The sequence below is a fragment of the Haliotis cracherodii genome, unplaced genomic scaffold (genome assembly GCF_022045235.1).
Source record: "Haliotis cracherodii isolate W230 unplaced genomic scaffold, xgHalCrac1.p SCAF_42, whole genome shotgun sequence".
NCBI classification, from domain to species: Eukaryota; Metazoa; Mollusca; class Gastropoda; order Lepetellida; family Haliotidae; genus Haliotis; species Haliotis cracherodii.
Window position 1 is genome coordinate 330205 of NW_027266300.1, and position 144179 is coordinate 474383.

At 43.4% G+C, this 144179-nt stretch overlaps 4 protein-coding genes and 1 long non-coding RNA gene across 11 annotated transcripts in view; 2 read left to right on the plus strand and 3 right to left on the minus strand.

The window, feature by feature from the left end:
• Window positions 1-3909: 3909 nt before the first annotated feature.
• LOC139441635 (uncharacterized) lies at window positions 3910-13861 on the minus strand. The gene is made up of 4 exons (XM_071222446.1): window positions 13807-13861; window positions 10144-10433; window positions 6811-7189; window positions 3910-4431 (listed from the first exon to the last, which is right to left on the minus strand). The coding sequence occupies exons 1-4, from the start codon at window positions 13859-13861 to the stop codon at window positions 3953-3955; spliced, it is 1203 nt and encodes a 400-aa protein (XP_071078547.1). The 3' UTR covers window positions 3910-3952.
• Window positions 13862-16796: 2935 nt separating this feature from the next.
• LOC139441614 (proton-coupled folate transporter-like) lies at window positions 16797-39690 on the plus strand. Of its 4 annotated transcripts, none has more exons than XM_071222425.1 (6): window positions 16797-18151; window positions 27792-27875; window positions 30592-30748; window positions 32901-34994; window positions 35029-35368; window positions 35573-39690. In XM_071222425.1, the coding sequence occupies exons 1-4, from the start codon at window positions 17005-17007 to the stop codon at window positions 33064-33066; spliced, it is 1554 nt and encodes a 517-aa protein (XP_071078526.1). In that variant the 5' UTR covers window positions 16797-17004; the 3' UTR covers window positions 33067-34994; window positions 35029-35368; window positions 35573-39690. The 4 variants fall into 4 exon arrangements, with proteins under 4 accessions (XP_071078526.1, XP_071078527.1, XP_071078525.1 ...); XM_071222426.1 differs by having other exon boundaries at window positions 35267-35368; XM_071222424.1 differs by having other exon boundaries at window positions 32901-35504; window positions 35607-39690.
• LOC139441615 (uncharacterized) lies at window positions 27791-28979 on the minus strand. The gene is made up of 2 exons (XR_011651636.1): window positions 28923-28979; window positions 27791-27888 (listed from the first exon to the last, which is right to left on the minus strand). It is a non-coding gene; the product is annotated as an uncharacterized lncRNA (long non-coding RNA).
• Window positions 39691-40280: 590 nt separating the features above from the next.
• On the minus strand, window positions 40281-62004 carry LOC139441636 (uncharacterized). The gene is made up of 5 exons (XM_071222447.1): window positions 61846-62004; window positions 50513-50698; window positions 44428-44517; window positions 42910-43044; window positions 40281-40367 (listed from the first exon to the last, which is right to left on the minus strand). Exons 1-5 carry the CDS (start codon window positions 62002-62004, stop codon window positions 40281-40283), a joined length of 657 nt encoding a protein of 218 aa, XP_071078548.1.
• Window positions 62005-78825: 16821 nt separating this feature from the next.
• The window catches only part of LOC139441672 (E3 ubiquitin-protein ligase HECTD1-like), a 74567-nt gene continuing 9213 nt past the window's right edge, over window positions 78826-144179 (plus strand). Inside the window, exons 1-39 of one of the 4 annotated variants that reach the window (XM_071222474.1) lie at window positions 78826-79378; window positions 101580-101814; window positions 102630-102857; window positions 103830-104155; window positions 106518-106729; window positions 107172-107248; window positions 108078-108176; window positions 108671-108794; window positions 109518-109719; window positions 113919-114060; window positions 114850-115023; window positions 115338-115578; window positions 115769-115944; window positions 116406-116570; window positions 116914-117051; window positions 117542-117688; window positions 118333-118421; window positions 118565-118579; window positions 119421-119529; window positions 120768-120902; window positions 121377-121519; window positions 122262-122405; window positions 123696-123776; window positions 124156-124254; window positions 126802-126965; window positions 128145-128321; window positions 129999-130186; window positions 130535-130672; window positions 130980-131484; window positions 131997-132343; window positions 134105-134255; window positions 134751-134839; window positions 137257-137387; window positions 140241-140298; window positions 140782-140947; window positions 141911-141993; window positions 142411-142538; window positions 142904-143102; window positions 143652-143789. In XM_071222474.1, coding sequence (XP_071078575.1) covers window positions 79239-79378; window positions 101580-101814; window positions 102630-102857; window positions 103830-104155; window positions 106518-106729; window positions 107172-107248; window positions 108078-108176; window positions 108671-108794; window positions 109518-109719; window positions 113919-114060; window positions 114850-115023; window positions 115338-115578; window positions 115769-115944; window positions 116406-116570; window positions 116914-117051; window positions 117542-117688; window positions 118333-118421; window positions 118565-118579; window positions 119421-119529; window positions 120768-120902; window positions 121377-121519; window positions 122262-122405; window positions 123696-123776; window positions 124156-124254; window positions 126802-126965; window positions 128145-128321; window positions 129999-130186; window positions 130535-130672; window positions 130980-131484; window positions 131997-132343; window positions 134105-134255; window positions 134751-134839; window positions 137257-137387; window positions 140241-140298; window positions 140782-140947; window positions 141911-141993; window positions 142411-142538; window positions 142904-143102; window positions 143652-143789 — 6303 coding nt within the window. In that variant the 5' untranslated portion in view covers window positions 78826-79238. The remainder of the gene's footprint in view (window positions 79379-101579; window positions 101815-102629; window positions 102858-103829; window positions 104156-106517; window positions 106730-107171; window positions 107249-108077; window positions 108177-108670; window positions 108795-109517; window positions 109720-113918; window positions 114061-114849; window positions 115024-115337; window positions 115579-115768; window positions 115945-116405; window positions 116571-116913; window positions 117052-117541; window positions 117689-118332; window positions 118422-118564; window positions 118580-119420; window positions 119530-120767; window positions 120903-121376; window positions 121520-122261; window positions 122406-123695; window positions 123777-124155; window positions 124255-126801; window positions 126966-128144; window positions 128322-129998; window positions 130187-130534; window positions 130673-130979; window positions 131485-131996; window positions 132344-134104; window positions 134256-134750; window positions 134840-137256; window positions 137388-140240; window positions 140299-140781; window positions 140948-141910; window positions 141994-142410; window positions 142539-142903; window positions 143103-143651; window positions 143790-144179) is intronic. The other 3 variants (XM_071222476.1, XM_071222475.1, XM_071222477.1) reach the window with 3 other exon arrangements.

The window sequence follows — 144179 nt, forward strand, 5'->3', positions numbered from 1 at the left end:
AAATAGCCCTTTATACCATACCTCTCTCATTTAAACACATCCCCACTGTGCCATACACGATCAAAGGCTTTTGATACATCACAGAATACAAAACAATAGTTTTCTTTGTTATCTAACGCTGTACAATTTTGGTGGTAAAGTTCTATTAGTTGATGGGCAGTTGAGTGACCAGCCTGAAACCCAGATTGGTACTTATACAACAATTTGTTCTCATGAAAATAATTATATAAATGTTTGAACACAAATCTCTCAAACAATTTTCCTAAACAGCTAATAAGTGATATCGGTCTATAATTAGAAACGATAGTGTGATCACCTTTCTTAAATAATGGCACAACATTTGCTTTTTTCCACACTGATGGAAATATACTTGATTGTAGTGACATATTGAACAGTAAACACAATGCTTCGCTAATAGCATATACAGTTTTCTTTAATAATTTACAAATTTTGTCCGGTCCGGAGGCTTTGTTTGTATTATGTCTTCAATTTCCTTTTTAGATATGATTATGTTGTTCATCTCTGTCTCTGTACGAAATGTGAAGTCGGGCATAGTTGTTCTTGTATCATAGACATCATGTTTCTGTGATATTGAATTGGACATGTGCGTTGAATTAAGATGTCCGTCTCTATGAACTATATTTATTTGGTTTGTATGAGTCGATCCTGAATTTATCCCATCAAAAAAGGTTCATAAGCTGTCTGAATTGTATAACATCAAACTGACGTAATGACTTTTTCCGGGACAATGTAATTTTTGGAGTAAACTCCCAGACTACCCTGACTTCTAGCAATCTTCCCATGTGCTACTCCTTGCAGCGATCATTGACCACGCAATATTCCCCCTGGGTAACGCGGGGGCCGCCACTCAACTCGCTGGTCTTCAGAGTTTGGTTAGAAACAAGTACGCCATCTATAATGTGAAACCAGGAAATTGAGTGAGTGAGTGAGTTTGTTATAACATCTAACGCAGTATTTCAGTCATATCACCTTGTGACAACCTGATGCGAGAGGAAAGCCGAAGGTTTTTTGTTCTTAGACAATTACCACTTTTGTGAAACCCGACAGCACAGATATGGCGGGGACAATCAAGCTCTCATAAACAGGTCGACTCTGGGATTCGAACTCACGATTAAATTGTCATGGCACATACGAAGAATGCGACTCGGCAGAACGGTTTGCGTCGATTAAGATATATTGACCTCCCGTGCTCCGTATGTGAGTTTTCGACTTCACAGGACTGAAAGACTTATTGGAATGATGAGACTGAGTGAGGTACAAAGACATTAAGGCGGCCACGCCCCAACCTGTGTTACGCCAGCTTCTTAACGTGGAAGCAAACGTCTTCCGCGGCTCTTTACATTTCGCGTTGATATGTGCTGATACAGTAAGGCAATGTTTCTAATACACCCCGGATGCTCGCGACAGAACAGTATGTGTAGTGCGTGTGACAGACAGTGGATGTAGTGTGTGTGACAGAACAGTGTGTGTAGTGTGTGTTACAGGACAGCGTGTGTAGTACATGTGACAGACAGTGGATGTAATGTGTGTGACAGAACAGTGTGTGTAGTGCGTGTGACAGAACAGTGTGTGTAGTGCGTGTGACAGACAGTGGATGTAATGTGTGTGACAGAACAGTGTGTGTAGTGCGTGTGACAGAACAGTGTGTGTAGTGCGTGTGACAGACAGTGGATGTAATGTGTGTGACAGAACAGTGTGTGTAGTGTATGTGACAGAACAGTGTGTGTAGTGCGTGTGACAGACAGTGGATGTAGTGTGTGTGACAGACAGTGGATGTAGTGCGTGTGACAGAACAGTGTGTGTAGTGCGTGTGACAGACAGTGGATGTAGTGTGTGTGACAGACAGTGGATGTAGTGCGTGTGACGGAACAGTGTGTGTAGTGCGTGTGACAGAACAGTGTGTGTAGTGCGTATGACAGACAGTGGATGAAGTGTGTGTGACAGAACAGTGTGTGTAGTGCGTGTGACAGACAGTGGATGTAGTGTGTGTGACAGAACAGTGGATGTAGTGCGTGTGACAGAACAGTGTGTGTAGTGCGTGTGACAGACAGTGGATGTAGTGTGTGTGACGGAACAGTGTGTGTAGTGCGTGTGACAGAACAGTGTGTGTAGTGCGTGTGACAGACAGTGGATGTAGTGTGTGTGACAGACAGTGGATGTAGTGCGTGTGACAGAACAGTGTGTGTAGTGCGTGTGACAGACGGTGGATGTAGTGTGTGTGACAGAACAGTGTGTGTTACAGAACAGCGTGTGTAGTGCGTGTGACAGACAGCGGATGTAATGTGTGTGACAGAACAGTGTGTGTAGTGTGTGTTAGAGAACAGCGTTTGTAGTGTGTGTGACAGAACAGCGTTTGTAGTGCGTGTGACAGACAGTGGATGTAATGTGTGTGACAGAACAGTGTGTGTAGTGTGTGTGACAGAACAGCGTTTGTAGTGCGTGTGACAGACATTGGATGTAATGTGTGTGACAGAACAGTGGATGTAACGTGTATGACAGAACAGCGCGTGTAGTGCGTGTGACAGACAGTGGATGTAATGTGTGTGACAGAACAGTGTGTGTAGTGTGTGTGACAGAACAGTGTGTGTAGTGTGTGTGACAGAACAGCGTGTGTAGTGTGTGTTAGAGAACAGCGTGTGTAGTTTGCGTGTGACAGACAGTGGATGTAATGTGTGTGACAGAACAGTGTGTGTGACAGAACAGCGTGTGTAGTTTGCGTGTGACAGACAGTGGATGTAATGTGTGTGACAGAACAGTGTGTGTGACAGAACAGCGTGTGTAGTTTGCGTGTGACAGACAGTGTGTGTAGTGCGTGTGACAGAACAGTGGATGTAATGTGTGTGACAGAACAGCGTGTGTGACAGAACAAAGTGCGTAGTGTTTGTGACAGGACAGTGTGTGTAGTGTGTGTGACAGAACAGTGTGTGTAGTGTGTGTGACAGAACAGTGTGTGTAGTGTGTGTGTGACAGAACAGTGTGTGTAGTGTGTTAGAGAACAGTGTGTGTAGTGCGTGTGACAGACAGTGGATGTGATGTGTGTGACAGAACAGCGTGTGTGACAGAACAAAGTGCGTAGTGTTTGTGACAGGACAGTGTGTGTAGTGTGTGTGACAGAACAGTGTGTGTAGTGTGTGTGACAGAACAGTGTGTGTAGTGTGTGTGTGACAGAACAGTGTGTGTAGTGTGTGTGTGACAGAACAGTGTGTGTAGTGTGTGTGTGACAGAACAGTGTGTGTAGTGTGTGTGACAGAACAGTGTGTGTAGTGTGTGTGTGACAGAACAGTGTGTGTAGTGTGTGACAGAACAGTGTGTGTAGTGTGTGTGTCAGAACAGTGTGTGTGTGACAGAACAGTGTGTGTACTGTGTCTGACAGAACAGCGTGTGTTGTATGTGTGACAGAACAGTGTGTGTAGAGTGTGTGACAGAACAGTGTGCGTAGTGTGTCTGACAGAACAGTGTGCGTAGTGTGTCTGACAGAACAGTGTGTGTAGAGTGTGTGACAGAACAGTGTGTGTAACAGAACAGTGTGTGTAGTGTGTCTGACAGAACAGTGTGTGTAGAGTGTGTGACAGAACGGTGTGTGTAGTGTGTCTGACAGAACAGTGTGTGTAGAGTGTGTGACAGAACAGTGTGTGTAACAGAACAATGTGTGTAGTGTGTCTGACAGAACAGCGTGTGTAGTGTGTGTGACAGAACAGTGTGTGTAGTGTGTCTGACAGAACAGTGTGTGTAGTGTGTGTTAAAGAATAGTGTGTGTAGTGTGTCTGACAGAACGCTGTGTGTAGTGTGTGTGGCAGAAGAGTTGGTGTAGTGTGTGTGACAGAACAGTGTGTGCAGTGTGTGTGTGATACAAGTGCTCGTGCCAAAGTATGTGAATTAAAAAGCTCATGCAAAGAGAACATATATTTATTCCCGGTTTTGCTTTACGTTTTCAATAGCAAATACAATGTGTATCCGGGCAAAAGCCTAAGGAACAATGGACCACACACCACTGGTCCATTCCTTTCTGCCCCGCCCACAGTCCGATGGAACGACAACCACGACGAGGATTGGTGGTTGATGGTGGTGTAGTTGTCGGTGAAATCGTTGTCATGGGAGACGTTGTCGGAGATGTTATTGTTGTGGATGTTGTCGTCGGAGAGGTCGGCTTGGTCGTTGTCGTGGCAGACGTTGTAGAAAGCGTGGAGGTAGAAGAGGTTGTAGCAGATGTGGCAACAGATGTAGTTATCAATGTGGTAGTTGATGTTGTACTTTCAGTCGGTGAAGCTGTAGTGGACATTGATGTCGTTGTCGTCTGTGACGGTGGTGCGCCGTCAGCTGAGTCAATCCTGATGTCGGCACAGTTGATGAAATGCTCCTGAGGCCCGAATCCCTTCCCAGTGCCTTCCTTGTCCGACCCCCAGTTGTTTCCTGTGACACACAACTTTCATGTGTACTAACTTACGTGGTGTATTGTCATGTGTACTAACTTACGCGGTGTATTGTCATGTGTGCTAACGTACGCGGTGTATTGCCATGTGTACTAACTTACGTGGTGTTTTGCCATGTGTACTAACTTACGTGCAGTATTTCAATGTGTAACAATTTACGTGGTGTACTGTCAAGTTTACTTACTTATGTGGTATATTGGCATGTGAACATACGTGGTGTATTGCCATATGTACTAACTCATGTGGTGTATTGTCATGTGTACTTACTAACAAACTTGGTTAATTGTCACCTGTACTAACTCATGTTGTATATTGTCATGTGTATTAACGAACGTGGTGTATTATCTTGCGTACGAACCTACATAGTGTTTTGCCATGTGTACTAATATACGTGGTGTGTTATCTTGCGTACTAACCTACATAGTGTATTGCTATGTGTACTAACTCACGCGATGTATTGCCATGTGTACTAACGTTCATGGTGTATTATCATGTGTACAAACTTACATGCAGTATTTCCATGTGTAGTAATTTACATAGTGCATTGCTATGTGTACTCACTTATGTGGTGTATTGTTAAGTGTACTTACGTACGTAGTGTTTTGTGATGTGTATTAATATACGTGGTGTATTGTCACGTGTACTCACTTACGTGGTGTATTGCCACGTGTACTAACTTACGTAGCGCATTGCCATATGTACTATTTTAGGTGGTGTATTGCCATGTGTAATAACGTACATGGTGTATTGTCATGTGTACTAACATATGTCGTATATTACCATGTGTACTAACGTACATGGTGTATTGTCATGTGTACTTACTTGGTGTATTGTCATCTGTACTAACTTACGTTGTGTATTGTCACGTGTACTAATTGACATGGTGTTCTGTCATGTGTACTAACTTACGTGGTGTATTGCAATGTGCAGTAGCGGACATGGTGTATCGTCATGTTTACTCACTTACGTGGTGTATTGCCATGTGTACTCACTTACGTGGTGTATTATCTTGCGTACTAACCTACATAGTGTATTGCCATGTGTACTAACATACGTGGTGTATTGCCATGTGTACTAATTAACGTGGTGTATTGCCATGTGTACTAACTCACGCGATGTATTGTCATGTGTACTAACGTTCATGGTGTATTATCATGTGTACCAACTTACATGCAGTATTTCCATGTGTAGTAATTTACATAGTGTATTGCTATGTGTAGTAACTTACGTGGTGTATTGCTATAGGTACTAACTGACGTGGTGTATTGTCATGTGGACATACTTACGTGGTGTATTGTCAGGTGTACTTACGTACGTAGTGTTTTGTGATGTGTATTAATATACATAGTGTATTGTCACGTGTACTCACTTACGTGGTGTATTGCCATTTGTACTAACTCACATGGTGTATTGCCATGTGTACTATCTTACGTGGTGTATTGTCATGTGGACGTACTAACTTACTTGGCGTATTGTCATCTGTACTAACTTACGTTGTATATTGTCACCTGTATTAACGTATGTGGTGTATTATCATGTGTACTAACCTACGTAGTGTATTGCCATGTGTACTAACATATGTGGTGTATTGCAATGTGTACTAACTAACGTGGTGTAATGTCATGTGTACTAACTAACCTGGTGTAATGTCATGTGTACTAACTAACGTGGTGTAATGTTCTGTGTACTAACTAACCTGGTGTAATGTCATGTGTACTAACTAACGTGGTGTATCGTCATGTGTACTAACTAACGTGGTGTAATGTCATGTGAACTAACTAACATGGTGTATCGTCATGTGTACTAACGTACGTAGTGTATTGCCATGTGTACTAACTTACGTGGTGTATTATTTGTTTGTTTGTTGTTTAACGCCGCCCTGAGGAATATTCCAGTTATATGACGGCGGTCTGAAACATGATCGAGTCTAGACCACACAATCCAGTGATTGATATCATGAGCATTCATCCATGCAATTGGGATACGATGACATGCATCAACTTAGTCAGCGAGCCTGACCATCCGATCACGTTAGTCGCCTCTTACGACCTCTGACGACCACCTTTTAAGGCAAGCATGGGTTGCTGAAGACCTATTCTCAAACCGGATTTCACGGGTGTTACGTGGTGTATTGTCATGTGTATTAACTTATAACGTTTAGTTTTAAGTCTTCAGAAAGTTTAAAATCAATATGTCCTTTAACACCTAAGTTTGTTATTGTCGTTACCCCTGTCGAGTTTACAACCACCATGTTAAGTCTTTTCGATTCATATATGTTAATGCATGTTGTTTTCTCAAGCTGAACACAGTATATACCATTATTGACCTTTCCGCAAATAGTAACCATGGTTACACGTACCTGTTCTGTAGTCCCACTGCAGCACGCAGTGGCGACACGTGACGTCATGCGGTAAGGTGGCTTTGAATCTGTACGTTTTTCTTTCATTACCGATGTAGTACCGCAATACATCACCAGATGGCGTCCCGAGCGTCAGCACGTGCTTGTTAAGACAGGTCTGTAGAGGTTCCTTAGACAAGCTGCCGTCTTCACATAGCCGCAGTACAAAATAGCCAAGATGATTGGCCGTTATCACCACGTCGATGTCGATGACGTCACCTTGTCTGTAAAGTCGGCCGATGACTCCATTGTCGTACCGGCCGCCGTCATCGTTTGCCAGGGGCCCCTGATAGGGGTCGCCACACGTCCCACATCGCCCGCCATTGTTGCCCCACAGATTCTGAAACACGAGAATAGCAAGGGGATACAGCCTGCTGCTACGTGCTGGGTAGAACCTGCTGCTGACGTAAAGCAGAGTGCAAACTCGGGTTCACTTGCCTGTGACACGTGGGAACCATCTTAATGCGGTGATGGAAATAGTCAACAAGTATTCTTCAGCTATTCTGGGACCTTTTGAGGAGTTAAAAACACAATTTATGTTTGCAAACACACTCATATTTCACTATTGCTCCCCCAAAATTAAACTTTAAGTCAAATAATCTAAAATATATTTCTTTGTTGTATATTTATGCGATATAAGTAAACATAATTAACGTTATACTAAGCGACAACCATCGAATTAAACAACATTTTAATCTAAAATGATTATAACCTTTTGGAAGTTTTAACTCGTTGGGCCGAACATTTTGATTTCTAGGGGGTGGGGGTGATGCGTTTCTTAAACAAACAAACAATCAAACCCCATAGCTCATAATATTGTGTAAGTAAAAAAATCGGCCTAACCCCAATGCCATGAACCAGAGAGCATATATATGTACACGTAAGAACAACAAAAGTAATAAGATAACAAAAGGTGGAAACTTAACAATGGAAGCCAACGGATAACTGGCACTGATAGGTGATTAGCAATAGACAATGGAAGCCAATACTGTACAGTAATTAGCGCTGATAGTCTGGACAAGTGGAAGCCAGGACTAAATTATCACTGATTGGTAATTGGCAATTGACAATGGGCAAACGGGAGGCCGGGGGTAATTAGCACTGATAGGTAAAACAATAGAAATAGCAAAGGACAAATGTTAAGTTAAGTTTCCACCTTTTGTTATCTTATTGCTTTTTTGTTCTTACATGTATATATACACTCTAAAAACACACACACAAAAACAACAACAAAAACGCATAGGCAGATTTTTAGTAATTATATTGTGCCTAATAAACTCGATATGTTTAATATCATAGGTACAAATATGAAATTCTGGAGCTCGATAGTCACATGTTGTCATGTCACATAAGGCCACAAAGTGGCGCTGAACTCAGTATCTCGTGTGACCGCCCCGGGCAGCAATCACGGCTCTGCATCTCCTCAGCACTGACTGGATAAGTGTACGAATTCTGTCCTGCGGAATTCTGCGTCATTCTGCTTGTAACGCGCTGGCCAGTTGTGGATGCGTATGTGGCGTTTTCTGACGTTGAAGTACACGTCGATCGAGTTCCCAGAGGTGTTCGATTGGGTTGACATCTGGAGATTTCGACGACCAGGACAAGTCATTGATGTTGTCATTATGAAGGTGGTCTACCGTGACACAAGCTGTGTGTGTAGGAGCGTTGTCCTGTTGGAACATCTCTCACTGGCGGTCAATGATTGGAAGAAGGTGAGGTTGAAGAATTTGATTCATGTAGCGATTTGCTGTCAAATTGTCTTGAATCACAACCAAGTCAGATCTCGTGGTGAAGGGTATGGCCCCCCACACCAGTACGCTACCGCCACCGAATTTGTCGACTTCAGGTACACAATGTGGGGCAAAACGCTCACTTCGACGACGATAAACACGTCGTCTTCCATCTCGCCAGTGAAAAAGAAATTGTGATTCATCGCTAAGCCACACCCGTCTCCAGTTTCTCAAATTCCAAGGCTGTAAGGTGTGGCACCAACGCAAGCGTCGCTGTCGATGGATCTGTTGCAAAACATGGACGATAACTGGTCTTCTGGGTCGGATTCCAGCCTCGCGAAGAAGGTTCCTGATAGTCTGGTTCGAGATCCTCCTCAAACCATGGATGCGTCCTGCAGTCTCTGTAGCTGTGGCATTGCGATGACGTACATGTAGGTGGAGCAGTCGAATGTAGCGATCGTGTGCAGGGGTGGTAACTCTTGGTAGGCCGGTTCTCGGACGGTCTGCAGTGGAACTGAACTGTGTGTATCCATCACAAAGATGGCAAATGGTGCTGTGGTGGACGTTGAAGTGGCGTGCAACAGAAGACTGCGAATCCCCTCTTTGGATACGTCCTATGGCGATGTTCCGATCGGCAGAGTCTCGGCATTTTCGAACTTGAAAAATGTTGACAATTGAATAACAAATTATTGGCTTATGCTTGCCTTTTTATAGCCACTACCACGAGTTACGAATGCCATAACTTGCACGTGCATTTTGCTTTACTGTTTTCCTCCATGAAATTTTTTAACAAGTGTGAAAACAATGCCGTTTAAGACATTGCAAATCGACAATGGCTGCGTTTTGACCCACCTTTTGTCGAATATCAGGCAACCACCATTTTCCAATAACATATATCCAATTTATATACCGTTTTTTTGTGTAGTCGGGATAAATGAACAACATACCTGTGCGTTTCTTTTTGTGTTTTTTGAAGAGTGTATATACTGTCTGCCTCATAGCATTCATTCACCTGATGAAGGAGTAAGCATATACTCCGAAACGTTGTGTTCCTCAAAATAAAGAAGCTGACATCCATAACTTCTCTTCCTTATGTGTATCACTTCTTGATGCCTTTCAAAGACTTGACTTTCAGTTTTGTCACTATTTTTAAAACGCTTTTGAGGACAAACGCTCTAAGGCGTTCAGGGGTATTGTTATAGTGCAAACCCCTTCAACGGAATTCTTCATTTATCCAACATACCAAATTGTTTCCGTATGTTTCCAAACCGCACATAAATTCTAACAAAACACTTTTTAAATATTCTAATATATGAAGTATCAGAACGCACTGATGTATTGACTTTTTTCCTCTTCTCCCGTTACAAACACATACATCAAAAATACATCAGAAGAACATAACTTAATATAACTAATGTTAAAGATTAGAAACTCTTGAGTAAAAAAGTCGCTATAACAGCAAATATAAAAAAATATCCGTAAATTGTGTCTACTTTGGTAGTAGAAAATATATTGTACGATGAAATAATATTTGAAAACAAAACAAGCTCCAATTGTAACTCACTCCTAGACCCCCGCAGTTCAGTTCCATGTCGTTGTAATTGATGGGGGCGGAGAACCCCGCCCTCCACAAGCTGGACCGTCCAGGAGGGGTCATCAGATAGCCGTGACCTCTCACCTCTTGGACAGAGGCGAGAATAAGTAGCATACATGTAAGTTTAACACCAAAGCAGTGACTTTCCATTGTTAATTCTAGTCTCGGTCGACGATCGCACCCAAGGAGTGGAGTCGCCTTGCTGCTCGTCACGGCGGTGGAGTAGCCAAGAGCGAATGCCGTGTTCGGGCTGTTAAAGCCTTGTTACACATGGGTGATAACATTATCTTACAGTCATATCAGTTTTTTAGGGTTTTTTTCGGTGCTTGATCAGTGGGGTGTAACAATGAAATACTGCCAGGCCCGGTGTCGGGGTCGGAGGAGTCTGTCTCAGGGGCATCACCACATCCCAAACAACATTGTTGAACCTGGAAGGCGTTTTATAGAAACTTTATGTTTTTTTAGATAAGTTTTTATCTGAAACGTAACACAGACGTGCTTATGTCTGCAGAATATATGATAAAATATATTCATCCGGTGATGCTTTTCATTGATTGCATTGATAAATAGAAACTTATTGCTTGAGATGAATTACAAAGTACACGTATGTCGAAGATATATGCTGCTCCGCTGAAGGGAACGCTAACAGGGATATTTCAACGTACAGGTCCATTTGCAGACATTGTGATTGGTTCATTAATTCGATGTTAGCTTGTGATTGGTTGGTCAGTATATTGTAAGGTTGAGATTGGTTAATTAGTATAATGTTCGTTTGATTAGTTGGTCAATGTGATGTAAGTTTATGATAGGTTGATTAGTATGATGTGAACTTGTGATTTGTTGCCTGGTGTCTACTGGTCAGTGTGTGGCTGGTGTCTACTGGTCAGTGTGTGGATGGTGTCTACTGGTCAGTGTGTGGCTAGTGTCTACTGGTCAGTGTGTGGCTAGTGTCTACTGGGCAGTGTGTGGCTGACGTCTACAGGGCAGTGTGTGGCTAGTGTCTACTGGGCAGTGTGTGGCTGGTGTGTACTGGGGAGTGTGTGGCTGGTGTCTACTGGGCAGTGTGTGGCTGGTGTGTACTGGGCAGTATGTGGCTGGTGTCTACTGGGCAGTGTGTGGCTTGTGTCTACTGGGCAGTGTGTGGCTGGTGTGTACTGGGCAGTGTGTGGCTGGTGTCTACTGGGGAGTGTGTGGCTGGTGTGTACTGGGCAGTGTGTGGCTGGTGTCTACTGGGCAGTGTGTGGCTGGTGTCTACTAGGGAGTGTGTGGCTGGTGTCTACTGGGCAGTGTGTGGCTAGTGTCTACTGGGCAGTGTGTGGCTGGTGTCTACTGGGCAGTGTGTGGCTGGTGTCTACTGGGCAGTGTATGGCTGGTGTCTACTGGGCAGTGTGTGGCTGGTGTCTACTGGGCAGTGTGTGGCTGGTGTGTACTGGGCAGTGTGTGGCTGGTGTCTACTGGGCAGTGTGTGGATTGTGTCTACTGGGCAGTGTGTGGCTGGTGTGTACTGGGGAGTGTGTGGCTGACGTGTACTGGGCAATGTCAGTCTGCTGGCTGGTACCTCACAAATTCCTCTGTACACAAATGTTATGTGGTTAGTGCGCCTATTGTTGCACACAACTGTTATGTGGTTAGTCCGTCTATTGTTGTACACAAATGTCATGTGGTTAGTCCGCCTAGTGTTGCACACAAATGTTATGTGTTTAGTCCGCCTATTGTTGTACACACATGTCATGTGGTTAGTCCGTCTATTGTTGTACACACATGTTATGTGGTTAGTCCGCCTAATGTTGCACACAAATGTTATGTGTTTAGTCCGCCTATTGTTCCACACAACTGTTATGTGGTTAGTCCGCCTATTGTTGCACATAACTGTTATGTGGTTAGTCCGCCTATTGTTGTACATAACTGTCATGTGGTTAGTCCGCCTATTGTTGTACATAACTGTTATGTTGTTAGTCCGCCTATTGTTGCACATAACTGTTATGTGGTTAGTCCGCCTAGTGTTGTACACAACTGTCATGTGGTTAGTCCGCCTAGTGTTGCACACAACTGTTATGTGGTTAGTCCGCCTATTGTTGCACACAACTGTTATGTGGTTAGTCCGCCTAGTGTTGTACACAACTGTTATGTGGTTAGTCCGCCTAGTGTTGTACATAACTGTTATGTGGTTAGTCCGCCTATTGTTGTACATAACTGTTATGTGGTTAGTCCTCATATTGTTGCACATAACTGTCATGTGGTTAGTCCGCCTAGTGTTGTACACAACTGTCATGTGGTTAGTCCGCCTAATGTTGCACACAAATGTTATGTGTTTAGTCCGCCTATTGTTGCATACAACTGTTATGTGTTTAGTCCGCCTATTGTTGTACACAACTGTTATGTGGTTAGTCCGCCTAGTGTTGCACACAACTGTCATGTGGTTAGTCCGCATATTGTTGTACACAACTGTTATGTGGTTAGTCCGCCTAGTGTTGCACACAACCGTTATGTGGTTAGTCCGCCTATTGTTGCACACAACCGTTATGTGGTTAGTCCGCCTAGTGTTGCACACAACTGTTATGTGGTTAGTCCGCCTATTGTTGCACACAACTGTCATGTGGTTAGTCCGCCTATTGTTGTACACAACTGTTATGTGGTTAGTCCGCCTATTGTTGCACACAACTGTTATGTGGTTAGTCCCCCTATTGTTGTACACAACTGTTATGTGGTTAGTCCGCCTATTGTTGTACACAACTGTTATGTGGTTAGTCCGCCTATTGTTGTACACAACCGTTATGTGGTTCGTCCGCCTATTGTTATACTCTCGTCCATGTCAGCACTGTCAGTCTGAATACCGGTACCTCACAGATATCAAATAATGAGAAAACAATGTCTTTCAACCAAGCAAACGTGTCCATTATCGCTTTTTAATTCAAATTCTAAGAAGACATATTTTACAAATAAAGAGATTCACAACATCCTGTAATGCTAATCCAAGAATTCTTTTTTTCAAACATCAGAAAGTACGCTTTCATCTTTAACTTTTACAAGGTATAAGCCATAAGCTAAAACACGTTCTTCATACAGTCTTGCTTCAGGCAGTGATATGACATCAAAAGCCACTCACTGATCGGGGCCACTCTTCCAGGTTGACTAGCCCCAACCAGGCATGTGTATGATATTGATATATACTGTTTATGACTTGATGCTATCTTCACACTTTTAACACATCACATGTCTAGGTGGTGTAATCCTTTTACACTGAAAGTACAAATATAGTAATTTGTCCACTTCTTTGTTATAATGTGATGATTCGTAAAGGGTGTTAGCAGTATAACCCGACGGACAAATAGTGAGTAAGTGAGTGAGTGAGTGAGTGAGTGAGTGAGTGATAATGCCATTCAGTATTTCAGTTATACCACTGCGTGGTGCAAGCCACGACCTTAAGAAAATCATGCTGACAAACAAAGGAGCTTTGTCGGGAAGAAATGGAGAATCTCACCCAAGTGTCTTTTGATATCAAATATATCTACATGAGTCGATAAAGTCGATACAAGTTTAAAACTCCGAGATTCTATTTATCATCCAACATCATTCTTCCAACTTTTTCAATTTGTAGACAGTAATTAGCTGTGTCTTCAGTATAAAAAGTACTGCTAACAGCTTCAATAGCACAGCCATTAGTGATGTCATTTGATTGTGACGTCATGGTAACCAGTGAGCGATATCTCCTGTAGGAGCCAGTTTTGGATGATAAAGTTGAATTAGAACTCACAGTCTACTGTGTCCTGGTAGAAGAAGAGGGGGGCAGCATGGGGGAGGGGAGTAGTGCCCGTGGTAACCTCTCACTCTTTCTTATGATAACAAAATACATTATATTTCACTATTATAACCAGAATTACGGATTCCTGTGATTAGACGACATGATTGGTTGGTTTTTGTTTAACGCCGCACTCAGCAATATTCCAGCTATATGACGGCGGTCTGTAAATAATCGAGTCTGGACAAGACAATCCAGTGATTAATATCATTAGACGACATGAAGAAATATTGTGGCAGTTACAGGTTTTGTTTGACTGTCAACTAACCAGTAATATACCAGTAGTATATAGCGTATATAATACATAGTGTAGTTAGTATTAGTATTAATATTAGCATTAGATTTTTGTGTCAGTATTAGTATATAGTGTAAATAATACATACTGTAGTTAGTATTGGCATTAGTATTATTATTAATATTATTATTATTATTATTATTATTATTATTATTATTATGTTTATCTATTGATCACGTTTTACACCACCTAAGAAGTATTTTGATTTGATGTATGCATATACTATATGTATGTATAATGTAATTCTAATGGTGTAGCATGTTAGGACGTATACATATCCTCTATATATGTATAAGGTATTCCTGATGAAGCATCATGTTCTCATTTTAATTGTCATAATTTACAAGATTCTTATTGAGTGTTATTGTGCATTTCAGGGTGTGAAAGAAAGGGTATACCACTCGTCATCTAATAAACGAATCACACCCGTAGCTGTGTTTTTGACATCATTTAGCGATGCACACACATAATTCTGCTACAATATCAGTTAAGAAACCTCTCCAACTCTAGCTCAGTCTCGGCGTCACCGCGCGCCTGCAGTTGGACAGTACGTGGTCTCATTTCTCTACATCAGCTATAATTGTGAGTTTCGATTATTTCAGTGAAATTATCTATTATCGCAGTGAAAGTAACAATTTTTGGAGTGCGATTAACAATAATTGCAGTGAGGTTATCAATTAGTGCAGTGAAATTATCAATAACTGGAGTGACATTATCAATAACTGGAGTGAGATTATCAATGACTGGAGTGAGATTATCAACCATTACAGTGAGATTGTCAATTACTGGAGTGAGATTAAGACTTACTTCAGTGAGATTAACAATGATTGCAGTGAGGTTATCAGTTAGTGCAGAGAAATTGTCAATAACTCGAGTGAGATTGTCAATTACTTCAGTGAGATTAACAACCATTACAGTGAGATTGTCAATTACTTAAGTGAGATTAACAATTACTACCCTGAGATAAAACATTACTACAGCGAGATAAACAATTACTGAAGGAGATTAAAAACCATTAGAGTGAGATTATCAATTACTGGATTTTGATTATCAAGTACTGGAGTGAGATTAACAACCGTTACAGTGAAATTATAAACTGTTACAGTGTGAATATCAATTATTGGAGTGAGATTAACAATTACTACAGTGAGATTATAAACCATTACAGTGAGGTTATCAATTACTTGAGTGAGATGTGTCTGGATTTCTCTCACGTGACGGAGAATGTGTCTGGATGTGATGGAGTAAGATGGGTGGATGTGATGGAGTAAGATGGGTGGATGTGATGGAGTAAGATGGATGTATGTGATGGAGTAAGATGGGTGGATGTGATGGAGTAAGATGGATGGATGTGATGGAGTAAGATGGGTGGATGTGATGGAGTAAGATGGATGGATGTGATGGAGTAAGATGTGTGTGTGTGTGATGAAGTATGATGCATGTATGTGATGGAGTAAGATGGATGGATGTGATGGAGTAAGATGGGTGTGTGTGATGAAGTATGATGCATGTATGTGATGGAGTAAGATGGATGGATGTGATGGAGTTAGATTGGTGGATGTGATGGAGTAAGATGGATGGATGTGATGGAGTAAGATGTGTGTGTGTGATGAAGTAAGATGGGTGTATGTGATGGAGTAAGATGGATGGATGTGATGGAGTTAGATTGGTGGATGTGATGGAGTTAGATTGGTGGATGTGATGGAGTAAGATGGGTGGATGCGTTTATGTATGTGGTAAGGTTATGTGGGTGTTGGGTACATTATGGTTAGATACACGGAGGAAAGTGTAGCGAGTGATGTTATGGGTGGTTTGAAGAATAAAATAACGATTGACCTACATTTGGGATGTTTCCCGCGCATGGGGAATGAGAGGGCAGGCAATACAACATGTTATCAAGTCAGAACAACTACATGACTACGATATAGAGGTCGACGTGAATACATGCGTTGAACCCATGATCGAAAATAGGAAGCGTTTCTAGACGTGTTCTATATTTGTTATATGACGATGACCAGTCGCCATATTTCGGCCACATAAACCAATGTGGCTGATGGCAGGAGCAATGCGGATACAACCACCCAATGCCTGTGTCGGCGCTTTCTCAGCGCATCCCGCATGTATTGTTTAAAGAGGACGTAAAATCTATTTGAGCTTACGTGATAATGTTGTTCTCATTTGGGAAAAAGTATTTTGGTATTATTGGTAACTTTCTTATGTATCTAAAAAGTATAATTTGAAAGAGAGCAGTGAAATATTTGTTTTATTGAACACAAACGTATGGTACGCTTAACTTCGTTGTTTGGTCAGAATTATGATTTTCCATTTTCCATAAACATTTTATGGGGGAATAGTTATTGTTGTTTTTAATGTATGAATTGCTCATTTTGTGATTCAAAGTTTGTCACTTTTAACAATAATTACAGTAACCGACAATTTATTTTGCAAATGTCAAAGCAGCTGCAATGCGCAAATTCTATTTCCCAGAGTTATCGTTCTTAGCGGGCACCTGCCAGAGGGCGTGCCAGATGTTCTCCATGAATGAACTTGCGATGACACAATCTAATCTAGTGGCCTCAACGCTTCAATTCAAAATATGGCCGTGAGTCATTCCGGAGGATGGTAAATACTGTGACGTAACGAATATGCTGTGTGGTTAGTTTCAGGAGTGAGACAGTGGATTACTAATGACTCTCTAAAACCCGAGCAGCGTGGTCAGTATTGTGGAGTGGACAACATGTCGCAAGGCGAGGAGCAGACGACACCCGTACAGGGTTTAACAAGGAAATTATTTCAGTGTGTGGATTTTATTCAGGGCTATTTTGTAGACGCTGCCCTGTTTTGTTTCTTTCTCTCGCGGCACATGTCTCTGCCGTTATTCCAGGAATATGTTCAAGATCAAATCCACAAAAAACATAACCTCAACTTGATAGACATCCAGAAAGGCATGAGTGGGAATGAGACAAGCTCCTGGCACGAGGCTCAGCAGGAAAGTGTGCTCGCAGTGTTAGGACTCCAGATTGCGGAGGGTTTACCGGCCATCATCACCGTCCTCATCCTGGGGGCTGTCAGTGACAGAACAGGCAGACGGAAGATCCTTCTGTGGCTTCCCTCGCTGGGGAGTGTTGCACATTCTCTCATCTATGTTCTGATTCTGTACACCGGATGGAACCTGGATGGCCTGTTTATGGCGTCGGCCCTCAGGGGAATCAGTGGGAGTATGACTGCCTTCTTGGCGGGATCAACTTATTTTGCGATTAACAGTGTTAAACCAAATCAAAGAGCCTCGCGCCTTGCTATCCAGGAGTTTTTGAACGGCGGTGCATATGCTCTTGGTAATATCATGGTTGGATTCTGGGTCAAGTCCAGTGGATTTTTGCAACCATTTTGGTTCACTTTGATCTGTGGAGTGATCGCCTTCTTGATATCCTTCTTCCTGGTACAGGAGTGCCCACTCAGCGAAGCAGACCGACCGGTTCGACACAGAAGGACTGGAAATTGTTGCAAAGATTTGTTTGCACCGATGGCCAAAATATTCAACTGTTGTAAAAACCGAGGCCTGATTAAAGTCTGGATGGCCATTTTAGCTTTCCAGACGTACGCCGCAGTGCATATTGGGCAGGAGAATGTCTTAGTGTTGTATCTTAGTGGACAGCCGTATTTGTATTCCTGGCGTACGGATGTGACGGGGCCTGGGCCGTACGTGAAGATCGGCCTGTTCTTGTCCGTCATCATGGCTGTGGCAGCTGCGGCCGTAGCGCTGAGTCCACCGATAATGAGGAGGTTTCTGACAGAATCAAACATCGCCTTCATTGGATACTTCTCCAAGGCCCTGGGCACCCTCTGGATTGCTGTTGTTCATAATGAAACAATTTTATATTTTGGTAAGTCAAATAAGGTCAAGTCTGTATAGAAATTAACAATTTGCTTTCAACACTCCCTAATTCTGTAAGTTAGAAGAAGTTCTATCATTGGGATCAAATGAAGACTGAACAACTGTTGACCTGTGAAGATCCAGGGTAGAATAGGTCTTCAGCATCCCATGCTTGCCGTTAAAGGCATCTATGCTTGTCGTAAAAGGCATCTATGCTTGTCGTAAAAGGCATCTATGCTTGTCGTAAGAGGCAACTAATAGGATCGAGTGGTCATCCCCATTGCGTGGATCGATGCTCATGATGTCAATCACTGGTCGAGACTCAATTATTTACAGACCACTGTCATATAGCTGGAATATTGCTGAGTGTGGCGATAAACAACAAAGAAACAAACAAAACTGAACAACTGTCAATCATGTATGTATCAAAACATTCATCTACCATCTCTATGGCACAGTTGTGTTAGATACTGGCATCCCCTTGTCGTGTCAGGATCCACTGATGCTGCATCAAGTGTGTTGGGGTCCTGGTGAGCACCATACTTGTAACATGTGTACTCAACACTTTCACCAGTGCTAAAATCTAAAACTTGTGCCTTGTTTGCCTTCCTCCCCTTTTTAAAGGCAAATAAGCAGTTACAATGGTTGCAGCAAGTTTCTTTTAGGTCATTTAAACACCAAGTCATGTCTCTGCCAACTTGAGTATCTTATTATATATCAATTAATCTTACAGTTAATGATTACCCTAATCTCAGACACTATGTCTGCTTCACACTAATGAAGTAATTACATCTTGACCTGAAGCTATGCTGAATACATGCTGAAGCTGGGCAGCAGAGAAGTCTGTGAGCTGACATGTTATATATGCCATGGTAAGACTGTTCCACTCAACTTACCAACGGTGAGGGATGGCTGGGTAGCGTAGTGGTTAAAGGCAGCCTTCGAAATTCACACTGCTACATATTTTGTGCTGAGGACAAGTAAAGATCTCATAACATTGTAAACATTTTGTCCTGGTTCAGGACTAGCTACAAACTCTTGACAGGTGAAAAGTGCAAACTAAGGTTTCCCCTGGTACTCTGGACTGGTCTTTCCACCCACACAACTGCTCCCACCCCTAACCCTGACTAGTCTTACCACCCACACAACTGCCCCCACCCCTAACCCTGACTAGTCTTTCCACCCACACAGCTGCCCCCACCCCTAACCCTGACTAGTCTTACCACCCACACAGCTGCCCCCACCCCTAACCCTGACTAGTCTTACCACCCACACAGCTGCCCCCACCCCTAACCCTGACTAGTCTTACCACCCACACAGCTGCCCCCACCCCTAACCCTGACTAGTCTTACCACCCACACAGCTGCCCCCACCCCTAACCCTGACTAGTCTTACCACCCACACAGCTGCCCCCACCCCTAACCCTGACTAGTCTTACCACCCACACAGCTGCCCCCACCCCTAACCCTGACTAGTCTTACCACCCACACAGCTGCCCCCACCCCTAACCCTGACTAGTCTTACCACCCACACAGCTGCCCCCACCCCTAACCCTGACTAGTCTTACCACCCACACAGCTGCCCCCACCCCTAACCCTGACTAGTCTTACCACCCACACAGCTGCCCCCACCCCTAACCCTGACTAGTCTTACCACCCACACAGCTGCCCCCACCCCTAACCCTGACTAGTCTTTCCACCCACACAACTGCCCCCACCCCTAACCCTGACTAGTCTTACCACCCACACAGCTGCCCCCACCCCTAACCCTGACTAGTCTTACCACCCACACAGCTGCCCCCACCCCTAACCCTGACTAGTCTTACCACCCACACAACTGCCCCCACCCCTAACCCTGGTACTCTGGGGCCCGTTTCACAAAGAGATCGTAGCGCTAAGACGGTCGTAAGTCTATGTTAAAGTATAGGAATTACGGTAGTCGTACCGCTACGATCGCTTTGTGAAACAGGCCCCTGGACTGGTCCATATACCCACACAACTGCCCCCACCCCTAACCCTAACCCTGGTACTCTGGACTGGTCTTAAGACCCAAACAACTGCCCCCACCCCTAACCCTGACTTGTCTTAACACCCACACTACTGCCCCCACCCCTAACCCTACCCTGTCCCTCCCTTGGAATTTCTATGGTTGTTAAAGTGCTCCCTTTTGAATCCCCACAAGGGGACCATGTGTGAAGCCCATTTCCATTGTCCCCGACCATTTCCGATGTCCCCTGCCATTTCCGGTGTCCCCTGCCATTTCCGGGGTGCCCTGCCATTTCCGATGTCCCCGACCATTTCCGGCGTCCCCTGCCATTTCCGATGTCCCCTGCCATTTCCGGGGTGCCCTGCCATTTCCGGTGTCCCCTGCCATTTCCGTTGTCCCCTGCCATTTCCGGTGTGCCCTGCCATTTCCGGTGTCCCCTGCCATTTCCGGTGTGCCCTGCCATTTCCGATGTCCCCTGCCATTTCCGGGGTGCCCTGCCATTTTCCGGTGTCCCCTGCCATTTCCGTTGTCCCCTGCCATTTCCGATGTCCCCGACCATTTCCGGGGTCCCCTGCCATTTCCGGTGTCCCCTGCCATTTCCGGTGTCCCCTGATAGCAGAACTTCCCTGGATTCAGAGGAGGTCACTTGATAAGGCTATAGGCAGGGAGTAAAGCAGGCCTGACAAACACGTTGACCCACTGAACAAATCTGTTGACCCACTGGAAAAGCACAACTAAACTTAACATGATAAAAAATCAGTCAAGACAAATAATTTTGATCCAACTGACTAATGAAAATATGAAATGTAGGTCTCCTTATTTAGCCATGTTTAGTGTACTTTTCAAACAGAATACAACATAATTTGGAAGTACATGGTTAACAGTCTGTGCCAAAATCTTTTGAGGCTACCAGCTTAAACCTGTCAATCAACATCATTCTCAGTAGATCTTAGTGTTACTGTGTCATGTGTATGGGCTGATACAAGACTACAAGATAGTTTACTGCACAGAGGCTTCGAACAAGTGGCTAAAGTCACAGACTGGCTGACACAGTAACACATGATTAACCATGAAAATGTGTAACTTTAGTTGTCTAGCAAGTGTTCAGGGATTATTAAAACACACCTGTGACGTCATTCTATTGTTTGAGCGCTCCATTAGTTTCAGGGAATGGAGAGTTGATTGTGTTCTCCTTCAAGGCTGATCAATACTCTGCATGTTTCATGGCTCTTTAGAATGTTTTGTCAAATTGTAAAAGTAGAGATGTGTTTAAAGTAGGGGAATATCCTCATAACTCTCCACTGCGCCATTATTTTTAAATAATAGAGAGTTACTCGGACATTCCCCTCTACGTAATATTTCTGAGAGGCAGCTCCTGTTGGTGGACAGAGGAGATTTGTCAAACCCACAACAGACTCAAGGGTCTGTGCATATATTGTCAACTTGACTGTCAAGAGATAGACTTTATCAGTGTCACTTGTGGGCTGGTAATCCATCATTTTGGTCAGTGGACAGTTTCCAGTCAAGACCAGGTCAGGTAGATGTATTACGTTCACTGACGGGCATGGAAATACCTCGAGGGCTCCTTCAAGTACAGTCCATCATCATGATGCAAGGTTTCAGTAAACTCTGTGTGTGATATTCGAGTCACTGTTCAGTTAATATTGTTTGTACTCCTGACATTGGGGACCAAGATAATTTCTCAGTTTGGTTACTGTGTTGTAATCAGGGTTGTTTGTTGGTTCACATGTAGTTATCATGGTTAGATGTACACACCTAGCTGTTGGCTGGCAATGTGTAGGGTTAATGTTTACGATCATGCCGCAAGGCAGGGACTGTGGTCAGGAGGAGGACCTGGTCCTTGATACACTGGATAAGTACATGTATTCGGGCAAGCTGACATCACAGATGGATTGTGCATCATATCTATGACTTGTGACTTTAAAAGATATGTACATTCAAAAATGGCATTGTTCTTTGCTTAGTTCTAGAAAAGCAAACTATTACACTACATTTAAGACTACTATTATACTAGAACCTTATCTATTAAGTGTAAATTTACATAAGTTTAGAACAGCTCTTTCTCGATTCCGTTGTGGCTCACATGATCTATTTATTGAAACAGGCAGATATGAAGGTATTGCAAGAGAACACAGACCTTGTAGGATTTGTAAAACTGATTGTACTGAAGATGAATATCACTTTTTATGTGTATGTCCAGTGTATGAAGATTTAAGAGCAAAATATCTAAATAACTATTTCTACCGCAACCCAAACGGTAACAAATTTTGTAAATTAATGACTTGTGATTGTACAGAAACTATTAGAAATCTATCAATGTTCATTTATCACGCCATGAAACTAAGAAAATGTATGAATTTGTAACATGCCCCACACATTGTACTATAGGCCTTTGGCCTCATAAGTACCATGAATAAAGATTGATTGACTTGTGTCTCAGCTCAGGAGTGATGGGGCCTCCGCTGCCTGGGGCATGGCAGTGGTCAGCTTTCACAAATACAGAGTTACCCATGGTTACAGGTTGGGCAATTCTTTCTGCATGGAGAAACAGGTGTTTTTGTTCTTATGGGGACAATGATGTCATTAGTCCAAACCACTGTTGGCAAGTTAGTGTTATGAATGTTAATGATACTATTTGATAATGCTTTAAACTGTCTGATTCTGTGTATATGATGAAGGGCCCTGGGCCCCGTTCCATAAAGCCATCTTAGTGCTAAGGTTATCATATGTCCCATACTTTAACACTGGCTTACGATAGTCGTAACGCTAAGATCGCTTTGTGGAAAGGTGCCCTGGGCCTGTTGAGTATTGATAATGAGACCTGTATAAGAATGCCTGCCTGAACAAATGCATTGCATGAGATTCATACTGCTCGCTCTGTTGTTTGTATAAGACATTAGAGAATCTAAGTGTGATGTTACAGAGTGTGCCATGGTCCACTGGACTATGATGTGGATCGGTGTGTGGTTACTTAAGTCAAGATAGAATCACTCAGTTCATGATACCATGATATGACAGTCAGATGAACTGACATCCTTGTGAGGACTTGATGTGGCCTACAGGTGATATGCATCAATAGATTTTGGTGAAAATCATTCACAAAGTAACAGGAAAAACTGTCATATACAAAAGATCTGGCTCTTCTTATTAACTTTAGAATCTAGAATCGAGATCAGTGTTGATCCGTCATGTTGTCCAGTCTGGGAGACACTGGGACAGGGTATTTCTTCCTGTTGATCTGTCATGTTGTCCAGTCTTGGAGACACTGGGACAGGGTATTTCTTCCTGTTGATCTGTCATGTTGATCAGTCTTAGAGACACTGGGACAGGGTATTTCTTCCTGTTGATCTGTCATGTTGTCCAGTCTTGGAGACACTGGGACAGGGTATTTCTTCCTGTTGATCTGTCATGTTGTCCAGTCTTGGAGACACTGGGACAGGGTATTTCTTCCTGTTGATCTGTCATGTTGATCAGTCTTAGAGACACTGGGACAGGGTATTTATTCCTGTTGATCTGTCATGTTGTCCAGTCTTGGAGACACTGGGACAGGGTATTTCTTCCTGTTGATCTGTCATGTTGTCCAGTCTTGGAGACACTGGGACAGGGTATTTCTTCCTGTTGATCTGTCATGTTGATCAGTCTTAGAGACACTGGGACAGGGTATTTATTCCTGTTGATCTGTCATGTTGTCCAGTCTTGGAGACACTGGGACAGGGTATTTCTTCCTGTTGATCTGTCATGTTGTCCAGTCTTGGAGACACTGGGACAGGGTATTTCTTCCTGTTGATCTGTCATGTTGTCCAGTCTTGGAGACACTGGGACAGGGTATTTCTTCCTGTTGATCTGTCATGTTGATCAGTCTTAGAGTCACTGGGACAGGGTATTTCTTCCTGTTGATCTGTCATGTTGTCCAGTCTTGGAGACACTGGGACAGGGTATTTCTTCCTGTTGATCTGTCATGTTGTCCAGTCTGGGAGACACTGGGACAGGGTATTTCTTCCTGTTGATCTGTCATGTTGTCCAGTCTTGGAGACACTGGGACAGGGTATTTATTCCTGTTGATCTGTCATGTTGATCAGTCTTAGAGACACTGGGACAGGGTATTTCTTCCTGTTGATCTGTCATGTTGTCCAGTCTTGGAGACACAGGGACAGGGTATTTCTTCCTGTTGATCCGTCATGTTGTCCAGTCTTGGAGACACTGGGACAGGGTATTTCTTCCTGTTGATCTGTCATGTTGTCCAGTCTTGGAGACACAGGGACAGGGTATTTCTTCCTGTTGATCTGTCATGTTGTCCAGTCTTGGAGACACTGGGACAGGGTATTTCTTCCTGTTGATCTGTCATGTCCAGTCTTGGAGACACTGGGACAGGGTATTTCTTCCTGTTGATCCGTCATGTTGTCCAGTCTTGGAGACACTGGGACAGGGTATTTCTTCCTGTTGATCTGTCATGTTGTCCAGTCTTGGAGACACAGGGACAGGGTATTTCTTCCTGTTGATCTGTCATGTCCAGTCTTGGAGACACTGGGACAGGGTATTTCTTCCTGTTGATCTGTCATGTTGTCCAGTCTTGGAGACACTGGGACAGGGTATTTCTTCCTGTTGATCCGTCATGTTGTCCAGTCTGGGAGACACTGGGACAGGGTATTTCTTCCTGTTGATCTGTCATGTTGTCCAGTCTTGGAGACACTGGGACAGGGTATTTCTTCCTGTTGATCTGTCATGTTGTCCAGTCTTGGAGACACTGGGACAGGGTATTTCTTCCTGTTGATCTGTCATGTTGATCAGTCTTGGAGACACTGGGACAGGGTATTTCTTCCTGTTGATCCGTCATGTTGTCCAGTCTGGGAGACACTGGGACAGGGTATTTCATCCTGTTGATCCGTCATGTTGTCCAATTTTGGAGGCACTGGCCTACTTATTGTCTTCAAACAATCTACAATATTTGAATGGTTATTTCAGTTTTTTAATTGTTTTTTTATTAATCTTCTATAGCTTCTTAATATTAAAATTCATAACAATGAATGTGGTTTGCAAGCCTCATATATGAGAGGAAATGTTTCATCAATCTTTTTCAACATTTAATGCCTCATGTGACTATTTTAGTCTGAACTGGTATTTACGTCAAGAATTAACTGAAACAGGTTCTGCAGGCCTCAGAAGCAGCTTAGCATTACTGAAATGCTCCCTGTTGAACAATTTCCATCCTGCTTGTTTGATTAAGCTGTAACCGTTGAAGGAAAATAACAAAGCATATTTACACCATAGGTGGCCATGTTGAATGTCCATGCTATATTCCAGTTTGAGTATTTCCCTTTATAAAGCGTACCATGCTTGCCTTGCCACGCACGTTTGCCGGCTGCGCAGGGGAGCCTGCCCTGTACGCCACGGAATCGGAATTGTCGGCTCACCGCTCAGGTGGCAGTTGGAAAGTTGCAGGACCAGAACATATATGTACTGTATCAGTTGGACGTGTTAACTATTGATCTTTGATATTTGGTAAAAAAAAGTATTTTGTGTATGTTCCAGAATTTAAATAGGATGTCACGATCGTGATGATGCAGAAATGATCTCGCCCAGAGAAAAGTGCCGTATTTGTTGTAATATAGGGTGATGCTGTCTTATATCAAGGATGGATTAATGGATAAACATAAGAAATATTACTGATGAGACGTGGTCATCCATCAAGGCAAAACTTGGCCACTTCAAGCATGTGCCATTGTTTCAAGTCTTTGTGTCTGCAGATGAACATCGGTTTACATTTACAGCTTTAGGGAGTTGATATATTATAGTGGAGATAATGCAGGGTTTGCCTGGCCTTTTAAAACTTGGGTCAACATGGCCCCCAAGCTGTGTCACAGGGAGTCATAGGTCTTTGTATGGGTCACTCTTACAACATATTTATTGATGTCCTTCTTTTATAATAAATTACCGATGATTGTGGACTCGGACCTGGTTTGCCCCTGTTATATTTCTAGGTTTGTCAGCTCCATACCCATGGGTTTTACCAAAGTAGTAAACATTTGAGACCTGCATCACTTCTGGTTTTCCTTCTACATTAAGCTGACACGCCGTGATAAAACTGTAAGACTGTTAAAACGGCATACCAACTCACTCACACCACAAATTATTTTTTTAATCTAAAACATATTCTCTTCTCCCCCTAATCCTGCAGCTTCTATATAATATCATAACCCTTCACATGTGACTCGCCACACTCAGTACACAGTTCAGTACACAATAAATTATGTTGTTATTGATTGAACCACAAATCATGATCTGAAACAAAAATAAATTCAATTGACTTGCAAACATCAACACAATATCAGGGGTTGGCTTGTTGTCTCGCACTTTGAGGTATTATGATTACGATTTGCTGTTTATTGGAATCCACGACGTTTCGGTTTAACATCAAAACTTGAAATGTGGTGACGTATATTTTCTTGATTGGCTTGATGTGGGAGTTCCCTGTGATGAGTTCCAAGTGATGTAGCAAACACAAGCACCCCTGTAGGCAAGTAATCCAACGTAGTTCTGATTGGCTGCCACTGATAGCTTGGTTAGAAGGCTGTTTGTATATAGACGTTGGCTTTTCCACATTTAAACAAAGCTGATATTGGTAGTAATATCGTCACATAATTTGTCAGTTTAATTTTAATGTTCTGACAATGTAGTGCAATTAAATTATTGATTTGGCAGACTGAACGATCTGCATTACAACTGAGGCAATGGGGAAATGATGTTGCAGGTAACTTGAATGTGGCAGGTAACTTGAATGTGGCAGGTAACTTGAATGTGGCAGGTAACTTGAATGTGCCCCAAGTTGCTTCTGCTGCTGGTGACAGCAGTCAGTTGGGGGAATTAGGCTTTTGTTTCCGTGTCTGACACATACATATTGCAGAGAGTTTAATGATTAAACTTTGCCGAGGTGATAGCTTGTGCTTAATGTGCCCCAGGCATGGAAGCAATGGGCAGGGATGTTTGCCAGAATCAATTAATTTAAATCAGGTGACCATTGATCAGGGAGCAGAAGGACAAGACAGTGAACCTGATGTCGTGGACACACATCTCTCAGTTTCCCTTCACTCAAGTCAAGCTGCAGTGTTCCTGCAACCTTTTGAAACTGCCAGTCCTGGTGGACTGGCAACTCTAAAAATTGTCAAGTCCCCCTAATTTTTGTCAAATAACAAAATGTATGAAAAGTACCTGGTTTTAATTCTTTCAACATCATGTTCAATGCAATACATCATCTCTGAAGAAACTTAGTTAGATCTACATGTCATTCACACAAACTTCAGTCACAATTTTCTCTGTTTTTGGTGAATATTTCGAGACTAAGTCGCTTTACTACGAAACAAAGCGAAATGTTAGTCAAGGGGAAGCCATGATGGTAACCATGGTAACAGACAAGCTGAATTCATTCAAAAAAAATACTTACAGGTATGTTCCTGATGTTTTCTTGAACAAAAAAGATTTATAAGGTATTGTCCGGTCCACAGGGACTGACAGTCACCATGGTCACATGAATTACTTGTCCAAGCCTAATACTACCGCTAAAAGACTGGTAATTACCAGTAAACGGGAACACGACTGCTTCACTGCATTTTCTTGTCATGTTAAAAGATTTTTTCCTTATTTTCCAGCCATTCTGCTGTTGGCGTTTGAACTTCTACCATTCCCAATGATGAGGTCCATCGTGTCAAGAGGAATTTCCCCATCGGAACAAGGTGAGAGTCTCCCCTACATGAACAGACAGTAAAATACTTATATAATGAACACACTTGCAACGAACTGATGGATACAACAAACTTAATTTTTGGTGCCGGCCATTTGTGATGAAATAAAGTTTAGATAAGCAAAACAGACTTCTTTCTTAATTGTCATCCCCCCGACTCACCTGTCTGTCACACCCGTCAGCTGGGCAGGTGACTGGGGTCAAGTCATCCCCCCGACTCACCTTTCTGTCACAGCTGGGCAGGTCACAGGGGTCAAGTCATCTCCCCGACTCACCTGTCTGTCACACCTGTCAGCTGGGCAGGTCACTGGGGTCAAGTCATCCCCCCGACTCACCTGTCTGTGACACCTGTCAGCTGGCCAGATCACAGGGGTCAAGTCATCCCACCGGCTCACCTGTCTGTCACACCTGTCGTCTGGGCAGATCACTGGGGTCAAGTCATCCCCCCGACTCACCTGTCTGTGACACCTGTCAGCTGGGCAGATCACTGGGGTCAAGTCATCCCCCCGACTCACCTGTCTGTCACACCTGTCAGCTGGGCAGATCACTGGGGTCAAGTCATCCCACCGGCTCACCTGTCTGTGACACCTGTCGTCTGGGCAGATCACTGGGGTCAAGTCATCCCCCCGACTCACCTGTCTGTCACACCTGTCGTCTGGGCAGATCACTGGGGTCAAGTCATCCCCCCGGCTCACCTGTCTGTGACACCTGTCAGCTGAGCAGATCACTGGGGTCAAGTCATCCCCCGACTCACCTGTCTGTTACAGTCTGTTCATCAATAGTCGACTGACCACCTCCATGGTCAAGTGAGAGAGGAAGGTCTGGGGTTTCATCCCCGGCCGGGTCGTACCAAAAGACATTAAAAGATGGTACTTGATGTTACCCTGCCTGGCTCGGCATTAAGGGGATAAAACAAGGACTGTTCGGTTGGAGTATACTGTGTATGAGTGGGGTATTCATGTTAAACACACACATGCATGCATATCGCTGTATAAGTGCGATAATCTTGGACACAAAGTTAAACCCCATTTCAACTCACCTCAATAGTCGACTCTCAGCACAAAATGACATTTGACTTGACTGTGTGTTGCCTGCTAGATAATCTGTGACAGCTGTAACAGGAAGTTAGCAGTTGTGCAACATGTGCCGTCACGCCTCAAGGCAGGACTGCACTTCCCACTCTACAATGACTATCTGCTCTGCCCGCCCCTCCCTCCCTGGCTTACAGTGGGGGCATGATGACATTGTCACACATGACTGCACTTCCCTCTCTACAATGACTATCTGCTCTGCCCGCCCCTCCCTCCCCAGCTTACAGTGGGGGCATGATGACATTGTCACACATGACTGCACTTCCCTCTCTACAATGACTATCTGCTCTGCCCGCCCCTCCCTCCCCAGCTTACAGTGGGGGCATGATGACATTGTCACACAGGTCCTCTGATTCAGGACAGCGGGACAACGTGACAACGTGAGGCAGGTACAGGACAAGAATGGGATTGCTTCGTCATGGGCCCCTCCTTGACACAGACTTGTTATTGTCAATCATGTCAATTGTCGAGGACAGAAAGCAACTGTTTTTGTTGTTTCTTAAATGTCCACAAAGCAATCTATGCATAAATGTGTCACAACTCACCAGTGGCGGAAAATATGTTGATTAGTTTGGGGACTTTCTTGCACATTTGGGGGCACGTGTGGCCCAGTCGTCTAAGGCGCCGCGATTTGCTGTGCAGAGTTGCGTCCCCTGGACACGCCAGAAACCTATGATTGTGGGTTCGAATCCCGGTTCACCCCAATTATGTTTCTAGGTTTGTCAGCATCATACCCGTGCTCGTGGGTTTCACCGAAGTGGCAAACGTCTGAGACCTGCATCACTTCGGGCTTTCCTCCCACATTAAGCTGACACGCCGTGATATAACTGGAATACTGTTAAAAGCGGCGTTAAAACCCTTTTCACTCACTCACTCACCCACTCTTGCACATTTGCTCGATGTTACTTCTCCGATATTTATCGAAAATTGATCGATACTTAGTTAGAGATTATCAATCTCTGTGATCTATATCGATAGCCAGCACTACTGTTTAGTGTTTAGGGAGCGGGTATAGGTGGGATTCATGACAATAGTCATTTCCTGTTGTCTTGCGATGTCATGCACAGCGAGAGTTTCACAGAAACCCAACATTACAGCGTGTCTCTGACACACTATGGACTGTATAATAATTAATGCAGGGAAATGTAAGTAGAAGTTCATCATGCTTAGTCAATATATCTTAAACAGCAGCTGATTGGTGATTAAAACAAAGGGCCTCTTTCACAGTGCCAGGTTTTCACACAACAACAGCTTCCCGGAGAGCGAGATGCAACCAGATGCAGAAGTTTAAGCTACTGTTCATTTAGTTTTAGAGGATTTACAGGGATTGGTATGAAACAGGTTTTCAAGTTAAAATACAAGTGGGTAAAAACAATGTGAATACCTAAAAATTGTGGCTTTCCAATCAAAATCAAACCCCTGCGTAAAACACCCAATAACCAAAAGATTATCATGAGTTTAGCACATTGCTCCAACTTTAGGGTATAACTCCAATACAGCTTAAAACAGAATTCAGCCAACTCCCTTTTCATGCTCACTCATTTGGTCCGTTTATTCTTCATGATTTTATTTCTTGTTATTACCATGATTACAGGTTAACATTTGCTCTTGTTGCAGGGTCGCTGTTTGCTGTGATGCATTGTGGGGAGAGTATAATTTACTTCCTGGCTCCCTTCACCTTCACGGCAATCTACGCTTCTTCGCTGCACTACTTTGGTGGCTTCGTCTTCATCGTGTCTATCATCCTGCTGTGTCTGCCGACAGGATTCACAATGTAAGTACATCATCCTGCTGTGTCTGCCGACAGGATTCACGATGTAAGTACATCATCTTGGTGTGTCTGCCAACGGGGTTCACAATGTAAGTACATCATCTTGGTGTGTCCGCCGACAGGATTCACAATGTAAGTACATCATCTTGGTGTGTCCGCCGACAGGATTCACGATGTAAGTACATCATCTTGGTGTGTCTGCCAACGGGGTTCACAGTGTAAGTACATCATCTTGGTGTGTCTGCCAACGGGGTTCCCAGTGTAAGTACATCATCTTGGTGTGTCTGCCAACGGGGTTCTCAGTGTAAGTACATCATCTTACTGTGTCTGCCAACGGGGTTCACGATGTAAGTACATCATCTTGGTGTGTCTGCTGACGGGGTTCACAATGTAAGTACATCATCTTCCTGTGTCCGCTGACGGGGTTCACAGTGTAAGTACATCATCTTAATGTGTCTGCCGACGGGGTTCACAATGTAAGTACATCATCTTGGTGTGTCTGCTGACGGGGTTCACAGTGTAAGTACATCATCTTACTGTGTCTGCTGACGGGGTTCACAGTGTAAGTACATCATCTTGGTGTGTCTGCCGACGGGATTCACAATGTAAGTACATCATCTTGGTGTGTCTGCCGACGGGGTTCACAGTGTAAGTACATCATCTTACTGTGTCTGCTGACGGGGTTCACAGTGTAAGTACATCATCTTGGTGTGTCTGCCGACGGGATTCACAATGTAAGTACATCATCTTGGTGTGTCTGCCGACGGGGTTCACAGTGTAAGTACATCATCTTGGTGTGTCTGCCGATGGGGTTCACGATGTAAGTACATCATCTTGGTGTGTCCGCTGACGGGGTTCACTATGTAAATACATCATCTTGGTGTGTCTGCCGACGGGGTTCACAGTGTAAGTACATCATCTTGGTGTGTCCGCTGACGGGGTTCACAATGTAAATACATCATCTTGGTGTGTCCGCCGACGGGGTTCACAGTGTAAGTACATCATCTTGGTGTGTCCGCTGTTGGGGTTCACAATGTAAGTACATCATCTTACTGTGTCTGCCGACGGGGTTCACAGTGTAAGTACATCATCTTGGTGTGTCTGCCAACGGGGTTCACGATGTAAGTACATCATCTTGGTGTGTCTGCTGTTGGGGTTCACAACGTAAGTATATCATCTTGGTGTGTCTGCCGACGGGGTTCACAATGTAAGTACATCATCTTGGTGTGTCTGCTGTTGGGGTTCACAACGTAAGTATATCATCTTGGTGTGTCTGCCGACGGGGTTCACAGTGTAAGTACATCATCTTGGTGTGTCTGCCGACAGGATTCACGATGTAAGTTTATCATCTTGGTGTGTCTGCCGACAGGATTCACGATGTAAGTTTATCATCTTGGTGTGTCTGCCGACAGGATTCATGATGTAAGTTTATCATCCTGCTGTGTCTGCCGATGGAGTTAACGATATAAGTACATCATCTTCCTGTGTCTGCCGATGGGGTTCACAATGTAAGTACATCATCTTGGTGTGTCTGCCGACGGGGTTCACAGTGTAAGTACATCATCTTGGTGTGTCTGCCGACGGGGTTCACAGTGTAAGTACATCATCTTGGTGTGTCTGCCGACGGGGTTCACAGTGTAAGTACATCATCTTGGTGTGTCTGCCGAAGGGGTTCACAGTGTAAGTACATCACTCTGTGGCAGGTAGTTCACACCAGGGGGACACGGGTGGCCCAGCAGTTCACTGTGCAGAGTTGCATCCCTTGGGCATGCCAGGAACCTATGATCACTGGTTGTAATTGTACCAGTTTGCCATGATTATGTCTGTATGTTTGTTAACACCATAAACATGCTCATCTGATTGACATATTTTCCAGTGTTAAGCTCACTCACTCGCTCATTCACAGCATGGGAACAGTTTTGCAGACGTTTCGGCTTGTTATCTTTGTTTATGCAGGTTTCCAATGTTTCAAAACAGTAGTGAGTTAGCGGGGAACTTCTGTGGTATCTTGTTTTACAAATCACCTTGCTCCAGTGTGTTGGCATACAAAATGTGAAGTTGTTTCGTTATTTCCTAACTGAGCCGATGCTGTGAGATATATTAGCAACTCACTACTTGTTGATGACTTGTTGAGGATGTATTTGTGTGTTTATAGAGCCCTTCGTTATCTGGAGAGCAGGGAGCCCCAGGGATACGAGCCCATGGATGGAGCCGATCTGCAGCCGGAGGAGGAAGGACCATCTGCAGCACCCAGCGAATCGGAGACCGACAGACTGGCACAGGAGCCAATCAGCTTCATTCAGCTTAGTCAGGATGCATGATCCAACCACTGCACCCGAGTGTCCCATCGATAGTCATGGAATTTGCACCTTTACCCAGTGATTGCCAACAGAGGAGAGCTAGTCACCCAGATAGTGTATGTTGGACATCAGGAACCAAGGTTCAGTGTACCTATAATCAGAAACCCGAGCTTGTCTCGGCTGACGTTATCAGGGGAAGATCAGCTGTAGTTTACACTGCATCGTATTTCTGTTGCTCAAAAGTGATAGTTGAAGTTGCCTGTTCTAGTGTCAACTCATTTGGAAGATGTTTTCTGCATATTTATCCACAGTGCTTGTGTTAGTTCCACTGTTATATATCTTGTTTAAGAACAATCACAAGAGCTTTGTAGTGTGATCTGTGGCTACATCGGTTACTTGGCTCAGACTCGGAGAAGTACAAAAGCAAGAAGCAGCTGCTCAGTAGGAGGCTGTGTGGATCTTACGTTGAGAATTGTGCATGACGTTTAATTGTGTGTGACAGGTGCTTGGTGTGTTCACACATCTGCATTGTTGCTGTTGTTACTATGTTGCATGTCATGTGTGTCTTCAGGATATGATGTGTGTTACTCTCCAGCCATAGTGTGTGTAGTGCATGTCTTCAGGTTATAGTATAAGTTATAGCAGTATCACGGGGGATATATGTGGTTTCGTGCGTCCCGCCTTAGGTTTTATGCCATGAGCAGGAGGCTAGTGGTATAAATCCAAACACAGGACGCATGAAACCACATGTACCCTTTGTGAAACTGCTACAACAAATTTATCTTTCTGACATCTTTTAATATGACATTGTAAAAGAATTAAGACAAATTCAAAACTGATAGAAAACAGCTGTTTGTATGAGCTGTTAACTTGTGCTATGTTACATGACTTTCATTGACTCGGAAAAAGCCTGCGACTTTTTGCTTCAAAGCTGGATATATGAGATTTATTCTGCCTCTCAGAAATCTGTCTTGTTCATGGCGGGGTATAAGGGATTTTTTCTCTCGCTGAGCAATTTATTTCCCTCCAAAGTGGGATACATAGTATTTTATCAAGATCACTTTGAACAATCAGATCTCATCAGATCAGATCAGATCAGATCAGATCATGTGTGTTATTATCCAAACTTAGTATGTGTATGTAATGTTTGTCTTCAGGATATCTTGAGGATGTAATATTATCCAGATATAGTGTGTTTAATGTGTGTCTTCAGGATTTAATGTGTGCTGTTGTCCAGATGTCGTGTGTGTAATATGTGTTACAGGGATATTGTGTGTGGGATTGGACAGTCGAGATTATTCTGTGCTCATATTGTTGCACCACCCACTGAAACTTAAGAAATTATTGTGAAACAAAACAGTAGGCTGTGTTGACATGATTGATGAGCATGATGAATATGTTGTTTTCTTCACTGTCCACCATCCTTGATTTCTTCAACCATATGCCGTATTTCCACAGGTCTGTCTATCCAGGAAAACATAATGTCCGGGATACACCGCTTCCCATCTCACTTTGGATGGAAAGTTAATTTGTTGTGGCCTTATATAACAGATGAATTAAAATCAAATGAAGTCAGCATTATACACGATGCCACACAGGCCATGTATGGGGCCAACGCAGGGGGTAAAGTCTGTGTAGTACAGGTGAGACGTCTATAAGCCAGTCTGTGTAGTGCAGGTGAGACTTATATAAGCCAGTCTGTGTAGTGCAGGTGAGACTTATATAAGCCAGTCTGTGTAGTACAGGTGAGACGTCTATAAGCCAGTCTGTGTAGTACAGGTGAGACTTATATAAGCCAGTCTGTGTAGTACAGGTGAGACTTATATAAGCCAGTCTGTGTAGTGCAGGTGAGACGTCTATAAGCCAGTCTGTGTAGTACAGGTGAGACTTATATAAGCCAGTCTGTGTAGTACAGGTGAGACGTCTATAAGCCAGTCTGTGTAGTGCAGGTGAGACTTATATAAGCCAGTCTGTGTAGTACAGGTGAGACTTATATAAGCCAGTCTGTGTAGTGCAGGTGAGACTTATATAAGCCAGTCTGTGTAGTGCAGGTGAGACTTATATAAGCCAGTCTGTGTAGTACAGGTGAGACTTATATAAGCCAGTCTGTGTAGTACAGGTGAGACTTATATAAGCCAGTCTGTGTAGTACAGGTGAGACTTATATAAGCCAGTCTGTGTAGTACAGGTGAGACTTATATAAGCCAGTCTGTGTAGTACAGGTGAGACGTCTATAAGCCAGTCTGTGTAGTACAGGTGAGACTTATATAAGCCAGTCTGTGTAGTACAGGTGAGACGTCTATAAGCCAGTCTGTGTAGTGCAGGTGAGACTTATATAAGCCAGTCTGTGTAGTACAGGTGAGACTTATATAAGCCAGTCTGTGTAGTGCAGGTGAGACTTATATAAGCCAGTCTGTGTAGTACAGGTGAGACTTATATAAGCCAGTCTGTGTAGTACAGGTGAGACTTATATAAGCCAGTCTGTGTAGTGCAGGTGAGACTTATATAAGCCAGTCTGTGTAGTACAGGTGAGACTTATATAAGCCAGTCTGTGTAGTGCAGGTGAGACGTCTATAAGCCAGTCTGTGTAGTACAGGTGAGACTTATATAAGCCAGTATGTGTAGTGCAGGTGAGACTTATATAAGCCAGGAAGAATTGAAACTTTTCTTTCCTCTTTTGGCTTGCAGTTGAAACCATACATGACATCTGATGTCGTTGACCTTCCATTTGCAAAGTGCATATTTCATTTCAGTTAGTATGTGTTGTCTACAGAGAGAGATATTTTTACAGCATGTTCTATGTGTGTTAGGAATTTGTTATTTCCTTGTCTGCTGTTTTCCTTCAACTTCAACGAAAGATGATCCTGTAGCCATGGTAGCTTGAATGTGTTACATGAACCAGAATGCATACAGTACATGTCTGTATCCAGGGACGTGTCCTCGCACAGGTGATGCAAGGTTTGGTGGTTAATTTAAAAAAAATATTTATATTCCACCTGGCCCGTTTGTAAACTCTAAAAGTTAATCCATGGAAACAACATAAAATTACGTTTATCTGTAAGCATAGTAATAATGATGATTTCAGAGTTTATTTGTTTTTTTGTTTAACGCTGCACCGAGCAATATTCAAGCTATATGACAGCGGTCTGTAAATAATCAAGAATGGAGCATACAATCCAGTGATTGACATTCAGAACATCGATCTATGCAACTGGGATACTGTGAAAACCATCCACCAAGTCAGCGAATGTGACCACCATATCCCATTGGTTGTCAGGCTATTCCAGTTGATCTACAGGAACATCGACTACATGGTAGCGTATTTGTTTTTTATTTTTTTAAAAACACATCTTCACTAAAATCAAGATAAAGAGACCAAAGTGATATATTTTGAACTAAGAAAATTTGGAAATCTGTTTTTTTTCAGTAGCTTAGAATTTTTGTAGATAAGATATATTTTCCATGACGGTGGAAATAGATTGGTGAGGATTTGAGGATTTATATATGACTGAATGCTATGATGGAGTTGGATGTGTGTGCTGTGAATGTCACAATTACTGCAGGAATGTTTGATATTTGTACCCTGTTAGTCCAATATTTGCCATAATCTATACTCACAAAACAGCCAAATGTTACTAGTTAATTTTGTGTACATAATTATCCTTGTGTTGTCGACACTTACAGCAGGTCGGGCCTGATAGCCAGGAGGTACTTGACTTGTGACCTCGTAGCACGCAGTATGATAAATACCCTGTCCCCATCCAGGCCACATGCATTGGCTACTTGCACAACACCAGCTTCGTATGTTTGCCTCGAGTCACTTCTCGTACATGTGGAGGTTACAGCATCAGTCATTCTCTGACGAAGCACCAGTAATTGCCTGGTATGCATGTCAACTGTGTAAAAAACCTGTTTGTTTGGGGGCAGTCGTCCTAAGGTGCCACGATTCACTGTGCAGAGTTGCATCCCTTGGGCACACAGAAACCTATGATTGTGGGTTGGAATCCCGGTTCGCCTCGATTATGTTTCTAGGTTTGTCAGCACCATACCGTGCTCGTGGGTTTCACCGAACTGGTAAACGTCTGAGACCTGCATCACTTCGGGCTTTCCTCCCACATTAAGCTGACACGCCACGATTTAACTAATACTGTTAAAAGCGGCGTTCAATCCAACAACTCACTCACTCTTTCGGATGGGTCCTGTTTTCATATGGTTTTGGTCAAGACCTACCTTGATCATTCAGTACCTGGAAGTGGACAGTGTGATGAGATGGATTCAGGGGCAGACTCCCTCGTTCCAGGTGCCGGTCGTGGGGCATCAGTGTGTGTTCTAACCACTGACATTGATGAGGAATTGTAGCAACAAATATTTGAAGTACTATTTACTTCCCTACCATTCCACAGTTGTGAGTTTGTCTTTTACAAGGTGTTGCTGTTACAGATTTGTTTGTTTCCTACCTTATTATATATATATTATCTTGTTATGCATTCGGGTTGTTGAATATGCATGATCTCAGACCCTTGGTTTTCTCCAGAAATCTGTTAGATGGTAGTGTACTCTTTGATCGTTTTTGTATGTCCCAAACTAAAACGTTTTGATTTTCATGACTCCATGCTCCTGACCACACTCGGTGTACACATATATAGGAGTCAGAGTGCATGGGCAGGTGACCAGTTGCACAAAGTAATGGATACTCTAAAGACACGTTTTTCAAGGCCTAAGAAATAACTGTTAGTTACAAAACTAATTTGTGTAAGTTTGAACATAAATTTGTAAATGCATTTGCTTGGCATTAATAGATTATTGTCATTTTGTATAGCTTTCAAGTTTGGAAATAATTGAATCAAGCTACTCAACTGTTAACTTTTGATGAACTTGGTGTGTTTTTTCACTTTGATATGTGTTGACAAGACTCCTTCGAATAATTTCTGTGATAATACTATATTGCCCATGTATCATGTCTGGTGTCACTTCGACATGAAACTATGGACAGCAATGTTGTTTATCATTTGTAACTAACACCAGGGCTGTTTCTTGCCCCTGCTTCAACTGAACAATGATGTTATCATATTCATCCAAGGTCTAACTGCCAATAAAAAATGTGAGTGCATTTATTTCAAATATCCAGGCATCCAGTGTGTTTGGGATCCTATGGAGGTGGAGTCTTGGCTCAAGTTATCGATGTAACACCAATGCAACAGGAGGCACCTTGGAATAGTTTGAATGGTAATCAGGAATCTCTCGGACTTCCAATGGGTTGGTGGGGTAGCCAAATGGGCAAAGTGTTGACTCGTAATGTGGTAGAGCTGGGTTCAAATCCCTACATGGGTACAATGTGTGAAGCCCATTTCTGGTTTTCCCGCCATGATATTACTGGTGTAGAACCCATCTCACTCACTCACTCTTCATGATGCAAATGAAGCGTTTCATCAAATATAATCAAATACTTTGAAGTAGGAGATACATCCTGTCCTGTCATCCTGTCACCCCCTCCCTCCCCGACACGGACTCATGGATGCATTTTACTGTGAAATCAAAACAATTCTGGGGCATTGTCAGCTTGGCATCTCAAATAGGGAATATGTAATATTGTAAAATTCTCTTTTTATTTGGTGCATTTTATTCCAGTTGAAGAACAGCATAATTCCATGTTTTGTAAATCTCCTGTTTGCAACTAATATAGTATTTATTTATTGCCGCACCTAATTAACTTGTATAGCTGTGATAGTTGTTTTTGAATATGCTGTGTTTTATTGTCAGTGCTTTGAAATAATAATGGACTGCTCTCACAAAAGATGTAGTTGTAATTGTGAGGTCGTTTTTATAACACTTTGGATGCAATTTCAGACATTGTGTTGGATTGAATTGGCTATCACAACGCTTGAATGGCCATACAGGCTTATTGCTATATGAAGTTTGAATGTCCATTGCTATTTTGTGTTTATGTGTTATTGTTATTTGTTTTGTTTGCAAGTAGTTCAAATTAATGCTAATTATGCAGGTGGAAGTCAATTAGCACTATTTCATAATCAGTACACTTTTATACGATTTATGCTTTTTATATAAAAAATAATATTTGAATAACTTTTTGTAACACATTTTATTAAACTTTATGGACATCTACCAAAATGGAGCTTGAAAATAACAGTGACACGTACTTAACATTGTCAGTCAGTTGAATTTACATGCTTCCTGAATTATGTACGCTTCAGGGTTACGTCTTCATACTCTCCAAGCCGTTCCTCCTCATGGATGTATTTATGTCATCAGTAAAATATTAAAATAACCATGTATGTAGGGGTTTCAAGCATGAAGTTCTAAGGCTCTGGTTTAATTATATTGTATGTGTGCATCTTTGATATTCTACTCATGTTACTGTTTTTAACAAGTGGTCATGTTATTCCAGGCCTTGTCCACCACTAGCCAGACTTAGATTAAAAGTGTATTCAAGTTAGGAGAAACACATAAATGCTGTTAGGTTCTGTTATAAAGGTTTTTGTCACACTGCCACACAGCGGACCGACCACGTGGCCGTAGGGTCAGGTGCCACTGTACTGCAGTGAGGGCGTGGCAGACAACGACTGGTCATGTGACTCACGTGGAGGGGAGAGCTACAGGTGCACTAGTCCATATGATTGTGAATAAAGTCGATGCTGTTGCAACTACACTGTTGTAATGTGTTTTGTTAGCTAAAAAGGATGTTGGTGGGAGCCAGCATGGCTGCATATTGGTCAAACAAGTGAGACCTACTTCACTCACTGACTCATGTTTTTCCAGAAACAAGCGGGAACTAAGCCCCTTGGTCGCACACTTCATATTGGTTAGAAACTTACAACACCTAATTCACTCCCAACCAAAAAAACAAGCTGGACTCCCATATATGGACAGACGCGAGGGCCGGTATGAACGGTGGTGGTACAACTAAACCGCAATCCTCTGTGCCCAACGACGGCGTGGTCATATTGGTGCCTCGTTTGGGAGTAGAACGGAAGTTATCATTCCCATTTTGCTAGGACACGATGTGACACTGTTGATCTAGTTGAGGTCTGACGTGTGGTCACCAGACCATAGTGTGGCCGTCCATCAGTAGGCTTAATGCTGGTTCACAGAGACCCCCACATTAATGTGATTAGGATTAATACCCCCGTTGTGCTTTGCGAACAACAAAAAAACGATATCCAATATATATATCAAACATTTATTTGCGCGCTGTCTTCACGACGACGGCGGCCGCCATCATTGGACGGAGCAGACCTTCCCCTGTTGGTGCTTTACCTGATCTGGTAAGTTTGTCCGCCGGTTGTGTGATAGTTTCTCCATCACCTGAAAACAGGACCAGGGATGACATCTGCCCAGCCGAGAGTAGCACACCTTACACTGCCTCTGGTGATGATGCCGTTTGGTAACCCCTGCGTGTATTTCATTTACCCTGTCGACTTCCCGACCAGTACCCATGGCAACTGAAGACGCTATGTATTTGGCTTTAACAAACTGGGACCCGTACCACAAAGCTATCGTAGAGCCACGACTTTCGTAAGCTTATATTAAAGAATGGGCGTTACGATCATCTTAGCGCTAAGATCGCTTTGTGGAACGGGACCCTGAACAGTTAAGAACCCATACTTTTCTCAACAATAGCCAATATTGCATCTGATATAACACACTGCACTTTCGACGATGCTAATTGTTGTTTTTCGTGCCTAAATCGAAGCTCTGAAAGCGAATGGATCCAGGATATTTATCCCACGATAAAAAGTAGATATAACACACTGAATATTCGAGGAGAACCATTGTTCTTTCCCGGAGAGACATCGGTTGGGGTGTCATCCCTAGCAAACGCAGTCGTTCCTGGTACTGGAAAAGTCAGGGGAAAGATGTCCTGATTTATTTCCTAAAGCTGGTCTGTGTAGAACAGGACCCTTGCCCCCAGGTCGTAAGAGCAGACAGAAATGGGAATTGGTTGGTTATTGTGTAGTCTTGCGAATTGTGTATCTTCGCGCCCAAAACCACTGGTTTGTCCGAGTGTTCACAGATGGCCGTCACACAACTGGACTAGTGATGAAGAAAGTGGGTATCAACAATCCCCTCACGATCCAACAACCGCCCTAAACAATTCCCAATAACATTAGACGTAAGGCAATGGCATCGTCCGTAGCCAACACATATAATAATACCCAGTTTAAAACAATATTGCTCGAACAGGTGCTTGGCTATAATCAGTTTAACGCGAACAATGAGGCCCTAGGGGTGTTCAAAACCTGCATAAAATGACATGTTCAATGCAGTGTTTTACAATAGCATCAGGAGATCGCCAAAGTCACACCAATAAAGTAGCATGCAGTCGCCTTTACTGGCACTCGTATATAATAGACCCATACACTATTGTCCCTGGCCATTGCAGTATATTGATTCAATATCGCTAACACCAATAAATATGTTATTGTTCTGAAATAACCAAGGTTCCCATGGTTACAATGTCTCTATCAGCTGTAGGCGATCGTAACAAATGTTTTCGGACTGTTTCGACTGGTGGCTATCGATCCATGCACGTGTATGCGCTGACCCCGGGGCCAGTAAGCCCAGGGGAGGGGGAGGGGGTCGCTGTGGATGGGCGAGGTTACATATGATGATGTCACAACGCCTGTTATTCCTGTCGTCCCTACGGTCGTTCAGTTCAGTTATTCTAGTTTAATCTGGTGAATCGCCATTACAGAGCAATCTGGCGAAGACAAATAATAATGAACGGCTGGCAACATCTCTCGTCGTGACAGAGACAGCTTACATTGATTTACTCTGGTCAGATTTCGTATCTGTACACATGGCACCGCATTCACCTCCGATATATGATGTGGGGGCTTACGTAAACTCCGGTTGACGTTTAACACTCGGAAACAATATGCATACACTCGTCTCCTTTCGTGCCTTTCCGTGCACACTGGGACTTCCCCCGGAATGACACGGGTGGTTTGTTTGGCTACGCGAACATTGTTTAGTCATTTTCAAATAGAATCGGATTCATATTGTTCATCGTGGTTGCGGCGAATGTCTTGATTTACATTAAAGTTTATGAATAAACAGTTTTGAGTTGTCCAGAGAGACACCATTCACAATTGAACAGAATTTTGTACTTGTTTGTGTATCGCCTAGTATCTCTGTGGCGACACTCTGTGATTCTGTGAATGCTGGTGTATGTCAAAAACCCAGCAGACCAGTTTCCCTTTGGGGATCGGGGGACACAATGGCTGGTACTAGGGATATAAGTCGGACGGGAAACCGCTCTTAAACACCTACTTCAGCCGCCATAGCGCTGACGAAACCTCCAAATCCCCCACTCACAATGCAGACTTTCCAGTTCTGCTGCCAGCGCCATGCAAGCCCTCTGATGTGCATCGATCGATTGTGTTTTAATATGGTGAAAACATGCCTGCCTGTCAAGTCCAGTCTGTGTTGATGCTCGAGTTGTAATGGCCGTCAGGAACTCCGTACATCAACCCCATGGACAAACTCCACCGCGCTGCGTGCCTGACCCACGCGACATGCGGGACATGCGGGACACCAGGAGCCTGTTCACTGCTGGAGGAGTATTGTATAGACACCAGACACCAGGTCCGCCATGACACACCCAGAGGGTATCTCTTCATTCAGAACTTTAATAATGGATCAACCTTAACGATTTAGATTTAACAGACCGGAGGTGGAGAAATTGCCCTATTATATGATTCCCCCTTTTTTTTCAAAATTCCAAACAATGAACGCAACTTTGACAACGGCAACTTTGATTTGATTGAGAAAAGCGCAAACATTCACCTTAAGATGTTAAGGTTGCGTTTCTATGACAACACATACAGGATTCGCCATTACTTACAGTGAGCGCCTCCAGGAACTCGATGGTTCCACTCCCGTCTGTGTCCATCTCCTTGAGGATCTCTTCGACCTTGCCGGGGGTGAACACGGTCACGCTCACTATCAGCACTCGGTCCAGCTCATCCACATCAATTACCTGCAACCCAGAATACCATCAGAACCCCTCTCACTGCAACCCAAGAACACCATCAGAACCCCTCTCACTACAACCCCAGAACACCATCAGAACCCCTCTCACTGCAACCCCAGAACACCATCAGAACCCCTCTCACTGCAGCACAGGACACCATCAGAACCCCTCTCACTGCAACCCAGAGCACCATCAGAACCCCTCTCACTGCAACCCAGGACACCATCAGACCCAGAACACCATCAGAACCCCTCTCACTGCAAATCCAAACACCATCACTACAACCCCACCCCCTGCAACCCCAAAACACCATCAGAACCCCTCTCACTGCAGCACAGGACACCATCAGAACCCCTCTCACTGCAGCACAGGACACCATCAGAACCCCTCTCACTGCAACCCCAGAGCACCATCAGAACCCTTCTCACTGCAACCCCAGAGCACCATCAGAACCCCTCTCACTGCAGCACAGGACACCATCAGAACCCCTCTCACTACAACCCCAGAACACCATCAGAACCCCTCTCACTGCAACCCCAGATCACCATCAGACCTAGAACACCATCAGAACCCCTCTCACTGCAACCCCAAACACCATCACTACAACCCCACCCCCTACAACCCCAGAACACCATCAGAACCCCTCTCACTGCAACCCAGAACACCACCAGGACCCCTCTCACTGCAACCCCAGATCACCATCAGAACCCCTCTCACTGCAACCCCAAACACCATCACTACAACCCCACCCCCTGCAACCCCACCCCCTGCAACCCCAGAACACCATCAGAACCCCTCTCACTGCAGCCCAGGACACCATCAGAACCCCTCTCACTGCAACCCCAGAACACCATCAGAACCCCTCTCAATGCAGCCAACGCCACCATCAGAACCCCTCTCGCCGCACGCCCAGGTCACCATCAGATCCAGAACACCATCAGAACCCCTCTCACTGCATCTCCAAACACCATCACTACAACCCCACCCCCTGCAACCCCAAAACACCATCAGAACCCCTCTCACTGCAACCCCAGATCACCATCAGACCCAGAACACCATCAGAACCCCTCTCACTGCAACCCCAAACACCATCACTACAACCCCACCCCCTGCAACCCCAGAACACCATCAGAACCCCTCTCACTGAAACCCAGGACACCATCAGAACCCTCTCACTGCAACCCCAGAACACCATCAGAACGCCACCCCCTGCAACCCCAGAACACCATCATAAACCCTCTCACTGCAGCCCAGGACACCATCAGAACCCTCTCACTGCAACCCCAGAACACCATCAGAACCCCTCTCACTGCAGCCCAGGAAACCATCAGAACCCCTCTCACTACAACCCCAGAACACCATCACTACCCTGTGTGTGTAGGCACTAACCCCATTGTGATCTTTGTCAGCAGCTAGGAACTTCTTTTCTGCTTCCAAGACATCAGACAACCTCATGTTTGGAAACGCTTCCGCCACTCTCTGGAAACATACATACATCATGATTGTCTTCACAGACGCAACAATCACTGGAAACATACATACATCATAATTGTCTTCACAGACGCAACAATCACTGGAAACATACATACATCATGATTGTCTTCACAGACGCAACAATCACTGGAAACATACTAGTACATACATCATGATTGTCTTCACAGACGCAACAATCGCTGGAAACATACATACATCATGATTGTCTTCACAGACGCAACAATCGCTGGAAACATACATACATCATGATTGTCTCCACAGACGCAACAATCGCTGGAAACATACATACATCATGATTGTCTTCACAGACGCAACAATCGCTGGAAACATACTAGTACATACATCATGATTGTCTTCACAGACGCAACAATCGCTGGAAACATACATACATCATGATTGTCTCCACAGACGCAACAATCGCTGGAAACATACATACATCATGATTGTCTTCACAGACGCAACAATCGCTGGAAACATACATACATCATGATTGTCTCCACAGACGCAACAATCGCTGGAAACATACATACATCATGATTGTCTTCACAGACGCAACAATCACTGGAAACATACTAGTACATACATCATGATTGTCTTCACAGACGCAACAATCGCTGGAAACATACATACATCATGATTGTCTTCACAGACGCAACAATCGCTGGAAACATACATACATCATGATTGTCTTCACAGACGCAACAATCGCTGGAAACATACATTCATCATGATTGTCTTCACAGACGCAACAATCGCTGGAAACATACATACATCATGATTGTCTTCACAGACGCAACAATCGCTGGAAACATACATTCATCATGATTGTCTTCACAGACGCAACAATCGCTGGAAACATACTAGTACATACATCATGATTGTCTTCACAGACGCAACAATCGCTGGAAACATACATTCATCATGATTGTCTTCACAGACGCAACAATCACTGGAAACATACATACATCATGATTGTCTTCACAGACGCAACAATCACTGGAAACATACTAGTACATACATCATGATTGTCTTCACAGACGCAACAATCGCTGGAAACATACATACATCATGATTGTCTTCACAGACGCAACAATCGCTGGAAACATACATACATCATGATTGTCTTCACAGACGCAACAATCGCTGGAAACATACATTCATCATGATTGTCTTCACAGACGCAACAATCGCTGGAAACATACATACATCATGATTGTCTTCACAGACGCAACAATCGCTGGAAACATACATTCATCATGATTGTCTTCACAGACGCAACAATCGCTGGAAACATACTAGTACATACATCATGATTGTCTTCACAGACGCAACAATCACTGGAAACATACATTCATCATGATTGTCTTCACAGACGCAACAATCACTGGAAACATACATACATCATGATTGTCTTCACAGACGCAACAATCGCTGGAAACATACATTCATCATGATTGTCTTCACAGACGCAACAATCACTGGAAACATACATACATCATGATTGTCTTCACAGACGCAACAATCGCTGGAAACATACATTCATCATGATTGTCTTCACAGACGCAACAATCGCTGGAAACATACTAGTACATACATCATGATTGTCTTCACAGACGCAACAATCGCTGGAAACATACATTCATCATGATTGTCTTCACAGACGCAACAATCACTGGAAACATACATACATCATGATTGTCTTCACAGACGCAACAATCGCTGGAAACATACATTCATCATGATTGTCTTCACAGACGCAACAATCGCTGGAAACATACATTCATCATGATTGTCTTCACAGACGCAACAATCGCTGGAAACATACATACATCATGATTGTCTTCACAGACGCAACAATCGCTGGAAACATACATTCATCATGATTGTCTTCACAGACGCAACAATCGCTGGAAACATACATACATCATGATTGTCTTCACAGACGCAACAATCGCTGGAAACATACATTCATCATGATTGTCTTCACAGACGCAACAATCGCTGGAAACATACATACATCATGATTGTCTTCACAGACGCAACAATCACTGGAAACATACATAAGTACCTCATTGTATTCACAGACGCAACAATCACTGGAAACATACATAAGTACCTCATTGTATTCACAGACGCAACAATCGCTGGAAACATACATAAGTACCTCATTGTATTCACAGACGCAACAATCACTGGAAACATACATAAGTACCTCATTGTATTCACAGACGCAACAATCACTGGAAACATACATAAGTACCTCATTGTATTCACAGACGCAACAATCACTGGAAACATACATAAGTACCTCATTGTATTCACAGACGCAACAATCACTGGAAACATACATAAGTACCTCATTGTATTCACAGACGCAACAATCACTGGAAACATACATAAGTACCTCATTGTATTCACAGACGCAACAATCACTGGAAACATACATAAGTACCTCATTGTATTCACAGACGCAACAATCACTGGAAACATACATAAGTACCTCATTGTATTCACAGACAATAATTTGCCTCCGTTACAGTTACTAGACTAACGCTTAGTCTCTCTAGAATCAAATTACTATTCTAATTGAAAGGAGACCCACTGAGATGGGAGATTCAGAACCTGCGGAAAATCTAGACATGCTTCATTTAGAGCATTTTGCATGACAGTAGGCGGAAGGGAAAATAATATGGTTCAGGGACTGTGAGATAGACTATACAGTTGACTGTTTCTTTCTGCCAAAATTGACACACTTCGAGGATGTTACCCACCACACCCAACAAACCTAACATAATGATATACTCTTTCTGGCCTCCAGACAGGGTGGGTGTTACACGAATGTTACATACGCAATTTACAAACGGCGTAGAATGTGAATCTGTACATACCGTGTAGAATGTCAATCTGTACATACCGTGTAGAAAGTCAATCTGTATATACCATGTAGAATGTCAATCTGTACATACCGTTTAGAATGTCAATCTGTACATACCGTGTAGAATGTCAATCTATGCATACCGTGTAGAATGTGAATCTGTACATACCATGTAGAATGTCAATCTGTACAAACGGCATAGAATGTGAATCTGTACATACCGTGTAGAATGTGAATCTATACATACCGTGTAGAATGTCAATCTGTACATACCGTGTAGAATGTCAATCTGTACATACCGTGTAGAATGTCAATCTATACATACCGTTTAGAATGTCAATCAGCACATACCGTGTAGAATGTCAATCTCTACATACTGTGTAAATGTGAATCTGTACATACTGTGTAGAATGTCAATCTGTACAAACTGTGTAGAACGTCAATCTGTACATACCGTGTAGAATGTCAGTCTGTACATACCGTGTAGAATGTCAATCTATGCATACCGTGTAGAATGTCAATCTGTACATACCGTGTAGAAAGTCAATCTGTACATACCATGTAGAATGTCAATCTGTACATACCGTTTAGAATGTCAATCTGTACATACCGTGTAGAATGTCAATCTATGCATACCGTGTAGAATGTGAAGCTGTACATACCATGTAGAATGTCAATCTGTACAAACGGCATAGAATGTCAATCTGTACATACCGTGTAGAATGTGAATCTATACATACCGTGTAGAATGTGAATCTGTACATACCGTGTAGAATGTCAATCTGTACATACCGTGTAGAATGTCAATCTATACATACCGTTTAGAATGTCAATCAGCACATACCGTGTAGAATGTCAATCTCTACATACTGTGTAAATGTGAATCTGTATATACTGTGTAGAATGTCAATCTGTACAAACTGTGTAGAACGTCAATCTGTACATACCGTGTAGAATGTCAGTCTGTACATACCATGTAGAATGTCAATTTATGCATACCGTGTAGAATGTCAATCTGTACATACCGTGTAGAATGTGAGTCTGTACATACCGTGTAGAATGTCAATCTGTACATACCGTGTAGAATGTCAATCTGTACATACCTTGTAGAATGTCAATCTATGCATACTGTGTAGAATGTTAGTCTGTACATACCATGTAGAATGTCAATCTGTACATACAGTGTAGAATGTGAATCTGTACATACCGTGTAGAATGTCAATCTGTACATACCGTGTAGAATGTTAATCTGTACATACCGTGTAGAACGTCAGTCTGTACATACTGTGTAGAATGTCAATCTATGCATACTGTGTAGAATGTTAGTCTGTACATACCATGTAGAATGTCAATCTGTACATACCATGTAGAATGTCAATCTGTACATACCGTGTAGAATGTCAATCTGTACATACCGTGTAGAATGTCAATCTATGCATACCGTGTAGAATGTCAATCTATGCATACCGTGTAGAATGTTAATCTGTACATACCGTGTAGAATGTCAATCTGTACATACTGTGTAGAACGTCAATCTGTACATACCATGTAGAATGTCAATCTGTACAAACCGTGTAGAATGTCAATCTGTACATACCATGTAGAATGTCAATCTGTACATACCGTGTAGAATGTCAATCTGTACATACCGTGTAGAATGTGAATCTGTACATACCGTGTAGAATGTCAATCTGTACATACCGTGTAGAATGTCAATCTGTACATACCGTGTAGAATGTCAATCTGTACATACTGTGTAGGATGTGAATCTATACATACCGTGTAGAATGTCAATCTGTACATACCGTGTAGAATGTGAATCTATACATACCGTGTAGAATGTGAATCTATACATACCGTGTAGAATGTCAATCTGTACATACCGTGTAGAATGTGAATCTATACATACCGTGTAGAATGTGAATCTATACATACCGTGTAGAATGTCAATCTGTACATACCGTGTAGAATGTGAATCTATACATACTGTGTAGAATGTGAATCTATACATACCGTGTAGAATGTGAATCTATACATACCGTGTAGAATGTGAATCTGTACATACCGTGTAGAATGTGAATCTATACATACCGTGTAGAAAGTCAATCTGTACATACCGTGTAGAATGTCAATCTGTACATACCGTGTAGAATGTCAATCTGTACATACTGTGTAGGATGTGAATCTATACATACCGTGTAGAATGTCAATCTGTACATACCGTGTAGAATGTGAATCTATACATACCGTGTAGAATGTGAATCTATACATACCGTGTAGAATGTCAATCTGTACATACCGTGTAGAATGTGAATCTATACATACCGTGTAGAATGTGAATCTATACATACCGTGTAGAATGTCAATCTGTACATACCGTGTAGAATGTGAATCTATACATACTGTGTAGAATGTGAATCTATACATACCGTGTAGAATGTGAATCTATACATACCGTGTAGAATGTGAATCTGTACATACCGTGTAGAATGTGAATCTGTACATACCGTGTAGAATGTCAATCTGTACATACCGTGTAGAATGTCAATCTGTACATACTGTGTAGGATGTGAATCTATACATACCGTGTAGAATGTCAATCTGTACATACCGTGTAGAATGTGAATCTATACATACCGTGTAGAATGTGAATCTATACATACCGTGTAGAATGTCAATCTGTACATACCGTGTAGAATGTGAATCTATACATACCGTGTAGAATGTGAATCTATACATACCGTGTAGAATGTGAATCTGTACATACCGTGTAGAATGTGAATCTATACATACTGTGTAGAATGTGAATCTATACATACCGTGTAGAATGTGAATCTATACATACCGTGTAGAATGTGAATCTGTACATACCGTGTAGAATGTGAATCTATACATACCGTGTAGAAAGTCAATCTATACATACCGTGTAGAATGTCAATCTATACATACCGTGTAGAATGTGAATCTATACATACCGTGTAGAATGTGAATCTATACATACCGTGTAGAATGTGAATCTGTACATACCGTGTAGAATGTGAATCTATACATACCGTGTAGAAAGTCAATCTATACATACCGTGTAGAATGTCAATCTATACATACCGTGTAGAATGCCTTGGAATCCTCGTCATCTTCTAGCCCGGGTATCTTTGGGTGTTTGCAGGCCGGGTTGGACAGGCTGAGGAGGAGCTGGGCTGAGGGGCTGAGTGAAGGAGACGTGCTCAGTCCCAGACTATCCTTCTCCTTTTTCTTCTTTTTCTTGCTGGCCAAGCTAGAAGACTTATTCGCCTGCGTGACAACACAATAATAATTGTGTAATAATTCTTTTTATTACCTACGAGGGCAAACATATCGGGGTTCATAAGAACCATATGTGCCCTAGGGTCATATAACGTCACGAGACAACAGTGTATTGTTTCTGTCATCCGGACGGCATTGTTGACGTCATTCGAATCTTATTGTGACGTAAGGTCGTCCCACAAGAAACAACGTCATAGCTGAAGATTATTGACGTCACTTGACAATTGTTGTTTTCCCGCAGCTCAAGCCCTTGACGTCTACATTTCACAACTTTTGAGGTAAAAATCGAGCATTTCTACCAAGATTTCAATGAGCGTCATAGTCTCTTGTTTAGAAGTTGTTTGATCAAGGCTAAAACATTCAAGGCCTACAGTAAAGTTTTCAAAAAGGTTTATGGTAGACACGTGGAGGACATTTCCAAATTTGACGCATTAGTGCCAAAAATGATGTCCGATGCAATTCTCTATTTTGACTTGTTCCACATGCATGGGGATTGCCTAAAAGTCGGGCCGGGCCGGGCCAAGACGGGCCAAAGTGTTACTGGCTAATTACTTCATTATCGGCGAGCGATCATACCTACATATAATTGATGAAACATACACACATGACATTAATGAACAATCACCAAACAAAAAAAGTGCACCATAAATAAGTAATTCGGAGTAAATCGCTTGAAAACCAGAAAGTGGAGCTGTGTGTAAGCGTCGCAGATCTTGGTAACATGTAAAAGAGCAATCGTTAAACGAAATAAGATTTGAAACGTATCAAATACTTCTAGCTATCGTGATACAAATTTCCATCTGTCGGCATAGCGTTTATATTTATAGGAACGTACTATATATAAGTAAATACTACTTTATAATGTCACTGATCGTCGTATTTAAAGCAGACACGTTGGTTAAAGTAGACCTCTTCTCCCTATACTCTCAACAGTCACACAAGTGTTCGGTCCGACTTGGCCCGGGCTGTCAAAATCAACTTAAACCTCACAGATATATCATCAAATGGATCCATATCTTTCGATTAGTATTATATCTACCTAAATACCACTTTATAGTGTCTCAGATTGCTGTACTTAAAGAAAACAAGGGGCTCACAAGGCGAAACAACCACTACTTTGAGAGTGAGCGTATGCAAAAATGTACTTCACTTTGTATACATGTAAATACATTTGATACATCTGTTGATTTTGACGGCCCGTGCCAACTCGGACCCAACACAAGCAAAACGCTTCTGATACAGACTATGTTGAGAATGTAGAAGGGAAAATGGCTTCACTTTGAGCCCCTTGTTTTCTATAAAAAACTGCGATCTGTGACATTATAAAGTGGTGTATAGGTAGATTTAATACTAATCTATAGATGTTAACACATTTGAACATACATCTGTGTGTTTAAAGTTGATTTTGACGGCCCGGGCCAAGTCGGACCCAACACAAACAAAACACTTCTGATAGAGACTATGTTGAGAATGTAGAGGGAAAAGGGCTTCACTTTGAGCCCCTTGTTTTCTTTAAGTACAGCGATCTGAGACACTATAAAGTGGTATTTAGGTAGATATAATACTAATCGAAAGATGTGGATCCATTTGATGATACATCTGTGAGGTTTAAGTTGATTTTGACAGCCCGGGCCAAGTCGGACCGAACACTTCTGACTTGGATTTTCTTAAGAAAATAAAGTAAAAATGCTTCACTTTGAGCCCCTTGTTTTCTTTAAATACGATTTCCCGTGACATTATAAAGTGGTATATTGGTAGATATAACACTAATCTATAGATGTAAACACATTTGAAGAAACATGTGTATGTTTAAAGTTGATTTTGACGGCCCGGGCCAAGTCGGACCCAACACAAACAAAACACTTCTGATAGAGACTATGTTGAGAATGTAGAGGGAAAAGGGCTTCACTTTGAGCACCTTGTTTTCTTTAAATACAGCGAACTGAGACACTATAAAGTGGTATATAGGTAGATATAATGCTAGTCTATAGATTTAAAGACATTTGAAGATACATTTGTGTGTTTAAAGTGCATTTTGACAGCCCGGGCCAAGTCGGACCCAACACAAGTCAAACACTTCTGATAGAGACTATGTTGAGAATGTGGAGTGAAAAAGGCTTCACTTTGAGCTCTGTGTTTTCTTAAACTACTGAAATATGAGACAATAAAGTGGTATATAATTAGATGTTATACTAGTCTTTAGATATATAGAATGTTAGGAACTTTAGAAGTGCTTGGACAGTTATGAACACGTGTCGTGTCAGTCCTTTGACATTCGCGAATATCCACTTCCAGGAAACATCCTGTGTTGGTTTTACACGAATTAGTAAAGGTTAATTACCTTAACACGTAAATTAATCAAAGAAGAGTAGTCAAAACACTGTCGTTTCCTGCCTAGGACATCACACCCCTACACGCTAAGGTCGGTGAGAAGCATTCTAATCAAAGAAAACACACAGTCAAGACACTGACTTTTCTACGAGACTCACGGTATGTAGTCATAATCATCAGTTTATTACATTGTTGAAGGTGCATTTTTATTCAAACTCAATTAAATGAGCAAAACTATACGTTTGTGGACATTTGAGATCTGCCTAGATATGCACGTTTCGTTTTATTATTCTGCAATCCATTTTTAGTATTACCCGCTGGCCCGGCCAGGCCCGACTTTTCTTGGCCCGACTTTTAGGCAGTCCCTTCCATATGTTCCTGTATTTGTTTCAGGCGAAGAATTGACTTGCCTCTACTTGTGTTTGTGACGGGTGTCATCAATGTGGCAGGATACGCTCACCTTTTCGCGAACACCTGGTATCATCACTATTATATTTGATAGTGATTCATAAACACATCCTCGTGATATAGTCGGAATCAAACAGTTGACTTTGCTTTTGGCAGAGATAAATATGGAAGGGTTTTGTCGCTTTGATTTCTCAGACGGCGGTCGTGATCAGTGCATTTCTAAAGGGGAGCTCAAAATGATTAAGAAAGAATGGGTACTAAAGAAGTACATATACTCGCATTTGTGTCCTACTGGTTTGACGACACTCGTGCTCGTATAATAATCTCTATCAATGAAACTAGCATCGTCAATACATCACTTGAATACATTACGACCCCCCATCATTTGTTATATTCAATGCCAAGTAAAGTCAACGAAGCAACTTTGCAGATTTTTATACTTTAGGACCTACTTTATTATAAATGCCTGACCAAAATGAAATTTGAAAAACTGAAATAGCGTTAAACTGACGATAAAAAAACCACGCGAAATCGTCCCCAAAACGAAAAATTCCCCCAGTAAGAGGATAGCCCTAAGTGCAGGTTAAAACGGGTTCCCGGTGTTTCACGCGCTGCGCAATTTCAACGATCATGACGAACGGGCCGACGCCCAGTCTGCCTGCTTCTGCATCGGATTCTGTAAAACATTGTGTTGTTTCTGTCTGCTCATCCAATGTCAAGATCAAAGGTCGTTTCACACATTCAACACATGTATGAAATGTGTTTTTTTTGGTAGGATTAGCAGCAGTTGTAGAAAGAGTAGACAGAGAAGGGCTAAGAATTTCAAGATAGATAAACGCGGCAAACCTATCAGCCAATGAGTGAGCGAGTTTCAGCAATGTTCCAGCAATATCACAGCGTGGGACACCAGAAATGGGCTTCACACATAGTACACATGTCGGGAATCGAACCCGGGTCTTCGGCGTGACGAGCGAACGCTTTAACCACTAGGCTACCCCACCGCCCCTATCAGCCAATGAAAACAGCTGTCACCGCTGCGCCGGTAGCTTTAGGACACGCCCCCTTGTAGGTTTCTCGGAAAATGACTAAATGTATCAAGGAAAAGTGATATTCGCAAAAACATCGCAATCATTTTTTTCACTTTACTTGCCCTTAAAGAGGCCATTTCGAATCATCACTTTCCATTAAGATATTGCTTAGATTGGGCACATAATTAAATATAGTTCTAGTTTATTCAGTTGTTTGTTATTTTATCACGTGATAGTGTGTGGGACGCCATGTTGTAACAGCCCCAGGCTGCAGCTGGTTTCAAATGAGTCGAACTGCCTCACATTGTCACTGTGTCAAAGTTGTCGATAAGAGTATTTCAAAGAAGTGGAAGATAATTTCTGGTGGACCTATATAGCTTGAACTAACTCTGATAAACCACAGCATCTATCACTGAGAATCATGGGGTCGAATCCCACATTCGCCCGATTTGATCATTAGTCCTCCAGTGCCAGACCCGTGCGGGTTATTTCAAGATCAGCATGTACGGCCTGCCTGACTCTGGTCTGATGTCCGACATTACACTGAGACGACGGGATCTTAATGAAATACTGGAATAAGTAGCGTTTACACCCAACCCGCACGCACTCACGCACGCACACAGACATTGTTTGGTTTGTTTATTGTTTAACGCCGTACTCAGCAATATTCCAGATATATGACGGCGGTCTGTAAATAATCGAGTCAGGACCAGAGAATCCAGTGATTGACATTATGAGCATCGATCCACGCAATTGGGATACGATGATATGCATCAACCAAGTCAGCGAGCCTGACCACCCGATCCCGTTAGTCGCCTCTTACTACCAGAATAGTCGCCTTTTACAGGAAGCATGGGTTCTCCCCCCCACCCCCCCCCCCACATACAGTATATCTATCTATCTATGTATCTATGTATCTATATATATATGACCTTTCGAGAGAAAAAATATTCCACATCACAACATCAGCCCACCATCACGCACCCCGATTTGCAGATGAACAGAAGACGTCGGTATGCCCATATATAGAAGTAATCCCAATAATAGCCACGAACTACCCGCATGACACCGGCAAGGGATTCCCCCAATCCCGGATGCAACCTCAGGTCACGCGACACCCCGAGATAACGCGACACCCCGAGATAACGCGACCCAACCTGTCTGACTCATTTGCCTAACTGACATTCCTTTGTTGTGTGTGTGTCACCAAATCTTATACCGAGGCACGTATACTTACATAGATACACTCGGACCGCCACATTGCGTACATACCCGGCCGGTCATTAGGCGAGATGAACCTGTCGTCCACTGATTTGAAAACCCATGAGTGCAGCAAAACCTAACACACCAGTGTTGGCGACACACGCTGACCCTAACTACTAAAGTACTTTAGTATCCATTTAGTCATGTTGTAAATCCCAAACATGCAAGTGTTGAAACAAATAAAATCTAATTCTTATTCATACGAATACATCTGATAACTTTCATAACGATCTCTATTTTTCCTCATTTCTTCAATTAAGCATATCCCGTGGACCAAAAAGGGCCTTATCACACATCTTATATCTATTGAAAAGTGAAAGTATTGTACTTACCATAATTGTCATAATACTTTCATATATACTTTCAAATGTGAAATGTCCGACAAGTTGACAAGAGTTACCTCCCATAGATAGTTACAACACTTTCCTTGCCATCTTCATTTTTTTTATTGTTAACCAACTTTGACGTGGAGGGTAAAATGTGACAGACATTGGTGGTCTGTGGATAGTCTGTGTGTAGTGTGTCTCGTAGTATGTGGGTAGTCTGTGGGTAGTGTGTGTCATAGTCTGTGGGTAGTCTGTGTCGTAGTCTGTGGGTAGTCTTTGTCATAGTCTGTGTCGTAGTCTGTGTCGTAGTCTGTGTCGTAGTCTGTGGGTAGTCTGTGTCGTAGTCTGTGTTGTAGTCAGTGGGTAGTCTGTGGGTAGTCTGTGGGTAGTCTGTGTCGTAGTCTGTGTCGTAGTCTGTGTCGTAGTATGTGGGTAGTGTGTGTCGTAGTCAGTGGGTAGTCTTTGTCATAGTCTGTGCGTAGTCTGTGTCGTAGTCTGTGTTGTAGTCAGTGGGTAGTCTGTAGGTAGTCTTGTCGTAGTCTGTGGGTAGTCTGTATCGTAGACCTGTGGTAAGTCTGTGTTGTAGTCTGTGTTGTAGTCTGTGTTGTAGTCTGTGTCGTAGTCTGTGTGTAGTCTGTGTCGAAGTCTGTGTCGAAGTCTGTGTCGTAGTCTGTGGGTAGTCTGTGTCGTTGTCTGTGTCGTAGTCTCTGGGTAGTCTGTGTCGTAGTCAGTGTCGTAGTCTGTGTCGTAGTCTGTGGGTAGTCTTTGTCGTTGTGTGTGCGTAGTCTGTGTCGTAGTCCGTGGGTAGTCTGTGCGTTGTCTGTGTCGTAGTCTGTGTCGTAGTCTGAGGGTAGTCTGTGTCGTAGTCTGTGTCATAGTCTGTGGGTAGTCTGTGGGTAGTCTGTGGGTAGTCTGTGCGTAGTCTGTGGGTAGTGTGTGTCGTAGTCTGTGGGTAGTCTGTGGGTAGTATGTGGGTAGTCTGTGTCGTAGTCTGTGCATAGTTTGTGTGTAGTATGTGGGTAGTCTGTGTCGTAGTTTGTGGGTAGTCTGTGTCGTAGTCTGTGGGTAGTGTGAGTCGTAGTCAGTGGGTAGTCTTTGTCATAGTCTGTGCGTAGTCTGTGTCGTAGTCTGTGTTGTAGTCAGTGGGTAGTCTGTGGGTAGTCTGTGTCGTAGTCTGTGGGTAGTCTGTGTCGTAGACCTGTGGTAAGTCTGTGTTGTAGTCTGTGTTGTAGTCTGTGTCGTAGTCTGTGTGTAGTCTGTGTCGAAGTCTGTGTCGAAGTCTGTGTCGTAGTCTGTGGGTAGTCTGTGTCGTTGTCTGTGGGTAGTCTGTGTCGTAGTCTCTGGGTAGTCTGTGTCGTAGTCAGTGTCGTAGTCTGTGTCGTAGTCTGTGGGTAGTCTGTGTCGTAGTCTGTGTTGAAGTCTGTGTCGTAGTCTGTAGGTAGTCTGTGTCGATGTCTGTGGGTAGTCTGTGTCGTAGTCTGTGGGTAGTCTGTGGCGTAGTCTGTGGGTAGTCTGTGTCATAGTCCGTGGGTAGTCTGTGGGTAGTCTGTGTCGTAGTCTGTGTCGTAGTCTGTGGGTAGTCTGTGTCGTAGTCTGTGTCGAAGTCTGTGTCGTAGTCTGTAGGTAGTCTGTGTCGTTGTCTGTGGGTAGTCTGTGTCGTAGTCTGTGGGTAGTCTGTGCGTAGTCTGTGTCATAGTCCGTGGGTAGTCTGTGCGTAGTCTGTGTCGTAGTCTGTGGGTAGTCAGTGTCGTAGTCTGTGTCGTAGTCTGTGGGTAGTCTGTGTCGTAGTCTGTGGGTAATCTGTGTCGTTGTCTGTGGGTAGTCTGTGTCGTAGTCTGTCCGTGGTCTGTGTCGTAGTCTGTCCGTAGTCTGTGTTGTAGTCTGTGTCGTAGTCTGTGGGTAGTCTATGTCGTAGTCTGTGTCGAAGTCTGTGTCGTAGTCTGTGTCGTAGTCTGTGGGTAGTCTGTGCGTAGTCTGTGGGTAGTGTGTGTCGTAGTCAGTGGGTAGTCTGTTTCGTAGTCTGTGGGTAGTCTGTGTCGTAGTCTGGGTCGTAGTCTGTGGGTAGTCTGTGTCGTAGTCTGTGTCGTAGTCTGTGTCGTAGGCTCTGTCGTAGTCTGTGGGTAGTCTGTGGGCAGTCTGAGGGTAGTCGGTGTCGTAGTCTGTGTCGTAGTCTCTGTCGTAGTCTGTGGGTAGTCTGTGTGTAGTCTGTGGGTAGTGTGTGTCGTAGTGTGTGTCGTAGTCTCTGTCGTAGGCTCTGTAGTAGTCTGTGGGTAGTCTGTGGGCAGTCTGAGGGTAGTCTGTGTTGTAGTCTGTGGGTAGTGTGTGTCGTAGTCTGTGGGTAGTCTGTGTCGTAGTCTGTGTCGTACTCTGTGGGTAGTCTGTGGGTAGTCTGTGTCGTAGTCTGTGATGTTGTCTGTGTCGTAGTCTGTGTCGTAGTCTGTGGGTAGTTTGTGGGTAGTGTGTGTCGTAGTCTGTGGGTAGTCTGTGTCGTAGTCTGTGTCGTTGTCTGTGGGTAGTTTGTGTGTAGTCTGTGGGTAGTCTGTGGGGTAGTCTGTGGCATAGTCTGTGGGTAGCCTGTGTCGTACTCTGTGGGTAGTCTGTGGGTAGTCTGTGGGTAGTCTGTGGGTAGTGTGTGTCGTAGTCTGTGGGTAGTCTGTGTTGTAGTCTGTGGGTAGTGTGTGGGTAGTCTGTGTCGTAGTCTGTGTCGTAGTCTGTGGGTAGTATGTGAGTAGTCTGTGTCGTAGTCTTTGTCGTAGTCTGTGGGTAGTCTGTTTCGTAGTTTGTGGGTAGTCTGTGTTGTAGTCTGTGGGTAGTATTTGGGTAGTCTGTGTCGTAGTCTGTGTCGTAGTCTGTGGGTAGTCTGTGTCGTAGTCTGTGTCGTAGTCTATGCGTAGTATGTGGGTAGTCTTTGTTTCCACATGCCATCACAACGTTCAAGCACGGCACAGTTCCAAATGTTAGTGAGCCAGAAAGAGTAAGACCTTTCCGCCTGTAGCTTATTGCTGGCATTGTTACTGAGCGCTCGTACCGATAACAGAAGTGGTGAGACTCCTGTGTGAGGTGAAACTGTTTACAAATGTTAACATCTCTCTGTATGTGACGCAATCATATTACGGGAAATGGTCCTGGACAGTAGATGGTGTTACTATATGACCCCTAGCCTCGTCACTGTTTCACTGACCAGTTCTGAAAAGTGAACGCTGTGCGAGAATTGCCTCACTGGGACTACCTCTAACGTAGAATATTAAATTTTCTATTTGAGGGTGTGAAATTAATGGCAACTATATGATTTTACAGTTTAATATCACGTGACTACAATATTGTGTCATACTGTGTCATGTGACTATGTGTTGTAACTCTGTGTTTAATGTGTGACGTAGATAAATGTGTTGTAGCAATGTGTGACGTAGATAAATGTGTTGTAGCAATGTGTGACGTAGATAAATGTGTTGTAGCAGTGTGTGACGTAGATAAATGTGTTGTAGCAGTGTGTGACGTAGATAAATGTGTTGTAGCAGTGTTTGGCGAAAATAAATGAGCCAGTGACGTAGATATGAGCTGTAGCAATGTGTGTTGTAGATATATGTGTTTTTGCAGCCATTGGCGTAGATATATGTATTGTAGCAATGTGTGACGTAGATATATGTACTGTAGCAATGTATGACGTAGATCTTTGAGCTGTAGCAATGTGTGACGTAGATATATGTGTTGTAGCTGTATGAATTGTAGCAATGTGTTGTAGCTCTATATCGGATACCAATTATGGAAGTCTTGGGACCGGCCATTTGATTTTCTCGCCTGGGGTTTTCTCTTACGTCAGGTATAAATAACCAAACATGGTTGGATTACGTCAACATTTATCTCAAATTATCTCAACACATAGCTGGTGTATTTATTATCATGTCACCAATTACATTTTAGAGACTTACTATTCAAATACAGGTCGTATTTGAAAGTAAGTATCTAAAATGTAATTGGTTCAAATGCATCAGTTTTTATTGATCTATCGTCCGAATTCAAACACGCTACAAGTTATAACCTGGTCACGTGACAATTGACTTCTGTAGTACTGTAGCGAAAGCGTCAACATACGGGGCATTGTTAATAAATTTATTAATAGATATTTGGTTATTTCCATCAAATTTTGGAAAGTGTTTTTTCGCAAAACAGTCATGTACCAGGTTCGTGCCAAGGTTCATGCCAAGGTTCGTGCCCTGTGATCTTGCCCGGGCTGCTCATCCAACTCGCAGTGCCCCAAGTAACCTATATTGGAACTGGACTCACTATTTCAATGGTTCGGGTGACGACCACATCACACAACGTAGAATATTAAATTTTCTATTTGAGGGTGTGAAATTAATGGCAACTATATGATTTTACAGTTTAATATCACGTGACTACAATATTGTGTCATACTGTGTCATGTGACTATGTGTTGTAACTCTGTGTTTAATGTGTGACGTAGATAAATGTGTTGTAGCAATGTGTGACGTAGATAAATGTGTTGTAGCAATGTGTGACGTAGATAAATGTGTTGTAGCAGTGTGTGACGTAGATAAATGTGTTGTAGCAGTGTGTGACGTAGATAAATGTGTTGTAGCAGTGTTTGGCGAAAATAAATGAGCCAGTGACGTAGATATGAGCTGTAGCAATGTGTGTTGTAGATATATGTGTTTTTGCAGCCATTGGCGTAGATATATGTATTGTAGCAATGTGTGACGTAGATATATGTACTGTAGCAATGTATGACGTAGATCTTTGAGCTGTAGCAATGTGTGACGTAGATATATGTGTTGTAGCTGTATGAATTGTAGCAATGTGTTGTAGCTCTATATCGGATACCAATTATGGAAGTCTTGGGACCGGCCATTTGATTTTCTCGCCTGGGGTTTTCTCTTACGTCAGGTATAAATAACCAAACATGGTTGGATTACGTCAACATTTATCTCAGATTATCTCAACACATAGCTGGTGTATTTATTATCATGTCACCAATTACATTTTAGAGACTTACTATTCAAATACAGGTCGTATTTGAAAGTAAGTATCTAAAATGTAATTGGTTCAAATGCATCAGTTTTTATTGATCTATCGTCCGAATTCAAACACGCTACAAGTTATAACCTGGTCACGTGACAATTGACTTCTGTAGTACTGTAGCGAAAGCGTCAACATACGGGGCATTGTTAATAAATTTATTAATAGATATTTGGTTATTTCCATCAAATTTTGGAAAGTGTTTTTTCGCAAAACAGTCATGTACCAGGTTCGTGCCAAGGTTCATGCCAAGGTTCGTGCCCTGTGATCTTGCCCGGGCTGCTCATCCAACTCGCAGTCCCCCAAGTAACCTATATTGGAACTGGACTCACTATTTCAATGGTTCGTGTGACGACCACATCACACAACACAATAAGCCAGCAGGCACGATTAATGTTGCGTGAAACATGGTATGATATGACATGACATGACATGACATGATATATGATATGATATGATATGATATGATATGACTCATTATTACAGTGGCATAATTCAATAACACAAAATTGCTAGCCAAGGTATTACGAGTGAGTGATTGGGTATGTTTTTACGCCGCTTTTAGCAATGTTCCCGCAATATCACGGTGGGGAACACCAGAAATGGGCTTCACGCATTGTACCCATGTGGGGAATCGAACCCGGGCCCTCGGCGTGACTAGCGAACGCTTTAACCACTAGGCTACCCCACCGCCCCACGTATTACGTAGGTAACGGAACAAGCCGAGAGGATCCGACTGTACCTTTTCCTTGATACCCTTCTCAATTTCTTGAAGAATTTGAAGTTCAGCAAGCTTCTTCTTGACCTGCTCCAGGTCCGCCTTGACCTTGGTCAACTCCGCCACCGCATCATCTCTGTCCTTCCGGTACGCATCGATCTCCCGCTGGGCATCAGCCGACATCATTCCATACTCACCCTCTGCAACAATATCAGGAATCTCGCTCTTCATCCCAATGTTAAAAATAACACATGTATCAAGTTAACCAGTTGTCACAGCTCCTAACAGTCAGAACTATTTGAGAGAGAGAGAGAGAGAGAGAGAGAGAGAGAGAGAGAGAGAGAGAGAGAGAGAGAGAGAGAGAGACTTTAGGGTTGCTCATTGAATGTGGAGAAAATTGGAATTTTGAAGAATGCCGTGCTATTGGTGCCGGAACTATGTGAGTTTGTGTTTATTTTGTTGTTTTTTAACCTTTTTTTAAGGTTTCCACTCACCTGTCATATCATGGATCATACAGAAACCCAAAACGTCTCTAATACATCGCTGTCAAAACACGTTTGATTGAAAAACAAGACACCCTTACAGAATAGACAGACAGAAAGGCAGGCAGGCAGGCAGAAAGACGGGCAGATAGGCGAATGACTGTTTCACTTCACTTGTTGATGGTGGTCGAGAAGTGAACAGATAAATATGTAAACAATATATAAGATTGTTGTGTGTCAGATGAATGTGCATTTAACCCTGGATGTCGAGTTATTGTTTCTGACGCAGTTTTTCAAAAGATCTGAAAAGTGAAGGTTGTGTGAGAATTGCGCCAACGCGGCACTGGATCAACCTACGGCTACAAAATTACGCAGAATTGTAGAATATTAAATTTCCGTTGAATACGCGATGCCATTTAGAAAGTGGTCATTTGTAACAAATGTTGTATTTGGGATAACACTTCCTCAGTAACGTACAAATTCTGGTACTCTTTTGGATTTAATCCCATCTGGGATTCGAACCCACACTCTCAGACTGAGGCACCCAACGCCAGACGTTACATTTGACCATTTTCTAAATGGCATTGTGTGTTCGTGGCTGTCGGCTATGGGAGCCGGGCCAGTCTACACTTATCAGGGGGATCCACAAAGTACGTTACCTAGACTACCAGTTCTCGGACTTTCATGTTTGAGGTGTGGAAGCCTCGGAGGCCGAGTGGGTTAGATCGCTGACCTCACCCTGAGAGTGTGGGTCCGAATCCCGGATGGGTCTCAACCCCAAACAGTATTTGAATTTGTACTTTACTGAGGAAGTGTTATCCCAAATACAACATTTATTACATTAAATTTCCTGTCTGATATAAATTGGTGTAAATTTAACTGAAAATATTAAACCGGCTTGTTAAAAAGACACTGATAAGTGTTCCGAGATTTTGTTCTGCTTTGAAAAACAGCAAATTCTCCGCTTTTTTATCGTATTTATAAAAGTACTGTGCGGCGATATTTTTTATTAAGCAGCTTTACAGAAACTGTGAGCGAACAAAATACTGCCTAATATCTGAATGACAAATATATATCAAATGGATTTATAAACTTTTGCATAACGTTATGCATTCAATACAAAAAATAGCTTGCCGTAAATGATGAAAACTGATTTTCCTCTATGACGTAACACACATACAAAGGAAATGGGGCAAAACTCAATCCCCTCATTTTGCAAATGTAATTTGACTAATGTTGCACCATTATTAATGGAGAACTAGCCTTTCAATCAAATGTAATGAATTACTAAAATGATTGACACCATTATATTTGAAGTCAATTTTTATGTCTTTGACTACGTCGAAAAAAAGACGACATTGGTATTTTGATAAATATATATCTCACCTAACTTTGGTTTATGGTATGGAAATTCTGCATGTGTAAAACGGAATTTGAAGTTTTTTCGACACAACTGGACAAGTTTACGTAATCAAATACCCGAATGAATATTTCAAAAACACAAAAATATTTTCAATATTGGACATTTATTTGTTCATTATTATGTGATTATTTCTCTTCATCTCGTCTCAAAATTACACAATAAAATATGCGAAGAAAGTTCTTTTGATATAGAATTGTCAGGATAATCGTGTACGGTTCAACCAGCGGGGTACATGGCACGGTTTATATTTTTCATACTTTTTTCAATTCTTGGAGAAATGAAGAAATCAGTTTCATATCCTGTGATCACAATATTTTGAAAGAGTGGACCCATTGATTATATAATACAAAACGTGAGAAATAATTCGTAAATTGCGCACCTGGAGAATCGTTGGACATTACCGACGCAAAACGACATAAAACAATTCCAAGACAATTCTTTTAAACATATGCGCATATATATTTAACAAAACATATTATTAAATTTATATATTCAGTTTTAAGTTTAAAATAAAATGAAACGGCTATTCATTAACCTGTTTATATGAAATTACAATATTGACTTTTACAAACCAAAGAAATAGGTACATGTTGCAGTTACATTTACATTTCATCTTCCAACACTTGTCTAAAGGGGGAAAAATCGGTTACGACACTATTAACGTATGAGTTTCTTATGTAAACCATGTTTAAACAAACAGATTATCAAATTTCATACATTTTGTGGCCTATATCTACGTATGATATCATAAGGAACATTGACAAATATCCGAATATCCATGCAATAGGGAAATTAATTGTGTGGAAAGAATATGTAAAGGATATACAAATTCTACATCATAACTGAAACTGTAAACAGCATGATACAATGATCGTGTGTACTTTCATTTACGGACCTTTACCTCATAAAAAAAATACTAAATATGTACAACACTGTTGACCTATGACATCACTACCGGTGACCGACTTTAACAAAATGGCGTGTTCACTGACATCAGTAAGCAGGACTTTACGAGGGGACTTTCGTAGATTCAGGAATCGTATATATGTGGCAGGCTCAGTTATGTACATAACTTTTAATTAAGATTTATTAGTAAGTAGTAAGGTTATATGGCCTTGTTACCATTTTAACTAATTAGTTTCTTACGATATTTATATTATAAGAATATATTATTATAGTTATAATATTAGTTATGTTTTATACCTTAGTATTTTATATCTTAAACATTCATTCCATAGCTCTGTAACATTAAGTAAGCTTACCCTCAGTCTAACTTCCACTAATTGTCACACTGCATGCTTTTGACTTACAGCACTCTTTGCCCCAGCGCGCCCCGGCCCAGTCTATGGTCTTGTTGATAGGCCAAGCTGGCCATAGCTACAACAATGTTTGTTGTTGAATTTTAGAAAATCAGTTGCTACTGTCACCTCACAAGGAAACACCATATACTCAGCGAGATTTTTTGCCACATTCTTTTCTATGTGAGGATTTGGATTTGTAGAGGGATTTATTCATATTACTAGAATATTTTCGATTTTCAAGGTCAAGGTAACCCTTTTTACTTTTAAAAGTTTCTTGGTTGAATTTGTCATGTCAGAAAATATATTATTAGACACTAAAATCATGACTATCGGACAATGTTAACTGTGTTTGGGAATTTCACCGACTGCCAAAAGTGGTTGACCTTTCAACGTTTTTGGTCATAGCTCCCCCATTTAAGGTCGGAAGTATAACAAACTATATATTTCTAGGTTCCTTATGACTGGACGAGTAATTTGATATGCATATCGACACAATTTTGAACTTTGACCCCTGTTTGACCTTTGTTGACCCTTCCCCAAAATGCACGGGATTTTCGACCGGGCAGCCCAAGTCAAAATTGTTCAGTATACATCAGGAAACTCAAAAACACTTTCAAACCTTTGTTTCCATGATTTGGTCCCGGGACCTACAGGTTGGTCCTTGACTATATGTAAGGTTAGTTGATTATTTATTTTATGATGTTGTATATATGGATGTTTTCTAATTATTGCAATTAGAAATAATATATATTGTAGAATGTATTCTTAATTTGATTTATTAGAAACATAATGCATCTTGCATATATTTATAGTGCTTGATGAACTTACAGTTCAGTGAGTAATTATTATCTGTATAAAACAGTATTAAACACAAAACCTATATATATATATATATATATATATATATATATATATATATATATATATATATATATATATATATATATAAACTAAGTAATATAAACCCCTCTGGACAGTCATGGAAAGTAAATGTATGTCTGTATGCTTGATGTATGTTGGTAAGTGCAAGTGTATGAGTGTTGTATGTCTGAAATGAGTGGCTGTTGTACTATATATTTTTATACACTATTTTACCATAGGATATCACTTGTATATAGTATTCTGCATTTGTATTTCTTTATTAGGCAGATTTCTCAGTGGCAACGTTCATCGTACACTCATTGTCACGGTATTACCAGTTCAGGTTTAACCTATCTGGTATGTTATCTTCATTATCACTTTATTATCATCTTAATATATTTTGTATCTGTGTATCTATGTATTGTACGGATACGTCTGATGTATTGTGTAATGTAAAGTAAACGCTATTCATTTTAATGGAAGTGATATCTATATTTTAGAAATTTAAAGAGTAACTATAACGGATTGTATATATTTATTTCTATGTTATATTTGCTTATGTTGTACTTTCATTGTTTCAGACTGAATTAAGTACGTACGTACATTCGTACCGATAATAAAATAAACGTCATCAGCCTCACCCTCTACAGCTGTTTGTGATTATTTGGCCAGTAGATCGCCTACTCCACTATCGGCCAACACAAGCACGGTTACATATACATAAATGCCACAAGTAAGTGATCAGAAACATTCTGACAAGCTGTGTACTGTTGTTAGTTTTAATGTTATTCGTTGTAACCAAGAGAAATAGTTAGAAATTCCGATAAATACCGATGTGTTGTGCGTGAATTTGCGTCAGTCATGGCGTCACACAGAACGGGAGATTTGACAATATTTCTGTTGAATTTACCAAAATCACTGCCCTGTGTCTAATTTTGATTCCCTAATTCTTGCTACGATTCTCTTCTCATGCATTTTTTGAAAATGTTGAGCCAATGTAAGCAACAAAAAGACGAAAGGATAGCTCAAAATAGGAGAATGTGGAATACATTTTGAAATCTTTGTTTACATTTCAAACAAGTGCAGTTTTCCGAGCACAGCGTTCGTTTTTACGCTTGATTTATTTCGTTTGATTTCATCTAGACACTTTATACTGGTGACAAAGACCATTTTTCATTTGATTCTAAAATGTATGAGGAATTCAAGATCTTAAATTTGTAGCGCAACTGAGTTTGAATTATACCTGATATACTAGGCGTCTCATAACCGGCATTCGTGAAACGTGATTTTGTAAACACTGTCCAATAGGCTTATGGCAGAAAGTTCACTTTGGTGAATTTTCCAAAACATTCTCGGCGTTTTGGAATGATCATTGGTAATTCTATAAAAGACATACCCATGATCACTCATAGGTTATTTTTTAAATTCATTTCCCCGAGTAAATATCTTAAAATTAGATTTAAAAACATATTGTAAATAACGCCGTGAATAATACATGTGTCAGAAATGGCGAGATTGACGATGTACCTAATTGTCTGAGGTCTTTTTCAGTAGTTTTTCTTTGCCTAAAATGACACAGAATTGAAACTGTGAAGCGTATTTGTGTGCGTGATTTATGTTGAATGCTACTTCAAAGTGAGGGTTGGAGAGGAGGGACATATATATGTCCCTGTGGTATTCAGTGGGTAAACAGACGTATGTTATGAATAACCGGCCTAACACGCAGATCTTAGCAGATATATTCGTGAGGGGCAACTACTCTACAATGTCTACACAATCATACTCACATATTACTCAGCATCTGCAAAGCAGGAAGTTTATTTCAATCATGCTGTTACCAAGAGACTGTCATTTAGCGTTGTGACGTCATTCTTCTGTGACATCAGGACATATATGACATCATGAGGCATAACGCTTTGTCGCTCTAATATTAGCTTTGAAAAAAAACCGCCATCTCCGGGGATATTTCCGAAATTTGAGAACGCGCCATGGCCGCTATTCATGGTTATGTACACATATATAAATTACATCTACAATAAATAAAGTATAATAATAACAAAAGGTAAAGTTACATCTTTTGCGTTACACCAAGATGCTTTTGATGACAAGCTAACCCCCTGGATGACACATGGACATATATGTCCCTGCTCTACAACCCTCACTTTGAAGTCGAATAAAATTCCCTGTTCTGTGATATCATCCACTGGCATTTTAGGCCAAGCAAAAATAATAAAAATGACCTCTGCAAATTAGGTACATCGTAAATGTCGCCATTTTTTACACATTACTAAATCACCACTCACGGCGTTATTTACAGCATGTTTTGGAATCTAAATTTCGGATATTTACTCGGAGAACTGAATTTAAAAAATATGATCATTCCAAAACGTCTCCGATAACTCTAGAATCGTTTAGAATGTTTTGGAAAATACGCAAATACGAACGCCGAAGTGAACTTTCCGGCATATTTGATAGTGTTTACAAAATCACGTTTCAGGTACGCCGGTTATGAGGCGCATGTAAGGCTGTAACGTCACGTATATTTCAAACTTAGCAGCGATACGCACATCCTAGAATTCCTCATACATGTTAGAATCAAATGACCAATGGTCTTTGTCACCAATACAAAGTGGCTGGTTGAAATCAAGCAAAATATGTTAGGTGTGAAAACGAACGCTGTGCTCGAAAAACTGCCTTTGTTTGAAATGTAAACAAAGTAAAATACAGATTTTACACAGTGTAGCATTTTTCTCCCATTTTGAGCTATCCATTTGTCTATTCGTTCAAGATATTGGCTCAACATTTTCAGAACATGAATGGGAAGAGAATCGTAGGAAGAATTAAGGAATTTAAAATAGATACATTGCAATGATATGATATTTTCAACAGAAATTGTCAAAGTTCGCGTCCAGTGTGACGCCATTACTGACGCAAAATCACACACAACGACAACGGTATTTATCGGAATTTCTTACTATTTCCGTTGGTTTCAATGAACATTATAACAACGAATAACAGTAAACAGATTGTCAGAATGTTTCTGATTACTTACATGTCACATTTATGTATATACGATCCCTGAATCAAAGAAAGTCCCCTCGTAAAATTCCGCCTACTGTTGACAGTGAACACGCCATTTTGTAAAAGTCGGTCACAGGTAGTGATGTCATACGTCAACATTGTTGTACATATTTGGTAATTTCTTTGAGGTGAAGGTCCTTGAATGAGAATGCACACGATCATTGTACTATGCTGTTTACAGTTTCAGTTATGATGTAGATTTTGCATATCTGTAATACATTTTTTCACACAAGTAATTTCATTTTGGATATTTGTCAGTGTTCAAAATAATATCAAACCTAAATATAGGCCACAACATGTATGAACGAACCTTTGATAATCTCCTGTTTGTTTGAACATTGTTTACATAACAATGGATAGGTTTTTAGAGTCAAATACGATATTTCTTTCCTTTACACAAGTATTACAAGATGAAGTGTAAATGTAACTGCAGCATGTACGTATTTCTTGGGATGTGTAATAGTCAATATTATAAGTTCATATAACCAATGTCCATGAATAGCCGTTTAATTTATTTTAGAACTAAAACTGAATATATTACTTTAACAAAATGGATAATATTTTTCGTAAAATATGTGCACACATTTCTGAAACAATTGTCTAGGTCGTTTGATACACAGAACAGTGATATCTAACGATTCGCCAGGTGCGCGTTAGTCACAAACAATTTTCGAATTATTCCTCTCGGTTTGCATTATATAATCAATGGGTTCATTCTTTTTTTCAGTATTGTGATCACAGGATATTAAACTGTTTACTGTATTTCTCCAGGAATTGTAAAATGTATAAAAATAAAACCCATGCCATGCCGTTGGTTCGACCGTATACGATTATCCTGATAATTCTATACCAATAGAGCTTTCTTCGCATCTTTTAGTGTGTAATTCTGAGACGAGATGAAGAGAAATAATAACATAATAATGAACAAACAAATGTACGTAAATTGATGCCAAACAGGTATTTTTGGCATTGAATTATGTCGTTATACATACGCATATAACTCCATTTGATATATAGTTATGTCGTTCAGATATTAGGCAGTATTTTGTTGGCTCACAGTTTCCGTAAAGCTTCTAAATGAAAATAGTCGTCGCACAGTACTGTTATCGGTGTACGATAAAAAGCGGGGAATTTTACTGTTTTTCAACGCAGAATAAATTCTCGGACAACACTAAGTAGTGTCCTTTTTTAAAACCGGTTTAATATTTGCAGTTAAATTTACACTATCAAATAGGAAATTTAATATTCTCCACCTCTGCGTAATTTTATAGCCAGAGGTAGATCCAGTGCCGCGTGAGCGTAGTTCTCGCACAACCTTCACTTTTCCGATCTTAGGACAATGTGCATCAGAAAAAACCCCTCGGCATCCAGAGGGTTAACGGGAAAAAAACCCCTCTTCTCTCGTTGGCAAAGTCAGCTAATAATAATATATTTACTTCGTACAGCTATGCGCCTAACGGCCCCTTGTACTTTTAGTTTATAATCTGTAGATCTAGTTCCAAATTACACACATCAGTTATGGACATTATGAGGAAAGTAGAGCAGGCATGCAGGTGAGTGGAACCCCCGATAACACGTCCCGTCTGCTGTCAGGGCTGCTTCTCACTGTGAAAGGGACTGGCAAACGTCGTGTCTCACGTTCTTGGTTCGAACCAAACCCATCTTCCCGAGGCAAGAGAGTTAACTGACAGGAAGATGTACCAAACCCTGTGAATGTTTTTTTGGTTTTGGTTTTGTAAATCATTAGATTCTGTTTTACTGTTATTCACGATTATTAATACAAGATAATTGTTTAACGTTAGATCGCCACTTACAAATGTGTCTTTTCTATCCATAAATTATTTGATTATAGACTAAATATGGTATTAGTTGCTATTTATGATGTTATAGTTGTCTATATGTCATATTTGATATTAGTTGTTTATATGCTTTATGTCAGTTGTTTATATGCTATATGTCAGTTGTTTATACGCTATATATGATATAAGTTGTTTATATGCTTCATGTGGTATCCGTATATGCTGTTTGTGGTAAGGCCCCTGAGATCACGTGATACCATGTATATGTAGCTATATATGGTAGGTTTAATTCGAATAAAAACATGACTGTTTCTAAGTTAAAAGCATCATATTCTATTTTGTTACAATGAGGAAAATGGGTTAAAATTTTCAGGATAAATTAGAGACTACAATAATCACATTTGCGTTGTTGTTTATTTTCTTATATCATATTATTATATTGTCGTAAATAAAACAATTGCAAGTTAGTGGTAGTTGCGATACGGATTTACAATGTGAGAACATCGGTTTTTTCTTTTATACTCCCACACCGGCAATACATCTTGAGGTCAGTTCTTATTAACTTTTTTAAATCTGCACTTTCATCATCCCAGTACTTGACGAGTGGATCTAAATCAGGACATTTTAATATGTTTACATCAACGCTACTCAACCTAGCACGTTAACTTAGGTATAGACCGGCTACGTGTACAGCTGCCAGAGGTACAACAGCTGTAGTGTGTATGTATACCACTGTAGTGTGTATGTATACAGCTGTAGTGTGTTTGTATACAGCTGTAGTGTGTATGTATACAGCTGTAGTGTGTATGTATACCACTGTAGTGTGTATGTAAACAGCTGTAGTGTCTTTGTATACAGCTGTAGTGTGTATGTATACCACTGTAGTGTGTATGTATACCGCTGTAGTGTGTATGTATACCGCTGTAGTGTGTATGTATACAGCTGTAGTGTGTATGTACACAGTTGTAGTGTGTATTATACCGCTGTAGTGTGTATGTATACAGCTGTAGTGTGTATGTATACAGCTGTAGTGTGTATGTATACCACTGTAGTGTGTATGTATACCACTGTAGTGTGTATGTATACAGCTGTAGTGTGTATGTATACCGCTGTAGTGTGTATGTATACCACTGTAGTGTGTATGTATACCGCTGTAGTGTGTATGTATACCGCTGTAGTGTGTATATATACCGCTGTAGTGTGTATGTATACCGCTGTAGTGTGTATGTATACCGCTGTAGCGTGTATGTATACAGCTGTAGTGTGTATAAATACAGCTGTAGTGTGTATGTATACCGCTGTAGTGTGTATGTATACAGCTGTAGTGTGTATGTATACCTCTGTAGTGTGTATATATACCGCTGTAGTGTGTATGTATACCGCTGTAGTGTGTATGTATACAGCTGTAGTGTGTATGTATACAGCTGTAGTGTGTATGTATACCGCTGTAGTGTGTATGTATACCACTGTAGTGTGTATGTATACAGCTGTAGTGTGTATGTATACCGCTGTAGTGTGTATGTATACAGCTGTAGTGTGTATGTATACAGCTGTAGTGTGTATGTACACAGTTGTAGTGTGTATGTATACCGCTGTAGTGTGTATGTATACAGCTGTAGTGTGTATGTATACAGCTGTAGTGTGTATGTATACCGATGTAGTGTGCATGTATACAGATGTAGTGTGTACGTATACCGCTGTAGTGTGTATGTAAACAGCTGTAGTGTGTATGTATACAGCTGTAGTGTGTATGTATACAGCTGTAGTGTGTACGTATACCGCTGTAGTGTATACGTATACCACTGTAGTGTGCATGTATGCAGCTGAAGTGTGCATGTATACAGCTGTAGTGTGTATGTATACAGCTGTAGTGTGCATGTATGCAGCTGTAGTGTGTATGTATACAGCTGTAGTGTGTATGTATACCGATGTAGTGTGTACGTATACCGCTGTAGTGTGTATGTAAACAGCTGTAGTGTGTATGTATACAGCTGTAGTGTGTATGTATACCGCTGTAGTGTGTATGTATACCGCTGTAGTGTGCATGTATACAGCTGTAGTGTGTATGGATACAGCTGTACTGTGCATATATACAGCTGTAGTGTGAACGTATACCGCTGTAGTGTGTATGTATACCGCTGTAGTGTGTATGTATACCGCTGTAGTGTGCATGTATACAGCTGTAGTGTGTATGTATACCGCTGTAGTGTGCATGAATACAGCTGTAGTGTGTATGTATACAGCTGTAGTGTGTACGTATACCACTGTAGTGTGTATGTATACCGCTGTAGTGTGCATGTATAAGCTGTAGTGTGTATGTATACATCTGTAGTGTGTATGTATACAGCTGTAGTGTGCATGTATACAGCTGTCGTGTGCATGTATACAGCTGTCGTGTGCATGTATACAGCTGTAGTGTGTATGTATACCGCTGTAGTATGTTTCATATCTACTGACATTCACATCGTTTCTCTGCGTACCAAGCGTTGGGTCGTTTCCAGAATATCCCATCACGTGATCTACAAAATGTAAACAAACATCACGCTCGTATTGCACCAGCTGATGCAAACCTATGAACACAGATATGGATCAGTTTGTAAGTCGTTTTCTCACAATCCGAGATACATGCGAAAGGGATACATGGGATGTTTCTAGGGGCAGATTTGGTTACCCGTTCATCTCTCGCTTTACCTACTAAACATCATCATCATGTTTGATACATAAGACCCCGAGACACAGGCGAACGAAACATGTCGATGCCAAGCTGTTCGTCTTGTGTTGTTCGACGAGATCCCATCTGAGAAACCACTCAGAATGTGTTTTCACAAGATATAAACATCTACAGGAGCCAACTATGTATTAAGACTCTTCGGAACCAGTCGCCCCTAAAACACTGCAGTCGGATCCACTCGGTTCTCTCCCTGTAAGTCTGGCGAATTAACCCCACAATCACGTGGTTTACTGAGTACACGATTAACAGCGTCTGACAGGTTGAATGTATTTTCAATATTGCCAAATATGATGACGGTAAAAAGCATTATATCAAATACCGTCATGTTGTGAGTGGATGACATCACACACACACGTCACGTGGAACACGGCGACATCACACACACACGTCACGTGGAACACGGCGACATCACACACGCACGTCACGTGGAACACGGCGACATCACACACACACACACACGTCACGTGGAACACGGCGACATCACACACACACGTCACGCAGAGTGTCCTGCAACGACACACATCAGGAACATCTACTAAACGTCTGCCTTGCACTGTCGCCTGATCCAACCTTGGATGGAACTGAGAGTCCATATCCAGATGTGTCTCTGGACAAACGGGGCGGTGGGTAACCTGGTGGTTAAGCGTTCGCTCGTCACGTCGAAGACCCGGGTTCGATTCCCAACGTTGGTACAATGTGTGAAGCCCATTTCTGGTGTTCCCCCGTCTTGATATTGCTGGAATATTGCTAAAAGCGGCTTAAAACCATACTTACTCACTCTGGACAAACAAAAAACATCTGCCCGGACTTTACGCCGTGTCAAATAATCTTCCGAAATGAATAGTTACAGGTTCTGCGCTTATTCAGAGAGTTATTGTACAACACGGAGAGTTATTGTACAACACAGAGAGTTATTGTACAACACAGAGTTATTGTACAACACAGAGAATTATTGTACAACACAGAGAATTATTGTACAACACGGAGAGTTGTTGTACAACACGGAGAGTTATTGTACAACACGGAGAGTTATTGTACAACACAGAGAGTTATTGTACAACATAGAGAGTTGGTTTTATTCTCGGATGTGCTCCGTTAATACTCCGCGGCAATTGTGACCAACACATTCCACATAAAGTCGTCTGTGTATATAGAGTCCATACCGCCACGAATCTACAGCACGGGGACTATGGCAAGGTTCGTGATAATAAATCTTCCATAAATAGGTATGTGTTGGTAAGTAACATCGATGGGGAGCGTTTACAAATTGAAGCATTCATAAAATATACAATACTAGTTCTACCTTATAAGGCAACAGACGGAAAGGTTACAACACGTAAGTTATGAACGTGCGTGGATATCATCGTCAGTTGGTTTACGGAGGCCTACTGCATTCACTATTCCAGGTTTACTAAAGTTCGACTGACAATAAAAAAAAATTCAATGACGACAAAAAGTATGTGTTTTCGCCCATCTAGTTCTATAAATACAGCAGACACTACACAGTGAATTGACCCATCTAGTACTATAAATACAGCAGACACTACACAGTGAATTGGCCCATCTAGTACTATAAATACAGCAGACACTACACAGTGAATTGGCCCATCTAGTACTATAAATACAGCAGACACTACACAGTGAATTGGCCCATCTAGTACTATAAATACAGCAGACACTACACAGTGAATTGGCCCATCTATAGTACTATAAATACAGCAGACACTACACAGTGAATTGGCCCATCTATAGTTCTATAAATACAGCAGACACTACACAGTGAATTGGCCCATCTATAGTTCTATAAATACAGCAGACACTACACAGTGAATTGGCCCATCTAGTACTATAAATACAGCAGACACTACACAGTGAATTGGCCCATCTATAGTACTATAAATACAGCAGACACTACACAGTGAATTGGCCCATCTAGTACTATAAATACAGCAGACACTACACAGTGAATTGGCCCATCTAGTACTATAAATACAGCAGACACTACACAGTGAATTGGCCCATCTAGTACTATAAATACAGCAGACACTACACAGTGAATTGGCCCATCTATAGTTCTATAAATACAGCAGACACTACACAGTGAATTGGCCCATCTATAGTTCTATACATACAGCAGACACTACACAGTGAATTGGCCCATCTATAGTACTATAAATACAGCAGACACTACACAGTGAATTGGCCCATCTAGTACTATAAATACAGCAGACACTACACAGTGAATTGGCCCATCTAGTACTATAAATACAGCAGACACTACACAGTGAATTGGCCCATCTAGTACTATAAATACAGCAGACACTACACAGTGAATTGGCCCATCTATAGTTCTATAAATACAGCAGACACTACACAGTGAATTGGCCCATCTATAGTACTATAAATACAGCAGACACTACACAGTGAATTGGCCCATCTAGTACTATAAATACAGCAGACACTACACAGTGAATTGGCCCATCTAGTACTATAAATACAGCAGACACTACACAGTGAATTGGCCCATCTATAGTTCTATAAATACAGCAGACACTACACAGTGAATTGGCCCATCTATAGTACTATAAATACAGCAGACACTACACAGTGAATTGGCCCATCTATAGTTCTATAAATACAGCAGACACTACACAGTGAATTGGCCCATCTATAGTTCTATAAATACAGCAGACACTACACAGTGAATTGGCCCATCTAGTACTATAAATACAGCAGACACTACACAGTGAATTGGCCCATCTATAGTACTATAAATACAGCAGACACTACACAGTGAATTGGCCCATCTAGTACTATAAATACAGCAGACACTACACAGTGAATTGGCCCATCTAGTACTATAAATACAGCAGACACTACACAGTGAATTGGCCCATCTAGTACTATAAATACAGCAGACACTACACAGTGAATTGGCCCATCTATAGTTCTATAAATACAGCAGACACTACACAGTGAATTGGCCCATCTATAGTTCTATACATACAGCAGACACTACACAGTGAATTGGCCCATCTATAGTACTATAAATACAGCAGACACTACACAGTGAATTGGCCCATCTAGTACTATAAATACAGCAGACACTACACAGTGAATTGGCCCATCTAGTACTATAAATACAGCAGACACTACACAGTGAATTGGCCCATCTAGTACTATAAATACAGCAGACACTACACAGTGAATTGGCCCATCTATAGTTCTATAAATACAGCAGACACTACACAGTGAATTGGCCCATCTATAGTACTATAAATACAGCAGACACTACACAGTGAATTGGCCCATCTAGTACTATAAATACAGCAGACACTACACAGTGAATTGGCCCATCTAGTACTATAAATACAGCAGACACTACACAGTGAATTGGCCCATCTATAGTTCTATAAATACAGCAGACACTACACAGTGAATTGGCCCATCTAGTACTATAAATAAAGCAGACACTACACAGTGAATTGGCCCATCTATAGTACTATAAATACAGCAGATACTACACAGTGAATTGGCCCATCTATAGTACTATAAATATAGCAGACACTACACAGTGAATTGGCCCATCTATAGCTCTATAAATACAGCAGACACTACACAGTGAATTGGCCCATCTATAGCTCTATAAATACAGCAGACACTACACAGTGAATTGGCCCATCTAGTACTATAAATACAGCAGACACTACACAGTGAATTGGCCCATCTATAGTTCTATAAATACAGCAGATACTACACAGTGAATTGGCCCATCTAGTACTATAAATAAAGCAGACACTACACAGTGAATTGGCCCATCTATAGCTCTATAAATACAGCAGACACTACACAGTGAATTGGCCCATCTATAGTACTATAAATACAGCAGATACTACACAGTGAATTGGCCCATCTATAGTTCTATAAATACAGCAGACACTACACAGTGAATTGGCCCATCTATAGTTCTATAAATACAGCAGACACTACACAGTGAATTGGCCCATCTAGTACTATAAATACAGCAGACACTACACAGTGAATTGGCCCATCTATAGTACTATAAATATAGCAGACACTACACAGTGAATTGGCCCATCTATAGTTCTATAAATACAGCAGACACTACATAGTGAATTGGCCCATCTAGTACTATAAATACAGCAGACACTACACAGTGAATTGGCCCATCTAGTACTATAAATACAGCAGACACTACACAGTGAATTGGCCCATCTATAGTACTATAAATATAGCAGACACTACACAGTGAATTGGCCCATCTATAGTTCTATAAATACAGCAGACACTACACAGTGAATTGGCCCATCTATAGTTCTATAAATACAGCAGACACTACACAGTGAATTGGCCCATCTATAGTTCTATAAATACAGCAGACACTACACAATGAATTGGCCCATCTATAGTTCTATAAATACAGCAGACACTACACAGTGAATTGGCCCATCTATAGTTCTATAAATACAGCAGACACTACACAATGAATTGGCCCATCTAGTACTATAAATACAGCAGACACTACACAGTGAATTGGCCCATCTAGTACTATAAATACAGCAGACACTACACAATGAATTGGCCCATCTATAGCCCTATAAATACAGCAGACACTACACAGTGAATTGGCCAGGGTACCCGTTCCCTGCCAGTGTGCGTACTTTATTTAAACTCCACAAACATATATTTAAACATATATTCACATTCAGAGCTTTGTAGGAACTATTTCATGGAATTGTGAATGTTTGTAACATAGTGTCTTGTTGTATTTATTCAACTATAAATCGCGTGACATTAAAACACATTTTTTCCTTTCTACGTCTTTGTACATACCCGTTGAGATAGATCCAATGAGTAGTGTAGGTTTTACACAAATTAGCAACTCACAAATCTTTAATAGGTATTTGATTCGAAGTCCATAATGACACAGGATATATGTATTCCCATTTATGTACTCTTGAAATGCAACGTGGCGTGTAATATAATACACAAGTTAAAATCCATATTTATCTTCTGCGTCTCTGTGCATATCCTTTGGGCCCACATTCAACTGTTATGACAGGGAATAGCTGTTGTACATAAAACGTATGGTCTCTGTGTTTACATGATAACATTAATACATTGGGATAAGACTACATGTCATATGTTTTGCATTGTCATTAGTCTTGCGTAAGCGTATCACGTGTTTGTTAGTTTGTTTTGTTTACCAGATACATAATAATGGCGTTGTCCGCATAGACAAACCTTCACCTTCAAATGAAATTGACCTTCACCTTTCAAAATTATTCCGATCGAGGCTGCATTTCTCAGCACAGTGTTCGAGGATTTCCCCTATACGCATTATAATTTGGCAGTTTCTGCATTTACAATGATTATATGAAAGCAGTTGTTATCCTCTTTCGGGATAAGTGTACTGGGTGGTGGCCACAACCTACGGTTCGCCGTAGGAGTCACCAGACTCGAACATCAATGCAGGAAGTGTGATCGAACGGTGTTAGACGAGTCATCGATAGTACGGAAAGACAAAAGTATCGTCTGGGGAAAGATCGTACTACGCATATTATGGACGTATCTGACGAACTGGTTTGACAGTAGCCTATTCTCATAGGCTTCTGTGTACATTGTGTTTATTCTTTGGGATATAACCGTCCAAAACAGCCTCAAACCTCGCCTCATTACTTTTGTTTTGGTGGGTTTTTCTCGAGCAGAGGAAACAAAATGGCGGATGTAGATCCAGAAACCTTGTTAGAATGGCTACAGATGGGCCAAGGAGACGAGAGAGATATGCAGCTGATCGCACTCGAACAACTTTGTATGCTGCTTCTGATGTCGGATAATGTGGATAGATGTTTTGAAAGGTAAGAAGTATTTCCTTTTGTTTGGCACGCAGATGTGGTTCCTTTCAGAGAGAGATCAGCTGGTATAGTTCACATCAGGTGAAAACATACGTGTACTCTAAAATTAGTTTTGCGTCATACTCCCAATCCTGCGAATATTACACATATGGCTCATAACATTATGATAAAAGAAATAATACTTCTTTTATTTGAATCATTGTTTTGATTTCCATAACTTAGGATGCAAAGTATTTGTATGTAATAATCCATACATCTCCCTGTACCTGCTGTATGATGTCAACAATGTTGGTTCCTAGCAGTCTGTAAAGATGGCAACTTTGGTGTGACAATTAATTAATATGTTGGATATTTATCTCAATAAGTAGTTTTATGTTTACTTACAACAAATAAGATAAGAAATTAGGGAGGTTACTTGAGGATTTCTGTCATTTTTAGTCTAGGGATCCCACAGTCCTTGAATGTTGATCATCATCGAGATGGCCAAGGGAATCCTTGAATTCATTCTTGATGTTGAAAAATGTTTTACATATATCCCTTGTGTCTTGTGTGAAAACTCTGGGCCTTCACTATATGCATTAGTGATATTGTGATTCACCAGTACATCGGTGCACTGTCGGCGAACTTTGCACGATATGATACCCGATACACTTAATTTGGCATTCATTCACATTTAACCCCATATCAATTGTCCTTGTAGATCTCGAATCAATGTCAATAAGCATGATAAGTAAGAACAAATGATTTTTTAAGTCCTCAAAGTTTCTTAGTCGCCTGTCGGATAAGAAACCGGCTCGATAACAAGATCGATCAGCTTTTCCTTGCTGCCGTCATAATGCAGTACATAAACTTGTTTGTTTCTTATTTTTTCTCATACAAAATAGTTGACTTGACTTAGTGTCATGTCAGTGTGTATTAGTCAGTTGTCCTTCTTTACCTTTATGCGAGTCTACGGACTCTATCATGTCTATTCTCAGTCTTATGATTGGATTTTCTGCACAAAATGTATATGCAGTGTCAAGATTTATTAGATACTTATATTGTGGCTTCTGTATCAGGATTTGTGTCGTATTGTGCATGCAGATATGATTAGATAAAACATTGTTCTGTCTGACAGACACTTACTCCCTTAGAGTTGTTTCCTCAATTGTATGTTATAGATTTGTTAGAGTTTGGAATCATATTATTAATTATGTAATATGATTATGTCATATAATTCTACCACTTCCAACTAATCTCAAGAAACTGTGAGGTTAGGCTTCGATAAATTGCCAAAGGCCCAGATTTGTGTTACCTTACATGGGTACACCCATTTCTTGTATCCCCTGCCATGATATTGCTGGTTAATTGCATAAGAACACACTCACATATTCACTCAAGATCAAGTGTGTTTAATGCTAAATAGTGATGGTATTGGCCTGAATTTTGTATCTTAATTTATTGCAATAATGTTTAATGTATTGCAATACATAGCACACTATATGCATGCAGTCTTTCATGTGTTATTGGTTATGAACCTGAATTAAAAAAACTTTCCTTGCATATTTTTTACATCTTAGTATTTTGTTGGATGTAGCTATGGTAACAATGGATGAGGTAATAGACACATTATGTACAGGAAACAGGTTGCTTTTGTGATCAGAGCAAACAGTTGCTAAGTTCAAAATTTTAATTGACTTGTCTTAGTTGTCACTTACGTAAACTTTTCCAACAAGATGAAGATATGCAAGATTTTGAAAAACTCAACATACAAGCATTTTCCAAACATAATGTTAATACATGTTCATTATGATTTCATATACCGGTAACACCGAGCACCTCTAGTGTTTAATCAATGTTATATCATGTAGATATATATATTACAGGTTACCCGCCGGGTAGAATCAGTCAAATGTCCAGTGATAAGTCTGAACCATGTGCACAAGGGAGGACCTATTTATGTCCTTATCGAGATTGTAGCACTTCATTTACTGAACAGTTGTCATGAATATTGTGATGTTAAAACTTTGTTTGCTTGGAGAGAGATTGGTGTCTTCCTTTCCTGTACCAAGGTGCAGATTGCTGTGCTGTTTGTACATGTCACAGGTTTGCAAGTCAACCATTCCGTAGGTGCATTCGATGGCTGGTGCTCGGTGAAAGTGGTGGAGAGTTTACACCCCCCAGCCTGCACCTCTGCTGTCCTAAGCCTGAGACTCCAAGTTGTTGCCCTCAGCATGCCCAACTCCCCAAGTATCTTTTTACACTATGTGTTCACTACGAGCAAATTGCTGCATCTAGCATGTATCAAAGAGCCAACAGACATTCCAGTAGCTAGCCAGCCAGCATCCTCTGAAAATACAAAGAAACAAAAAAGGTGATCAAACAGTTGACACAGACAGACTTTTGTGGCTTTCATTCTAGACTGTTGTGAATGTACTCTGCATGGATACTTACAATACATGGTTTGGGCAAAGTCTTTCTGTGAAGTATGTGCTTGTGTTGTTGGTTGTCAAAATGTTTTTAATTCATTATATCTGTGAAACTATTCATACGAATATCTGATGATAACACATCAACTGTGTATTGCCAGGGAATCATGTTCATGAGAGACACGATGCATCAGTCTGTTGTCATGGCACTTATACCTCAAACAATTCCTAGTGCAATGTGAGGAATTCAGTCTGTATCATGATGTTGTGTACCCTGGTATCGTTTAGTAAACGAGGACTGTCAAGGAACCTAGAAGTGATCTTTGTAATGGTTAGGTAGACTCTGAGATGCAAGGACCTATTTCTTCCTCCAGTCAGTGCAGCATGTTGTATACCCTGTAGCATGCCTACAGCCTGCATGTATTTGGACAGGTGTTGAACAAATGATCAGGAAGTATCTGATGGTCACTTTGTTTGCCATCTCAGGTAAACATGAGGCTGTAGAGCAACACCTGACCCCAGCCTATCCTGCTCATAGTGGTACTCGTAGGTAGACCTGGCCAGTCCGTAGCAAATACCATGGTTACGTTTTCTACCATAAACATGCTTCAGGTACCATGGTTACGGTTCTACCATAAACACGCTTCACGTACCATAGTTACTACAGGTTCCACCATAAACATGGTTCAGGTAACAAGGTTAGGGGTTCTACCATAAACATGTTTCAGATACCATGGTTACGGGTTGTACCATAAACACGCTTCACGTACCATGGTTACCACAGGTTCTATCATAAACACGCTCCAGGTACCATGGTTACGGGTTCTACCATGAACACGCTTCACGTACCACGGTTACTACAGGTTCTACCATAAACACGCTTCAGGTACCATGGTTACGGGTTCCACCATAAACATGCTTCAGGTACCATGGTTACGTTTTCTACCATAAACATGCTTCAGGTACCAAGGTTACGGGTTGTACCATAAACATGCTTCAGGTACCAAGGTTACAGGTTCTACCATAAACACGCTTCAGGTACCATGGTTACTACAGGTTCTACCATAAACATGCTTCAGGTACCAAGGTTACGGGTTCTACCATAAAAACGCTTCAGGTACCATGGTTACTACAGGTTCTAACATAAACATGCTTCAGGTACCATGGTTACGGGTTCTACTATAAACATGCTTCAGGTACCATGGTTACGGGTTCTACCATAAACATGGTTCAGGTACCATGGTTACGGATTCTACCATAAACATGATTCAGGTACCATGGTTACTACAGGTTCTACCATAACCATGCTTCAGGTACCAAGGTTACTACAGGTTCTACCATAAACATGCTTCAGGTACCATGGTTACTACAGGTTCTACCATAACCATGCTTCAGGTACCATGGTTACTACAGGTTCTATCATAAACATGCTTCAGGTACCATGGTTACTACAGGTTCTATCATAAACATGCTTCAGGTACCAAGGTTACTACAGGTTTTACCATAAACACGCTTCAGGTACCATGTACATATTCAACCATAAAATTCGGCTACTCAGTGGAGTTTGTACAGACTCACTATTTTGTATATAAGGGTCCAGAAAGTAATGAAATGGTGTATTGAACTGTACTGTAAGCAGCGACTGAAACCAACAGTTTTAGTCCAGTAGTCCTCATAATAATCATGATAATAGCCTATAGCAAAACCTTTGGAAGGGGCAGACTTCTACTACTAGTCCTTATGATACCTTAACTATCGGGCAGTTTGGCAAGGACTATAGGACAAGTGCCAGTTTCTAATGCTGTGTAAGATTTGATAATTATTTGAATTATACAACCTTTGTTTTTCTTGTCAAGAATTATTGTGCGTACCGTTGGAGGCGATATTGTTTCTGTTTGCATCCATTCCATATTTTTGTGAAGCTTGTTTATTTGTGCACATTGGACACTTATGAGACGAGTAAAACCCTGAACCAATAAATTGTCTTGCTAATAACAGACCATGCAGGGAACATTATGAACACTTTGAATGTTTCTTTATTGTGGTACTTTGCAGTAACCATGGTGATGGTACCTGTGTATGTCAGATAGGTGAAATTAACATCCAAAGGCTGTGGTATTCTTGGCTATGAATGTCAAGGGTTTTCATATTACCTGTTAACAAATCTATTGCTGGTGATGAATAAATCTTGAGAGGGTGCTCTTGGGGGGAGGTAGGGGGATGAAGGAAATTATTGTCATCACAGTTCTGGAACATTTTATTCACAAATAAACAATAAAACAACAAATACAGAATGAGCTGAATACCTGCTAGACACTAAATAGAGTGGAGTCACCGGCTCAGACACCCCGGAGGTGAGTGGTCCCAGATCAGTTCCAGTTACATCATGTTCATGGTCGCTCCAATATGTATACAAGCAGTTGTTTCAGTATAGAAGCAGTCTAAATACCAGACTGCCTGAATATCTATGTGAAGTACATCTATATCTAATATTGCAAGTGCTAATTTAACATGTGTAGATTAAGAGGTTAATGGATGGTGTTTAATACAACACGAGGAGGGGCCTCCTGTCTTGTAGCTGTTAAACAAACCATGATGCTGATTCCACATACCTACATCATGTATACATGGTATGGTGTGGCTATGTACAATGTTCAGTTAATATTCAATAATGTTTCTATTGTCATCTTTTGCATATCTTTAATAAAAATGTTTCCATTGATTGAATAAGGTAATGGATGTCTTTTGGCTCAGATGGCATTCCTGGAATGCTAACAGTGTTCATCACTATCACTATCATGCATGTGGTGTCACCTCTGCAGCAGTGAGCCCCGACCATCATCTAGCAGTGGGGCTGGCAGACCTTGATACAACCTCGAGTTGACCTTTGACAGTCCTGGTTATGTCATAGTGTCACAGGTGCTGGGAAATGGCAAGCTAGACAAGAATGTCATTAGTGGCCTTTAAAGGTTGAAGTCCGATCTATCCATCATCCTAGTCATGTCCACCTTGCCTAAGGTTTACATGGCCTTCTCCTAAGTTGGTAATTAATCACTTTGATCCCATCATGAAATAAATATTAGGTAATTACCATGATTACCTACTGCAGAGGACGAGCATATTGGCATGACTAGCAGTAGCAATACACCACCACTACTTTTACACCTGGGAGGGTCGGCGTCAGCAGCAATACACCACCACTACTGTTACACCTGTGATGGTCAGCGTCATCAGTAAGATACCACCGCCACTATTACACCTTAGATGGTCAGCATCATCAGGAATACACCACCGCCACTATTACACCGGGGAAGGACGGCGTCATCAGTAATACATCACCTCCACTATTACACATGGGAAGGCCGGCGTCATCTGTAATACACCACCTCCACCATTACACCTGGTAGGGTCGGCGTCATCAGTAATACACCACCTCCACCATTACACCTGGTAGGGTCGGCGTCATCAGTAATACACCACCCCCATTGTTACACCTGGGAGGGTCGGCGTCATCAGCAATACACCACCTCCACTATTACACCTGGGAAGGACGGCGTCATCAGTAATACACCAATGCCACTATTACACCTGGGAAGGACGGCGTCATCAGCAATACACCACCTCCACTATTACACCTGGGAAGGACGGCGTCATTAGCAATACATCACCTCCACTATTACACCTGGGAAGGACAGCGTCTTCAGCAATACACCCCCTCCACTATTACACCTGAGAGGGTCGGCGTCATCAGCGATACTCCAGCGCCACTCTTACACCTGGGAGGGTCGGCGTCATCAGCAATACACCAGAAGTTGACTTGTTGCAGTAGTTGACTTGTTCAAGGAGTTGACTTGTTCCAGGAGTTGACTTGTTCCAGGAGTTGACTTGTTGCAGGAGTTGACTTGTTCCAGGAGTTGACTTGTTGCAGTAGTTGTCTTGTTCCAGGAGTTGACTTGTTCCAGGAGTTGACTTGTTCCAGGAGTTGACTTGTTCCAGGAGTTGACTTGTTCTTGTTCCAGGAGTTGACTTGTTCCAGTAGTTGACTTGTTGCAGTAGTTGACTTGTTCTAGTTGTTGACTTGTTCCAGGAGTTGACTTGTTCCGATAAATAGGTACAGCTTTTAATGTTGTGTTTTATATTATTGCATTAAATGCTATCTCAAAATACCTCTGACTTTATGAAAATATAAAACTAATGAAAAATCCAAATTTAGACAAGATAACAAGTTTTCCCAATTTGCCTGTGAGGGGGACTCAGTTAAATCATCCTACATAAATCCCTAATGGCATTAAAGAATAAGCTCACTCACACCCTCGGTCTATCTCTCAGATATTTTTTCAAAGAAGAAAACATTACGTTTCTTATCCTAAAGTTAAGCATGGTAAGGCACTATAGGTAATGTAGCTTGTGTGTCTCCTGTCACCCTCCGTGGAAGTCTGTATGTACACTGCATTATAGCCGAGCCTTTGTGACAGGAGACAACATCTGTCGTTGAATGGCCATAAACTACAGTACTTGACATGGTCATAGCGCAATGCAAGTTCCAGAATAACAGAATGAACACATCTGTGTTGCACGTAATGGCAGCAGTTGGTTGAAATTGCGTCATTGGTTGTTAATGTTGTGATGCGTTTGTTCAAGTAGGTGATTTGTATTCTAGAATACTACAATGCATCTATACCTGTTTCGATATAGTATAATTGTTCATTATACTTGGAGATTTGCATCACGACAAAAATATCCTACCATTTGTGTCCTGAGCACCCAGTGAGTGGGTGAGTGAGTGAGTGGGTGAGTGAGTGCCTATTTGTGTATGCCACTATCACCAATATTCCAGTTTTACCCCCACAATTATTTCAGCTTGTAAATAATGAAGTCTGTGACAGGCAAGCCAGTGGTTTATATTATCAGCCCCACCCCATGGCATCTGGTCCTTATGTTATCAGCTCCAAAAACATGAACGACAGACCTGGATACAAGTTTAGATTTTATTTCTTTTTGGACATACACAACAAAAAGTTTACAGAATATAGTTCACATGCAATCTTAAATACATACAAGTTTCAAAGTATATCTATAGAAGATAACAAACAAAAACTATTCCGGTGTCATATTGTTGGATTGTGCAAGTTCGCGGGTTTACATGAATAGGTTGTGACAGAGTTACCAAAATTTCATGAACTGTGTGTATTTACATTGTGAATATGATATATTTCTGTCGATGTAATATAAATTGGTTATTTCTTGTTTGATGTGTGGGAAATTTGGTATGAAATGTTTGATTTGAATATGTTTTGCTTTGTTACAGTTATGATATGACTTGATACATCATTTTGTTTTTGTTGATATCCTAATAAAATTAATATTTTGGTATTCAGAAATGAAAAGAAGGATATTATTACAACTACTTATTATCTAGCCTCAGTGAAATATCATTGATTATTCTTCTAGCAGACATACTTTAATACCAAAGGCCTGTAAACATCTGTATGCCTGGCCTGTGGCACACTTGAAAGAAAGGACATTTCTGTCCCTGAGGCTGGCCGTGAAGTGGAGGTCAGTAACCTGGCTGCGGTCAGTGTTGGGTGACCACCAGGCCCGCACCTACTTCAAACAAATATCTGCCACGCCTACATTCAACACATATCTGCCACGCCTACATTCAACACATATCTGCCACGCCTTCATTCAACACATATCTGCCACGCCTACATTCAACACATATCTGCCACGCCTACATTCAACACATATCTGCCACGCCTTCATTCAACACATATCTGCCACGCCTACATTCAACACATATCTGCCACGCCTACTTTCAACACATATCTGCCACGCCTACATTCAACTTATATCTGCCATGCCTACATTCAACAGTGTGGTCCCAGTGTGAGTTTGTTGTCATAGTTGAGGAGTGAGTTTGTTGTCATAGTTGAGGAGTGTGTTTGTTGTCATAGTTTAGGAGTGAGTTTGTTGTCATAGTTGAGGAATGAGTTTGTTGGCATAGTTGAGGTACATGGGGTTCTTATACCCAGACCACAATTACTGTTTGTAGGCCTAAAAAACATGGGGTTCTTATACCAAGACCACAATTACTGTTTGTAGGCCAGAAAAAACATGGGGTTCTTATACCCAGACCACAATTACTGTTAGTAGGCCTGAAAAACATGGGGTTCTTATACCCAGACCACAATTACTGTTTGTAGGCCAGAAAAAACATGGGGTTCTTATACCCAGACCACAATTACTGTTTGTAGGCCTGAAAAACATGGGATTCTAATACCCAGACTGACCCTAACTCTTGTCAGTTGTAACCAACGGACATGGGAAAATGTACCAGACATTTTCAGTTGTTCTCCAACATAGATGCAGTTTTAAAAATAACTAACACATCCAACAAACTGTACCTATTACCTAGGCTACTACCTTGTTTTGACAATAAATGTATTTAGAATCACAACATTATTTTCATAAGGCTTTAGAATAAAACAGTTCCATTTTTTCCTGTATTTTACTGTCCTGGGTATAGTTGACTGCTGGCCGTGATGAAAACCTCATAGCTGCAACTTCGTGGGCATCAGCAGGTAACACCGTAAGGAAATCAATTTTTGTCACACACGAGAAATTGAAATTGATTTTGGTTGTGTTGTTGTTATGTGAACTGGGTGAAGCCTGTCTGTTGTGGTGTGACGTGTGGGCAGGGAGCTGGCACCCTCTGTACCAGGTGTCAGTACAGACCGACAGCCTCACACCACCCAGTGCCATAGTGCCTCCACAACACTGAGTCCAGGCTGCCAGTGTTATTACCAGCCTCACACCACCCAGTGCCATAGTGCCTCCACAACACTGAGTCCAGGCTGCCATTGTTATTACCAGCCTCACACCACCCAGTGCCATAGTGCCTCCACAACACTGAGTCCAGGCTGCCATTGTTATTACCAGCCTCACACCACCCAGTGCCATAGTGCCTCCACAACACTGAGTCCAGGCTGCCATTGTTATTACCAGCCTCACACCACCCAGTGCCATAGTGCCTCCACAACACTGAGTCCAGGCTGCCATTGTTATTACCAGCCTCACACCACCCAGTGCCATAGTGCCTCCACAACACTGAGTCCAGGCTGCCATTGTTATTACCAGCCTCACACCACCCAGTGCCATAGTGCCTCCACAACACTGAGTCCAGACTGCCATTGTTATTACCAGCCTCACACCACCCAGTGCCCTAGTGCTTCCACAACACTGAGTCCAGGCTGCCATTGTTATTACCAGCCTCACACCACCCAGTGCCATAGTGCTTCCACAACACTGAGTCCAGACTGCCATTGTTATTACCAGCCTCACACCACCCAGTGCCCTAGTGCTTCCACAACACTGAGTCCAGGCTGCCATTGTTATTACCACTGATAACCTGTGGAGCAGTTACAATTATACAGACTTAATAGTACCGCAAAGAAAACATTGTTGTTTGTCTGTTCAGTGGTTTGGTTTTCTCATTCAGGAATTGTAGGTTGTGTAGGAATTTTGTTTTGGTCTGCCACAATTTTCTAAATTCTGAGGTATTGACAAAAAAGGCATGGTGGTCAGTAGGACAATAGCAGTACCATATTTTGAAGCAAAAGAATGTTATAAATGTCGTCAGAGTGTGCTCATTAATATTAAGCAGACTAACTTACCTACCTCAAACTCCCCATGCCAAGCACCAGAAAAGAGAGAGAATTTAGAAATTGAGGTTACATTTCAACAAAGAACATGCAGTGTCCAGTCACTGGATCATGTTGATGCTTGATGATGCCTTGGTGTCCCTATGTTTGTGGAGAAATCTGGTTGCCAGTCACCTGGAAGATTTAACTGATGGCTTCCAGAATTCTACAAGGAGTAAATCTGTATTGTGAGTTACCATGGTTATATATTTTGGGATTCAATTCCAGCGAGAGGGCATGATAATCGACTACAACATCTTGCGTGCAATTGTAGCTACTAGGCCGAAGATCAAGTCTTGTAAAAGTTTGGTAGACTCAGATGTTTTTGGCAAAGACTGTATTGACTCCCTAGCACTTCCTAGTACACCTAGTACACCTTAGTACACCTAGTACACCTAATACTCCCTAGTACACCTAGTGCACCTAGTACTCCCTAGTACCCCCTAGTACACCTAGTACACCTAGTACTCCCTAGTACCCCCTAGTATACCTAGTATACCTAGTACACCTAGTACACCTAGTACCCCCTAGTATACCTAGTATACCTAGTATACCTAGTACACCTAGTACACCTAGTACTCCCTAGTACCCCCTAGTATACCTAGTATACCTAGTACACCTAGTACTCCCTAGTACCCCCTAGTATACCTAGTATACCTAGTATACCTAGTACACCTAGTACTCCCTAGTACCCCCTAGTATACCTAGTATACCTAGTACACCTAGTACTCCCTAGAACCCCCTAGTATACCTAGTACACCTAGTACACCTAGTACTCCCTAGTACCCCCTAGTATACCTAGTACACCTAGTACACCTAGTACTCCCTAGTACACCTAGTACTCCCTAGTACCCCCTAGTATACCTAGTATACCTAGTACACCTAGTACTCCCTAGTACCCCCTAGTATACCTAGTATACCTAGTACACCTAGTACTCCCTAGTACCCCCTAGTATACCTAGTATACCTAGTACACCTAGTACTCCCTAGTACCCCCTAGTAACCCCTAGAACCCCCTAGTTAACCTAGTATACCTAGTACACCTAGTACATCTAGTACACCTAGTACCCCCTAGTATACCTAGTTAACCTAGTATACCTAGTACACATAGTACCCCCTAGTACACCTAGTGCACCTAGCACTCCCTTGTACACCTTAGTACTCCCTAGTACACCTAGTACTCCTTAGTACTCCCTAGTACCCCCTGTTACACCTAGTACACCTAGTACTCCTTAGTACTCCTTAGTACCCCCTAGTACCCCCTAGTACACCTAGTACTCCCTAGTACACCTAGTACTCCCTCGTACCCCCTCGTACCCCCTAGTATACCTAGTATACTTAGTACACCTAGTACACCTAGTACTCCCTAGTACTCCCTCCTGAAGATATGGGTGGGAATTTGGCTTCAGCTGACTGTGCTTATTGTAAAAGGCGACTAACAGGATTGGTTGGTCAGACTGGCTGACTTTGTGGATGCATGTTATCCAACCTATTTGCATAGATCAATGCTCATAATGTTGATCGCAGGGTTGTCTGGTCCAGACTCAATTATTTACAGATCATGGTCGTACAGCAGAAATATTGTTGAGTTCAGTGTTAAACAAGAAACAGACAAGACAAAGAAACAGACAGACAAAAGCACTAGTTCTCCTCTGCAGTACTCTGTGTTGTAGATGCATGTCTCTGGGGACGTGAAATATACTTGCTGACAAAGCATGAACCCTTGAGAGATAGCACTGATCCTCCAACTAGCAGCACTGACAGCAACTGTCCTCAGGTCAGAGGACAAAAGAAGCATCTCTTTGTCTCCATTACCACATGTGATAACTCCGCTGATGGCCAGGTGGCTATTTACAGCTGGGGACAAATGTAAACATGTCTCTCACCCTTTGAAATGTGTCATGGGCATCATGACTGTATCCAGCAAACACCTACCTCGTGTAGTGTAGTGTAGTGTGCAGGGTAGAGGATAAGCACATAAAACAGGGTTTATTGTGTGTAACCAGCAAAACAGTGAACATGGTGAAGCAGTAAACTTGTGACCCCTCCCCCCAGCTGTTTGTGACTTGTGGCCTAGATGTTTGTGTTCCTGACACTTGCTTATGATGGGAATGATTGTTGGCTCAGAAAGAAATACTTTTGTGAACAAAAAACATGGCCAAATAAGTGATGGAGGATAGGTGGGTTTGTTTTTTGTTGTTGTTTTTTTAGGGGGGGGGGGGGGGGGGGGGGGGGGGGGGGCAAAGAGGAGACCATTAATTAGGGGGTGACCATAAATTAGGGTGTGGCCTCTCTACATTGCAGCAGGGTTGTTGTGGCCTCTCTACGTTAGAGCAGGGTTGTTGTGGCCTCTCTACATTAGAGCGGGGTTGTTGTGGCCTCTCTACATTAGAGCGGGGTTGTCGGGGCCTCTCTACATTAGAGAGGGGTTGTTGTGGCCTCTCTACATTAGAGCGGGGTTGTCGGGGCCTCTCTGCATTAGAGCGGGGTTGTTGTGGCCTGTCTGCATCAGAGCAGGGTTGTTGTGGCCTCTCTACATTAGAGCGGGGCTGTTGTGGCCTCTCTACATTAGAGCGGGGCTGTCTTGGCCTCTCTACGTTAGAGCAGGGTTGTTGTGGCCTCTCTACATTGCAGCAGGGTTGTTGTGGCCTCTCTACATTAGAGCGGGGCTGTTGTGGCCTCTCTACATTAGAGCGGGGCTGTCGTGGCCTCTCTACATTAGAGCGGGGCTGTCGTGGCCTCTCTACATTAGAGCAGGGCTGTCGTGGCCTCTCTACATTAGAGCGGGGCTGTCGTGGCATCTCTACATTAGAGGGGTTGGAGCAGTGTGGCCTAGCTGCACACCATATATCAGGCTATTATTAGAATCAGCCACTTGGCTGGTGTGACTTTCATGCTGTTGTTGCATGTAACTGGCTTGGGGTAATTGTTGATGAAATATACTCAGTGGTGTACCACATAAGTCCACCTGGATGGCTAGGTCATGATGACCTGGGCTGGGTCAATGACCATGTTAGTCTGATGTTGATGACCTATTGTGGGATATGTAGTTGCTGATTTGAACAGTAATATTAGTTCTATTTGCTAAGTAATCATGTTGGTCTGTGTGTGTGGGAGGAAGGGGTTGTTATGATTTTGTCGTATGTTGTGTCTCATTAAGGACACTGGTGCTGGAGTGGTTAAGGCCTGTACATACATTTGTTGGACTGTTGGAAACACAGCTGAACATGCAGGTAGTTATATGACACACTAGGTCAATCATTATCATCATGACCTAAAGGTTGGTGTTTAGCTCATGTGAGGCTCAGGCCAAACCATCACCATCATTTCACAGCCCATCTAAGGCATGCCACAAGTGATCTGTCTGTTGGCATTTGAGGAAGTTTGTCTTGCAGTGTTCTCTGACTTTGTGAAGCTTCCCTGCTGATAATGACCTGGACCAGTACAGTGGACTCAGCGTGACCAAGTGGTGTGTGTGCGCGTGGCGCTGTGAATGTAATTAGCAGTGATGGGATGCCTGACTCAGACACATGTTTCCTGATCACTGCTCTCAGCAGTAGAGACAGCTGTACAGGCTTCTACTGGATCATCCCTGTCTCCTGGTACTCTGCTCCAGCAAAACTGATTTTGTTGAAAAAGTGACTCCAGGATTTCCAGTCTCCGTTTCATGTAGTCTGCAGTTTTCGTTGTCGTGGCTTGAAGGTTTCTTGTCATGGATAGTATGGATTTTAGTAGGTGGGAATAAAATCCTGTTGGGGATAGTTATCTTGAGGATACAAATGGAAACACTCTTAATTTGTAAATAAAAGAAAATAGTATAACAATAATTCTTGCAATTACCCGATGTAGACTTTTCAATATTCATATCAATATTATCAATAGTATCTGTATAACTGATGTTTCCTTCCTGAGGTTTCACATACATGAACACTGAAGTGAGTAAAGGGCAGAAGCACTAACTTTCGCTTACGAAAACTGCTGGTGCCATTGTACCTGCTGGTGCCGTATCCACTGGTGCCATATCTACTGGTGCCATATCTACTGGTGTCATATCTACTGGTGTCGTATCAACTAGTGCCATATATTGTCATATCTACTGGTGTCGTATCAACTGCTGCTGTATCTACTGGTGCCGTATCTACTGGTGTCGTATCAACTGGTGTCGTATCTACTGGTGCCGTATCAACTGGTGTCGTATCTACTGGTGTCGTATCCACTGGTGTCGTATCCACTGGTGTCTTATCTACTGGTGTCGTATCTACTGGTGCCGTATCTACTGGTATTGTATCTACTGGTGTCGTATCCACTGGTGTCGTATCCACTGGTGCCGTATCTACTGGTGCCGTATAAACTGGTGTCGTATCTACTGGTGTCGAATCCACTGGTGTCGTATCCCCTGTTGTCTTATCTACTGGTGTCGTATCTACTGGTGCCGTGTCTACTGGTGTGGTATCTACTGGTGTCGTATCCACTGGTGTTGTATCTACTGGAGTCGTATCTACTGGTGCCGTGTAAACTGGTGCCGTATCTACTTGTGTTGTATAATCTACTGCTGTCATAACCCTCGTGGTGCCATATCTACTGGTGCCGTATCTACTGTTGTCGTATCTACTGGTGTCATATCTACTGGTGCCATATCTACTGGTGTCGTATCAACTGGTGTCATTTCTACTGGTGCCGTATCAACTGGTGTCGTATCTACTGGTGTCGTATCCACTGGTGTCATATCTACTGGTGCCGTATCTACTGGTGTTGTATCTACTGGTGACGTGTCCACTGGTGTTGTAGCAACTGGTGCCGTATCTACTGGTGTCGTATCTACTGGTGCCGTATCAACTGGTGTCGTATCCACTGGTGTTGTATGTACTGGTGTTGTATCTACTGGTGTCGTATCTACTGGTGCCGTATCTACTGGTGTCGTATCTACTGGTGTCGTATCTACTGGTGACGTGTCCACTGGTGTCGTATCCACTGGTGTCGTATCTACTGGTGCCGTAGCTACTGGTGTTGTATCTACTGGTGCCGTATCCACTGGTGTCCTATCTACTGGTGTCGTATCTACTGGTGCCGTATCTACTGGTATTGTATCTACTGGTGTCGTATCCACTGGTGTCGTATCAACTGGTGCCGTATCTACTGGTGCCGTATAAACTGGTGTCGTATCTACTGGTGCCGTATCAACTGGTGTTGTATCTACTTGTGTTGTATAATCTACTGCTGTCATAACCCTAGTGGGGCCGTATCTATTGGTGTCGTATCTACTTGTGTTGTATCTACTGGTGCCGTATCTACTGTTGCCATATCTACTGGTACCATATCTACTGGTGTCTATCAGCTGGTGCCATATCTACTGGTGCCGTATCTACTGGTGTCTATCTACTGGTGCCATATGTACTGGTGCTGTATCTACTGGTGCCATATGTACTGGTGCTGTATCTACTGGTGTCTTTCTACTGGTGCCATATCTACTGGTGCTGTATCTACTGGTGCCATGTCTACTGGTGTCATATCTACTGGTGTCGTATCTATTTGTGTTGTATCTACTTGTGTTGTATAATCTACTGCTGTCATAACCCTCGTGGTGCCGTATCTACAGGTGCCGTATCTACTGTTGCCATATCTACTGGTGCCGTATCTACTGGTGTCTATCTACTGGTGCCATATCTACTGGTACCGTATGCACTACTCTGTATCTGCAGAGCCTAAGACTGCTGGTTCTCAGCCACCTGCTATTGATGGCATTGATTCCCTCCTGTATGTGCTGGTGTTAGTTGACACAAATAGATATACATGATTAACATCATCCATTATGTACAGTCTGACGTGGTGGACTTGGCATCCAGTATCATCAGCTGAAGGTGCGAGGATGGAGCAGTTTATTGGCCCAGAATTCCAACCGGAATCAGATCTCTTGCTAAGAATACTGATTTCACACTTTCTTCATGCATGCGTTCAACAAAAGCTTCTTCAGGTGCCCTGTGTTCCATGCCAACTCCTTGGTGCCCTGTGCTCCATGCCAGTTTCTTGGTGCCCCGTGTTCCATGCCAGGTTCTTGGTGCCATGTATTCCATGCCAGTTCCTTGATGCCCTGTGCTCCATGCCAGTTTCTTGGTGACCTGTGCTTAATGCCAGTGTCTTGGTGACCTGTGTTCCATGCCAGTTTCTTGGTTCCCCCGTGTTCCATGCCAGTTTCTTGGTGCCCTGTGCTCCATGTCAGCTTCTTGGTGCCCTGTGTTCCATGTCAGTTTCTTGGTGCCCTGTGCTCCATGCCAGTTTCTTGGTGCCCTGTGCTCCATGCCAGTTTCTTGGTGCCCTGTGCTCCATGCCAGTTTCTTGGTGCCCTGTGCTCCATGCCAGTTTCTTGGTGCCCCGTGTTCCATGCCAGTTTCTTGGTGCCCTGTGCTCCATGTCAGCTTCTTGGTGCCTTGTGTTCCATGTCAGTTTCTTGGTGCCCTGTGCTCCATGCCAGTTTCTTGGTGACCTGTGCTCCATGCCAGTTCCTTGATGCCCTGTGCTCCATGCCAGTTTCTTGGTGCCCTGTGCTCCATGCCCGATGTTTCATCAGCATTCTAGTATATGCCAACACGCAAACTGTACATAACAAAGCCAGTGTGGGATATTATCGCAGTATATACTTACATACAATCTATAACAAGCTCCGGAGTGTGGAACATTCCAACAGTATTTTCACCCCGTTGATCAGGATGTACTTGTATGAACTGTAGGTGGCCGGCACTGGACAATGGCTGTAGTCGGACACACTGTATGACTGTTGGTGTTCCACTGACACAGTTACTGATACAAATCACCTGCGAGGGATCTCGTGTCCCAGGAGTACTTCGTCATTGTGTGTTGGAACCACGGCTGTCTTTGTCTCACTCCACCAGGTGCAGTCACCCGACCCCCACATGGACTGCTGAATGATGTGTGCTGAGTAAACTGTTCCCATTTACGTAGCAGGTGTCACAGGTCAATGTGCTGTGTCAATATGCTGTGTCAATGTGTTATGGAATATTAAGATGTTGTACTCAGTATGTATCTGGTGATGTCATGCTAAGATGCTGTGTCTTTGAAATGTCATGTCATTAATCCATACCACACATCATGTAATACCCATACCATATGTCATGTCATACCTATACCACATATCATGTCATATCCATACCACATGTCATGTCATACCCATACCACATGTCATGTAATACCCATACCGTATGTCATGTCATACCTATACCATACGTCATGTCGTACCCATACCACACATCATGTCATACCCATACCACATGTAATGTCATACCCATACCACATGTAATGTCATACCCATACCACACATCATGTCATATCCATACCACATGTCATGTCATACATATACCACACATCTTGTTATATCCATACCACATGTCATGTCATACCCATACCACACGTCATGTCATACCCATACCACACGTCATGTCATACCCATACCACACATCATGTCATACCCATACCACATGTCATGTCATACCCATACCACACATGTCATACCCATACCACACGTCATATCCATACCACATGTCATGTCATACCCATACCATACCTCATGTTATACCCATACCACACGTCATGTCATACCCATACCACATGTCATGTCATACCCATACCACACGTCATGTCATACCCATACCACACATCATGTCATTTCCATACTAGATATCATGTCATACCCATACCACATGTCATGTCATACCCATACCACACATCATGTCATACCCATACCACTTATCATGTCATACCCATACCACACGTCATGTCATACCCATGCCACATATCATCCCAATACCACATGTCATGTCATACCCATACCACACGTCATCTCATATCCATACCACATGTCATGTCATACCCATACCACACGTCATGTCATACCCATACCACACATCATGTCATACCCATACCACACGTCATGTCATACCCATACCATACCTCATGTTATACCCATACCACAAGTCATGTCATACCCATACCACATGTCATGTTATACCCATACCACATGTCATTGCATGTTATTCCCATACCACATGTCATGTCATATCCATACCACATGTCATGCCATGTTATACCCATACCACGTCATATTATACCCATACCACATTTCATGTCATACCCATACCACACGTCATGTCATACCCATACAACACATCATGTCATACCCATACCACGTCATGTCATACCCATACCTCACATCATGTCATACCTATACCACATGTCATGTCATACTCATACCACACGTCATGTCATTCCCATACCACATGTCATGTCATGTTATTCCCATACCACATGTCATGTCATAACCATACCACATGTCATGTCATGTTATACCCATACCACACGTCATGTCACCTCATACCCATACCACACGTCATGTCATCTCATACCCATACCACATGTCATGTCATCTCATACCCATACCACATGTCATGTCATACCCATACCACATGTCATGTCATCTCATACCCATACCACACGTCATGTCATACCCATACCACATGTCATGTCATCTCATACCCATACCACATGTCATGTCATCCTATACCCATACCACACGTCATGTCATACCCATACCACATGTCATGTCATCTCATATCCATACCACATGTCATCTTATACCCATACCGTACGTCATGTCATCTCATACCCATACCACATGTCATGTCATCTCATATCCATACCACACGTCATGTCATACCCATACCACATATCATGTCATACCTATACCACATGTCGTGTCATACCCATACCACACATCATGTCATACCCAGGCCATATGTCATGCTCAAATTTAGAGATAAACATGTGGTTTCTGATTTGCAGGTTTGTTATCAGATAAATTCAATTCCTGGAAAATCTATATCGAACCTGATGATCTTAGCCTAGTTATAAGATTTTTTATTGAAGTTGTTCTGATAAATATTGATATTTATCTTGATATTTTTTTAAATGTGTCATCCATTCATGGCATCAGATGTTTATAAATGTATTTTTGAATTAAAATGTTTTCAAGAAAATTATTCTTTCGCAGTGAAAAAAAATAAAAAAATGTCTTTGATCCAAACTCATTTAACATGATTATGTTCAACAAGTCAGATTGCCGTCATGTTACCGAGGCAAGGGAGTTAACTGACTATGAATGTCCAGTTTCCACCTTTGCTGAACTAGGCTGGAATTATGGAGTTATATTTTGGCTGGACTAACGAGTCTATGCATATTCCAATCAAAATCTGTCGTTTGCAGGATTTGCAAAGCATGTCTAACGTCAACTAAAAACATCAACATATATTTTCCAAATATTCTCATGTTTTTAATCAAGTTACTCGCGTAATTTGATGCACTTTGTGAAGTAAGATCTGTGTTTTTACAATATAGATTGTGATTATTGTTCAGACCGTCTAAACTGGGCGCCACCAATTTGTTTGAAGCAAATGCAAGTCATCATGGTCATATGAGAGGTGAAATCTGATTGGTCAATAGGAGGGACATATAAGGGGCATAACTCGTAATAGCCACTGGTGGCGTTACAATAGAACCCAGGAATTCCAGCCTAGTTCGGCAACGGTGGAAACTGGATTTTTACCTGTTTACAGTCAGTTAGCTCCCTTGCATGGGGAAGATGGATTGCAGCACACACACACACATACATTCATTTTACAATGCCAATTGGAGAACAACATCATGAGTATGGATGCTGTTGATGAGATGAGACTGTCAACTTGCTGTATATTGTCATTCCTCAAGATATCCTCAGACACTATTAGGTTAATATCTATCTTTTATTCCTACACTGGACGTCGCATCAGGGTCTATTCATTATACAAAAGGGGGCGGTCGGGTAGCCTAGTGGTTAAAGCGTTCGCTCGTCACGCCGAAGACCCGGGTTCGATTCCCGACATGGGTACAATGTGTGAAACCCATTTCTGGTGTCCCCCGCCGTGATATTGCTGGAATATTGCTAAAAGCGGCGTAAAACCATACTCACTCACTCACTCATTATACAAAGGGGATCATTCATAAATGTTTTTTCCTGGCCCCATTGTGCATTGGAATCTGAGTGTCTCTCTGACCCAGCCTCTAGTGTTCCAGATTGTGTTGACCGAGTGTCTGTTGGAAGTCCAGGTTTGTTAGAGAAGATAGATAGGGTAATATGATGTATATTGTTGGACAATACTGTACCTTCAGCTCGTAAGTCCAGTTATATTAGAGAAGATAGATAGGGTAATTATGATATATATTGTCAGACAATACTGTACCTTCAGCTCGTACCAGGTTTTCACTGGAAATTATACAGATTATAGTTGTAACATTTCTTGACGAGGAAGTTTCCCATTTAATTTTTACATTCATCTTGATGGAGTTTCCTGGTGATGAATCATCTTCCGTGTCATGGCAGACATGGAGGAACTTTGTGTGAAGTGTTTGTTTGCTCAGCACAAGCTTTACTCAGACAAGCACTTTTGAAATATATTTTACTTTTCCTACAGATAATCATGATAATATTGTTGTTGCACTTCCTTATGTTTTTGTTACATGTTTGTTTCAAATCCTTATCAGCATTTATAAAAAATGTTAATAATAAACAGTGTTCCAAATAAATACAAAGTTAATGGGTCCATATCACAGCCACCATGTTAAACGTTCCAAATGGTTTGTTAAACGCCGCACTCAGCAATATTCTAGCTATATGACGGCGGCCTGTAAATAATTGAGTCTAGACCAGACAATCCAGTGATTGACAGGTGGTCATTATTACAGAAGGGGGCACCAGTTACGTAGAGTACGATGGTAACAGTAATCAGTGTTTCCATGTCTACTTTCTTCAAACATCAATACAAGACAGGTGCACCCTACCTCTGTAGGTGCCGAAATCCCCAGCTGTAATTACCAGCACGTTGAGGCTGAGCTGGAGAGACTGCTTGTATCACGGGATTAGTGCCATAGTTCTGTACACAGTTCACTCGCCAGAGGGATTTCTAACACATATGTTCCTTTAGTAAGGATTCTGCCCACATGTTTCCAATTGTTGATTGCCTGAATGTGTGTTATGATGGGTATCAGTGGATGTGGTGTGTTGTGATGGGTATCAGTGGATGTGGTGTGTTATGATAGGTATCAGTGGATGTGGTGTGTTATGATGGGTATCCCCGGATGTGGTGTGTTATGATAGGTATCAGTGGATGTGGTGTGTTATGATAGGTATCAGTGGATGTGGTGTGTTATGATGGGTATCCCCGGATGTGGTGTGTTATGATGGGTATCTCCGGATGTGGTGTGTTATGATGGGTATCAGTGGATGTGGTGTGTTATGATGGGTATCTCCGGATGTGATGTGTTATAATGGGTATCTCCGGATGTGGTCAGTTATGATGGGTGTCCCCCTTGATGTGGTGTAGGAACATGGCGTGTCCCTAACGGTGCTGCTGCAGTCCTACTGTCAGAGGAGTGTGTCAGCTTTGGTCAATCCAGTCTTTGTGAAGTCAATTGTCAAGTATCCTGTATATGAGCTCTGATTTCTACAGGTGTAGTAGAAACCTTTGGCCATATATAACTAGTCCGCAACTCATTGGTGGTTTATGAAAGTTGACTAGATTTTCTGAGAAACCAGCAGACTATTAGCCTTAACTCTCCCTAGTCTATGACCTTCCAGCGATAGAAAGTAACAGTTTTAGTCCACTAGTCCTTATAATGATAACATACGGCAAACCCCTTAAAAAAAGGTAAATTTCTTCTAGTCCTTATGATACCTTGACTATTGGGCACTACACATGCTATATGACAAGTGCCAGTTTTCTAACACTGCTACATGTATTGGACTGGCCTCTTTCACTAGGTTGACACACTGTGAGAAGTATTGCCCCCATAGAACAAGCAGTGGCTCTTTCAAATTTTGAGCTACACTTGAAGTGTGTCCTTACTGACGTGTTCCGAGCTACACTTGAAGTGTCCTTACTGACATGATCTGAGCTACACCTGAAGTATGTCTAAACTGACATGATCTGTGCTTTTCTTTGCCTCTGTTTCCCAATCTTGCCGTACGTCTGACCCGTGTGTTCTGTCTTCCAGCTGCCCTCCACGCACCTTCCTACCAGCTCTGTGCCGCATCTTCCTGGATGAGTGTGCCCCAGACAACGTGCTGGAAGTGACGGCCCGTGCCATCACCTACTACCTGGACGTCTCCGCTGAGTGCACTCGCAGAATCGTGGCTGTAGATGGCGCCATCAAGGCTCTGTGCAACCGGCTGGTTGTTGCCGAGATGTCCTCCCGCACCAGCAAGGACCTGGCCGAGCAGTGTATCAAAGTACGTAGACTCTGCCTTCCTTCCACACGTGACAGATCACAACCATATTCATATAGCAGTGTATCAAAGTACGTAGACTCTGCCTTCCTTCCACGTGACAGATCACAACCATATTCATATAGCAGTGTATCAAAGTACGTAGACTCTGCCTTCCTTCCACGTGACATATCACAACCATATTCATATAGCAGTGTATCAAAGTACGTAGACTCTGCCTTCCTTCCACTTGACAGATCACAACCATATTCATATAGCAGTGTATCAAAGTACGTAGACCCTGCCTTCCTTCCACGTGACAGATCTCAACCATATTCCTCACAACATGACCGTGTCTAAATTCATCTAGTTTTAGAATTACAGTGCTTGACAGTAATTCCTACATTTGAACCAGATGTTGTTTGGAGATAGTAAGGATGCTGTTTGGAGACAGTAATGATGTTGTTTAGAGACAGTAAGGATGTTGTTTGGAGCCAGTAAGGATGTTGTTTAGAGACAGTAGGGATGTTGTTTGGAGATAGTAAGGATGTTGTTTGGAGCCAGTAAGGATGTTGTGGGTCTTGTGAACTTTTGTTCACATTTTATTTAACGATATGGTCACAGTGATTTTACTCGGAATATATGTCAAGGACATTCTCTTCATGATTTTATCACTTTTTTTGAGAGGGCATTGTTCCACATCATTGCAAATTTTGACTGAACTTTTAGGAATTTTTTTGACAGCCTGAGTCCACGAATTTGATCTAATCTGAAACCTAGGAGGAGGACATTTAACTTTTATACTTAATTAATGAGATGTTGTTTACTTGTGTGTGCAGGTCCTGGAGTTGATCTGTACTCGAGAGTCGGGTGCAGTGTTCGAGTCTGGCGGGCTGAACTGTGTCCTGACCTTCATCCGTGAGCATGGCTCCCAGGTACACAAGGACACCCTCCACTCCGCCATGTCCGTCGTGTCCCGGCTGTGTGGCAAGATGGAGCCCCAGGACACCTCGCAGGAGACGTGTGTAGAGTCTCTGTCTACCCTGCTGGAGCACGACGACCAATACGTGAGTCGCCTCCCCTTACATCTGTACATCCAAGCTCCTCAGAGATATTCCATTCGCGGAGCTCCCAATTGTGACAGGTGACCACAACCATGCTTGGAGTTGATTTCGCAACCGACGGACCGTTGTGTTAACAAACAAGCGATGACTGCCATGATGCCGAATACACTTACGCTGACTAAATTATTTTCTGTGTTTGTCAATTTGAATTTCTATTTCATTTCCACTATCATGTAATTGGTATAGTAAGAATGTAAGGGGTGATTTTCTGTTCGTCTGCGATCTCGAACCAATTTGATCAAACAAACAAGAAGTTAAATTCATCTGGGAAATATGGTCAGTCGTAAACTTTTTCAAAATTCACAATGATGGCATGACGAAAGACATAAACAAAAGTATAAACGCTACTCCATTTGGGGTTAGAGGGCAAATTTCTTGTAATTGCCGTGCCCACACTGGTGGCAGCGATGTTACCGAGAGTGTAACAAAGATGTCACGCGCTGGGAAGGAGCTTGCTGTACATCACACACTGAGTAGTCTCCCCTTACATCTGTACGTCACAAAGTGAACGATACATGAGTAGTCTCCCCTTACATCTGTATGTCTCAAAGTGAACGATACATTAGTAGTCTCCCCTTACATGTGTACGTCACAAAGTGAACGATACATGAGTAGTCTCCCCTTACATCTGTATGTCTCAAAGTGACCAATGCGTGAATAATCTCCCCTTACATGTGTACATCATATGGTGAACAATATATGAGTATTCTCCTCTTCCAGTTATATATCATACATGATGAACCATACGTGAGTAGTCTCCCCATCATCATGTGTGTTTATCAAGTGATGTGAGATTGTCACTCTTGCTTGACAATGGTAAAAGGATCTATACTTAAACATCACATCATAATAGAATAAAGAAGTTGTCATCCATAAAATGTATTGTCTTTACTGACGTGTGGATGTGTTTTACAGGTTGCTGATGGAGCGCTTCGCTGCTTTGCCTCACTGGCTGACAGATTCACCCGACGTGGAATTGACCCTGCCCCCCTGGCCAAGCATGGTCTGATCCAGGAGCTCCTGCAACGCCTGCACCGCGTGGGGGAGGCGGGGCACAACGTCTCCCTCACCAGTACCCCGGGGACGGCTAACATGGCCGCCGAGTCCAAGTCCAGTCCCAGCATGTCAACTGTCATCAGTCTCCTGTCTACACTGTGTCGAGGATCTCCTGTCATCACCCACGACCTGCTGCGCTCAGAGTTGCCGGAAGCAGTGGAGAGTGGACTGAGAGGGGATGAGAGGTGAGCAGGGTGTCGACAGAGGGAGTAGAACAGAGATCAGGATGTCGGGGAGGGACTAGCGAGGGTGTGAAGGTGTCACAAGGAGTAGAGAGGAGATCAGGGTTTCGGAGGGAAAAGGGAGAAGAGGAGGTGTCGGGGAGGGACCAGTGTGGGTGTGAAGGTGTCAGGAGGAGTAAGGAGATCAGAGTGTCGGAGGGAATAGGGGGAAGTGGAGGTGTTAGGGAGGGACTAGCAAGGGTGTGAAGGTGTCGGGAGGAGTAAGGATATCAGAGTGTCGGAGGGAATAGGGGGAAGTGGAGGTGTTAGGGAGGGACTAGCAAGGGTGTGAAGGTGTCGGGAGGAGTAAGGATATCAGGGTGTCGGAGGGAATAGGAGGAAGAGGAGGTGTCGGGGAGGGACTAGCGTGGGTGTGAAGGTGTCGAGGAGGGACCAGCTCGGGTGTGAAGGTGTCAGGAGGAGTAAGGAGATCAGGGTGTCGGAGGGAATAGGGAGAAGAGGAGGTGTCGGGGAGGGACCAGCGTGGGTGTGAAGGTGTCGGGGAGGGACCAGCGTGGGTGTGAAGGTGTCGGGGAGGGACCAGCGTGGGTGTGGTGTCAGGAGGAGTAAGGAGATCAGGGTGTCGGAGGGAATAGGAGGAAGAGGAGGTGTCGGGGAGGGACTAGCGTGGGTGTGAAGGTGTTGGGGAGGGACTAGCGTGGGTGTGAAGGTGTCAGGAGGAGTAAGGAAATCAGTGTGTCGGAGGTGGAATTCGGGGTGCTGCCCTGGAGTAATTCATCATGTAGGTCGGGCGTTTTGTAGACTGACTGTGGTTTGCCTCTCAAACGTCATCAGATGCATGTCGCGGTACCTGAACCCTGAACAACCTGGCAACTACAGGACACATGGTGGGGGGGTCCTGGAGACATTAATCTTCTAATTATACCCCCTGCTGACAGCCATTAATCTGGTGCAGGCCGGACACTGGCTCATTAATTGCACAAAGTTATTTATAGCTTACAGTGGAAAGGAATTTGGAAACAAAATCGTGACAAGGAAACCTTTTGGTGGATCAGTGAATGGTAATAATAATAATAATAATAATAATAATAATAATAATAATAATAATAATATTGCGCTTTAATTCCGCATAACACAGGGGCAATCTCAAAGTGCTACATTATCCTTATCCCGGGCAGTGTATCAGTGTGCCCTTGATTTTCATGCTGAGCACCCAAACTGCCCGCGAGGCATTGGAAGGTTAGAAGTCACATGACCATCTCATCCTACTGGGTACCCTTTCACTGCTGGGTGAACGGAGGCATATTTCAAACAAACTCACTTACCAAAGGCAACAACACATTTACTACATGCGTGGAGCTACCAATATGTCAGTGTAGTCGGTGGCTTCAGTCCAAGTTCAAGCCTGAAACTGAGGTGATAACTAGGTGGACTAATTCAAGCCTGTTTTCGGAGTAAAGGCCGGCAGTGCAGGTGTATAGGGCCGGCAGTGCAGGTGTATCGGGCCGGCAGTGCAGGTGTATCGGGCCGGCAGTGCAGGTGTATCTGGCCGGAAGTGCAGGTGTATCAAGACTGCAGGCGACCTTCCACCGACCCCAAGGAAACCATAGATTGTGTGTCACTGGGCGTGCCATCTTATGAATGATTAATGTTCCTCATCTGCCCTTACTTTCTCTGCTATTGATTTAATTACAGTCAGTGATCAATAACATTAGGCTCAGTGTTTGTATACATTTACTACATCGGAGGTGGATTGGAGGCAACTCTGGTGAACCAAATGATGAGAACTTCGTGAAACTCTTTAAGTCTAACATAAGAAAAGGTCAAGCAGGTATTACAGGAGGATCAACTTGGTATCTGTTTCATGTAGAGAGAGATGTCCTATTGTCTTGGTAACTATGGTAACAGAACTTTGGGTACACCTTATTTATGTGAAACTGCATTTATATACATTGCAGGGTCTGACGCTTTCCCCTTAGCCCAAAGCTAGTAGATCTTAGACGAGTAAAAGCAAATGAAATGGTAGGGGTTGGATGGGGGTCACGGGGACTCACAGGTTTGCCATAATTATGATCTGCAGTAACTTGACATGTTTTAATCCCCAGATGGGGAGGGGGGTGTCCAGGGAGTCGGGAATGGACTGGAAAACCAAATATAGAATGTTGTAGGCAGTAACATTATCTGAGAGAGGATTTTCATATTTTGGACCCCTCCCTTTTAAAAATGCTGGATCCGCCATTGCTAACTCAGGTCATTCAATGGATGTGTTACCAGTGAAGTAAGTTATGCAGCAAATATAAATAATACTAGGTATCTAAAATTTGAAAGTACTTCTCTGTTCCATGTTCGATGCGTTGTGTTGCAGATGCTGCCTGGACACGATGAGGCTGGTGGACCTGCTGCTGGTGCTGCTGTTTGAGGGGAGGAAGGCGCTGCCCAAGACGGGCGTGTGTAGCATCACAAGTCGCCTGCCGGGGCTGAGGCGCACAGACAGTGCCGGAGAGAGGTCACACCGCCAGCTCATTGACTGTATACGAAGCAAGGACACTGACGCTCTCATAGACGCGATAGATAATGGTAAGATGTACCGAGAGCTCTGTCACTGGTAAAATCAAGTCTCAGCTGTGAACCCTTTTTGAAATGTTCAGACTCTTGAACCAGGAACATGATCAGTTTGTGTCAAATGATTGCTGGTTGGTAAGTGTGTCCAAAGGAAACCAAGATCCAGTCTTGATGGCTGTTCATCATCATCATCATCATCATCATCATCATCATCATTTAAATGTTTAGAAATTAGATACCACAAATAAAAGTTGCATGTACATGATGAAGTAGCATTCACGCACTCACTGTGGAAGATATCTCCTTGACAGGATTAAACTATCAGATATTCACTGCCAGAAGGTACTAAGGGAGGTAATAAGTGTTCACTTTGGTAATAGGATTGGTTCAAGAAGCATGGCAGTGATCCAGTGGAGGTATGATTCCGTGTCACTGACCTCTGTGTTTCCATCTCCAGGTTTTGAAGTCAACTTCATGGATGACGTGGGACAGACTCTCCTCAACTGGGCCTCTGCATTCGGAACCCAAGAAATGGTGGGTGTCTTGTAGGGCTGCAACGAATACACTGAGGCGAATACGATTCGTATCATGAATATAGGGTTACAAATACGAATATTAATTCACGAAATACTATAACAAAACAGTAGCTGAAGTATTACTTGTTATATTCAGTGAAACATTAACCACATAAATTATTTGACATGGTTTGTTAATTAATCATTTTTTATACTTTTATATACTTCACTTATCCAGGTAGTATCTGCTCAAATGTGACAATGACCAGTGACCACCATACTGTCAAATTAAATATTATAAGAGTTGTCTTTGAAGAAATCTATGCATATACCGTGTTCTTATTGATATTTTTAGGTAGAGGGTATGTAAATTGCATATTTATAAATAGACTGTGAAGATACAGGTCTTCAGCAACCCATGCTTGCCGTAAATCATGACTATGCTTGTCGTAAGAGGCAACTAACGGGATTGGTTGGTCAGGCTCGCTGACTTGTTGGTGCATGTCATCGATCTGAATTGCGTGGATCAATGCTCATTATACCAAACACTGGATTGTCTAGTCCCGACTCTATTATTTGCAGACTGCCGTCATATAGCTCGAATATTGCTGAGTGGGGAGTTAAACAACAAACCAACCAGCCAACCAAATATTCATAAATATTCGATTTCAGTTACCCCAAATAACGAATTCAATTCCTGAAGGGATACGGTTTGATTCACCGAATACACGAGTCAATTGTAACCATGGTAACAGCCTTAGTATCTTGCACGATGTGTTACTGACATTTGTAGGCCATGCAGACCTAACTCCCTGATCTCTGTGTTGACTGCTTGTGTTTCTGTTCAGGTGGAGTTCCTGTGTGAACGAGGAGCTGATGTCAACCGAGGCCTGCGCTCCTCCTCTCTCCATTATGCAGCCTGTTTTGGCAGACCACAGATTGTCAAAGTAAGATCACCATGTGATTCCTTCACCCTGGGTTGGGTGTCCCAGTGTTGACCACAGATTGTCAAAGTAAGATCACCATGTGATTCCTTCACCCTGGGTTGGGTGTCCCAGTGTTGGTTGTCAGTGGCAACTAGGTAGATCGGCCCCCAGTCGATAGCATGCTGAGGTGTGTTCAATGGGGACCTGGGGTAGAATATGTCTCCAGCACCCCATTGCTAGTTTCATGAGGCGACTTAATTGGAAACCTGTATGGAATTTTGGGTTAGATTTGGAACCTAGGAATTTATGCTGGGTGTAAGAGGCTAATGAATTAATTTGTGGTCTGACTCGGTGACTTGGTTGATGATAATAATGGTGCACATAATACAAATCACTGGATTGTCTGGTCCAGACTTCATTATTTACAGGCCACCGTCATGTAGCTGATATGTTTCTGAGTGTGTCATTAAGCAACAACAAACTCTCATGCATACAATGTCCCATTTGTCCTGTAGACGCTGTTGCGGTATGGAGCCAATCCCGACCTGCGTGATGAAGACAGCAAGACCCCGCTGGACAAGGCTCGTGAGAGGGGGGACGAGGGTCACAGGGAGGTCATCCAGATCCTGCAGTCGCCAGGTAAGTCAGTCAGCAGTCACATCTTGGTTGTACTCCCGGCTGTGGTCTGGGGTGTACTTCTGGGTGTACTCCCGGCTGTGGTCTGGGGTGTACTTCTGGGTGTACTCCCGACTGTGGTCTGGGGTGTACTTCTGGGTGTACTCCCGGCTGTGGTCTGGGATGTACTTCTGGGTGTACTCCCGGCTGTGGTCTGGGGTGTACTTCTGGGTGTACTCCCGGCTGTGGTCTGGGGTGTACTTCTGGGTGTACTCCCGGCTGTGGTCTGGGATGTACTTCTGGGTGTACTCCCGGCTGTGGTCTGGGGTGTACTTCTGGTTGAACTCCTGGCTGTGGTCTGGGATGTACTTCTGGTTGTACTCCCGGCCGTGGTCTGGGGTGTACTTCATGGTATACTCCCGGCTGTGGTCTGGGGTGTACTTCTGGTTGAACTGGCTGTGGTCTGGGATGTACTTCTGGGTGTACTCCAAACTGTGGTCTGGGATGTTCTTCTGAGTGTACTCCAGGCTGTGGTCTGGGGTGTACTTCTGGCTGTGGTCTGAGATGTACTTCTGGGTGTATTCCAGGATGTACTTCTGGGTGTACTCCCGGCTGTGGTCTGGGATGTACTTCTGGGTGTATTCCAGGGTGTACTTCTGGGTGTAGTGAATAAGGTAAACCTGATAATCAGTGAGCTCAGTGTCTGCCGTCGTGACATCCTGTGTTGTGTTGTGTTGTGTCTGACAGGTGAGTGGATGGTGCCCGTGAACCGAGAAGGCGCCCAGGCCACAACAGAAGGAGAGAAGGAGAAGAAGGAAGAGAACAGTGAATCGGAGCGAGTCGACTCGGCCGAGCCCAAGGGCGATCCTGAGGTGGCGCCACTATATGTGCAACGACTGCTACCTGTCTTCACACAAGTGTTCCACAGCTCCATGCTAGCCTCAGTCAGGTACGTGGGGGACACTCGTCTATAGCTATATGTCAGGTACGTGGGGGGACACTCGTCTATAGCTATATGTCAGGTACGTGGGGGGACACTCATCCACAGCTATATGTCAGGTACGTGGGGGACACTCGTCCGAAGCTATATGTCAGGTAGGGGGACACTCAACCACAGCTATATGTCAGTTAGAGGGGACACTATTCCACAGCTATATGTCAGGTAGGGGGGACACTATTCCACAGCTATATGTCAGGTACGTGGGGGGACACTCATCCACAGCTATATGTCAGGTAGGGGGGACACTCGTCTATAGCTATATGTCAGTTAGAGGGGACACTATTCCACAGCTATATGTCAGTTAGAAGGGACACTATTCCACAGCTATATGTCAGTTAGAAGGGACACTATTCCACAGCTATATGTCAGGTAGTGGGGACACTCGTCTATAGCTATATGTCAGGTAGGGGGGACACTATTCCACAGCTATATGTCAGTTAGAGGGGACACTTTTCCACAGCTGTATGTCAGTTAGAGGGGACACTATTCCACAGCTTTATGTCAGGTAGGGGGGACACTCATCTATAGCTATATGTCAGGTAGGGGGGACACTCATCCACAGCTATATGTCAGGTAGGGGGGACACTCGTCTATAGCTATATGTCAGTTAGAGGGGACACTATTCCACAGCTATATGTCAGTTAGAAGGGACACTATTCCACAGCTATATGTCAGTTAGAGGGGACACTATTCCACAGCTATATGTCAGGTAGGGGGGACACTCGTCTATAGCTCTATGTCAGTTAGGGGGGACACTCGTCTATAGCTATATGTCAGGTAGGGGGGACACTCGTCTATAGCTATATGTCAGGTAGGGGGGACACTCGTCCACAGCTACTGTATTTTCTTGAGTATAGTGCGCACCAATGTATAATGCGCACCCCCCTCTAGCGGGTTCAGTATTTTGGAAAAAAAGAAATTTGAATATTATGCGCAGAAAAAAATTACACCGCACCCCTTCAGTGAAGTCCGGCAAACGAACAGGTGATGAGAAACTTTGTCAGTACAAATTTGAAATTTGAGATAAAAAATCCCCAGACATGTTGATTTACCGTTTAAATTGTATTTTTTGTTCAGCTAGGCATTGTTTTATATCCAGGGATTAAGATTACCTTGTGTATTTTCTCGTACACTAAGCAGAACACAGCCATCAGCTGTACACACGTTTTCTTGGAATCTACCGGTGATTTGGTCAAAACACACCCAATGATATAACTTTACAGGATTTTAATGCAAGGATCGGCAAAAGTTGTATCTGAAACTAATTTTTTTATCAGGAATAATATATTCCAATATCTTGTTAATTTAGATGCAGCTTTTACTAAACATATTTAAAATCATAATAACCCTAAGCGAAGCAGCTGATCGCTATTGCCGGATATTATTTTTTACATGGAACCAGTCTGACCAGTCACCGTCAAGGCTCCCGTGCACGTGATTGCGTGATCGCGAGAATTATGTCTTGACATAGAATCGTCCAACAAAAACAAATATGACTTTTAACGAATCAAAGTATGGCATTTATGATATATGTATCCATTCTCTATCAACTAAAGTTCGTTTCAAGGCGTCAGTAGCGGTAATCTGACCGTGGTTGCTGTTAATAACGGTGAGTTGTGCAATCTTCCGATCTCTTCACACACAATTTCGCCGAAATTAATTCAAACAATATTAAAATGAATTTTGAATAAAGTTAATTAAATAAGTCCAGATAAACAAAGAACACTTTTTATAGCCAGACAGTGTAATTACATGAATGATTTGCGAACTTCAGTATGGATTTGTTGACATGGTATTTCCGGTGTTACGTGCTCACGGTGATGTCTTTCCATGGGGGGAAAAACATCAAAACTCATTAATTTGTGTATAATGCGCACCCCCTTCTACACAGCTGTGTTTTTTGGAAAAAAAGTGTGCACTATACTCAAGAAAATATGGTATGTGTCAGGTACGTGGGGGACTCTCTTCCACAGCTATGTGTCAGGTAGGGGGGACACTCGTCCACAGCTATATGTCAGGTAGGGGGGACACTCTTCCACAGCTATATGTCAGGTAGGGGGAACACTCTTCCATAGCTATATGTCAGGTAGTGGGGACACTCTTCCACAGCTATATGTCAGGTAGGGGGACACTCTTCCATAGCTATGTGTCAGGTAGTGGGGACACTCTTCCACAGCATTATGTCAGGTACGTGGGGGACACTATTCCACAGCTATATGTCAGTTAGAGGGGACACTATTCCCACAGCTATGTGTCAGGTACGTGGAGGACACTCTTCCACAGCTATATGTCAGGTACGTGAGGTACACTCGTCCACAGCTATATGTCAGGTACGTGGGGGACATTCGTCCACAGCTATATGTCAGGTAGGGGGGACACTCATCCACAGCTATATGTCAGGTAGGGGGGGACACTCATGCATAGCTATATGTCAGGTACGTGGGGGACACTCGTCCACAGCTATATGTCAGGTATGTGGGGGACGCTCGTCCATAGCTATATGTCAGGTACGTGGGGGACACTCGTCCATAGCTATATGTCAGGTACGTGGGGGACGCTCGTCCATAGCTATATGTCAGGTACATGGGGGACACTCATCCATAGTTATATGTCAGGTACGTGGGGGACACTCATCCACAGCTATGTGTCAGGTATGTGGGGGACACTCGTCCATAGCTATATGTCAGGTACATGGGGGACACTCATCCACAGCTATATGTCAGGTATGTGGGGGACTCTCGTCTATAGCTATATGTCAGGTACGTGGGGGACACTCGTCCACAGCTATGTGTCAGGTAGGGGGGACACTCATCCACAGCTATGTGTCAGGTATGTGGGGGACACTCGTCCATAGCTATATGTCAGGTACGTGGGGGACACTCGTCCATACCTCCATGCTAGCCTCAGTCAGGTATATGGGGGACACTCGTCCATGGCTATGTGTCATGTAGGGGGGACACTCGTCCATGGCTATGTGTCAGGTAGAGGGAGACACTCGTCCATAGTTCCATGCTAGCCTCAGTCAGGTACGTGGGGGACACTCGTCCATAGCTATATGTCAGGTAGGGGGGGAACACTCGTCCACAGCTATATGTCAGGTAGGGGGGACACTCATCCACAGCTATGTGTCAGGTATGTGGGGGACACTCGTCCATAGCTATATGTCAGGTACATGGGGGACACTCGTCCATACCTCCATGCTAGCCTCAGTCAGGTATATGGGGGACACTCGTCCATGGCTATGTGTCATGTAGGGGGGACACTCGTCCATGGCTATGTGTCAGGTAGAGGGAGACACTCGTCCATAGTTCCATGCTAGCCTCAGTCAGGTACGTGGGGGACACTCGTCCATGGCTATGTGTCAGGGAGGGGAACACTCGTCCACAGCTATGTGTCAGGTAGGGGGAGACACTCGTCCATAGCTATGTTTTAGGTACGTGGGGGACACTCGTCCTTAGGTATGTGTCAGGTAGGGGGATACTTGTCCATAGCTATATGTCAGGTAGGGGGGGGACACTCGTCCATAGCTATGTGTCAGTTAGAGGGGACACTCTTCCACAGCTATGTGTCAGGTAAGAGGGACACTCATCCACAGCTATGTGTCGGGTAAGGGGGACACTATTCCACAGCTATATGTCAGTTAGAAGGGACACTATTCCACAGCTATATGTCAGTTAGAGGGGACACTCTTCCACAGCTATATGTCAGGTAGGGGGGACACTCTTCCACAGCTATGTGTCAGGTAAGGGGGACACTATTCCACAGCTATATGTCAGTTAGAAGGGACACTATTCCACAGCTATATGTCAGTTAGAGGGGACACTATTCCACAGCTATATGTCAGGTAGGGGGGACACTCTTCCACAGCTATGTGTCAGGTAGGGGGGACACTATTCCACAGCTATATGTCAGGTAGGGGGGACACTCTTCCACAGCTATGTGTCAGGTAGGGGTGACACTATTCCACAGCTATGTGTCAGGTAGGGGGAACACTCGTCCATAGCTGTAAGTCAGGTAGGGGGAAATATTATTAAACAGTTACATACTGGTCTCAGGCAGGTGGGGTACTTCAATTCTCTGATTATGTCAGGTAGCGCACATGCCATTTGTTCAGGTAATAATGAAGTGTAACAATGTGTTTGTTGCAGGAAAGCCAGCTTGTCTCTGATCCGCAAGATGCTGCACTATATGGGGGCCCCCTTGCTGGACGAGATGTGTGGGCCGGAGTTCACCTCCCCCAACTTTGCTTCATCGCTCACTGAAGTCCTTGCCACCGTCCTCGACACAGAGGTAAGACCTGACCCCATCAGCAAGAGAGAAACTGTTTCTAGTTGACAGTAAATATGGTTGACAGGGAGATAAAATGACTGCAAATATGTATTCTCATGATCTAAAATGGTTAAATTCATGAAGGATTATTTGTAACTCTGCCCTAGACTGAACCCCTGCCCCCAGACGTATCTCTGCCACCACACTGTAACTGCACCCAAGACTGTCTCCCCCCCCCCCCTCCCGTCTGTATCATTGCAGAGTGTAAACCCCACTCCCCAAACACTGTGTCCCCTCCCCCAGACTCTAAAGCCCCCTCGCCTCCCCAAGACTGTTTCCCTCCAAACTGTATCCTCGCCCCCAGACTATATACCTACACCCAGACGTTTTCTTCTCTCCAAAACTGTGTATCCCCACCCAAGACTGTATCCCCACCCAAGACTGTATTCCTGCCCTCACTTTAACTTCTCCCCCGAACTGTGTATCCTCCCCCAGACTGTATCCCCACCCAAGACTGTATTCCTGCCCCCAGACTTTATCCTCTCCCCCAAACTGTGTATCTTCCCCCTCCCCGAGATTGTATTCCCACCCCGAGATTGTATTCCCACCCCCAGATTGTATTCCCACCCCCAGGTTGTATTCCCACCCCCAGATTGTATTCCCACCCCCAGATTGTATTCCCACCCCCAGATTGTATTCCCACCCCCAGGTTGTATTCCCACCCCCAGATTGTATTCCCACCCCCAGATTGTATCCCTACCCCCAGCCAGTATACCCCCACCGTTTCACTCCCTCTACATCTGTGTCCAGGACGATGACGATGGTCACTACACAGTGCTGCAGATCACACAAGACCTCATGCAGAAGGGACAGAGCACCTTCCTGGAACACTTCGCTCGCCTTGGACTGTTTGGCCGTGTCCTCGGACTGGCTGGTCCACCGCCTGAGGAAGATGAGACTGTAGTGAAAGCCAAGGATGAGAAGGTAGGGTACATGCAGTGAATTATCAGGTTTTGAAAATAAAGATTATGATTTTAGAAGGTTTTGTAATTCACAGGATTTTGCCGCTAAAAGTTCCAAAGATTAAGGTACTGTAAGTCGCCTGCATGAACATTGTTCATTGTTCCGCGATGTTTGTCTCACAGCCACAGTGTACATTCAAACTGACCAAAGTGACTTTGAAGTGGGCTCATTTTGATATATTACGGGAGAGACAGTGTTGATGTTGATGTGTTGTGTGTTGTGTGTCGATGTGTCTGTGATGTATCTGTGTTGATGTTGTGTGTTTTTGCCTTCAGTTCTGCATCAAAGAGGAGGAAGAGGCCGTGGTGGAGGATGCTCGGGAGATCGTGCAGGGGAAGCCCTACCATTGGCGGGACTGGTGCATTGTGCGCGGCCGCGACTGCCTCTACCTGTGGAGCGACGCTGCCGCCCTGGAACTCTCCAACGGCAGTAACGGCTGGTTCCGCTTCATCCTGGACAGCAAACTGGCCACCATGTACTCCAGCGGCAGCCCAGAGGGGGGCTCCGATAGCTCAGGTGAGGGTGGGGCACGGTGGTGTCCATTTGTCCTTCTTTCATTAAATGTTATCAGATTTTAATAACTGCAGTGTACGAGTTAGGCATCTTTAATACAGGTCTTGTTGTGCCCTAGGTGGAGTATATTGTAACCATGGTAACTGATGGAATATGAATTGAAGTGTCTAAAATACATCGTTCATGTGTACAGAGAACCGCGGGGAGTTCCTAGAGAAGCTGCAGCGAGCTCGCAGTCAGATCAAGGCGGGCACCCCCAGCCAGCCTATCATGACCCACCAGTGCGCCAACCGGCTGGTGGTCGGGAACTGGGCACTCACATGCAAGAAGGAGGGCGAGGTCCAGATCCACAACTCAGACGGCCAACAGGTAGGTGGCCACAAGGGGGCGCTGTGTGCTGTGGAGACACTAGATAGGGGACGATGGTCAGAATTACTAAATGTACCACTAGGGGAAGGCAGCTATCAATGTGCTGTGTGGACAGTAGGTAGGGGACGATGGTCAGAATTACTAAATGTACCACTAGAGGAAGGCAGCTATCAATGTGCTGTGGAGACAGTAGGTGAGCAGAGTTGAACCATTCGTTGTGGCATGTACGGATTGAGCTGCTGACAATGAAGGTTGATTTCCAAATATTGTTCATTATGTACTGATGTGGGTTAGTTTCTGTTGTGTTTGTGTAACAATTTTGATTCAATTTGTTGAAATCAGTTTGACATACATTTAATTATGAACAATCTGTTTGGAAATTGTCATGTATGTATATACCGCTCTCTTGGTCCGGTTCTTGTTTCTGGAATGTGCTCGTATCAAAAATCTTTTTTTTTCAGGCCACAATATTACGAGAAGATCTTCCTGGGTTCATCTTTGAATCAAATCGCGGCACCAAACATTCGTTCACTGCGGAGACGTCACTCGGACCTGAGTTTGCCGTGGGCTGGGGAGGCAAGAAGAGCAAGAAACTAAGATCAAAAGTAGACGCCATTAGGTCGAAGGTGGGTGACATTTGAAGAAGTCTTGTAACATCCTATATCACCTCCTTGAAGTCAAAGCCTCTTTGCTTGTTGAGAAAATATTATCACATTAAGATGTTTACAACAATTTGTTTCTTTTACCCTTCTTGCATCATGGGAGGAGTTCAGATGCACTACTTTGCCCCACCTATCGAGGTGGGGTGTTTAACCCCTGGGGTCAATTTTAAAGAACATGTTTATATGACAAATTGACCCCTCAGGGTACATTTTGCGTCGGAGGTATATGTGTGCTTGTAAACCAGGCTTACTGATATCAATGAAAACAATGATAATCCCTTACAATATGTCTTCCTCTCCCCATTAGGTGAAGAGTTTAGCTCGAGAGTTGTATGAAGATTACTTCAAGGCCGCGGAGGCCACACCGAGGGGCGTTGTTGCCAAGCTGTGCGGGATCGTTCAACAGTTGGAATCTTCCTGTGCAAAACAGATCAGTCAGATCAAGGTAAGGGAGATAACCCACTCACATTCTGGAGTCCATAGATGCCATCATTATAGGTTATATGTATTACAATTATTATTAAATGTTAAGTATGCAAATACACATCTCATGAATATGGATTACTCAGTAACCTTTATGTCAAGAAAACCCTTTGGGTAGGCTTAAGTTTGTTTGAACTTCAATAAAACTACAAATTATTTTTACCATTTTGATCACAAAGATGTTGCAAGACATAGCCAGAACCAAGAAGGAGGTTTTCAGTGTCATGTCGGCATATTGTGCCAGCTTCTACATGCCAGTCACAAACGTAGTTATGTGGGTTCCCATCCCAGATTCGGCAGCCTTCTGATTGCTGAATGTCATCCCATCCGGGGGATGCACCAAGGTGGTGACATCTAGGGTCTGCAGCACTTCCGACTCCGCCCTGTTTTAAGTGGAACTGAATCACTGTTGTTACCTAACTCTCTTCATTATGATTGTTGTGTTTGTGCAGTGTACAAATGGAGACGTGACATGGCGGCAGGAGATGCGCAGTGCGCTGGAGGAGTTGGTGTCGCTGCTGAAGGATGAGCACACCATCTCCTCCTTCGAACTTTACAGTAGTGGCCTCGTCCAGACCATGCTCAACGTCCTCAACAACGTAAGTACTGACATCTGTAGACCTCATTGTGGCATGAAGCATGACTTGGAGTTGTGTACAGGCGACACGTCCACTCTACAACCTGAACCACTATTCTAACAGCCGATGTATTAGGTAAACATACTAGACAAGATGTTGATGTGAAGTGCTAGCTGTACCTCCCTCCCTCCTTCTCTTCCTTTGTAACACAGCCGCCTCCATGGTCTTGTGGTAGAGCATCCACCCGGAGAGCGGAAGGTCCGGGGTTTGATCACCAGCCGCGTCATACCAAAAGAGGTTAAAAGATGGTACTTGTTGTTACCCTGTCTGGCGCTCGGCATAAAGGGGCTAAAACAAGGACTGGTCGGCTTGGAGTCAGTACACTGTGTCTGAGTGGGGTATTCATGTTAAACTGCAGCATGGTATCTCAGTGAGCTAGCACTATTAATCGGCATCAGTTCGGACTAGTACAAGCAGCCACGCAAACACGTGCATGCACGTCGCTATATAAGGGCAATAATCTTGGACGCGACGTTAAACCCATTTCACCTCACCTCACCTCACCTCACCTCACCTCACCTCCTTCGTTACACTAACACAGTCATCAGTAAACAGATGTACAATCTGTGCACATGGTTACTGTGTGTTGGTTTTCTACTCCTCAGAACATAGAAGATATTCAGACCAAGGAGAGCAAGAAGAGGACTAAAGATAGAATAAACATCTTCAAGACGGTCTTTCACGAAAAGGAGAGGTAGGCAACCCTGAAGTTTTTTCTGAGTCAAATTAATTGTACTTGTACAAGTTGTTTTTTGAAGAGAACTGTGTAATGAGTGTGCTTCACCGTTCCTGTGTATGTTAATACATGTGATTGATGGGGAATTTCTTTGTTTCAAGACTGACTGAGGACGGGTAAGACTTGTCTCACTCTCTCCCTGCTGTCTTCTCCTTGTATGGCAGTAGGACATTTCAGTATTGATACTTCCTGTACTGTTCCGTTATTTCATCTCCTTTAGTTTGATGCTTGCATTCCAGTATTCAGTACTGCGCATGTTGTCAGATTCTGTACCATTACTCCACATCTTCTGTCGTGTCTGGAATACCTTATGTTTGTGTCAATACATCTTCTCTCTTGCTTGCTTCTATATAAAGAAAACATTTATGACTGATACATTACACTACTAGTATAGAAGTTAGTTATAGTTAGACCATTGCTCATGTAGTTCATCCAGATCGGATCGGACATTTTAGTTCAACTGCAAGATGTAGACTTCAGAATGGTCAAACCTGTGCTGTTATCAGGGTCCTTGTTGACTGGAGCTCTCTGCTGAGTAGTGATACAACTGTGGCAGGAGAACTGTCATTCTACTCACTGACTGCATGTTGCAAGTGTATTGATATCAGACACACACACACACACACACACACACACACACACACACACACACACACACACACACACACACACACACACACACAGCATATGTGTGGGGATAGAGTCATCATGTCTGTCTGTCTGTCCAACATCCGTCCGTATTTTGTTTCCACAGTGTAATTTAAACATTTTTAATCAAAACTTAGTACATGTATTAACCAGGGGCTGAAGTGGTGCCTTTTGTGGGAGATGGGGGGTTTTGTCATCTTCTGATGACTCTTGTTGGCAATAGTTCCCTTTTTGTTGTGTCCAAGAGTCCATGACGAGGTGACGTCACAAATCTATTGTGGTGGTTTGATGTGATATGTGTTTATCCAGTGTCGCTCCAGCAATCCAGTTGACGAGGAAACTCATCTCGGCACTGGAGTCCATCGAGAAGCTGCCGGTGTTTACATACGACCTGCCAGGGTCTGGGTACGGACTGCAGGTAAGACAAGGTGCCTACCCACTGTGGGAGCTTGTTAGTGTAGAGTGAGGTCGCCTAGAGACAGTGCTTGGTAGAGTAAGGGAGCCTAGAGACAGTGCTTGGTAGAGTAAGGGAGCCTAGCCTAAAGACAGTGCTTGGTAGAGTGATGGAGCTTAAAGACAGTGCTTGGTAGAGTGAGGGCGCCTAGAGACAGTGCTTGGTAGAGTGAGGGAGCCTAGAGACAGTGCTGGTAGAGTGAGGGAGCCTAGCCTTAAGACAGTGCTTGGTAGAGTGATGGAGCCTAGAGACAGTGCTTGGTAGAGTGATGGAGCCTAGAGACAGTGCTTGGTAGAGTGATGGAGCCTAGAGACAGTGCTTGGTAGAGTGATGGAGTCTAGAGACAGTGCTGGGTAGAGTGAGGGAGCCTAGAGACAGAGCTTGGTAGAGTGATGGAGCCTAGAGACAGTGCTTGGTAGAGTGATGGAGCTTAAAGACAGTGCTTGGTAGAGTGATGGAGCCTAGAGACAGTGCTTGGTAGAGTGATGGAGTCTAGAGACAGTGCTTGGTAGAGTAAGGGAGCCTAGCCTAAAGACAGTGCTTGGTAGAGTAAGGGAGCCTAGCCTAAAGACAGTGCTTGGTAGAGTGATGGAGCTTAAAGACAGTGCTTGGTAGAGTGATGGAGCCTAGAGACAGTGCTTGATAGAGTGAGGGAGCCTAGAGACAGTGCTGGGTAGAGTGAGGGAGCCTAGAGACAGTGCTTGGTAGAGTGATGGAGCCTAGAGACAGTGCTTGGTAGAGTGAGGGCGCCTAGAGACAGTGCTTGGTAGAGTAAGGGAGCCTAGAGACAGTGCTTGATAGAGTGAGGGAGCCTAGAGACAGTGCTTGGTAGAGTGATGGAGCCTAGAGACAGTGCTTTGTAGAGTAAGGGAGCCTAGCCTAAAGACAGTGCTGGGTAGAGTGAGGGATCCTAGAGACAGTGCTGGGTAGAGTGAGGGATCCTAGAGACAGTGCTGGGTAGAGTGAGGGATCCTAGAGACAGTGCTTGATAGAGTGAGGGAGCCTAGAGACAGTGCTTGGAGATAATGCACACGCTGACAGACCTCAGTCTGGATTTTCGTTCCTTTGAAATACTGTTTGTATCCTTGAATAATCTCCAAAGTTGCAAACTTAGTGTTGACCACCGGTCCAGACAGATAGGATTTGTGCAACAGTTGGAAGATGTCGTGGTTGTAGGTGTCTCACACAGCTGTTTTCTGTAGATATTAACAAGGAGGCTGAGGTTCAGGCTGGAGAGGTCAACAGGGGAGACTACTCTGATAGACAGAACCGGCCGCAGTCTGAAGATGGAGCCACTGACTACGGTGTCAGACCTGGAGAGATACTTGCTGAAAATGGTGAGCATCAGTCTGTCCAGGTGACAAAGAAATTTAAATCATAAATTGTCTGTGATTTTTTATTAAACACAAAATGATCTATGTATCACCCTGAAAGAAATAATGATGTGTTAGCTAGCTGTCTGTTGTATTGTGTACAGGTTGCTAAGCAATGGAATGACTGACTGTTGTATTGTCTACAGGTTGCTAAGCAATGGAATGCCCGACTGTTGTATTGTGTACAGGTTGCTAAGCAATGGAATGACTGACCGTTGTATTGTGTACAGGTTGCTAAGCAATGGAATGACTGACTGTTGTATTGTGTACAGGTTGCTAAGCAATGGAATGACTGACCGTTGTATTGTGTACAGGTTGCTAAGCAATGGAATGACTGACTGTTGTACTGTGTACAGGTTGCTAAGCAATGGAATGACTGACCGTTGTACTGTGTACAGGTTGCTAAGCAATGGAATGACTTACTTGTATTGTGTACAGGTTGCTAAGCAATGGTACGACTACGAGCGGGTGACCTTCAACTTTGTGAAGAAGTTGAAGGAGAATGACTGCCCCATTACGTTCGTCCACCAGCATGACTTTGATGAACACGGCCTCCTTTACTGGGTCGGCACCAACGCAAGGTAGGGACCACATGGTATCTTGAGACAAACAGTAAACACGTCATTATACAGCCAGGTGTAAGACACCAACGCAAGGTAGGGACCACATGGTATCTTGAGACTAACAGTAAACACGTCATTATGCAGCCAGGTGTAAGACACCAACGCAAGGTAGGGACCACATGGTATCTTCAGACAAACACTAAACACTTCATTATACAGCCAGGTGTAAATATATTCACAAAGGCTTAGCTTCCATGTTTCCTTGAGGCAGAGGGTTCCCAGAAATGTATCAACATTTAACATTTAATGTTCTCTGAGGATGAGAACTGTCCCCTAAATATAAAAAGTAGGTACATGAATGTTTTTTCCCATGAGACCATCATACCAAGGATGTATTTTAGGATAGATGTTTACTGAAGACATGCATTAATCACCTTACAAGTAGAAATGATGACCCAAAGTTGAGCATTAATCTCTGCTGCCAATAGGTAAAGTGGCCAATATCAAACTAAAGTAACTCTGAAAGTTGATTTACAGTTAGCAGATGCAAATGTTTTGTATTGGTCGAACATTTAGTAGTAACACTTTCGTGATAAATGTTGACACTTGTGTCAGCCAGAACTCTCTCTATGATAAAACTGTAAGATCGTCAGTCCTATACTTTCAATACGATGCCCGTAGCTCTAAGGTCACTTTGTGGAACAGGGCTTAGGTCTGCTTGTTTAATAATTGGACCAATCGGAATCTTTGTTTGTTCCAGAACTGCCTACGAGTGGGTGAACCCTGCTCAGTATGGCCTGGTGGTCGTCACGTCGTCCGAGGGCCGCAATCTGCCGTACGGCAAACTGGAGGACATACTGTGTAGGGACAGTGCTGCCCTAAACTGCCACACCAATGATGACAAGTATGTATATACACACCACACCAACGATGATGCTGATCATACATAGAGTACTTGTTGGTCATACACAAAGTACTGAGTGATCATACATAAAGTATTGGGTGATCATACACAAAGTACTTGGTGATCATAAATAAAGTACTGGGTGATCAAACATAAAATACTGGGTGATCATACATAAAGGATTGGGTGATCATATATAAAGTACTGGGTGATCATACATACAGTACTGGGTGATCATACATAAAGTACTGGGTGATCATACATAAAGTACTGGGTGATCATACACAAAGTATTGGGTGATCATACACAAAGTACTGGGTGATCATACATACAGTACTGGGTGATCATACATAAAGTACTGGGTGATCGTATATAAAGTATGGGGTGATCATATATAAAGTATTTGGTGATCATACATAAAGTACTGGGTGATCAAACATAAAATACTGGGTGATCATACATAAAGTATTGGGTGATCATATATAAAGTATTGGGTGATCATATATAAAGTATTGGGTGATCATACATAACATACTGGGTGATCATACATAAAGTACTGTGTGATCATACATTAAGTTCTGGGTGATCAGACATAAAGTATTGGGTGATCATACATAACATACTGGGTGATCATTCATAAAGTGATCATACATTAAGTTCTGGGTGATCAGACATAAAGTATTGGGTGATCATACATAACATACTGGGTGATCATACATAAAGTGATCATACATTAAGTTCTGGGTGATCAGACATAAAGTATTGGGTGATCATACATAACATACTGGGTGGTCATACATAAAGTACTGTGTGATCATACATTAAGTTCTGGGTGGTCATACTTAAAGTATTGGGTGATCATATATAAAGTATTGGGTGATCATATATAACGTATTGGGTGATCATACATAACATACTGGGTGATCATACATAAAGTACTGTGTGATCATACATTAAGTTCTGGGTGATCAGACATAAAGTATTGGGTGATCATACATAACATACTGGGTGATCATACATAAAGTACTGGGTGATCATACATAAAGTTCTGGGTGATCAGACATAAAGTATTGGGTGTTCACAAGGACATCTATGATCCATGGTTTTGTCAGCTCACACTCCTGGGTTTCACCACATTGTTGTACACATCTTTGACCTGCATCAGTCCAGGCTCTCCCCCCAACATTAGGCTGACACATTGATGTAACTGAAGTACTGTAGAGGCGTGATGCCCAGTTTTCACCCACCCACACATTACACGTCTACATTGCTGCTGACTGGTACTTGCAGGAAAGCGTGGTTTGCCATCGACCTGGGCGTGTGGATCATCCCAACGTGCTACACGCTCCGCCACGCCAGGGGATACGGAAAGTAAGTACACTCGCACTGACGTTTGTTGTTCTTTCTGTAACACTATTGTTAATTTACAATCCTCCACAAACCTGAACTTGTACTTTGACACCATAGTCAATGAATGTTACTTTCAGTGTATTGGCTGTCATAAGCTGAGCATAGCAGACTAAAAAGAAATGACCCAGATTGTGTCCAGATTTTTGCTAGTGTGAGGGTGATATCCCGGTGGTGCTGCTGTCTGCTGTGTCTTCGTCTTTAGAGGAGATGATGCTCTGGTTCAGTGAGAATGTGAACAGTTAAATATAGTCAAATGGCAAGTATTTGTGTCATTGAATATTCTTGCCAAATATCAGTGTTGAAGGGAGTTGGTCTGACCATGATATCATTAACTTTACAGATCGGCACTGCGCAACTGGAACTACCAGATGTCGAAGGATGGAATCACCTGGCAGACACTCTACCACCACACCGACGACTGCTCACTCAATGAACCAGGGTCAGTACACGAGTTGAAGATAATCATTTGTTGAATGAAGGCATTGTATCAGAGAAGCATGTCTAGAGCTTTGGATCGATGTTAAAACCATGGGGACCTGTGTAACCTCTGACCCTCTTTCAGATAACAGCCCGGTATTAGTCAGAAATGAAGTTGTTCATGGCCCAAAGGCTCCTTGTAACGTTGACATTGTTCACTTGTCGATCTCTGCCCCCTGGTGATTCTGTGAGTGAAAGGTGAAAAGTTCCACAGTGATGAAAAAGCATTGTAGTGTTATACACAAGCAATCATTTTGATGTTTTTGCCATTATGTATGGAGGGCTGTATGTGGCCTGTATGATGAATGGAGGGCTTTATGTGGCCTGTATGATGAATGGAGGGCTGGCTGTATGTGGCGTGTATGATGTATGGAGGGCTGTATGTGGCCTGTATGATGAATTGAGGGCTGTATGTGGCCTGTATTATGTATGGAGGGCTGTATGTAGCCTGTATGATGTATGGAGGGCTGTATGTGGCCTGTATGATGAATGGAGGGCTGTATGTGGGCTGCATGATGTATGGAGGGCTGTATGTGGCCTGTATGATGTATGGAGGGCTGTGTATGCCTGTATGATGAATGGAGGGCTGTATGTGGCCTGTATGATGTATGGAGGGCTGTATGTGGCCTGTATGATGAATGGAGGGCTGTATGTGGCCTGTATGATGTATGGAGGGCTGTGTGTGGCCTGTATGATGTATAGAGGGCTGGCTGTATGTGGCCTGTATGATGTATAGAGGGCTGGCTGTATGTGGCCTGTATGATGTATGGAGGGCTGTATGTGGCCTGTATGATGAATGGAGGGCTGTATGTGGCCTGTATGATGTATGGAGGGCTGTATGTGGCCTGTATGATGTATGGAGGGCTGGCTGTATGTGGCCTGTATGATGTATGGAGGGCTGGCTGTATGTGGCCTGTATGATGAATGGAGGGCTGTATGTGGCCTGTATGATGTATGGAGGGCTGTATGTGGCCTGTATGATGTATGGAGGGCTGTGTATGCCTGTATGATGTATGGAGGGCTGTATGTGGCCTGTATGATGTATGGAGGGCTGTATGTGGCCTGTACAGGGGTCCGGAAACCGTCATATGCGCCGGACATGTCCGATTGGGAATCTCAAATGTCCGGTTTAAAATATTGCTTACCGGACATTTAAATTTTTCTGTCCGGACATTCTTAAATTTTGACCGGACATGATCAACAGTTAGGACTGAGCAATTTCTGTCTGCAGTTGTAACACAAAGAAGATTATCTACACTGACAAGCTTTGTTTGTTTTGATTGCTGTAAATACATCGTACCTAGAATGATAGTCCAATCGGTCAATCACTGTGATAGGCAATAAACTGAGTTGACACTGATTAATCGAGGATCTATTACTGAGAACATCTTGTTAATTTGAGTAAAGTGTGTTTACAACTGTACATAAATACCTTGCATCATCGATGTACCTCATTATCCTCACAATGCTACGAAGCGAAAGCGTGACGACAGCCAGTCGACCGATGCAGATCAGTCGAGTGGATCTGCCAAACCCTCAAAGTCTGAGTGATCATTTTGTAAGTCGTGGCTAACGACTTTCACTTGGTTGACATACAACGAGGATTTGCAGATTTTATTGTTTTCAGTAGCTAGTCGTATATTGAATCTTGATTGACCGCCATTTTGCTTTCTGTGACGATCGATATCAAATTTTTTTTATGGTCAATAATTAAGTACAGATAAAAAAGTATTCAAATAACTATTGCTATCAACGATAGTTTAGGATTTATGATTATATTATCTGTCTTGTTTTTAAATAATCTTTAGTTTAAAAAAACAAACTTTCCCATAAGGTCACGTGATAACCAAATATGGGATAATAGTCTCGATCCAAATGTTAGAACGCGTACACTTGAGCAGACTCATGAATATTAATTAGACCGTTCACAACGTTGACAGATCGTTATTATAACAGAAACAAACGTATGTTTTCCATATATATCTAAAATGATATTATTTGTTATTAATTGTCCGGTGAATTAAACAATTTAAATTGAAACAATTCATAATTCATCATATTATGAATACGTAACAACTTGTAATTTGTGTGTAAAAAGTACTAAAACACACTGTTTGAAGGGGGCGTGGCATAAATGTAAATGTCCGATTGGGATTTTAAATTTTCCGGACCCCTGGGCCTGTATGATGTATGGAGGGCTGTATGTGGCCTGTATGATGAATGGAGGGCTGTATGTGGCCTGTATGATGTATGGAGGGCTGTGTATGCCTGTATGATGTATGGAGGGCTGTATGTGGCCTGTATGATGTATGGAGGACTGTATGTGGCCTGTATGATGTATGGAGGGCTGTATGTGGCCTGTATGATGTATGGAGGGTTGTATATGGCCTGTATCATGCCTCTTGTCAACCTCTTGGTGGTGTCATTCAGACGATGGTGTTTCAGCCTGTCGGTGTCAATCTGACGGTGAAGCGGGCGAGTTTGTTTCTATAGAAATGTTCCTGTGCAGGTCGACAGCGTCGTGGCCGGTCGAGGCTCCCAAGGATGAGAAGCAGGGCTGGCGTCACGTGCGTCTACACCAGACCGGGAAGAACGCTAGTGGCCAGACTCACTACCTCTCCCTGTCAGGCTTCGAGATCTACGGAACTGTCACCGGTGTCTGTGATGATATAGGTAGGTGTCTGTGATGATATAGGTAGTTGTCTACACAGCTCTATCAAAATAGTATTGGTTCATAACCTCCCAGTTTTGACAAGATCCTTAAGGTTGTGTTAGTAGAAAAGTACAGACTTGCACACATTAACTCATATTTGGTGGTGAGGGATAAGATTACATAAAATGTTTCCTTTTCTCGCAGAGAATTCCTGGTTGTACTTGTTTGGTGTAAGGTGCTGTCAGTACCTTGAACACCATATTCTGAGGCAAGGGAGTTAACTTATTTAAAAGTCCAGTTTCCACCCTTGCCGAACTAGCCTGGAATTCCTGGGCTCGATCTCCTATGGTCCAATCAGATTCCACCTCTCGTATCACTTTCATTTGTTTCAAACAAAATGGTGGCGCCTAGTCAAGATGATCTGATCGATAATCAAGATCTGTATTGTGATAAAACTCTTTAGTCCAGCCAAACTGTAATTCCATAACACCAGCCTAGTTTGGCACGGATGGAAACTGGACTTTTATAGTCAGTTAAGTCTCTCGCTTCGGGAAGATGCCCGGACTGGAATACCAGTGTTCCACTGGATGTCCTTGTCACAACACTTCTTCGTCTAAATGCCCAACTCCTCAATATTCCAGCTGTTCGATGGCGGTAATAATATCATGAGCATCAATCTACACCAACAAGGTCGGAGAGTCTAACCACCCAATCCTGTCAGTCACCTCTTATGACAAAGATGACCATTTCTAACCAAGATTTTCCAAAGGGAGATAACCCTTTTGTATAAGGTTATACATTCAGGGGATCCCTAGACACAAATACTAATGGAACAAACTTCAAGCATTCCAGGACCCAGCTTGATGCTGGACACTGAAGAATATTCACCTGTCACAGTACTATACATGTTTCAGGTACATCTGTGAAGATCTGGGGTAGAATAGGTCTTCAGCAACCCTTGCTTGCCATAAAAGGTGACTATGCGTATCGTAAGAGGTGACTAACAGGAATGAGTGGTCAGACTCGCTGACTTGGTTGATACATGTGATCATATCCCAATTGCATGGATCAATGCTCATGTCAATCACTGGATTGTCTGGTCCAGACTCGATTATCTACAGCCCACCTTCATATAGTTGGTATATTGCTGAGTGTGGTGTTAAACAACAAACAAATTAAACAAACAAAACATGTTTCAGGCAAGGCAGCCCGCGAAGCAGAGGCAAACCTGCGACGGCAGCGGCGGATCCTGCGGACCCACGTGCTGAAGCAGATGATGCCGGGTGCGAGGGTGGTGCGAGGGATGGACTGGAAGTGGCGGGACCAGGACGGCAGTCCCCCAGGGGAGGGGCTGGTCACGGGGGAGCTACATAATGGTGAGGAGCCTGACCGTCGGTTCATCTCTACTGCTTGTCTGTCTCACTGGCGGACCCTGGTCTCATCTGCTGAACCATGTTTGGGTGGTCGTCATGGTGATGTTCATCTTAAGTGATGGACCAGGGTGGGGGAGCTACTGCTGATGGCTTGTAGTTAGAGGCGTCCCAGTTGGCTGCACCAGGACATTCCTGTGACTGGTGTCACTGTTGACATTCCTCCCACACCAAGCAGTCATTCTGGGAGTTGACATAAACACTGTTAAAAGCTACCTTAACCCAACTCACTCACTCCTCTGAACATCTGCTCAGGCAGACATTGTGTGTAGGAGGTGTCCCTATGTGGAAGTAGCTGGTGATGTTTTGTGTAGGTGGTGTCACCGGCGTGGAAGTAGGTGGTGAAGTGTGTGTAGGTGGTGTCACCGGCGTGGAAGTAGGTGGTGATGTGTGTGTAGGCGGTGTCACCGGCGTGGAAGTAGGTGGTGATATGTGTGTAGGGGGTGTCACCGGCGTGGAAGTAGCTGGTGATGTGTGTGTAGGGGGTGTCACCGGCGTGGAAGTAGCTGGTGATGTGTGTGTAGGTGGTGTCACCGGCGTGGAAGTAGGTGGTGATGTGTGTGTAGGCGGTGTCACCGGCGTGGAAGTAGCTGGTGATGTGTGTGTAGGTGGTGTCACCGGCGTGGAAGTAGGTGGTGATGTGTGTGTAGGCGGTGTCACCGGCGTGGAAGTAGGTGGTGATGTGTGTGTAGGCGGTGTCACCGGCGTGGAAGTAGGTGGTGATGTGTGTGTAGGGGGTGTCACCGGCGTGGAAGTAGGTGGTGATGTGTGTGTAGGTGGTGTCACCGGCGTGGAAGTAGGTGGTGATGTGTGTGTAGGGGTGTCACCGGCGTGGAAGTAGGTGGTGATGTGTGTGTAGGGGTGTCACCGGCGTGGAAGTAGGTGGTGATGTGTGTGTAGGGGGTGTCACCAGCGTGGAAGTAGGTGGTGATGTGTGTGTAGGAGGTGTCCCTATGTGGAAGTAGCTGGTGATGTATGTGTAGGTGGTGTCACCGGCGTGGAAGTAGGTGGTGATGTGTGTGTAGGCGGTGTCACCGGCATGGAAGTAGCTGGTGATGTATGTGTAGGCGGTGTCACCGGCGTGGAAGTAGGTGGTGATGTGTGTGTAGGCGGTGTCACCGGCATGGAAGTAGGTGGTGATGTGTGTGTAGGCGGTGTCACCGGCGTGGAAGTAGGTGGTGATGTGTGTGTAGGCAGTGTCACCGGCATGGAAGTAGGTGGTGATGTGTGTGTAGGCGGTGTCACCGGCGTGGACGTTGGTGGTGATTGAGGTGTAGGACGTGTCACTGGTATGGAAATTGGTGGTGATGTAGAACGTGTCCCTGTTGTTGAAGTTGGTGCTGATGTAGATGGTGATGTCACTGGTATGGAAGTTGGTGGTGATGTAGGAGGTGTCACTGTTGTGGAAGTTGGTGTAGATGTAGGAGGTATCACCGTTGTGGAAGTTGGTGTAGATGTAGGAGGTGTCACCGTTGTGGAAGTTGGTGTAGACGTAGGAGGTGTCACCGTTGTAGAAGTTGGTGTAGATGTAGGAGGTGTCACCGTTGTGGAAGATGGTGGTGATGTAAGAGGTGTCACGGTTGTGGAAGTTGGTGGTGATGTAGATGGTGTTGTCTGCTGCAGGCTGGGTGGATGTTACATGGGATGCTGGTGGCTCCAACTCCTACAGGATGGGAGCCGAGGGGAAATTTGACCTTGCCCTTGCTCCATCACATGACCCCGACAAGTTGCGGTTCACCAAGACAGAGCAGACTGCGACAGGCATGGCCAAGAACAGAACAGTTGGGTCATCTGTGTCTGACAAGGTCAAGGTGAGGTCAACACTTCATGGCTACAGGGTCACCGGTAATGTCCTAGGCTTGATCTGCTTCTATCAAGGAGATCTGCATTTAATAATCTGTTACACTTGCTTGAAAGAACTGGTAGAAATATCTGAGGACCTTCAATATAGTCTATCTGACCATCAATATTGACCTAGGATAACAATCTGAAGCTGATCTTAAGGGTTCTTTCAACACCCACTTTTTGTCAAAATATGATAAATACAATTAGTCAACAATTATGTTCTGACAGGCAGTATTTTTGTTACATATGATGTAAAGGTGAGTGTGTTGTTTTGTGATAATGTCCTATTGTAGCCCCGCTGGTCTTATTCCCAGGTGAGTGTGCTGACCAGCAGGAAGAGTAGCTCGACCCCGAGTCTGAGCGAGGTGTCGGAGGCGAAGGCGTCCGTGGCAAGCACAGAGCAGGCGTCCTCTGCGGAGAATCTGACGGCCAGTATGAAGGCTGTGAGGGAGGTGAGGGCCCTTCACTACATCCAAGAGAAGTTGCCATTGTGTAGCTAAGACATTCACTACTTGTTAGGCATTGTTAAGTTGTGAGATAGTAATGATTAGTATTTTCCCAGTATTGCTAGTATTAAGAATAGGCAATAGTGTGACATTCGAAGGTAGGAGATATTTGAGTGTTGCAGGGATACACTTGAACTAAAACATTTACCAGCTCTTATAGTGATAACATGTACCAACCCACATTCTGATTCTACTATTCCCTTGGATCCTTGGTACAAGACACTCAGGGTTGTTGTCCTTGTTGTCCTTGCAGGCCGCTGAGAATGTTGCTGAGAGTATGGTGAATCGAGCCAGCTCGGATGCTATCGTCATGGTGACAGTGGACCAGGCCGATGAGTCCTCTGATAGAACTCTGACAAATGACCCCGTGGTGGTGGTGCACCGAGGCAGCGAGGACATGGCGGGCAGCAGCGAGTGTGGTTTGATGGACACGGCGTGCGAGATGGACGTGGCCCAGGAGCCGGTGCGGGGCGCCGTGGGTGGAGTGAAGGAGGTCCACCACCTTTCCAACGCCAACCGGGAAAAGCAGGCGAAGAACGAGGCGGCCAAGAAGGCGGACTCCCAGACACGCAGCTCCCCGACCAACCTGATGAGCGTCAGCGTCCCCAATCTCCCCACCAGCATGGAGCAGACTGCCAGCCTCCTCGACACTTTTGCTGCCGCAGCGCGCCGCAATCTCTCTGGAGGCAGCGGCAGCAACATCGTCCGCAATGCCAACGCTAGTAGTCTGGTCCGACTTGCACTGTCCAACTCTCCCAGTAAGTGAAGCTCTTATGTTGTAGGTGCTGCTGCACTAAATGAGAAAATCATTATCTCGTCTGTTTCATCTGGAATTCCCTGGATGTTCCATCCAAAGAGTCTATTAGCTCCAGTCCATTAGCACATAGTTTACAAGCATTCTGTTTGATAACTATAGGGGTAATCTTAGTTTTGAAACGTAATGCTTTTATACTGTTTTATTTCAAGTCATGAAACGTAACATATATAGTTTTTCTATCACAATGTGAAAATAACACAATTAAAGAGGTAACATGATTTAAGCAAACAGGAAGTACAATTTGTTTAGGTGGGACCAATAGTTAAGGCTTTGGCTCCTAGATTCTTGTTGAATTCCTAATTACGCTTTGTTTGTCCATTCTGTGACTAGCTGGGACTTATTGCTGGAAACAGTGTAAAACCTCACTCACTCACTCACTCACTCTACCTTCTGCTGTTGTACGCTGTGAGATCAGGAGAATGTATCTGTCCTATCACTCTGCTGTTGACCTAGGCAATCTCCTCAGTGCGGCCCAGAGCTACCCCAGCCTCACGTCCTCTGCGGGTCAGACGTCCAACACACTGACCACCACCCAGACCATGGCCAATGTGACGTCACTGAGCCAGGCCCTCACACGCAGCCTCACGTCCACCTCCAGCGAGAGTGACAACGAGTTCCTGGACAGTTGCCGGGCAACCACGCTCCTGGCAGAACTGGAGGATGACGAAGAGCTGCCGGAACCGGACGATGACGACGATGAGAATGAGGACGAGAATGAAGATGACGAGGACTATGATGATGTCCTGGTATGTCCAGCGAACCGCTCCACTTCTGCTCCTCCTCCTCCTCCTCATAATAAGGTCACACTAAATTGAGTACTTGTTTATTGGAATAATGAATAATTTGAATGATACTGGGCAGACTGATTATGTCAACATTATTTCTTGAGGAGGAAATCTGAAATCTGAACTCCAGTACCTCAATATGTCTTTGAAGATTTTGAGACTTTAATGTCCCCAGTGAGGTGAAATGAGGTTGAATGTTGTGTTCAAAATTATTGCACTTATATTGTGACGGGCTTATGGGTATGGGTGTGGCTGTGGCTGTGGCTGTGGCTGTGGCTGTGGCTGTATTTCGATGCTTTTACTAATCTGGACTAATGTTGGTTTTATTGTGTTTACCCACTGAGATACCATGCCGCAGTTTAACGTGGATATCCACTGAGATACCATGCCGCAGTTTAACGTGGATATCCACTTAGAAACCACAGTCATATAGCTGGAATATTGCTTAGTACAGCGTTAAACAACAAAAACGTGTGAGGTGTGTCACTGGGTCACACGTGTGAGGTGGGTCACTGAGTCACACATGTGAGGTGTGTCACTGGGCTACACGTGTGAGGTGTGTCATTGGGTCAAACGTGTGAGGTGTGTAACTGGGTCACATGTGTGAGGTGTGTCACTGGGCCACATGTGAGGTGTGTCACTGAGTCACATGTGTGAGGTGTGCCACTGGGTTACACGTGTGAGGTGTGTCACATGTGAGGTGTGTCACGGGGTCACATGTGTGAGGTGTGTCACATGTGAGGTGTGTCACTGGGTCACACGTGTGAGTGTCACTGGGTCACACGTGTGAGGTGTGTCACATGTGAGGTGTCACTGGGTCACACCTGTGAGGTGTGTCACTAGGCCTCATGTGTGAGGTGTGTCAGTTGGGCCACACCTGTGAGGTGTGTCCATTGGGCCACACTTGTGAGGTGTGTCACTGGGTCACGTGTGAGATGTGTCAACTTGGCCACACGTGTGAGGTGTGTCACTAGGACACATTTGTGAGGTGTCACTGGGTCACGTGTGAGGTGTGTCACTGGGTCACACGTGTGAGGTGTGTCACATGTGAGGTGTCACTGGGTCACACGTGTGAGGTGTGTCACATGTGAGGTGTCACTGGGTCACATGTGAGGTGTCACTGGGTCACATGTGAGGTGTCACTGGGTCACGTGTGAGGTGTGTCACTGGGATTACGTGTGAGGTGTGTCAGTTGGGCCACACTTGTGAGGTGTGTCACTGGGATTACGTGTGAGGTGTGTCAGTTGGGCCACACTTGTGAGGTGTGTCACTGGGTCACGTGTGAGATGTGTCACTGGGCCACACGAGTGAGGTGTGTCACTAGGACACATTTGTGAGGTGTCACTGTGTCACATGTGAGGTGTGTCACTAGGCCACATGTGTGAGGTGTCACTGGGTCACGTGTGAGGTGTGTCACTGGGTTACACCTGTGAGGTGTGTCACTGGGTCACATGTGTGAGGTGTGTCACTGGGTCACGTGTGAGGTGTCACTGGGTTACACCTGTGAGGTGTGTCACTGGGTTACACCCGTGAGGTGTGTCACTGGGTCACATGTGTGAGGTGTGTCACTGGGTCACGTGTGAGGTGTGTCACTGGGTCACACGTGTGAGGTGTGTCACTGGGTCACACGTGTGAGGTGTGTCACTGGGTCACATGTGTGAGGTGTGTCACTGGGTCACGTGTGAGGTGTGTCACTGGGTCACGTGTGAGGTGTGTCACTGGGTCACACGTGTGAGGTGTGTCACTGGGTAACACATGTGAGGTGTGTTGTTTCAGGAGGAAGATGAGCTGGACACCCGTGATAGACGGACTTGGGATGATGAGTTTGTTCTCAAGCGTCAGTTCTCCGCTCTGATTCCGGCATTTGATCCCCGCCCAGGGCGGACCAACGTCAACCAAACTCAGGACTTTGAGATCCCTGCTCCAGGTGAGTTGCATCATGGGATACCCTGTGTTTCCGCTGAGTGCAGTCTCCCTCCAGCCCACAGTCCAGTATAAGGGGAAGACAGCACAGGCCCTCTTGTCCTCAATATCAGGGGTAGACTACAAAGGCCCTATAATCCTCAATATCAGGGGTAGACTACAAAGGCCCTATAATCCTCAATATCAGGGGTAGACTACAAAGGCCCTATAATCCTCAATATCAGGGGTAGACTACAGAGGCCCTATAGCCCTCAGTCAGTTACAATAGATAGACAACACAGACCCTGTATATAACACTGAGGTCTGTTGTTCTTGCTACAAGACTTTTCAGGCTATTCAACTTGCCAAGTAAATTATGCATCCGTATCAGGTCCATGCATGTCAGGTAATGATTTGACAATGACCTGTAATAGCATGGGACATGCTCTTGTATGTGCAGGTGTAGCTGATGATGTTGTTGTGCCTGCAGGTGTATCTGATGATGTTGTTGTGCCTGCAGGTGCTGCAGATAACGGAGCTGGGGAACAGAGGGAGATGGTGGCTCAGCCCCGACTAGTGCTGGCTCTCCGAGCGCCCTGTCTGCCTGGGGTAAGTGTGGAAAGGAGGACTGTAGGACTGTAGGACCTGTCACCTGGCACCGCTCATGTTACTCGGCTGTTTGGTCTGCCTTAAACTTTTGTATTATACATTTCCTTCAGACTCTAACTTGTCTTCAGTTCTGCATGTCCTCCCAGTTCTATCTGCATCTCTGTCAAGCTGCTAGTGGTGTCCTCCCAGTTCTATCCCCATCTCTGTCAAGCTGCTAGTGGTGTCCTGAGTTCTATCCCCATCTCTGTCAAGCTGCTAGTGGTGTCCTGAGTTCTATTCCCATCCTTGTCAAGCTGCTAGTGGTGTCCTGAGTTCTATCGGCATCTCTGTCAAGCTGCTAATGGTGTCCTGAGTTCTATTCCCATCCTTGTCAAGCTGCTAATGGTGTCCTGAGTTCTATTCCCATCCTTGTCAAGCTGCTAGAGGTGTCCTGAGTTCTACTCCCATCCTTGTCAAGCTGCAAGTGGTGTCCTGAGTTCTATCCCCATCTCTGTCAAGCTGCTAATGGTGTCCTGAGTTCTATTCCCATCCTTGTCAAGCGGCTAGTGGTGTCCTGAGTTCTACTCCCATCCTTGTCAAGCTGCAAGTGGTGTCCTGAGTTGGATCAGCATCTCTGTCAAGCTGCTAGTGGTGTCCTGAGTTCTATTCCCATCCCTGTCAAGCTGCAAGTGGTGTCCTAAGTTTATTCCCATCTCTGTCAAGCTGCAAGTGGTGTCCTGAGTTCTATTCCCATCCTTGTCAAGCTGCTAGTGGTGTCCTGAGTTCTATCAGCATCTCTGTCAAGCTGCTAATGGTGTCCTGAGTTCTGTTCCCATCCTTGTCAAGCTGCTAGAGGTGTGCTGAGTTCTACTCCCATCCTTGTCAAGCTGCAAGTGGTGTCCTGAGTTCTATCCCCATCCTTGTCAAGCTGCTAGTGGTGTCCTAAGTTTATTCCCATCTCTGTCAAGCTGCAAGTGGTGTCCTGAGTTCTATTCCCATCCTTGTCAAGCTGCTAGCGGTGTCCTGAGTTCTATCAGCATCTCTGTCAAGCTGCAAGTGGTGTCCTGAGTTCTATCCCCATCTCTGTCAAGCTGCTAATGGTGTCCTGAGTTGTATTCCCATCCTTGTCAAGCTGCAAGTGGTGTCCTGAGTTCTACTCCCATCCTTGTCAAGCTGCAAGTGGTGTCCTGAGTTCTATCAGCATCTCTGTCAAGCTGCTAGTGGTGTCCTGAGTTCTATTCCCATCTCTGTCAAGCTGCAAGTGGTGTCCTGAGTTTATTCCCATCTCTGTCAAGCTGCAAGTGGTGTCCTGAGTTCTATTCCCATCCTTGTCAAGCTGCTAGTGGTGTACTGAGTTCTATCAGCATCTCTGTCAAGCTGCTAATGGTGTCCTGAGTTCTATTCCGATCCTTGTCAAGCTGCTAGAGGTGTCCTGAGTTCTACTCCCATCCTTGTCAAGCTGCAAGTGGTGTCCTGAGTTCTATCCCCATCTCTGTCAAGCTGCTAATGGTGTCCTGAGTTCTATTCCCATCCTTGTCAAGCTGCTAGAGGTGTCCTGAGTTCTACTCCCATCCTTGTCAAGCTGCAAGTGGTGTCCTGAGTTCTATCAGCATCTCTGTCAAGCTGCTAATGGTGTCCTGAGTTCTATTCCCATCCTTGTCAAGCTGCTAGTGGTGTCACATAGATAGGTCTAGTGGTGAACTGGTGCCTTTTGATAGTTTGGGATTTTAAAAAAAGAATCATTTTTCGAGTTTCCATGGCAACGTCTTTGACTTTCCATGGCAACGACTTTGACTTAGACCGAAAATGGCGGTTGTCCTCGTTGGCACATAATATCATCTCACAGTATTGAATACATTTCCTTTCTTGTTGGTAAGTTCTGCATTGCTTTCGTGTATGTTCCTCCAAAAGTGTCATGGACACAGTTGTTGCATTCACTGACTAACTTCATGCAGAAACACAACTCATTACAAATACAACAGTGTAACTGCATCTTTAACCTACTCAACTGTATATATACTGCCTCCTATCCTGTATATATTCTTGTCAGCCATACTGTGTACTTCACTTGCTTGATGACAGTGTTAGAACCTACACCGAAACCATCGATCCTAATTGTAATACAGAGGTTGTTTGTCCATATGTCTCATCCTTACTCATCACAAATACAGTTACATATTCTCTCATTAACTGCAGATGGCAAAACAACACCAGTGATAATTTTTTTTAGTGCTGCAATTAGGCCATTTACAAAAAGGCCCAGTGAACATAGTTCACAGGAGCTAATGCATTGCACACACCCTACATGTCATATTGGCGGGGGATATGAGTATTTCTTGCTTGTTGTATCAGTGTTGACGTTGGCTTCCTAAATGAATGTATCAATGTTGACGTTGGCTTCCTAAATGAATGTATCAATGTTGACGTTGGCTTCCCAGATGAATGACGAGGAGTTCCTGCTGGCGGATGCAGGATCGTGCGTCTTCAAGTACGTACAACACCTCCTGACACTCGGCTCCCACGCCGGACGCAACGAGCGGCTGAAGAGGATCTGGGAACCCACATACACGTACGTCACCACCCTGCATGATAGAAGCACATACACGTATGTCACCACCCTGCATGATAGAAGCACATACAAGTATGTCACCACACTGCATGATAGAAGCACATACACGTACGTCACCACCCTGCATGATAGAAGCACATACACGTACGTCACCACACTGCATGATAGAAGCACATACAAGTATGTCACCACCCTGCATGATAGAAGCACATACACGTACGTCACCACACTGCATGATAGAAGCACATACAAGTATGTCACCACCCTGCATGATAGAAGCACATACACGTACGTCACCACCCTGCATGATAGAAGCACATACACGTTCGTCACCACACTGCATGATAGAAGCACATACAAGTATGTCACCACCCTGCATGATAGAAGCACATACACGTACGTCACCACACTGCATGATAGAAGCACATACATGTATGTCACCACCCTGCATGATAGAAGCACATACACGTATGTCACCACCCTGCATGATAGAAGCACATACACGTACGTCACCACCCTGCATGATAGAAGCACATACACGTATGTCACCACACTGCATGATAGAAGCACATACAAGTACGTCACCACACTGCATGATAGAAGCACATACACGTTCGTCACCACCCTGCATGATAGAAGCACATACAAGTATGTCACCACCCTGCATGATAGAAGCACATACAAGTATGTCAACACCCTGCATGATAGAAGCACATACACGTACGTCACCACCCTGCATGATAGAAGCACATACACGTACGTCAAACACTGCATGATAGAAGCACATACACGTACGTCAAACACTGCATGATAGAAGCACATATAGTACGTCACCACACTGCATGATAGAAGCACATACACGTACGTCACCACACTGCATGATAGAAGCACATACAAGTACGTCACCACACTGCATGATAGAAGCACATACACGTACGTCACCACACTGCATGATAGAAGCACATACAAGTACGTCACCACACTGCATGATAGAAGCACATACACGTACGTCACCACACTGCATGATAGAAGCACATACAAGTACGTCACCACACTGCATGATAGAAGCACATACACGTACGTCAAACACTGCATGATAGAAGCACATACACGTACGTCACCACACTGCATGATAGAAGCACATACAAGTACGTCACCACACAGCATGATAGAAGCACATACAAGTACGTCACCACACTGCATGATAGAAGCACATACAAGTACGTCACCACACTGCATGATAGAAGCACATACACGTACGTCAAACACTGCATGATAGAAGCACATACATGTACGTCACCACACTGCATGATAGAAGCACATACACGTATGTCAAACACTGCATGATAGAAGCACATACAAGTACGTCACCACACTGCATGATAGAAGCACATACACGTACGTCACCACACAGCATGATAGAAGCACATACAAGTACGTCACCACACTGCATGATAGAAGCACATATAAGTACGTCACCACACTGCATGATAGAAGCACATACACGTACGTCAAACACTGCATGATAGAAGCACATACATGTACGTCACCACACTGCATGATAGAAGCACATACACGTACGTCAAACACTGCATGATAGAAGCACATACACGTACGTCACCACACTGCATGATAGAAGCACATACACGTACGTCACCACACTGCATGATAGAAGCACATACATGTATGTCACCACACTGCATGATAGAAGCACATACACGTACGTCACCACCCTGCATGATAGAAGCACATACACGTACGTCACCACCCTGCATGATAGAAGCACATACAAGTATGTCACCACACTGCATGATAGAAGCACATACAAGTACGTCACCACCCTGCATGATAGAAGCACATACACGTACGTCACCACACTGCATGATAGAAGCACATACACGTACGTCACCACACTGCATGATAGAAGCACATACACGTACGTCACCACACTGCATGATAGAAGCACATACACGTACGTCACCACCCTGCATGATAGAAGCACATACACGTACGTCACCACCCTGCATGATAGAAGCACATACACGTATGTCACCACACTGCATGATAGAAGCACATACAAGTACGTCACCACACTGCATGATAGAAGCACATACACGTACGTCACCACACTGCATGATAGAAGCACATACAAGTACGTCACCACCCTGCATGATAGAAGCACATAAACGTACGTCACCACACTGCATGTTAGAAGCACATACATGTATGTCACCACACTGCATGATAGAAGCACATACACGTACGTCACCACACTGCATGATAGAAACACATACAAGTACGTCACCACACTGCATGATAGAAGCACATACACGTACGTCACCACACTGCATGATAGAAGCACATACAAGTATGTCACCACACTGCATGATAGAAGCACATACACGTATGTCACCACACTGCATGATAGAAGCACATACAAGTACGTCACCACCCTGCATGATAGAAGCACATAAACGTACGTCAAACACTGCATGATAGAAGCTTCTTACAGGGTTAGAACTGTCCCCAGCAACCTAGGCTTGGCGTAACTGGAGCATGTACTGGGACTTGCTTAATAACCATGTCAGTAGGCTCAGACAGCCTGGATTTATAACAGCTTGTCTGCAGACTTAGAGCTGTCAAATAGGTACATTATTGCTGAAGGTGGTGATTAACAACAAACAAACAAACAACCCAAAGCATCTGTCAGGGTATACACCTAACTTCCTGCACAGCATGTGAGAAACTTGATTCCGTGCAGGGATCAGTACCATTGTAAATAGGGTGATCTGTATCATTGTAAGCTGATTTGGTTCCTGCCCCCTCTGACCCTGCAACACTTTGTCCCTACAGGATCATCTACAAGGAGTTGAAGGAGGAGGAGGAGAAGGACTCGGACAAGGGCAGCAAGGTGAGCAAGTCCTGCTGGCGCTGGTGTGTCCCTGTCTTGTTACCATGGCTACACATCCTGGAAAGTAACACCACCAACATGTCACAGACAGACAGACTGCTGATATCTTGCTTGCTTTTTGTCTGACCTACTTTGTACAATTTTTTAACTTATCCTGCATTACAACCTTAGTGCAAGTTAGACGTAATAATGTAGGATACTGATTTTGCAGATACTGCCGATTTTACTAAATGTTTTTACTTATCGTGCATTACTTTGTCTAAAGTGCATTAAGGTAAAAAAGCAGGGTAAGTATTGAAATGTGAAAATATTTAGATTTTACTCATTTTTTCAACAAGGGCCTTTATTTGTGTCAGAAGATTAAATTAATATTTCATCCAACACAACGTTATTAATGTGAAGAAACACTAAAAACAATTACTTGTATGTTGTGCCCTGCTTTTTCCCACTCCTAACATGCAGGCCGGCCGGCCCTTGTTTCAGACGTCCTCCCCGGTGGACAAGTTCGGGGTTCTGCGGCAGAGTCTGCTTGACTGGGACCTGCCTCGCGCCGGCGACATCACCAGCTGCACCGTCGACCACGTCCTCAACCTGCTGCAGCGGATGTTTGCCATCACCATGGAGCAGGCCACGCCCAGTAAGAGGAATGGTGAGTCCACGTAGTCTGTATCACCATGGAGCAGGCCACGCCCAGTAAGAGGAATGGTAAGTCCACGTAGTCTGTATCACCATGGAGCAGGCCACGCCCAGTAAGAGGAATGGTAAGTTCACGTAGTCTGTATCACCATGGAGCAGGCCACGCCCAGTAAGAGGAATGGTAAGTCCACGTAGTCTGTATCACCATGGAGAGACCACGCCCAGTAAGAGGAATGGTAAGTCCACGTAGTCTGTATCACCATGGAGAGACCACGCCCAGTAAGAGGAATGGTAAGTTCACGTAGTCTGTATCACCATGGAGAGACCACACCCAGTAAGAGGAATGATAAGTCCACGTAGTCTGTATCACCATGGAGCAGACCACGCCCAGTAAGAGGAATGGTAAGTCCACGTAGTCTGTATCACCATGGTGCGGGCCACGCCCAGTAAGAGGAATGGTGAGTCCACGTAGTCTGTATCACCATGGAGAGACCACGCCCAGTAAGAGGAATGGTAAGTCCACGTAGTCTGTATCACCATGGAGCGGGCCACGCCCTGTAAGAGGAATGGTAAGTCCACGTAGTCTGTATCACCATGGAGCAGGCCACGCCCAGTAAGAGGAATGGTAAGTCCCCGAAGTCTGTATCACCATGGAGCGGGCCACGCCCGGTAAGAGGAATGATGAGTCCACGTAGTCTTTATCACCATGGAGCGGGCCACGCCCAGTAAGAGGAATGGTAAGTCCACGTAGTCTGTATCACCATGGAGCAGGCCACGCCCAGTAAGAGGAATGGTGAGTTCACGTAGTCTGTATCACCATGGAGCAGGCCACGCCCAGTAAGAGGAATGGTGAGTTCACGTAGTCTGTATCACCATGGAGCAGGCCACTCCCATGAAAGAGAATCCGATGTTGTATCTGACATATATGTTGGAAACAGAATGGTGTATATACTGAGTGTTACTTTTGTTCTCACAGACAACAGCGAGGTTCAGTTAAACATTCCAGCTGATGAGTTCATCAGCAAGAAGATCACTAACAAGGTTGTGCAACAAATTCAGGTGAGTGTTGGTATCTTTCAAATCACCAGAAGTCACGTGTAATGATTAAATTGATAACCCTGGGAGGTTTTCAATGAGTTTATTTACTCCTTGACCCGTGAAGATCCGGGTATAATAGGTCTTCAGCAACCCATGCTTGCTGTAAATGGCAACTGTGCAACTAAAGTGATCAGGTGGTCAGGCTTGCTGGCTTGGTTGATGCATTTCATCGTATCCCAATTGCATAGATCAATGATCATGATGTCGATCAATGGATTGTCTGGTCCAGATTATTTATAGACTGCCGTCATTTAGCTGGAATATTGCTAAATGTGGAATTAAACTAGAAACAAACAAACAAACAAACAAAATTTGATAGATTACAAGTAAAGTGTCTGTGTGACTACCCAGCATTCAGCTACATTTGTCTGTGTGCAGGATCCCCTGGTGCTAGCAAGTCATGCGTTGCCGGAGTGGTGTGAGCATCTCACACGCTGGTGCCCCATGCTGTTCCCCTTCGAGACGCGGCAGCTGTACTTCACCTGTACAGCATTCGGCACCTCCAGGTAACTTCACTTAGTGTGTTCATTAGTTCTCCACTACACATAGTTCAAGAAGGGTTCATGTGTGGAGACACTAGGCTGTGTCTGGCACTGATACCTGCTCATCATCTGCTCCGGCGTTTACTCAGTAAGTTGATGATGTCAACGTGACCCAGGGGGCCTGAGATAGAACACATCCTCAGCACCCAATGCTGTCATTAGAGATGACTCAGTTGGAGGGGGTCAGACTCTGTGACTTGGCTGCTTCCATGTCATCAGGCCCTGATCTTTTCTTATGTTCTAAGTCACTGGTTGAGATGTAATTATTGACAGATCAGAACGATGAAGCTACTAACTAGCCTACTCCTTGTCAACTTGTTGTTTTCCAGAGCAATCGTGTGGCTGCAGAACAAACGTGACGCCAGTATAGAGCGGAACCGTGGCCCTCTGCCCCGCCGAGACGACGGCCATGAGTTCCGTGTGGGGAGGTTGAAGCATGAGAGGATCAAGGTTCCGCGTGGGGTGCAGCTCCTGGAGTGGGCGATGCAGGTCATGAAACACCATGGCCAGAGGAAGGCCGTGCTCGAGGTAGGAAAACAACCACTCCATACATTCATCTACTGTGTAAGGATCCCAGCCAATCAATGACTAAAAGATAAATCAGTTTCAATTTTTTAATCTGGCTCTCAATCACTGAAGCAACACATAAAAACACATGGGGTATTCATGTTAAGTGTGGCATGGTATCTTGGTGACCTAGGACTATAAATTGGCGTCAGACCGGACGAGTACAACCAGCCACACACACACATGCATGTACGTTGCTATATAAGTGCAATAATCCCAATTTCACCTCACCTCACTGGCTGACATGCTCCGGTGACCGGCTCTCACTGGCTGACATGCTCCGGTGACCGGCTCTCACTGGCTGACATGCTCTCACCATTGAATGCTGCAACCCTGCCAGCTGTCTTGTGGACATAGCCTTTGATGACGAGCACCTGGTCTTTGATTGCCTTGACCACATATAGCCGGTCTTGACTTTTAGGACACCCTGATGTGTTAGATTTCTGTCTTGTGTTACTATGTATGCATTATGGAGTAGGACAGATCTGAGGATGATGCTGACTGTTTCAGATTGAGTTTGAGGGAGAAGAAGGCACTGGTCTTGGACCGACGCTGGAGTTCTATGCTCTAGTTGCCGCGGAGATGCAGAGGAAGTCCCTGGGCCTGTGGCTGAGTGATGATGATATTGTGGATACTTCAGAACGAGAGGTAGGACTCCCTCATCTGGGTTGTCTTCATCATGATATTGTGGATACTTCAGAACGAGAGGTAGGACTCACTCATCTGGGTTGTTTGTCTTGATGATGATATTGTGGATACTTCAGGACGAGAGGTAGGACTCCCTCATCTGGGTTGTCTTGATGATGATATTGTGGATACTTCAGAACGAGAGGTAGGACTCACTCATCTGGGTTGGTTGTCTTGATGATGATATTGTGGATACTTCAGAACGAGAGGTAGGACTCCCTCATCTGGGTTGTCTTGATGATGATATTGTGGATACTTCAGAACGAGAGGTAGGACTCCCTCATCTGGGTTGTCTTGATGATATTGTGGATACTTCAGAGCAAGAGGTAGGACTCCCTCATCTGGGTTGTC

Bases quoted from the DNA above. Each gene is read 5' to 3' on its own strand.
- LOC139441635 (XM_071222446.1), bottom strand. From the start codon at position 13,861: ATGACGTCACAATCAAATGACATCACTAATGGCTGTGCTATTGAAGCT. The intron at 10,434-13,806 runs GTACTTTTTATA...ATGTGTAACAAG, and splicing joins TGCTATTGAAGCTGTTAGCA to GCTTTAACAGCCCGAACACG. The intron at 7,190-10,143 runs GTGAGTTACAAT...CTCGTGTTTCAG, and splicing joins TGAACTGCGGGGGTCTAGGA to AATCTGTGGGGCAACAATGG.
- LOC139441614 (XM_071222424.1), top strand. From the start codon at position 17,005: ATGTCGCAAGGCGAGGAGCAGACGACACCCGTACAGGGTTTAACAAGG. The intron at 27,876-30,591 runs GTGAGAGTCTCC...CTCTTGTTGCAG, and splicing joins AATTTCCCCATCGGAACAAG to GGTCGCTGTTTGCTGTGATG. The intron at 30,749-32,900 runs GTAAGTACATCA...GTGTGTTTATAG, and splicing joins CTGCCGACAGGATTCACAAT to AGCCCTTCGTTATCTGGAGA.
- LOC139441636 (XM_071222447.1), bottom strand. From the start codon at position 62,004: ATGTCGGCTGATGCCCAGCGGGAGATCGATGCGTACCGGAAGGACAGA. The intron at 50,699-61,845 runs GTACAGTCGGAT...GTTGTCACGCAG, and splicing joins AGAAGGGTATCAAGGAAAAG to GCGAATAAGTCTTCTAGCTT. The intron at 40,368-42,909 runs GTAAGTAATGGC...TCCTGTTTTCAG, and splicing joins AGTTCCTGGAGGCGCTCACT to GTGATGGAGAAACTATCACA.